At 42.9% G+C, this 119,234-nt stretch overlaps 1 protein-coding gene across 1 annotated transcript; it reads right to left on the bottom strand.

Moving 5' to 3' along the window:
- Window positions 1–1,406: 1,406 nt before the first annotated feature.
- On the bottom strand, window positions 1,407–85,019 carry Ptgfrn (prostaglandin F2 receptor inhibitor). The gene is made up of 10 exons (XM_087213315.1): window positions 84,650–85,019; window positions 54,009–54,377; window positions 50,930–51,343; window positions 46,140–46,520; window positions 29,514–29,939; window positions 25,429–25,848; window positions 8,852–8,956; window positions 4,585–4,890; window positions 2,938–3,147; window positions 1,407–2,336 (listed from the first exon to the last, which is right to left on the bottom strand). The coding sequence occupies exons 1-9, from the start codon at window positions 84,696–84,698 to the stop codon at window positions 2,981–2,983; spliced, it is 2,637 nt and encodes an 878-aa protein (XP_087069441.1). The 5' UTR covers window positions 84,699–85,019; the 3' UTR covers window positions 1,407–2,336; window positions 2,938–2,980.
- Window positions 85,020–119,234: the final 34,215 nt, after the last annotated feature.

The raw sequence follows: 119,234 nt of genomic DNA, 5'->3' as shown, positions 1-119,234 counted from the left end.
GGAGGAGAACTTACCCAAATCCCAGTTCCCTTCTTCCTCTGTTGTCATCGGCGAAGCTAAAGAAAGTTTTCTGAAAGTAGCAAGTCGGGTAGTATTGCTTATCGTTCCTGCCGAAAAGGCTCGGTCTTTGGCTCACAGATGTCAGTGACAAAAATCACGGCTGCAGGCAGGCTGCAAAGCAAGAGGCAAGAGCCACCGGGGAAAGAGACAAAGATCTGGGCAGGAGGGAGCCACATGGCTAGGAGGGGGGGAAACACACATATAAATACACCTCTAAATTAAGATTTAATTCAGCTGGTGAGTCAGAGTTCCATTGTCTCGTGAAAATTTTGCAAAGTTTTTAAAAAGCCAGAGTTTGCATTTTTCTTTTTTTAAAAAGTGAAACGTGTATGTAAACATCATAAAGTAAACAATCTAAAGTAATTTTGAGGCTTCTATCTGAATACAGCTTAGGCTCTTTCTGGATACACCTTTGTGTTTAGGAAAAAACCCAACCTTCCATAGTTTCTTTTTTGTCAAGAAGTGCAATTTCATCCATATGAGGCCTGGCTCAGTCCCTCCTTCACTCACACCAAGTGCTGCTGCTGGCAGCAGCCTCTCCCAGAAGAGCACTTTGTGGGAAGCCCTATTTGGTACAAGAGCGTACCTCATACTTTAAAACAGACACACATCCCAAGCAAGTTTATGTTCCTTGGTGTAATGTCCTCGGATTTCTGCCCCCTCTCCCTGCCCCCAGGTGACCCGAGGATTGGCTGGCCCGATGGACATAGCAGAGATGTGTGGAGGTCAGTGCTTTAACAACTCAGCCTTGAACTGCACCATCCATTTGAAAGGAAAAGGTATAACGTGTGACCACACGATCCTTTTACCACCACCAAGTGTCTGGTGTGACCCACCTGCTCCTGTCCAAGCTAAGAAGCACCTGTGCTATAACAATCGTCAATCTTCTTTTAGTAACTAAGAGTTCAAGGGCACTGGCTGCTACTAATACAGCACCTGCTGCTTTAACTCCTGTTTATACAATCATCTGTGTCCCACCCCCTCCGAAACAGCATACTTAGGAAATGACACGCAGAAAATACCCAAATCTAGTGCCATCGAGGTCTCTTTTTCCTCCAGTCTCTCACTGGGGTTGTGTATAGCTGCTGCCTGTTTCCCCACCAGACTTGAGGCCCAGAACCCAGCTCTTCTGCAACCATCAGCACAGAACCTAGCACTTCAACTACAGGAGTGGTTTCCACGGTGGGCAAAATAAAAAGGGAAAACTGGGTAGAAATCTGCCTCTGGATCAAATAAGTGCTAAGTGCAGACCCAGTCATAGGCAGCAGAGAGAGGGAAGGAGAGGAGATGGAGAGCAGGGAGGAGCTGGTCTCATCTGCCCATGGTGACAAAGAGCCGCACATGAATGGCTATCAATTTGTATTACTTTATTGCTCAAAACAAACGAATTGTTTTCTCCTTTGGAAGACAGTGTGTTCGATCCTTTAGAGCCAGGATAAAAGCACAAAGGACTGCAGTTAGGGCGAGTCCTGGGGAGCCTCGGGAAACCCTACTGGGATGCTTCTTGGAAGGCCAGTGCAGCGTGGGGTGTGACACTTCGAGGGGCAGGGGCCTTGAGGGGGCACACTGCTAGAGCAGAAGAAGCCCGGGACCTGGACCATCTCTTCTGTCTGCTCCTCTGCTCCTAATGGGAGCAGTCAGGCAAAGTGACTGCTCTCAACCCTACTTTATAGGCCGTTCACGCAGCAGTAAATTGCTGGGTTTCCTAACAGGAAAGCAAACATACCACAAAGTATACCCTCTCTCACTAGCCCCCTGCAGAGGATTTTAAAAAGACTTGAAGGACTGAAAAGGTCATGGAAAATACACAACTCCTCTAGGCAATTTCTGAGTCCTTGAAGTCAGTCAATCTTGCAAGCAGCAATCTGCCTTCACATGAAGAACCCAACTGGCATGTGAAGGACATGGCACAGCTGAGGGTTCCCTGCGAGTCCCTTGGTGGCCAACACGTTTGCCTCTCATGAAGGGAGGGAGGGGGACAGAGGGGCTTCTTCAGCCTAGCTTCGCCCTATCTGCCCTGACCTCCTGACCCGGGTTGCATAACCCTCACATCCTGGATCCCTGTCCTGGTCTCACGGGCGCCCCTGAGGCTCGGCGGTTGTGATCCATCTGACAGAATGTCCGTCCTTCCTGGTCCCCAACCTCCTCTTCTTCACAGGACTTCTAACTGCGCTGAACAGAGGTGGCTGTGTACCTGTCTTCATGTTCATTCTTAAGGCGAAGGTGGCAAGATAAGGTGCTTGGTGGGAAGCCAAATTCCAGACTCCGGGGCTGGCCTGTCAGCACGCTCACAGAAAACAGATGCAAGAGAAGTGGAGAAGAGGGAGAGAAGAAAAAAAAATGCATCTGGGCTCGATAAGAAGTTACATAATCCAAGTTGAGATTTCAAATGTAGTCTAGACCCCTGGAAACAGGGGATGGGGTAGGGGAGTATAAACGACAAGCTGGCCTTCGACACAGGTCTGTGTCACCTCTCGGCCGGCCGGGGTAGTCACAGCAGCCCTCCCCACATCAGCCCCTGCTGCGGGCGGGCACAATCTCACCCGAGATAAAGAACTCTGAATGCCATTACCCCTTCCTCACCACACGCCCTCGCAACAAAAGCCATCAACACACACAAGTCAGAGGATCTATAAGCCAGTAGGAGAAAAAAATTAGACGAAGGTTAACCGTTAAAAAGCTGCAGTCGGGAAAACACACACTCGATTGTTATATATCAGAAAGTGCCGTGGGATGAAGAGCTGTGTGCTGGTAAACATGTCCGCGCTCAGAACCTGACATGCAGAAAAGAGTGAGCGCCGAGTCCCACCTGAGATTAGAGAGGACTGGTTTTAGTGTAACACACTTCGTTTTAAAATATCACTGTCCTCTTCTCACCCACGCTGCCCCAGAGCGTCCTCGGTCCCTCCCTGCTGGCCGCCTAGTCCATCTCCATCGACATGAGCCGCCGGCGCTCCCGCCGCGTCTCCTGCACCTCCTTCTTACAGCACCAGTGTGAGCTGCAGTAGCCAATGAGGCAGGACAGGAGCCCGATGACCGTGGACAGACCCACGCCGATCAGCAGCGGATACTTGAAGGCGTTCAGCACTGGGAGGGAGAGAACAGGGCAGGCGTCAGTGCTGCAAGGAGGCAGCTGAGGACTGCTGCTTCCCTCACCCCTGAACAGGGTCTCCCCGGGGGATCAGGTCTCATAAATCCTACACCCAGCACTGCCCAGCACCTACCACAGTGCTGCACACAGGAGCACCTCAGCTATTGACAAAATGAGCAAATGTCTCCCCGTAGAGTTCTGCGGGGTGGGAGGAGAAAAAAGATTTCATGTGATGCCTTTGAATGTCAACTTGCTTTTTGGGGTTTTGGCAGGAGATTGATTTTTAAAAGTCAGTATAAGGGCACCACACATTCAGCAGCAGATGCGTCCTTAAAAAATTCTGCATAAATCAATTCTATGCATCAAATAACTGAAGTGTACTAAGGGAGCTTATTTTAAGCAACACTATAGTAAATTATCTAGCAACGTGAATAATCACTCCCCTACTTATTTGGTAAATCTGGGTTTTCATATATAATCACTTCAAGCAAGGGATTTCCAAGATGCAAACATACTATAGATGACAGAAGTTTCAAAAATGTACAAACACTGTTGAGATGCTACTCCTGAAGCCTTGTCTTCCCATCCCCCTGAATACTTCGCTCCTGGGCTGGGTGCCACTGAGCCAGGTCCCTTACGCTTAGTATGGTTAGATTTTCACAACTGAGACATTATTGTCCCATTAGAAAGAAAGGAGATGACTGGAAAGGCTAACCCATCTGTGGAAAAGCTGGGGTTCTCAGGGCCATCACCTCAAACTGGCATATCACTTGGGAAACATTCCTACGGCTTCTACTGATCCTCGGAGGCACCCAGACTTTAATTCTCTCTGTGCGGTTATCCCAATTGGCATCTATGTTCTACAGCTTTTCTATAGGGGAGATGTGTTTCTTATGAATCAAGGAACAAGTGTTCCAACCTTTGATGCTCAGGGAACAGAGATCTTACCACTTAGTTGGGTTGACCTTGGACCAGAAAAACTGGGAGTCATCCTCCCATTTGGGGGCTCTGTGGAGTCCCCACTCTGTGCTGGTGAACAGGGGGGCAAAAGTGGCACAGCAATATGGCTTCTCCCGGAGACCTGAATTATCTTTCAATGCTGTTCTCTGCCGCTCCCCTGGCAGAATATTTGCCAAACTCAGGACACAGTAGAGTGGATTTCTACAGAATTTATAGAAGAGGCAAAGCCTTGAAAAATCTTTCCAGTTAAGTCTTGAAAATCACTTTCCACTGGTGCTCCCACACAGGACAACAGAGTTGGGAATAAGCAAGGGCTGCTTGCTGTCCCTGAGTCCAGCCCAGGCCAGGCTGACAGAGAAAGCAAGTTGGACGTGGAGTGGCACAGAACTCAAACCGGGGATGCCTGGCTACAGCTGCTACACAGCACAGAGAAGACATTCCCGAAACACCGAGGATCTGCACGGCTGGCTTACCATCCATCTTCACAGTTATAAAGATGGGCTTGGAGAGGATCTCCGCCTCCTTCTGCCAGGAACCTGTTGAGGACTTCACCCACGGAGTCACGGCACAATAATAGTTGCCAAAGTCCTGGTCCTCAGAGCCATGTACTTGTAGCAGAAATTCCAGCCCACTCACACGCTCCAGGCTGAGGTTGCTCTTCCAGTCCCTCCGCCCTGTGGTCACGATCCCCTTCCGATCCAAGGAGGACAGGAGAGCAGGAGCCTTGTCCAAACCAAAGGAGTGCACCGCAAACCAAGTCACATCAAAGGCCATGTTATCTGTGAATTACCAAGCCAGGTCCTGGGGTCAATGCAATAAGCAAGAGATACACACAGCCACCATGTATGTAACATGTGTATCGCAGGCTTGCTCCGCTCTATGTGCATTTGCACAGCAGCCCTGTGATGAAGGAACTATCATATCCACCTCTGTGGTGATGCCACTTTGTTCAGGGTTGCACAACTTAACCCAGAAAATCTGGCTTCAGGGTTCAGCCTCTTAAATCCTCTACTGCCACCACCCAACCTGAGGAGTCATAGGAAGAAGGGCCAGGGCTAAAGTGCCTCCATAGACAACACCGAACATAAGGCTGGTAGGTGGCGACATCGCACACTCTGTCTCCCAAACAAATCAGGGTCCTTCAACATTTCAGGGAGAAGAACCCAAGACCGAGAGAGGCTGAAGTCACAAGAAACAAAATGTACATAAAATGAATTGTACAAAATTTGGAGTTGTAAACAATTTAGATTTTATTGTACACTGTTTTTTTTTTTCTTGCAGAAATGCTTAAGTTCAAAACAAGAAGAAAAAAAATGTCAAGCTGAGAAAACTGAACATAGTTTAACAGTACCGGCGAGGACTGCTGGGTCATAAAGTACTCTGCAAAATTAAGGTTCTAATAGCCTCAAATAAATTAATATGGCCAAAGAGAAAGAAGACTGCGGCACAGTGGTAATTCTTCAAGAAGGTGGGAAGATGAGCACACATCCTAAGCCCCTGACCTTGTCTCTTCATTGGTACCAGCTGATATCAGCTGGGTCTGCTTTCAGATTTATCCAGTGGGCAAGAAAGGACCATGAGCCACAAACATGTTTCACCTGAAATTGACAATATATGTATGTATGTGTGTATGTATGTGTATATATAATGCAGTTTATACAAAAAGTTACGTTTCTTCATTTAGTAAAAGTATACTAGTAACTTCAAAAAGCATATTATAAGGCAAATAAATCTTTAGGTGGTTCCGTATTAAAAAAGAATGTAAGCTCAACTAAAAGCAGAAATTTCTACAAAATTATCCCATGATAATTCCTTTTCTGCTCACTCTGAAAATGTAATACAGTATCTCCCTTTTCTCTCTACAAACCCACTGTGGAACCTGAGCATAAAATTTGGCCCCTCATGCTCTGGACAATGCCAGCTCTGAGGGGATGACACGAGTACCCTCGACTTCCTCATGCTTGTGGGTGCCAGGGTAGAGGGACCATGCTCATGTCCTCAGTGGAAACTCTAGGTCAGTGCTGCTGTCACCTGCAGTGCTGGGTACTCAGCCAAGGCAAGAAGGCAAAGCTGTATTTCTATTGTTTGCATCCATACTCTACCCTCTGATTCCCCACTGTGCCTGCTGGGGTGGGCTACATGGGCTAGATCCCAGCACCAGAAATCACTAGCCATGTGTCACGGGTAAATCACTTAAGTTCACTGCAACTTAATTCCTTTGTCTATAAAATGAAACTAACACCATCCATGGCTAAATTAACTATAAAAATGCTTAGAACAGCACCAATGCTTGATAAAAGTTGGTCACAATGAAGTCATCACCTGCCGTTCCAATACCTGGTCCTACACATAGACACTGCTCATGGGAAGGGCTCCACTGCCTGTAGTAGATGCTGCTGGTGCCCTCTGAGTCCCCACTCCCCGCTGCAGGTGCTGCCTGCTGAAGCTCTCTCTCTGTAACCTTCCCCAAGGTCTGGCCTTAGCTGACAGAAGCCTCATCCTGGGCATGCCTTGTGCAGGTTATGAAACACACGCACTCCTTGGCCCCTCACGCTCTGGACAACAACTGCCTTGTGTAGGGAAAGAAGAGCTGGTCCTCTGGTGCAAGGTGAGCAGTACTCTGGAAGCACTCCGTTCTGAGAGCCCCCTGTGGAGGGAGACTTGTTCGGCATTCTTACCTCCGGCAGCGCCTGACTTCCTCCTCTGCTCTATCTCCAATCCCTCATGGGACTCCCCAGAGAGCATCCCATGCACAGGTCACTGTGGGCTCTGCTTCTGGAGAGGCTGACTCACAGCATGACCCATGCTCTGTCACCTATCTTGGCACCGGGGCACCTTAGCCCTCGGCCTACTCATGCAACTCTCCAAAAGAGAATTTCCTCACAGTCTGCATGATGTGTGAGAAAAATAATAAATTATAATGTTTATTTAATTATTCAGAATCTTCCACCCACACAGTCCAAGAGTGCAAAGTTCTGGAAAATTATGATCTGCAAGATTATCAGCTCCCATAGCTTTAGCAATAACACTGGAGAAAAACATTTTTACACTAAGGGCACAACTGGTGACCCATTAATTTACTGAGAAACCATATTCAATGGATTTATTTTTGTATATGTCATAAATGAGATATAAGGGTAAAAATGGCATTCCATTATTTTGACTTTTAAGAAAGATCTCTTCCCTTTCCCTAGCAATCTTTTCTTCTTTTACTTTCATTTCCACTTCTGAATGCTGCCTTTGTATCTTCAATCTTCCACATCTCAGTACAACAGTGGCCACTCACCTATGACCTATTTTCCTCATTCCCTACCCCCATGAACAGAGCTAACCAACTCCACCAGTTTGATGGGTTTCTTTCTTTTTCTTTTCTTACATCTCCTACAATCTTCTTTTTCCTACCTCTAAAGCTCACTCACATTCAGCTTCCCTAAGACAGCTAATGCTGGTTATCAATCAGTAAACTACCGGCTGCAGGTCAAATCCAGCCTACACCCGTTTGGGTAAACAGAGCTCCACTGAACACAGCCATGCCCATTTGTTTACATTGTTGTCTACAGCTGCTTTCCTGTTATGGTGGCAGAATTGAGGAGTTGCTGCAGAGACCATCTGGCCTACAGGGCCAAAAATATTTCCTACTTGGTACTTTACAGAAAACCCCAAACTAGTCACCATCTGAACCATCCAATGGAAGTCCTGCAGAAGCCAGACGTATACTTGGTCAGTGGCTGCCTGGTGCATCGGCTCCAGGTATCTGCTCGAAGATGCCGGCAAGCCCCAGTGCCTTGCTACCCTGGGTACTCACTCTGGCTGCTCTATGTCACCTCCCTTTGCACTGGTACCTGCCCCTTCTTACCAAAGGAAACCTGTTTCTTGCCCCCCCACCCCCACATACACCAGCCACACTTCCAGCAGTCTCCACACAGAAACATGGAGACCCTGCACAATTTGTCCTTTTCAAGGCACAAGTCTGCATGAAGCCATGGTTCTGCTTGTGATGGGGTGGGGCAGGACAGTGTCCAGGGTCAAAGTGAGTGGAGGAGAAAAGGGCAGCCTTTAGTGAGTCAGGTTCTTCGTGGGGTCTTTGGGAAAAAGCAGAGGTGGGTTCAGAGCTGCTAAACAACAGAGCATCCTAAGTGCAGTAAATGTTCTTTCAGGCCTTAAGGATCAAGAGCAATAAAGGGACATCACCTCATCACTGAATGGGGCCAAGCAGAAAAGATGTGAGATGGATGGTCCCACAACTCTGAGGTATGCTGTTGGTCATACTAATATTTTCTGTAAAGAAAAGATTTCCTAAGAATTCTATAATTGCACCCCCTGGTCACTTGCTAAAACTCCCTTACTCTGAACTGCATTTCCTCATAATGTTAATTGCTATCTTCTTGCCTGCGTCCTTAACTAGGATGCAAAATCCATGAGGACAGGGTTAGAATTTTGTTTACTCCTCTATTCCCAGCAGAACTTAAACATCGAAGGAGCTCAGTAATATCTGAATGAATAAATGAACTAAAGACATAGAAAGGGAGTAAGTCTTACCAGAAGGTTTCAAATCAGCACTGGAGGGGAACCACTGAATGCCCTGGCAACTGAAATTTAAATATCTGGACATGTTTCTAAATCATGCAACAGATACATGTACCCATTCAACCAAGGCAGTATCAAGCCAAAGACTACGAGGTGGTGATATGAGAAACATTTTCAAAAATATGGGGTAAGAGAAAGAATAGAGAGAGCTACCTGGATCCAGTGCTCCTTCGACAGTGATGTTACAGACTAATTTGATCAGATCTCCCCGGATGACCGATGGTGTGTCCGAGTGCACAGAGGCATTAAATATGGGACCTGGAAGAAAGTGACACCAGCCTTATTATTTACTTGTTCATTTTCCACTCTTTGACATTGTAATGGAATCTGAATTTGGTTTTCTTTTCTGGGAACTGTTCTAGAAACCCATAGAATCGGTATTCTAAGATTGCCTTTCTTCTATTCAGAGAGACACATGCTTCAGGCTTATCTAAAAAAACCCTCCAGATTAAGATTAAACCAAAGCAGATCTCTTCCTAAAGAGTTACTTCTGCTTCCAGCTTTCGCTTTACCTTCTCTCTGATGACCATCATGTCTCATTTGAAGACTACTCCCACCTCCTGCCCCAGCTTTGGCCTGGATTGTTTCTGGTTCTGTGTGCTTTCCTCTAGGCCAGAGTAGATTGGAAGCCAAAAAGACAGGGTCTGAACTACAGATGGTTTTGGTCCCAATGGAGTAAGTGGCTTCATTGTGTTGTGCTAGGTGTTTAGGGCCAGGGGGCCCACTGTTTAAAGGCTGAAATCTAGTATTCAATGAGAAATGCTGACAATGACGATGTTTCTACAAAGTATGGTACCAGCACTTGAAGTCACTCTCTAGTCTGCCAAGGGAAATGGAGGCAGCGTGGATAGTATTCCTTTTAAAAGTCTGCACAAGTTGAGGAGCCAGGGAATATATGGGAATTCTGTTCTTCTTACTCAACTTTGCTATTAAACTGAAAACTGCTCTTAAAAAGTCTAGTAAAACAAACATAAAACCTCTATCCAGACAGGATTTGTTCTGCCTACCTCCCTGAAAACACTAGGTATATTTACTACTGTTAACTAGTCTATAAATCCATTAGGTAAGAGCATTTCACAGCCTTATGCCAAGCGAACAGTTCAATGTTTAACTTATCCCAACTCCTAAAACCTAGGAAATGTGAAAGAAGGTTCCAGAACATCAGTGCTATGAGATTCCCCTTGGGTGCCTGGGAAGGAAATATAGCCTTGGGTGCTGAATAAAAAAACGCATTAGAAGTTAAGAATATAGGTGTTATCATTTTCTTGTTCAGATTACCAGAAAGGAAAAAGTACATCAAAGTACTTTTTTTTAAGAATCAGAAGGAATGACCATGAAAATGTAAAAGGGCATATCATCCAATGAAGCAATTAATTGAAATGGCTAAATTTTTATTTCAACTTGATGATTAATAAAACAAATTCATTAGGCTGTTTCATAATACTAAGCACAGAACTAATTTGTGCTTTCTGGGGAGAAAGGTAAAGGATGGCTATGGAATACAGAGCCCTCAGGGTTTTGAGTGACTACAGAGCAGCCTAGGATTTAACTCCAGAGGGACAGAGATGGTGACAAAATGGCCATCCCAGGAACCTGGATCTACTCCTGGACATCATCTCCTCACTCAGGTAGGCTCTCAGGTCCCTCTCACCCTGGACTAGCCCTGTCTATATCAGTGAGGAGGCACAGGATTAGGCTAATGCTTGGAGCTGGCTCTGTGGTGACAACTGGGGTACTTTATGCCATAGTGGCTATTGGTAAATTCAAGGTAGTGGCCACCAGCGTGAATGAACAATGAGAATTTTATATTGTTTTCTCAGAATAGAAATTTCCTGGTAATAGATATACTAAAGGGCTTTCTTAAAAGTGCTTAGAGCTCTTAGAAGAAAACACAAAATGACAAAACATTAAGAAGTCCTCATAATGGATTATGTTTCTATTTTTTGAATTTGAGAATACAAAGAAAGACTTACCTAATTTGAACAAATGTCATATTTTCTTTTTATTTCCAAAGAAAACCCCAAATGCCTTTGAGGTCACGAGTTACAGCGCTTATTTCCCCTACTGGTCGTGGCTGTGGGAATCAAGAGGGAATTTGTGCTATGGCTCACAAAGCAGACGAGGCCTGAGGAAGAAGGCCTTCACTGCAGTGAGCTATTCACAGTAGTAGCTTTGCTTCTAATGAAATCAACAGCTCACTGTTAATATGGGTCATTATCCCAAGCTTAGAAATATTTTCATTATGGTCAATTTCTGTGGTAATGCTGTTTTTGTGAGGGGATTTGTCTAGTGAACTTCACAGATGACAGACTAAGGCACACAGGTTTTAAGTGAACAACCAGAGTCACTAGGGGTCCCCTGATTCCTAGTCTGCAAAGAGTATAGGAACCACTTAGCTTTTAAATACCAACATTGACACAAACCATGTTTTAACCTTGGTCCTAGAAAAAGGCTGTTAATAGCGGTATTTTTTTGAAAGCAAAAATTACAGACCATCTGCATGTCTATCTATAGAGTAATGGTTAAGGAAATTCCACTACATACTGTCCTTAAAGCTAGTATTTACCTAGAATTTATTGTAGCAGTAAATATATTTATTTATAACACTTGAAGCAAAAGTAGGTCAGAAAGTTATATATGCAGCCTGATCTCAGAGTCATGAAGAAAACATAAGGGGAAAACTCCATGAAGAGGACCAACTCAAATGAGTCTCCAATTGGTAGGATTATGGGTGATTCTATTTTCCTTCTTTCTACTATTTCAAATTTTCCATTTTAAGGAAAAAAACTTTATTATCCTTTTAAAAGGCTAAAGCCTACACCATCAATTTTTTTTTTTTTTGGTACTGGGGATAGAACTTGGGACCTTGCGCTTGTGAGGCAGGCGCTGGAACCACTGAGATAAATCCCTGGCCCTACACCATCAAATTTAAATACTATTTTCCCCCTTGACACTTGAATTAGTACAAGCCATGATTTACTAAGTTCCCTTGGGAACAGCAGTCTTCAGTAACAAGAGTCGAGGGCCGGAGATCAGAGAACAGGGAGGTGGGTGATGGAAAGACCTCTTTGTTGTGTGGCTTAAGGGGTACCACTGATTTTCAGAAGAGAAGACTCTTCCATTTCAAATCGATGTTTGCTGGGGGCTAGTCAGGGCTATAGCATTGCGCTGGGTGCTGAATTTGATGACAGCTCTTTCTAATTGAAATGTGAACTGGTCAAGACAACTCCATAGATTAAATAAAATAAAAACCTCAAGCAGTCTCTTCAATCTGGAAGCTACGATGATTTTTATCTGTTATGTTGAGATTTAAAGAATTGAGAAATAGATTCAATATCTGTGCCTCACCCTGAAATACACACAAAAGATTTTATATCACCCCTCTTCCACATAACAGTTTAAAAGAAAGATCAAATAACAAATGTAAAACAAAATGGAATTGACACCTACAGAGAGCAAAACAGATACACAAATAAAGAATAAAAACAATATAATCATCTCATCTCACCAGACACAGAAAAAGCATTTGACAACACCCAACTTCTTTCCAAGATAAAACGCTCAGCAAACTAGGAATGTAAGAAAACTTTCTCAATCTGATAATAAGCATCTATAAAAAATCCAGTTAACATGATACTTAATGATGAAAAACTGAATACTTTCCCCCTAAGATCAGAAATATGCCAAAGATGTCCATTTGTGCTACTTCTACTCAACACTGTGCTCGAGGTTCTAGTCAGGGAAATTAGGCAAGAAAATAAAATACAAGGTATTCAGCTTTGAGAGGAAAAAGTTTTAAACTATCTCTATTCATAGATAACATGATTCTGTATTTTAAAACCTATAAAGAAAAAATTAGTTGTTAGGAATTCATAAAAAACTATTAGAACTAATAAATGAGTTCAGCAAGGTTTTACAAGATCAATATATACAAAAATCAGTGTGCTTCTATGCCACTGCAGCAAACAAGCTGAAAAGTAAATTAAGAAAGCGAGGCAAAACATCATGGCTCACACCTGTAATCCCAGTTACTCAGCATCCTGAGGCAGGAGGACAGCAGGTTCAAGGCTGCCAAGGCAACTTAGTGAGACTCTGTCTCATTCATAGATAGACAGATAGATAGATAGGAGCTGGGGATGTAGCCTAGTGGTGGAGCACTTTGTTCACATGTGCAATGCCTTGGGTTCAATTCCCAGTATAGCAAAACAGAAAGTACATTAACAACAATATCAAAACAATTAAAAATTAGGATAAATTTAACAAAAGAAGTTCAAGATTTGTACACTGAAAACAAATACCACTGAAAGAAATTAAAGAAGACCTAAAGAAATGGAAAGACATTTTGTGTTTATGGACTGGAAGACAATTGTTAAATGGCAATACTACCAAATTGTTCTACAGACTCAATACATCCTCTACCAAAAGTGCCAGCTATTTTCTTTTTATTATAAAAGGTAACAGGCTGATCCTAAAAGTCATATGAAAATGCAAGGGATCCAGAATAGGCAAAACAATCTTGAGAGTAACAAAGTTAGAAGACTCACAATCACTGATTTAAAAATTAACTACAAACTTACAATATTCAAACAATGTGAAACTGGTATGAAATAGAAATACAGATTAATGGAATAGAATTGAGAGTCTAGAAATAAGCCTGTACATTTAGGATTAAATGATTTTTTTAATAGGTGATAAGATAAGCCAACAGGGACAGCACTTTTCAACAAATGGTACTAGGACAACTGGATATGAAAAATCCAGGGGTTTTTTTCCTGAAAAAAAAGAGTGGGCCCTCTTCTTCATATTACATACAAAAATTAACTCAAAGTCGATTCACTGATGTAAACATAAGAGCTAAAACTATAAAACTCCTACAAGAAAACATAGGAATGCCTTCATTGTCTTGAATCATGCAATGATTTCTTAAATATGACACCAAAGATATAACCAACAAAAAGAATAAAACAGATAAATTAGATTTCATCAAAATTTAAAACTTTAGTATTTCAAGGAACACCATTAAGAAAGTATAAAGACAACCTACAGAGTGGGAGATATTATTTTCAAATAAAAATGTTTATGAGAGAAGCTGAGCCAGTTCCAACACCCGGAAGGAAGCTTCCCTGCCACCAACCCAAGCTCCTAGGGCAGAGAAGGTGAGCCACGTGGGGGCCAGACACCCCCACCCCCCGCTGTGGAAATGAGAAGACACGTAAACAAGCCTCAAAAACAGACTTCTGGATCACCTACAGCAATCTCAAAGGGAAACGAGATGGAACAATCTGATACTCAACCACCTGGACTCTCTGAACTGTCAACAAAAGAGGATCTGGGAAAAATGAAATCAGAAATAATTACTCAGATAACAGCAAAGATTGTGCTCATGGTGAAAGACATGATTAATAAATCTAGAGAGGATACAGATAAAAAATAGAGGATCTGAGGAACATGATGGAATCCCAACATAGGAAACAAATGGAATCCATAGAACAGATGTAAACAGATTTCCAGGAGATTAAAAACTCCATTGAAAGTCTATGCAGCAGAATGAACCAATGTGAAGATAGAATTTCAGATATAGAAGAAAAGATTGCAATTAGTGACCAGGAAAAGAAAAATTGCTTTAAAATTGTAAAGGAACACGAGAAATCAATGCAGTAGCTGCTAGATGATCCAAAGAAGAATAACGTAAGACTGATGGGAGTCAATGAAGAAAGAGGAGACAGTGCAGATGACATAAAAAAACTCTTCACAGAAGTGATGGCAGAAAACTCCCCAAGCAGGGGAAAAGAACTTGACATACAGATAAGTGAGGCATCTAGGACTCCAGCTAGCCTTAATCAAAAAAAATCTACACATAGGCATATAATAGTTAGGATTCCAGAAATCCAACAGAAGAACAAAATTCTCCAAGGAGTCAGAGAAAAGAAACAAATCACATACAAAGAAAAGCCCATCAGAATCACAGCAGACTTCTCAACACAAACCATCAAGGCAAGAAGAGCTTGGAGTGATGTATTTCAAGCCGTAAAGGAAAACAGCCTCCAATCCAGATTTATGTACCCTGCAAAACTATCTTTCAAAATTGATGGAGAAATAAGATACTTTCATGATAAAGAACACCTCAGGAACTTCATGAATATCAAACCGGCACTCCTTAAATTTTAGACAATACCCTAGGAAAAGACAATGAGGATCACAACCCCAGGAAACCCAGCAGAATGAATCCATTGGGCATGACAAATTAAACGCAAAGGGGGAGAATCCAACAAAAAGAAAAAGTCATGACAAGGCTTTTAAAACTTTTAACTTCATCTCCCTGATGACTGTATAATTCAATCTTGTTATTGTACCGATTAGTATTTTTCTGATTCTAGAGTTGCACACATTTCCTTGTGCTATACTGGCTATTTATCATCTTCTTATGTCTACTTTTTAATTGGGTTGTCTATTAATGAGCTGTAAGAATTCTTTATATATTCTGATCACAGGTTATATGCATTGTAAATATGGTCTGTTTAAGGACTACTTTTTATTTTAATGATGTCATTTAAAGTTCTAAATTTTGATGGAATCCCATTTATCAACTTTTTTCTTTTATACATCATGTCTTTTTTATCCTAGGTAGTTCTTGCCTACCCTGAATTCATAAACATTTTCCCTTATACTTTCTTCCTAAAGTTTTATACTTTTAGGCTTTCATATTTAGGTTCATAGATCCCTTCAAGTTATTTTCATGTATGGAAATAAAGGGTTGAGGTTAATTTTTTATATATGGATACCAGGTGTTCTAGTGCCATTTGCTGAAAACACTATCTCTTCCTCAGCTCTTGAATTGAGTTTATATTCTATAAAATGCTAATGTTAAATAATCTATCAAAACTAAGTGGACCATATATGTGTGGTTCTATTTCTAGACTCTGTTTTATTCAAATGATCTATATGTCTTTCCATACACCAACACTGCCTTGATTACTGCAGCTTTAGAAGAAGTCTTAAAATGAGGTACTATACATCTTCCAACACTGTTTTTTGCTTTTTTTTTTTAACTTTTCTAGGTACTTTGTACTCCTACATAACTATTATTTTATTTATTTATTTATTTTTATATTAAATTCTTTTATTGGTACATTGTAGGTATACAACACAATTACATTTCTCATTGGGAATTGTACCTTTACATAATGCATCTTGGTTCTTATTTTTTCCCCATTCCTAGCCCTCCCTTCACGCCCTCCACCTTTCCCTATTTACAAAGACTTTATTTCCATTTTTTCCATTTCTCATCATTTTTCCTTTCCCTTCTTTCCTTTCCCCTGCCCCTCCCACTACCCCTACCCCTTTGGACCTTTTCTGCCTATTTTACATTATCGATTGTTCCTTCTAATCATTGGTACATTTTAGGTATACAATATAATGACATTCATCATTGGAAATTTGCACCTTTACATAGTCTCTCTTGGTTCTTATTTTTCACCCTTGCCCAGCCCTCCCTTCAACCCCTCCAGTCCTCCCTATTTACAAAGATTTTGTTCCTATTTTTCCATTTTCTCATATTAATCCCATTCCCTTCTATCCTTTTCCCCTACCCCTCCCACTTCCTTCCCCTTTGCCCCTTTTCTTCCTATTTCATATTACCTATTATATATTTAGTCCTTATTTACACTTTCAGTTTCTCACACCAGAGAAACTATTCGGAATTTATTCATGTGTGTCCTATTTATTTCACTTAAGAGTATTGCCTCAATGTGCAACCACTTAGCTATAAATGTCTTTAATTTCTCATTTTTTATGGCTGAGTAGTACTCCATTTTATAAAAAAAAACACATTTTCTTTATTCAGTCTCCAGTTGATGGGCATTTGGGCTGTTTCCAAGTTTTAGCTATTACAAACTGTGCTGCTATGAACAAAGGAGGACATATATCACTGTGGTATGATTCTTTTAATACTTTGGGGAAGATCCCCAGCAGTGAAATAGCAAGTCAAATGGGACTTCCAGTCCTAGTTCTTTGAGGTATCTCCATACTGATTTCCACAGTGGTTGCATCAGTCTACACTCCCACCAGCAGTGGAGCAGGGTTCTTCTTTCCCCACAGCCCCAGCAGCATTTGTTATTGGTGGATTTCACGATAGCAGCCATTCTTTCTGGAGTGAAGTGGAATCTCAGCGTTGTTTTCATTTGCATCTCTCAAATGACCAGTGATGTTGAACATTTTTTCATGTATTTATTTGCTATTTCTACTTCTTTTTCTGAAAAATGTCTGTTCATTTCAGATGCCCATTTTCAGATTGGGTCTTTAAATTTGGGAGGTCTGATCTTTTTAAGTTCTTTATAGATTCGAGATAGTAGACCTTTGTCTGAGGAAGAGCAGGTGAAGATTTTTTCCCACATTGTGGGTTGTCTCTTCACACTGCTGGTGGTTTCTCTTGCTGTGCAGAAGCCTTTTAATAAGAAGAGATCCCACTTGTTGATTGTTTGTGCTAGTTCACGGGCAACTGAGGTTTTGTTCATAAAATCTTTTCCTACACCGATGTCTTCAAGGGTTCTACCTAACCTCTGTTCCAACTGGTTCACAGTTTCTATTTTAATATTTAGATCTCTAATCCATTTTGAGTTTACTTTAGTGCATGGTGAGAGATATAGGTCTAGTTTTAATCTTTGGCAAGTTGAAGCCCAATTTCTCCAGCGCCATTTATTAAAGAGGCTATCTTTCCTCCAGTGAGGGTGTTTGGCTCCTTTGTCGAAGATGAGATGGCTGAGTGTGTCTGGCGTTGTTTCTGCATCTTGTAATCTGTTCCACTGGTCCTCAAATCTGTTTCTTTGCCAGTACCATGCTGTTTTTATCCCAGTAGCTTTGTAGTAGAGTTGCAGGTTGGGGATTGTGATACCCCCTGCCATGTCTCTGTTACCTAGAATTGCTTTTGCTATTCTGGGTCTCTTCTTCTTCCAAATGAATTTTTGGATTGTTTTCTTGAGTTCTATGAAGTATGCTGCTGGGATCTGAATTGGAATTGCATTAAATCTATATAGCACTTTTGGGAGTATGGCCATTTTCACTATATTAATCCTTCCTACCCAGGAGCAGGGGATGTCTGTCCATTTTCTGATACCATCTTCAATCTCTCTTTTCAGAGTGCCATAGTTTTCAGAGAAGAGGTCTTTGATTTCTTTCGTTAGGATGATTCCTAGGTATTTCCGTTTTTTGGATGCTATTGTGAAAGGAATTATTTGCCCTATTTCTCTCTCAGTGAGTCTGTCATTGGTGTAGAGGAAAGCTATTGATTTTTGTGTGTTGACCTTGTAACCAGCTACTTGACTCAATTTGGTTATTAAGTCTAGAAGGATTTTGGTGGAGTTCTTGGTGTCTTCTACGTAGAGTATCATGTCATCTGCAAATAATGACAATTTGACTTCTTCATTACCTATCTTTATTCCTTTTATTTCTTTCTCTTGTCTAATTGCTGTGGCTAATGTTTCCAGAAGTATATTGAACAAGAGTGGTGATAGTGGACATCCTTGTCTTGTTCCTGATTTTAGTGTGAAGGATTTCAGTTTGTGACCATTTAGTATGATATTGGCTGTTGGTTTTTCATAGATGGCTTCTATCAGTTTGAGGTAGAGACCATCTATTCCAATTTTTAGTAGGGTTTTTATCATAAATGCATGTTGGATTTTGTCAAATGCTTTTTCTGCATCTATGGAGATAATCATATGGTTTTTGTCCTTGGCTCTATTGATATAGTATATTACATTGATTGATTTTCATATGTTGAACCATCCCTGCATCCCTGGGATGAATCCCACTTGATCAGGGTGTATGATCTTCTTGATGTTCTTCTGCATTCTGTTTGCCATTATCTTATTAAGGATTTTTGCATCTATGTTCATTAGTGAGATTGGCCTATAGTTCTGTTTTTCAGTTGGGTCTTTCTCTGCATTGGGGATCAAGGTGATGCTTGCTTCCAGGAATGAATTTGGGAGTACTGCAGCAGTTCCTCTCTAAATGTCTTGTAGAATTCAGCAGTGAAGCCATCAGGGCCTGGGCTTTTCTTAGTTGATAAGTTTTTAATTACATTTTCAATTTCATTGGCTGATATTGGGTTGTTCAGAATTTTAAGGTCTTCTTCGTTCAACTTTGGTAATTCATATGTATCTAGGACTCTGTCCATTTCTTCTGTGTTGTCCATCTTATTGGAGTATAGGTTCCGGAAGTAGGTATTGATGATCCTCTGGATTTCTGCTGGGTCTGTTGTAATTTCACCCTTTTCATTCCTAATTGCATGGATTTGGGCCTTTTCTTTCCTTTTTCTGACAAGCTTGGCTAAAGGTTTGTCAATTTTGTTGATTTCTTTCGAAGAACCAACTCTTGGCTTCATTGATTTTTTGTATCGTTCTCTTAGTCTCCATTGCATTGATTTCTCCTCTGATCTTTATAATTTCCTCCCTTGTATGAGCTTTGGGGTTGTCCTGCTCTTCTTTTTCTAGAAGCTTGAGGTTCAGCATCAGGTTGTTTAATTGGGCTCATTCTGTTTTCCTAATATGCGTATTCACTGCTATGAATTTCCCTCGTAAGACTGCTTTCATTGTGTCCCATAGATTCCGATATGTTGTATTGTCATTGTCATTTAATTGAAGGAACTGTCTGATTTCTTCTTTAATTTCCTATGACCCATTGGTTATTCAGAAGGGTGTTGTTCAATTTCCATGTGTTTACGAAATTTTTTGAGTTTCTTCTGCTATGGATCTCCAATTTCATTGCACTATGCTCTGATAATATACAGAGGATAACTTCAATTCCTTTGCACTTACTTAAACATGTTCTATGTGTGAGTATGTGGTCCATTTTTGAGAATGACCCTTGTGCAGCTGAGAAGAATGTGTATTCTGATTTTGTGGGGTGGAAGACTCTGTAAACATCTGTTAAGTTCATTTGTTCAAGAGTTCGATTGAGTTCTAGTATTTCATTACTCATTTTTTGCCTAGTTGATCTATTTGTGACAGTGGGGTGTTGAGGTCCCCCACTACAATTGTATTAGTGCAGTATGACTTTTCATGTCCATTAGTATTTGTTTTATATAGTTGGGTGCACTAGTGTTTGGTGCATAGATATTTATGACTGTCATCTCTTCCTCTTGGATTCTTCCCTTTACAAGGATGTAGTGTCTTTCTTCATCTCTCTTAATCAGTATTGGTTTGAAATCTACTTGATCTGCAAAGAGGATAGCTACTCCTGCTTTTTTTTGGGTTCCTGTCACATGGAGTATTGTTTTCTACCCTTTAACTTTCAGTCTATGAGTTTCCTTTTGAATTAAGTGTGTTTCTTATATGCAGCATAATGTTGGATTTTGCTTCTTGACCCATTCTGCCAGTCTATTTCTTTTGATTGGTGAATTGAGACCATTAACGTTGATGGTTATAACTGAAACGTACTGACTTGTTACTGCCATGACTTTTTCTTTTTGTTGGGTTCTCCCCCTTTACATTTAATTTCTTGTCATGTCAGATGAGTTCATTCTGCTTTGCTTCCTGGGGTTGTGATCCTCAATGTCTGCTCCTAGGATATTGTGTAAAATTCTTTGGAGTGCTTGTTTGGTATTCATGAAGTTCCTAAGGTGCTCTTTGTCATGAAAGTGTCTTATTTCTCCATCCATTTTGAAAGATAGTTTTGCAGGGTACATCAGTCTGGGTTGGAGGCTGTTTTCTTTTAGGGCTTGGAATACGTCACTCCAAGCTCTTCTTGCCTTGATGGTTTGTGTTGAGAAGTCTGCTGTGATTCTGATGGGCTTTCCTTTGTATGTGATTTGTTTCTTTTCTCTGACTGCTTGGAGAACTTTGTTCTTCTGCTGTGTTTCTGGAATCTTAACAATTATATGCCTATGTGTAGATTTTTTTTGATCAAGGCTATTTGGAGTCCTATATGCCTCACTTATCTGTATGTCAAGCTCTTTTCCCCTGCTTGGGAAGTTTTCTGCCATTATTTCTGTGAAGAGATTTTTTATGTCATCAGCACTCTCTCCTGTTTCTTCATTGAGCCCAATCAGTCTTATGTTATTCTTCTTTGCATCATCTAGCAGCTGCTGGATTGATTTCTCATGTTCCCTTATAATTTTGAAGCAATTTTTCTTTTCCTGGTCACTAATTGCAATCTTCTCTTCCATATCTGAAATTCTGTCCTCACATTGGCTCATTCTGCTGTGTAGACTTTCAATGGAGTTTTTCATGTCCTGGAAATCTACTTGCATCTGTGTTATGGATTCCATGTGTTTCTTATGTTGGGATTGCATCATGTTCCTCAGCTCCTCTCTAGATTTATTAATCATGTCTTGCACTAGGGGCACAATTTCTCCTGTTAGCTGAGAAATTATTTCTGCTTTCATTTTTTCCAGATCCCCCTTTGTTGCCAGTTCCGTGGGTCCAGGTGGTTGAGTATCAGAGGGTTCCATCTCATTTCCCTTTGAGGTTGCTGTAGGTGATCTGGAAGTCTGGTTTTGAGACTTATTTATGTGTTTTCTCATTTCGACTGGGGCAGGAGGCTGTTAGCATCTGCATGGATTACCTCCTCTGAGCTGGGAGAGGTGGGACAGGGGCCGGGAGCAGCGGTAGGGATGGTGACCCAAAAGCCCTTTCTTGTGGGCTGGGAGCAGTGGGAGGGATGGTGGCCAGGAAGCCCCTTCCTCTGGACCAGGAGCAGTGGGATGGCGGCTCAGAAGCCCCCACCTCTGGGCCGTGAGCGGTGGGAGGTATGGTGGCCTGGAAGTCCCTTCCTCTGGGCCAGGAGCAGCAGGACAGAAGGTGGCCCAAAGGCCCTTTCCTCTGGGCTGGGAGCAGTGGGAGTGATGGTGACCAGGAAGCCCCTTCCTGTGGACCAGGAGCAGTGGGACGGCGACTCAGAAGCCCCTACCTCTGGGCCAGGAGCAGCGGGACTCAGTACCTTGGTCTGGTGGTCTGGTGTCCTCTGCGTCTTTGTAGTGTGGAACTAGGTGGCTGCCTGTCTGCAGCGGGGTGATTTGGCGTGTTCTGTGCGAATCAGGACCTCGGTAGGGTGTGGGCAGACCTGCCTGTCTGCATCGGGGTGATTCGGTGTCTTCCGCGTGACTCAGGACCTCGGTAGGGCATGCACAGACCTGCCTGTCTGCAGCGGGGTGATTCGGCATGTTCCACATAACTTTTAAATTTAAATATCCAATTCTTCATTTATAGCAAGTATACACAGACCTGAATTTTTATATATACCTTGTGCTTTCTAATCCTGCTAAATTCAAATACAAGTTCTAGGGGCTTCCAGAGATTTCTTAGTATTTTCTCTGTAGATGATCATTTCATCTACATATAAAGATTTTGCTTCTACCTTGCCAATCCTATCCTAATTGTGTCATTTTATTGCCAGACTATTTTGGTGGGGCCTAGTTTTCAAAGTTTAATAGACAGGTAAAGAGTAAGCATATCTGCCCTTGTTCCCCACCTTAAGGAGAAAGCATTGTATCTTCTCCATTCATATAAGGTGTTCTTGCTGGAAGTATGGAGTACATGTCTTTTATCTGTTGAGAAGGTTCTGTTCTACTTCTAGTCTCCTGATAACTTTTACCATGAACAGCTGTAGAATTTAGTCCAATACTTTTTCTCCAACAAGTGACAGGATCATATGGCTTTTTCCTTTCCTCTGTTAAAATGATGACTTTTGGGGGTGGATCTTCCAATGCTGAACCAACACTGCCATCCCTATAACAAAACCACTTTCTACATACTGCCAGATCTGACTTCTAATAGTTTGTTTTGTTAAACAAATTTCTATCTATGTTCATATTTTTTCTTCTATTATCTTTATCCAGTTTTAGGATTAGCACAATGTTGATTTCCTAAAATGAGGGGAGAAGTGTTCCTTCTTTTTTCTGCTTTAATTGTTTGATATAATTTATCAGTTAAAATGTTTATAAGCCTGCTGTTGTCATATAGGTAGGTTTTCAAGCTAGGAATATACTTTCTTTAATAGGTGCTATTCAAATTTTATATTTTCTCCAGAGTTAGTTTCATTAATTTGTCTTCCAAGGTACTTCTTAGAAGTTGTCAAATTTATTTCAAAAAAGATTTTTGTAATATGCTTTCTATATCCTTTTAAATTCTGTAAAATCTGTGGTAATGTCTCCTAGATCTTGATATTGTAATTTTAAAAATGTATAATGGATATTGTATAACAGGAAGAAAAGGTCTAAAGGAGCAGGGGAAGTGGGAGGAGTAGGGGAAAGGAAAGAAGGGAAAAGAAAAAATATGAGAAAAGGAAAAAAATGGAAACAGTCTTTGCAAATAGGGAAGGGTGGAGGGGGTGAAGGGAGGGCAGGGGAAGGGGAAAAAAATAAGAACCAGGAGACTCATGTAATGGTACAAGATCCCAATGATGAATGTAACTGTATTTTATACCTAAAATGTACCAATAAACTTAATGGGGGGAAAAAAAAGTAAAAAAAGAAAATGTTTATGGCAGCATTATTCATAATAACCAAAAAGTGGAGTAATCTAAATGTCCATCAACAGAGGATTACCAAAATAGAGTATATCCACACAATGGAAAATTAGCCATAAAAAGCAACAAAGTATTGATACATGCTACAACACTGATCAACTCTGAAACCATCATGCCTCAGTGAAAGAAGCCATGTGCAAAGTCCACAAACTGTATGATTCAACTCAATGAAATGGTCAGAAGAGGAAAATCTGCAGCGATACAAAGTAGATCAGTGATTGCCAAGGGCAGGGAGTGAGGGGATGTAGTGAACAGTAATGGGAATGAGGTTTCCTTTTGGGGTCATTCAACTCTGTAAATACATTCAAAACTACTAAATTGTACACTTTAAATAGGTGAATTTTAATGGTATGTAAATCACACCTCCATACAGCTGCTATTAAAAACAAGCAAATACATACATCATAAAAGAGGCCTATGGTTTATCTACTCTCTAAATCTAAGGTTTCAATCAATATTTATGCTTTATTAATTTAGAGATTAAGAGATGCTAAAGGATTATTTTGCCACAAAAGGTTAAAAATATTATAGAAAACACACTTTATTACAGCCTAGTTAAATGTAAAGCAAATGCAAATAATTCAATTCAAGAAACATCTTGCATTTGTTATAATGATTTGATTAATGTCTACATTTTTATAGATGAGCATGGATTTACATATTAAGAAATTTGTAACTGGAACCCAGTATAGAGTTAGTGAAAACTTTTGGTATTAAAGTCACAAATGATAATCCTTCAAAATAATACTACTCTAAATAAGATCGGGGACTTAAAATGCTTATTTAATCTTCCTGCTGAAATATAACCAAATACATGCACATTCACAGCTTTGTAAGAGGATCTTAATGAATTGCATACATGAGGTACTGAAGATTGAACCCAGACCCTTCACACTGAGCTACAACTCCAACTCTTTTTATTTTTTCTTTTGAGACAAGGTCTTGCTAATTTCCCAGGCTGTGCTCAAACTTGTAGTCTCCCTGTGTCAGTCTCCCAGAGTGCTGGGAAAACTGGTGTGCACGACCACACCCAGCCAGTAAGAAATATTTCTATTTGATAGTACTGTATACACCTTGTACCTCTGCCATCAACAAAGGTGGAGCTTTCTGCCTCACAGGGTAACACACTCTAGCTGCCAAAGATAAAATCATTTCAGAACAGATATCAAAATGTCCTTGTGTTAATTAGTTTTCCCACAGACAATACCATTAATAATTATTCTAAACAGAGCTACCACAGTAGCACTGGTGACTAATTGTTGCAAGTCTTTTTTTCAATCTAAAAGCAAGACAAGGAATACAGTTGGGAATGAGACACTCCTCTGTCTCATCTTTGGGCCAAAAACAGAAGTCACCGCCTTCAGCCCTAAATGCAGAAAGCCACATAGCTGGTTAACACTGGAGTCTCAGCTCTCAACTTCCCACTTTTGGCAAGTCATTTAGCCTCTCTAGAAGTTCAGTTCCCCTCTTTCTTTCTTTATAGTCTACCATGATCCCTAAAGAATGTGAAGCAGCTGGGTTTCAGTCTATTTTTTTAAAAAATGAGGACAGAAATAAAAACATATTCACAAAAAAACTTGCACATGACTGTTCATAGCATATAAGAGCCTGACTCTGGAGACACCCAAATGCCCATCAACTCAGGAAGTATTAAACCAAATGTAGGATTATCCATACAGTGGAACATTATTCAGCCATAAAAGTTAAGTACTATATATCCTGCAACATGGATGACTCTTGAAAACATTATGCTATGGGCTGTGGATTTAGTTCAGTGGTTCTGCCACCTGCCTCAAAAGTGCAAGGACTGAGTTCGATCCCCAGTACCAAAAAAAAGAAAACATTATGCTAAATGAAAGTAGCAGATAAGAAGGCCACAAATTATATTCTAGTTGTGTGAATGTCTAGAAGAGGCAAATCTAAAAGAAAGAATACTTGCTGGAGGATGGGAGGTGGGACTGGAGGGTATCACTTAAGGGGTTCAGGCTTTCTTTTGGTGCTGTGAAAATGTTCTACAATTGATTGTAGTGATGGTTGCACAACACTGTGAATATATGAAAAGCCACCGAATCATATACTTTATATTCTTTAAATGGGCATGTGAACTCTATTTCAATAAAGCTGTCTTTGAAAATAAAAATAAAGATAACTGATCAACACCCTGGAGTCACCTCTAGCTCAATCCATGATTTAACAGATTTCCTGCTTACCTGAGGTCTGGAAGTCTATCTCAATAGGATTGGAGAGGCCGGTTGCCGCTTCCCGCCACAGGTTACCCCTGACAGGCGACCAGGCTGTTACCATGCAGCGGTACAGTCCTGCATCTGAGACCTGAGTCTGGTACATTCGATAGCGAAACTCATCGTCCTGCACTTTCTCTAACACAACACCATCTACCCGTGAAGCATCTGTCCAGTTCTCCAGCTTTACTACAGCATCCTGGTCCAGGGAGATGATAGGCTTTGTTTCATTGGGACTGGAGAAGTCCCCGACAGGCTTCTCAGCTGTGATGAGGACAGAGTAGCGTGGTGACTTAATATTCTTGGAAGATACTTTGCAAGTCATCTCAAATGTATTTCCTGAAGCAAAGACAGGCTTTGGCTGCCTTGCCTTCACCACAAGCACGGAATCTGGAATGAAGGACCAGAAGGAGGTGATTTTCAACAGGATCAGTCAAAATGGTTTGTATCTAAAAGCAAAATGTCAATGAAAGAGGAATTTATTTGCACATTACCATGTAATAGCACTAATGAAAATGGGCAAACTTCCTAAGTGAGCTGAACAGCACCACACAGGAAGAATCAGTCTGAGAAGATGTAGGGGTTGCAAGGAGAGAAGGAACTGATGGTGAGATTTTGTGATGCTGAGATTGTGGTTTGGAGGATTTTCAAGTCCTTGAGACATTTCACTAGGAGAGAGAATTCGAGGAGCTAACGGCATCCCCAAAGATTCATTAGTGAGTTGGGGAGGGCACAGTTGAACTCAAAACCTAGGCCAGGGTTTCAGCCACACCACTTGCCTCTCTTGCCCTGAGCATCTGCTGAGTTCAGGGAAAGCACTCTGGCTAAGCTAGCTGTGTGGAGGAGCAGAGCCAGAGGGAATCCTAGGATGGTAACATTACAGAACAGATTTAGTATGAAGATGATGGAAGCACATGCACCTGTAGGTCTAATCACTTCCACTTGGTTTACACTTTAATTTCAGAGATGCTGTTTTAACATTTTGAGCCAAGGTCACTGGCTACACTAACGTTAGGTTTAAATGTTTTCTTTCTGTTTGCCTGTAAAAACCATAATCTCTAAGCATATATATATGTGTGTATATATATATGTATATATATATATATACACACATACATATATATGTTAGAATTCATCTATTATAATGGCACAATGTCAGGCATGTGGAAAGTACTTAAATATTTTTTGAATAGATAAATAAATCCATTTGATCCAATCTTTTTATCCTTTATTACAATGATTAATTCTATAATCTGTTCAGTCAGAAGATGAGAGCTTTATGTTGGGTTTTTTGGAACACTAATTCCACCAAGCCCATTAGCAGAGCATGTACACTACACTGTCTCTCTAGGATCACTCTTTGAGTTTGGTCATCCATTTACTCGTTGAACAAGTGCTTACTGAGAGCCTGCCATACTCTAGGTACTGGGACTACAACAGTAAACCAAGCACACAGAAAGCCCTTCTCTTTATATCTTAGTGGAGGAAGACAACCAAAATAAATAAGTAGAATATGTGGTAAGGTTAGATGGGGATCATTTAAGGAAAAAATATAGACAAGCAACAGAAAGGTATAGGGTTGTGTATGGGGGGTACAATTTTAGGTAGAGTGACCAAGGACATTCCCTCAGAGAAGACACCATCTGACAAAGGTCCTGAAGGAGGAGAGGGAGTATGCCTTGCTTCCTCCTGGGGAAAAGCATTCCAGATAGAGGGAACAAAAGTTTAGAGTAGGAAGGGAAGCACATGCCTGGAGGTCTGTGGATCTGGGGAAGGAGAGTGGTCCAAGGGGAATAGGCATTGGGGAGAGTTGTCGGTGAGGCCAGAATGTAAGGGGGTCAAGAGCTATAGGCACACAAGGCCACCGAGAGGACTCTGGGCAGAACCTCTGAAGGAACCTCTGAAGTTTGAAGATGATAAGTTTCATGACCTGATTTGCATTTAAGGGTTGTGCTTGCCTAGCATGAGTAAGGTGCTGGGTTCTATCCCCAGTACCACACACCTCACACAAAAAGGAAACAAGAATGGGGTGTCAAAGATGAATGTTTTGATGAGAACTACTAAAACAATGGTACTAGACAAGGTGAGAGAAGACAGAAGACAGAAGAGAGTTGGCAGAGACCAGAAGTGCCATTTTGAACGGAAGTCTGAAATGCCCACTAGACAAGTCTAAGTGTCAAGACAGCAACATAATACTGAGTGTGGAGTTCTGAAAAGGCCCTAGGGAAGAACTGTAAAATTGGGAGTCACTGGTATACAAAAGGTATTTGATTACTATGTTGAATTGGCATTGTAAATAAATTAACAGCCATATTGGTCTAGAAAAGTTAAACTCAATTTTGTTTTCCATTTGTACGGGGGTAATGCACTATATTAAGTATGTAAGGTCTTACGTGGGTTTGATTACAGAAACTAGTAAAGTATTCTCTAATTAAAAAAAAAGGTATTTGAATTCATGAAATCAGAAGAGATTATCAAGGGAGCTGTTAAGCAGACTAGAAGTCCAAAGACCATGTCCTGAATTTGTATAATCCTTGAGATTAGAGAAATCAATAGGAATCAGCAAAGTAGACTGCGAAGAAGTAGCCAGTGAAGTTTGGAGAAAGCCTAAAGAAGGTGGTGCCCCACAAGGCAGAGGAAAAACCAAAGTCTTTTCAGAAGGAAGGAGCAATCACCTGTGCTAAATCCTGCCAAGTCAAGTAAGATGACTGATGAGTGGATTTCGTAATATGTTAATCCCTGGTAATCTTAACCTGTGCAGCAAGGGGAAAAGCCCAGAGAGAATGGGAGGAGAGAAAGTGAATACATCAAATATAGATAAATCAAATATTATGCCTCCAAAAGTAGAGTAGGAGTTATGAGGAATAGAAAGATGGAGGCAAAAGATCAAGATTAGTTTTGCATTTAAAAAAAGGTAGAGAGAGTGAACCACAGGTTAATAGGTCAATGGGAAAGGTCTAGAGGTGAGAGAAATATTGAAGCCATAAAAGCAAGGACCGTGTGCAAGAGTAGTGAGAGGGCCTGGCCTTTTCTAGGACATAATGCTGAATAACATAGGTTCAGCCACTTGGGGTAGAGTATGAGGAAATCCTGATTGTTCTTTTAGGGAAGAGGAAAGAGCCAACAGCTGATGGAAGAGATCTGCAGAAAATAGTATACAAATGTCACTTAGAAGTATGGGGGAGTAAATAAATGCAGAATGACTGCCAGGCAATGTTGAGAACCCACTTGACACAAGGATCACAGATTTGTAGTGAGATTAACGTTGTTGAAATGGTTTCCTCCAACCACATTTAGCTATGCAGAAGCAGGTAGGGAGGAAGCAGAAAGTTGGCTTTGAATGGGGCTGGGGTTTAGGCAGAGTATAGGGAAGTTATGGATCTATGCAGGGGAGTGATATGATTGGGAATTTAGGGTTGATAAGTGATTGACCATAACTCATGCCACCTCCCACCCTAGATACATCTGAGACCACTTTCAGGTGTCATAATAATTACAGAAAGATGATTAGAGGTAGTTAGGTCACTGAAGAGTACCTCTTGTCCCTAGCTCTTCCCCTCCCTCTCTGCTTCCTGTCTGCCATGAGGTGAGGAGCTTTCCTTTGCCAACCTTTCTGCTGCCTGTTTCTGCTGTGCCACAGGTCTAAAGGTGATGAAGCCAACAGACCATGGATTGAAATCTCTGAAACCAAGAGCCAAAATAAACATTTCCTCCTTTAAGTTGCTTTCCCTAGTATTTTGTCAAAGTGATGGAAAGCTGCCAAACACTACTATTTAATGGAAGAAAGAGGAAGAAACACTCAGACATAGGGTTCAGGAGACAGGAGTTTTTGCCTAATGACAATGAGGTGTAGAGCGGCCTTTTTGGCACTGGGAGTATAGGACAGGCAGTAGTTGCTAAGTTGAAAGAGGGCATGGATAGTAATGTGGTGACTATGGATTCTTAGTGTATGGGCATTGATTCCTAGTGAATGTGCACCTGAAAAATACAACAGAATGACTTAGGCAAAATCAAAACAAAACAAAAATGGATAATGAACAGAATAAAGCTCCCACCTTCTGATGCCCAAAATACACTGACAGGTTTGGAGACCACATCCTTGCTCTTCACCCAGCTGTTGTTCCGCTGTTTGGTCCACGCGGATACCACACAGTAGTAATTGCCTCGGTCCTCCTCTGTAGTCCTTTGGATCCGGAAATTGAATGTGTCTTTGTGTGCCTTAGAAAAAATAAACTCTCCATCTTGGGCCCGTTGCTTGCCCCTCTCTCCGTATCTCAGTGTCCAGTCCCCGTCCATGACTGCTAGGAGCTCACGGGGCACCACACTGTCGCTGCGCCGGTTCACTGTGTAGTACCATGACACGGTAAAATGGACACTTGCCTCCGAGTTCTTCATGTCCACGACCCGGCATTCCAGTTCAGTGGGATCATCTGAAAAGCCGGGGACCTTAGAAGCATTCAGGTGCACCTGATAGTCAGGTTCTGAAGAGGAGAGGGAGAGGCCAGGATAAAAAAATAATCAGAGCAGCACACAGAGAACTAGCTGAAGGAATGAGACAAGAACTGCTCCTGCTCTGACAATTAAATTCCCGATCCTTCCGACACCGGGATAGAAATCAGAGACTCTGCACTGGATGGGAAGCATTCTAGGAGAGTTGCTATAAAACATGTAAGACACTTCTATCTCCCCACTGCCCAAGAAAACTCCCACGGCCAGAAGTTAAATGTCTTCAATCAGAACCCTGATCCTTCCATGGGACTGGAGTCAGCTGCTGGTTTCTGCAGGAAGTTGAGTCTTTGAGAAGATCTTATAAGAAGTGCAGTGTCCATGCACTACCAAGCAAGACCTTAGGCCTTCAGAGCTCCCACTGGAACAGTACCAGAAAAGTTTGTCACAGAGAACATTCCAGAACTTGAGGCTCACCAATTGACCATGGCTCAGGTTCCTGCTACCCTTTGCTACACCCCAAATGGCCCTCAGGTCATTTCCCTACACATTCTTATCCTCACTTGGCTGTTCCTCTGACTCATTTGTTGAATCTGCATTCAGCCAAAAGACACCCCCACTAAGGTGGGCGTGGTGGTGTATACCTATAATTCCACACTCAGGAAGCTGAGGCAGGAGGGCTGCTGCAAGTTCAAGGCCAGCCTCAAGTAAGTAGCAAGACGCTGTCTCAAAACACAAACAAAAAAGATACCCCCACCCTCAAACTCCCCAAAGGGTGTTATTTTTACCGCCACAAGTAACTCAGCCTATAGCTCTGCTGAATTGGAAATCATCTTCTCAGAAATTTGTGACCACTCACTTCTTTGCCTGGCCCAAATTCCCACAGGAGGTGGAAGAAAAGCAAGTGTTCCTAGCATGTCCCCTGCCTGTGTCATGGTCCTGCTGTTCTCTTGTACAAAAAGAATTCCTCTTTCCTTTGACATTTATTGTATGAACTTAATCCATTTCTCAACACTTCCGTCTTCAATGGCCCTGAGGTCTCCTTCACAGTTGCCCAGGACCTGGTACTAGAACTCTTTTGTAGCCTTCTTTCCTCTCCCTCCCCTCTCTGCCTGTGAGCACTAATTACCTGGGGTTTTCCCACTGCTGCACAGTCTCATGTCACTCATGAGCTCTGCTTGGGATGTTCTGCCAACTTCCACTCACTCTTGAATGTTACCTGGGTCCTGGTTGCCAGGGTGACACCTTCTTTGTGTTCCCATATATATACTCCTATAACAGCTGCCCATTCCATTACTCTTTGCTTAAGAGCCTCATCACCAAGTTGCAAATATACTGCATTGTATATAGTAGGGACTCAATTTACGTTTGGTGCCTTAATGCTAAGGTTTTTTTAGAAAAGGCTACCTTACTCTTCTGTAACACTTTGTCGGAGTGCCAAGGAGCAGAGCCCACCCTAGCACAGAGGAGGTGAGCCTCTCAGGCCGCTGTACCACTGCCCCAGAGCTCCGAGAAGAGCCCTGCCCAGTGCAGAGGAGGTGAGCCTTGAGGGTGCCAGCACGCCCCCTGCGCGGGCCCCCCTCCCCCCGCTCTGCTGAGCCATTACCTGGATACACAGCACGGAGTTGCAGGGGTCATAAAGGACACTGTTGTGAGCTCAAGAAGATAGAGCAAAAGTGAACAATAGAAAGAGAGCCTCTCTGAGGCTCCTTGATGAAAATTAAAGCCCACCAGCAAAGTGAAGAAAGTCTCTGCAATAAAGGCACACCAGACCACCTTAGTTGGGGGAGCAGTGGTGTGCACCAGAGTACAATGGCTAGAAGCATATCCCAGCCAGGGCTCTGCCCCAAACCCAGAGGCTGGGGCACACCAGACCAAGACAAGGGCCCACCTGGAAAAGAGCTGCACAGGCACACAAGCAACAGCCAGAGGTTTGCCCCAATACAATCACTAAGTGTGTGAGACCCTAGCCAGAAGCTTGCTCACACAAACAGGAACTGGGCTGCACAGCCCCCAGCCAGAGACACTCCCAGACAACAGCTACATAGGGGCACTAGGCAGAGATGCACCTAGACACCATCCCAAGTGTGCACAAGCCCCACCCAGATGCCCACCCAGATAACAGGTCAGCTCAGGGATCCAGAAGGCAACAATTCTGAACCCAGGAATTAGTGTACTGGTGAGCAGCGGAGAAAAGGCAGCTCTGTGGCTTGCTGAGAATTGAAGAGCACTGGGTGAGCAAAAAATTGCCTCAACAAAGGCACAGCAGGCTGCATCTGTTGAAATGAGAAGACATGTAAACAAGGCTCAAAACCAGACTCACAGATCACCTAAGCCAACCCCAAAGGGAAAAGAGATGGAGCAATCTGATACTCAACCACCTGGACTCCCTAAACTGGCAACAAAAGAGGATCTGGAAATAATGAAATCAGAAATAATTTCTCAGATAACAGCAGAGATTGTGCCAATAATGCAAGACATGATTAATAAATCTAGAGAGGGCACAGATAAAAAAATAGAGGAGCTGAGGAACATGATGGAATCCAAACATAGGAAACAAATGGAATCTGTAAAACACATGAAAACAAATTTCCAGGAGATTAAAAACTCCACTGAAAGTCTACACAACAGAATGAGCCAATGTGAGGACAGAATTTCAGATATAGAAGATAAGATTGCAATTAGTGACCAGGGAAAGAAAAATTGCTTCAAAATTGTAAGGGAGCATGAGAAATGAATCCAGCAGCTGCTAGACGATACAAACAAGAATAAAATAAGACTGATCAGAGTCATGAAGAAACAGGAGAAAGTGCAGATGACATAAAAAAACTGTTCACAGAAGTGATGGCAGAAAACTTCCCAAGCAGGGAAAAGGAACTTGACATACAGATAAGTGAGGCATATAGGACTCCAGCTCACCTTGATCAAAAAAAAATCTACACATAGGCATATAATAGTTAAAATTGCAGAAACCAAACAGAAGAACAAAATTCTATAAGCGGTTAGAGAAAACAAACAAATCACATACAAAGGAAAGCCCATCAGAATCATAGCAAACTTCTCAACTCAAACCCTCAAGGCAAGAAGAGCTTGGAGTGAAGTATTTCAAGGTCTAAAGGAAAATAGCCTCCAACCCAGACTGATGTACCCTGCAAAACTATCTTTCAAAATTGATGGAGAAATAAGATACTTTCATGACAAAGAGCACCTTAGGAACTTCACAAGTACCAAACCAGCACTCCAAAAAATTTTACACAATATCCTAGGAAAAGACAACGAGGATCACAACCCCAGGAAGCCCAGCAGAATGAATCCATCGGGCATGACAAGAAATTAAATGCAAAGGGGTAGAATCCAACAAAAAGAAAAAGTCATGACAATGATAAGTCAATATGTATTAGTTATAACCACCAATGTTAATGTTCTCAATTCACCAATTAAAAGAAACAGACTGGCAGAATGGGTCAAGAAGCAAAATCCAACAATATGCTGCATACAAGCAACACACTTAATTCAAAAAGAAACTCATAGACTGAAAGTCACAGGGTGGAACACAATACTCCATGGAACAGGAACCCAAAAAAAAGCAGGAGTAGCTATCCTCTTTGCAGATCAAGTGGATTTCAAAATCTGAAACACTTCTGGTCCCAAGAATTTCAGATAAGGGACAGTCACCCTGTATGTACAAATCTATTTTGAACATGTGTTTTCATTTCTCTTAAGTAAAACTTAAGAACAGAACTGTTGGTTCTTAACAGTAATACAAGAAATTTCTATATTGTTTTCCAAAATAGTTTTATCATTTTACATTCACATTGGCAATGTTAGAAAGTTCTAACTGGTGCACACCTAAGCTGACATTTGTTCTTTTAAAACTTTTAACTTAATCTGCCTAATGAGTGTATAATACGAACTTGTTATTGCACTGATTAGTATTTTTCTGGCTGTAGTGTTGCACACCTTTTCTTGTGCTATACTGGCTATTTATCATCTTCTTGTGTCTACTTTTTAATTGGGTTGTCTATTAATGAGCTGTAAGAGTTCTTTATATATTCTGGTCATAGGTTATATGTATTATAAATATGTTCTGGTTAAGGATTACTTTTCATTTTCTTAATGATGTCTTTTAAAGTTCTAAATTTTGATGGAATCTCATATATCAATTTTTTTCTTTTATACATCATGTTTTTTGTATCCTAGGAAATTCTTGCCTACCCTATATTCACGAACATTTTCCTTTATAATTTCTTCTTAAAGTTTTATAGTTTTAGTCTTTCATATTTAGGTTCATAGATCCTTTCAAGTTATTTTTATACATGGAAATAAAGGGTTGAGGTTGATTTTTTACATACGGATACCAGGTGTTCTAGTACCATTTGTTGAAAACATTATCTTTTCCTCTGCTCTTGCATTGAGTTTATATTCTATAAAATGTTAATGTTAAATAATCTTTCAAAACTCAGTGGACCATTTATGTGTGGTTCTATTTCTAGATTCTCTGTTTTATTCCATTGGTCTATACGTCTTTCCTTACACCAACACTACCTTGATTACTGTAGCTTTAGAGGCAGTCTTAAAATTAGGTAATAAACGTCTTCCCACACTGCTATTTTTTTTCTTTTTACTTTTCTTTTTTTCCTCTGTATAATCCTATATAACTTTTAAATTTCAATATCCAATTTTTCATTTATAGCAAGTATACATAGACCTGAAGTTTTACATATACTTTGTGTTTTCTAATCCTGCTAAATTCAAATACAAATTCTAGGGGCTCCTAGAGATTTCTTAGTATTTTCTCTGTAGATGATCATTTCATCTACATATAAAGGTTGTACTTCCCCCTTGCCAATCCTATGCTACTTCTTTTTATTGCCAGACTATTTTGGTTTGGGCCTATGTTTCAAAGTTTAATGGACAGATGAAGAGTAGGCATATCTGCCCTTGTTCCCCACCTTAGGGAGAAAGCATTGTATTTTTTCCATTCACATAAGGTGTTTTTGCTGGAAGTATGGAGTACATGTCTTTAATCTGTTGAGAAGGTTCTGTTCTGCTACTAGTCTCCTGATAGCTTTTACCATGAACAGCTGTAGAATTTAGTCCAATACTTTTTCTGCAACTACTGATAGGATCGTGTGGCTTTTTCCTTTCCTCTGTTAAAATGATGGCTTATGGGAATGGACCTTACAATGCTGAACCAATACTGCCATCCCTATAATAAAACCACTTTGAACATACTGCCAGATCTGACTTCTAATAGTTTGTTTTGTTAAACAAATTTCTATCTATGTTCATACTTTTTTCTTCTATTATCTTTATTCAATTTTAGGATTAGCACAATGTTGATTTCCTAAAATGAGGGCAGAAGTGTTCCTTCTTTTTTCTGCTTTAAATGTTTAATATAATTCATCAATTAAAATGTATATGAACTTGTTGTTGTCATATAGGTAGGTTTTCAAGCTAGGAATATACTTTCTTTAATAGGTGCTATTCAAATTTTATATTTCTTCCAGAGTCAGTTTCATTAATTTGTCTTCCATGGTACTTCTTAGAAGTTATCAAATTTATTTCAAAAAAGATTTTTGTAATATGCTTTCTATATCCTTTTAATTTCTGTAAAATCTGTGGTTATGTCCTTTAAATCATGATACTATAATTAAAAATGTATAATTGATATTCTGTAACAGGAAGAAAAGGTCTAAAGGAGTAGGGGAAGTGGGAGGGGTAGGGGAAAGGAAAGAAAGGAAAAGAAAAAATATGAGAAAAGGAGAAAAAATGGCAACAAAGTCTTTGGAAATAGGGAAGGGTGGAGCAGATGAAGGGAGGGCAGGCGAATGGAGAAAAAAATAGCCAAGATACATCATGTAAAGGTACAAGATCCCAATGATGAATGTAACTGGATTTTATACCTAAAATATACAAATAAACTTACTGGAAAAAAAAAAACACTTTGCCTTCTAGGAGAAAAATAATTCTACCTCAACAGAACTTCTCATTTGCTAGCACTATTAATATCTTTATCTGCATCACCTTCCTCAGTTTAGTTTTATTTAATCTTGCTTTTATTTATGACTCATACAAATTATAAACTGCTGAGGTCAAGGAACTGTTCTTTTGTGATTTATACTTCCAAAGAAATTTATAACATTATGACCTCTCCAGGAATGATTCACTGGGCCAGGAAATGGAAAGATCTCAAAATCCTAGTTCCCTCAAATGTCATATTTACAAGTGCTTAACTGTGAGTGAAGCAGGACTCCGGTGTGGCTTGTTAAACTACTGTGACTCCTGCTGGCCTTGGGGCACACAACATGGACACTGGAGAAACACCACAGGCTGCTGGCGTGGCAGGGCCTGAGCAGCTTCCGGACTCCTCATTTCACAGGTGAGTGTGCTGAGGTCACCTGGCTGAGGTGTGCCCCCCTGAGCAGGGGCTAGCAGACCAAGCACCAGCACACATTCATACCACTGTGTGTGTAGGGTGAGGAAGGCTCCAGTCACCCGAGAGCCTTCTTTCTGGGGAACTGTGGATGACACAGCCCCAAAGTAGATCAGCACAGTTAGGTTCATCTAGTGTGAAAGGGACAGATTTGAACTGGCTGTGCATGCAGCAAGATCACCCCCTAGTGCCGTCAGACTGACCCGGAATGCAGCAATGTCAACACCCACAGGGAGCAGCAGTAGCAGCTGCCACTCCTGAAGCCTCAAGCCCATTTCAAGGGCAATGTGCAGGACCCTTCACCTAAGGCTTTCCCATGTGTCACCGCATTAATCTGAACACACGGAGGCCACACAGAGCAGTGGCAAGGCCGGAGGTCTGCAGGCAGGCTGTGTTCAAGTCCTGGCTCTAACACTGTGTAACCTTGGGCAGATTAGACACTCTCTGTGGTTATCACCTGGAAAATTGGGATAACAACTGTAACTACACCTCATAATACTATTGTAAGGATTAAGTTAAAATCTACATAAAATGCTTACACTGGTACGTGTGTGGGGTACACTTACGTACACAGATATATCTGCCCTGCATCTGCCACCCCCCCACACACACATGCACACACACACACACATATATATATGTATATATATATACACACACATACATATTTGTAAATTACTGTTCATGATTGCCATGGAACTTAACAAAAGGTTAGCAACACGTCCACATGGCTCAAAGGTGGCAGACTTATCCCCGGGGCTGTATTCTTTCTATCACCTTTTCTGAAGAAAAATCTTCATGTTTCAGATGAAATAAACTTACTGTCTTCTAAACTGCATTTTGTAAGTTCCTCTGAGAGAGTGATAATTTTTAGGAACACGAGATGCTGTGCTGGCAATAACACTGCAAACCACCAGGAATCTGTCCCAGAAGGCAGCTTTGGACAGACCCTCAGCCCAGCCCAACTGGCCAGAGCAACTAAAAATGCCACGGGCTACCTGTAGGGACTTCTTGTCTGTCTCCTAACAGCTTATATACTCTTTAATAATACTTCCAACCCCTGTGCATATTCTTCCAAAGTGGCACCTTTTAAGGCTGTTAAAATTATGATGAAAGATGGCAGGTGTTTCTTGAAGTATTATTCACAATACCCAAGGTGTGGATCCATCAATGGATAAAGAAAATGTGGTATTGGCCGGGGATTTAGCTCAGTGGTTTTGCTGCCTGCTGTGCAAGCGCAAGGACCGAGTTCGATCTCTGGTACCAGAAAAAAAAAAAAAAAAAGAAAATGTGGTATATTTACACACACGAGAATATCACTCAGCTAGCTAGGCATAGTGGCAAACACCTGTAATCCTAGCTATGAGGAGGCTGGGGCAGGAGGACTACAAGTTTGAGATCAGCCTGAGGAACTTAGTGAGTCTGTCTCAAAATATAGTAGAAAGGGGTGGCGGTGTAGTTCATTGGTGGAACAGTGGTTTATCATGTGGGGGGCCCTGGGTTCAATACACAGTACCAAAAAGGAGCAGGAGAGGGAGGAGACTGTTCAGCTTTGAAAAATAAGGAAAATCTTTGTCATTTGCAATAATATGAATGAACCTAGAAGACATAGTAAATGAAATAAGCTAGGCACAGAGAGACAAATGTCGTACAACTTCATTTGTGTGTGGAACCAAATAAAGTCACACTGATAGAAGCAGAGTAAAATAGTGGCTACTAGAGGCTGGGGGAAGGGGAGAGGTAGACATCGGTCAAAGGACACATGATTTCTGCCAGACAAGAGGACACGTCCAGGAGTTTATCACACAGTAGGGTGACTATAATTAATGGTGTGTTGTACTCAGGAACTTGAAAATTGCCAAGAGAATAGGCCTTAAATGGTCTTACTACCAAAAAGGATGAGCCTATCAGGTAATAAATTTAATTAACTGAATTTAGCCATTTTACAATGTATACATGTATCAGAACGTACCATAAATACATTCAATTTTAATTTGTCAATTAAAAAAAAAGATGGTAGCGAAGTGGTTACATGATTGGTCAATCAGTGCTCAGACCATGGAACTCAGGGAAGTTCTGCCTGAGCAGCTCTCTCCCCCTCCTCTGAGCCCTCTCTGGACACACCCCGAGTTCACTTGCTAGGGTATGAGAACTCAGGGATCCCCTCCACCGCCCCATTCTTCCTTGGGCTCCAGACCCAAGCACTCGACTAGGGGTGTCTCTGCAGTATCTAAACGAGGCCCCTTCATAGTCCAGTCCACCTCACAGCGTACCCTCCTCTGCCAACGGGTCACACACAAAGCTAACACCCTGCTCCCAATGCCACCAGCTTCTTTTCCTGGTTCTCCCATGACTGTGACACTCCTCTCCTAGTCGCCTCAGCTTGAAATGTGTGCCACCCCCAACCTCCCCTCTTCCCTCTGACCCTGTCCTGTCCTGCACGCTACCTTCTTGGTTCCCTACTCAGCAGATGTTCGTGAATAACAGAGAAAGCCTGGTGTGCCACATCTTCACCAAGCCCTCCCTGCCTCCAGCCAAGATTCCAGGGGCCTCAGGGCCCCACCTCCAGGCCTCTATCAGCTGGTGGTAACCCTCTCGCAGCTCTTCCTCTTGCATTCACAACTATCTCCCCCAGCCTCTACCTCCTTCAGACAGCTCCTCTCACCACTCTAGCACCCCTCATCTCCCCCTGCCTTCCTGCCACTCCCTGTGCCCCAGCACCCCAGACACCTGCTCTATCAGTTGTTGAAGAAATAACTAAATTCTCCCATCCTACTCCATCCTCTGCCCTGAAATGGATCTATTTACAAGCTACAAGTCTAAGTAGAGAGAAACAAGAGCTGAGGAAAGTGTGCATTTGCTTACAGGAATCTCAGCTTAGCAGCATTAAAAAAATCTCTCCATTGTCTTTAGTGGTTATTCTCCCCTTTGCCATTAAAACTAACCCTAGCTTTAATGCAAAGACAGAAAGAAAAGGGTGAATTCCTGACTCGTGAACATACAAAGTGCAGGCTTGTCTGAACTGTCCATCAGCCTTGAAGGTCACTTTGAGACTACCACTCCCAGAGAAACAGGGTTCTACCCAGTCAATGGTAGGGTATGGGTGAATTCTTATCTCTTTTTTTATTCTGGTGCATGTTGTTTTGCAATTTTAGAAATGGTTTGCCAAGATCATGCCTTTCTCAAGGCCCCTCAGGTACACGGTTACTCAGTGCAGCCTCTCTCCATAACAGGACACCTGCTTTGAACCCACTCAGCACATTGCACCTCGGCTTCTCATTCAGCAAGTGTTCACAGAGATGCTACCACCTGCCAGGCTCCCTGCTCTCTAAGGCTTCTACTTGAACACTGCCTTGAACTTGAGTTATTTGTATGTATGTCTCAGGACCCTCTGTAGGACTTGTCCCAGGCCCAGGCCCAGGGTCTACCCACCTACCTTATGCATCTGCATGTGCTATGTGTGCAGCATCTTGTACATCAAAAATATTAACATATTTGCTGAATTGAACTAAATGTAATATTTTGCATAAAAATGCTCATTATTGTCACAAGCATTTCACCAGTGATTATAGCTACATTCTGCTTGATCTCATCAAGAAATCAGCGAAGAATGCAATTGGTGGTTCTGTTTAAAAATGCTTATCAGTTAAGATGCATGCTGAAGTATTTAACAGTAAAATGATATGATGCCTGGGATATCTTTTATGTTTTTGCAGATTAAAAAAGCGTGTGTGTGTGTGTGTGTGTGTGTGCGCGCGCGTGCATGTGTGCATATATTTGTGTGCCCAGGGAAGGGTAGAGAGATGAAATAAGATCAGCAAAATACTGATGGTTGATGAAGCTGGTGGTTATTTCTGCTACTGTGAACATTTACAAATTTGTTTCTAAAGGTTGAAAATAAACAACATCCTGCACTATAAGCCCTTTCTCAGAATACTGAGGTCAATTAGAATGTGATGTCACTAACATTCAGAGGAGCAGGATGAGACCCCAGGATGGCATTTGCTCGTGTATGTACACACCCTCTCTGAAGCTATGGACTCCAAGAAGGCAATCTGCTCCAAAAGAAAGACTTTTATTTTTAAAAAAAAAGTGTCACCAAAGTCCTTTGTTACAACTTTTAAAAGAGTGAAAAGCTTTCAGAACCACTACTTGTAAAATCCAGTATTTTGTGCCTACTGTGTGCAGGAACCTGGCCTAGAGGTTTTCAATAGATTTCTGACCCTTACTCTCACAATTCTCTAATGACAACAAGTATGGTTATCCTAGTTTTACAGTAATAATGGTAATAATAATGGCCGTTATCAAGGGCTGTCTACATGCCAGGTACCGTACTATATGCTTCTTGCATTTCTGTTTAATCTTTGTAACACACTTATGAGACTGGTACTATTTTCATATACGTTTCCAAATGAAAAATGACAACAAAAAAAGCAAGAATAAAGCCTGAAGGAGCCAAGTCGGGAAACTAAGGACCTTCACAGTGTGTGTGTGAACGGAGTTTTAACTCAAGATCTGGCTCCCACTACAATCACACAGTACAGGCTCATTTCATATCCCAGTATCAATACTTTCTCAAAGCCTGTGGCTTCTCAGAAGACCATAGTGATGATATCCATGGAGGCTGTAACGCTAACTGCATACTGTGAGGCTGTTGTAACAACCCTTCCAAACTCAGGTATCTTGGTACAGCTAAATAGATGAACTAGATGCACAATGCGTTAGAGGAAGTGGGAGAAGGAAGACCCTGTCTCTGGGTTTTATTACTTTGAACTGAACAAGATACTTTAGATGCAGCTGAGTATATGGACCAATTGTCCTTCAGTTGCCATAATCATCATTTTATAACAATTAAATATTCTCCAACAGAGATGACTATAAATAAGGAACTACTGTTCTCGGCACTTATGCCCATCACAGCAGAGCCACAATCATGAAGATGCACTCAGCACTGACGAGCAGCCAAAATACCATCATTTGGATGGAACACCTATGTCCTACACCCAAAGTAAGTGGTTATTCTCTCTTCATCCTCACTTACTTTCCCACAGGAGGAACAATAAATTTCCAGATATGCTAGTTGGGCAGGAAAGGATTGAGTGTGGTCAATTCAGCCCTTTCCCTAGCTCCCTTGGGAGTAGCTGCTTCCAGGACACACACATTCCTAGTTCCTCCATGTTCTAAGACACATTCCTATGTCTCCTGCTTAAGAACTTGGTAGAGAAGACCTTCAAACACTAATAAATCATGATCATCACCAAAAGAATGTACTGAGCACTGACATGTTAGGTACTGTGCTAAGCACTTTATATGCACTATCCTACTATTCCAAGAAAACCAAAGATTAGAAATGTTAAACAACACACCCAAAACCACACACCTAGAAGGTGGTAGAGTGGGATTCAACACAGGTCTCCCCAGATCCAATGCTTGGCCACATGCTATTCTGCTTTCAGGAATAACCCTAGACAGACAGCACCCTAAAAAACTCTATAGATCTGAATATTATCTCTTATGGATGGCATAAAACTCTGAGGTTTCTGCTACGTACTTAGCAGATTAACAACTACTTTTAAAGAAAAATAATTACCTTCTTTGCTGGCACTGCTAGGAGAGGGGACAGTGCTTCAGTGGGGAAGCATGCTAATGAGGTTCTTAAGACTGAACAGTACAGTTCAGCTCTGCCTCCCCCACCCATCTGAAGCCTGCGGAACCCTCTCCAATTAACACCTCAGAAATCTGGTACTTTAGGCAGAGAGAGCAATCATGAGCTGCTTAGTATCCAACTCTTGCCAAAGGCTCATTTAAGACATCTGATAGCAGAGAGAGATGACTTAATGTGCAGATTAACCAGGCTGAGCTTTAGCCATACACTAAATTGGATCAACACAAAGCAGCATTTGTCCCCCATAGTAATTCAGCTTCTTGAAGAAATGCCTTCACACACTCAAGATTTATGCCCTCAGCTTTTATAGCGAGTGGATGTAAGAAACATCCATTTAAACAATCATTTAGGGCCTTTTGTAAAAGAACAGTCAAAAACACTGTGCATTATGTTATCCAATGTCCCTGGAATGAAAAAGCACATACATGATAAATTCAGTGCCAAGAAAAAGTTTGTCTTTCTCAAAGAATTTCTGTTTTCTTTCTTCAGAGAACTGCATAATCATGACTCTTTTTGTCTCGACTCTTCAAAACTTCAGAGGCAAATTCAGCCACTCATTTATCCCAACCACCTTGCAATATCTACTCTTAGAATTTCTTTTTACCCCTTTGATCTTGATTTTATTTTTATGTCTCCCGCATTGTGCTTCATTTTGCAAGCAAATGTAAATCTTTTTCTCTTTCAAAGTAGGAGGTACATCCTAAGCAAGAGGCTTTTTTTTTTCACCTTTTAAAAAAATCATCACAATCCTCCCCATGCTACAATCAGTCTTTGATTTGTCAGGCCTGCTCACAATCCTGCCCTTATGTCTTCCCAGTTAACTCAAGCAGACCCCAAGCAGCTTTAGCCACGTATCCACCTCAGAACACTGAGGTTGAGCCAAGGACAAGGACTGCCAGCTCCTCAGACTCTGCTCTGGCATCTCAGGAGCCAAGCTGATTTTCAAGGCCAAAGATGTTTCCATAAAGATGAAAACACTGAGAACAGACTTGACCATGGGCCGTAATTTGCTCCAAACCACTCTAAAGATCTCTTTTGAAATAAAGTATCGTCCACTGTGGGTGACTGTTTTCTAACAGTGGCTGTAGCATTTCCCATTCTGCATGGCCTTCTTCCCTGTGACCTTTCAGCCATTTAAGGAGCCTCTGGGTAGCTACACCACAGGGAAGGGGTCTCTTCCAACCCTTTGGCTGGGGTGGCCTCTGGATGGCTCTGACTAGTAGAACACAGTAGCAGCGATAAAGTACTGGTCTCAGGCACTGCTTTCAATTGTCCAACAACTTCTATTTCCTGCCTCTTAGAAGGCAGCAGCCACCAAATAAGAATGTGAAAACCCTGAGACTTTTCTGAGAGAAGTTCAAGCCTAAGATCAAGGTGAACGTCTACAAGAAGCCATCTAGAAGGCAATCCCTAGCCCTAGATGTCCCAGCTGTCACTATGTGCACTAGAGAAGAACCCAACTGAGTTCTTCCCTAATTCCTGATCCTTAAGATTATAAGCAAAATACAAAAGAGTGGTTTTCAGATAGGGTAAAGAGACAGCACCTGATTGGATTAAATATTTAATACACATAAAGTTCCTAGCCTAGTGCCTGCCACACAGTAAATTCTCAATAAATTGTAATTATTATTGTTGATCTGACATGTGACAAAACTGAATTTTGAGTTACACTTGTATGGGGATCCAGCTTTCTTAAGAATGCTTCTGTGACATTATGTAGTCATAGAACCTGAGATGAACTTGTGTTTGGCAAGCCACCTATATTCCTGTTTTGTTTTCTTTCTGGTTACTTCTCTGTTACTTCATGGAGACCCCAGCTGTATCTGGCAAAGAATGCATATGCACATAATGCTCGTTCCATTTCCAGAGACAACTGTTTAGGGTTGGGACAGGCATTTCAGCTTCTGGGCAGAGAATGTAGTGTGGAGGTCCTGACTAAGTGTCTGCAACCGAACTCATGCTCAACTGGTCTCCTGACAAGTGTCCAAGCAGCTGCAGGCTGTGAGTCATAGGCACAGGGAAGAGAGAGCAGATTTAAGAGGAAGAAAAGGGAAAAGTACAGTTGTTTTTATAACACCCTCCTAGTAGTTTGCTCATGTGCAAGTATCTCTGAATATTCTACAATTTGAACGTGACTATTTGCAATTCTGGTTTTCCTATGCACATATTTTAACATTACCATGGTCCCAGTATATTTACCCATTCAGCCAATATTTATTGAGTACCTAGTCTGTGCAAAGCTTTGAGGAAGGTTTGGGGTGCTGTGTACATTGCTTTTTCCAGTCAGGGAAAAGCACACTGATGACTGATGACAATGGTGCTGGCACTCCACAGGAAAACACTGACAGGATCCTTAGGATAATAACGGAGCCTTTTCCACAATTTAGCTTCTTTATTTCTTCTCACTCTCTGGAGAACACAGCCACCAACAAATCCCTTCCAGTTAAAAGAACCCACTCCCCCCCAGAGCTCCCCTCCTGGTGTCTGACAGTCCCTGAACCTTCCCCGAGGCATGCCGGGATCAATACAGGAGTACTTCAAAGAAGCCCTCAAATTGGAGTGCAGGCAGCACTTTCAAAAAAAAAAAAAAAATCCTCGAGCTGGGATTCAGAAGTTGGAGGAGGAGGGAAGGGAAAAGGAGAGCCAGCACAGGGATTTGACGGTGCCACACAATGCACTGAGGATCAGAGCTGTGAGACAAATTCAGCTCCAGAGATGAAAAATCTTTCAGTGCTGACAACATCTGTTTTATTTTGAAGGTTGCTAAGGAGAGTTCTAGCTGGGCCAACATTGTTCCAGTTCAGTACTTCAGAGTGAGTCTTGCACAAGGTTCAGACGGCAGGAATAAAAGCTCACCAGATAAACCTTGCTCCTTTTACTTTGCAGATATCAAAAGATCACTTTGCTAACAGGGATGACTAACACCCCGCCTAGTCTCAACTGCAATTGGACCGTCCCTTTTGCTTTTGCTGCTTACTCTTACTACTCTTCTCCCTGCCCGCTCTGTCCCCACTTGCCAAATCCCCATCTTTGCCAAATAAAGGTTTATTAGGGACAAACAGACAGCAAATGCACCACTAACCCAAAAAATATTTTCATGCAGAGACAAGGAAGAGCTAAGTAGGAGCTGCATGTCATGGCAGGAGAAAGTGCAGCATCAAAGCAGGAAATCACTTCCTGGTCTTTAAAGATCTGTTTTGGCTCCTAATAATTGAAGCAACATCAAATGCTGTATTAGGCCCTAAGCACTTATGGAATAGAAGAGAGATGGTACTCAAAACAGGAAAGAGCCCAAATGTGGGCCCATTACATCACAGTAATAATGTCAGTGGGAAATGAGGCTCTCTATACCCCACTTGATTCCACCCCTTCTAAATTTACTTATGATTTCGGCCATTCACAAAAATCTGGAAAAGCTAGCATACATTTTTTCCAGTAGGCTAATACGTAGAAAAAAAAAAATGGAGAAAACAAGAGCTCCTGCGAATGACCTTTACACACAACAGGAGCGCACACCAATGACCTTCACATAGATGACAAGTTGCTCTGAAATGAGTGAGTCTGCTGCTCCCTCTTGGTGTTGTGCCTGGGCTGGGAGATTGCCCAAGAAGAGCTCAGGGAAGCAGGAAGGCCTCTACATGTAACTGGCATCTGCAAATAAAATCATTTTGGGATTTTACGGCATTAGGTTAAAAAAACAAAACAACCACCTTCTGCTAGCTGAAGGAATTCTCTTTCTGCATTGGGCTTTGCAAAGCACTTGCTCCTGCCAGGAAGCACCTAGGAGTCTAGGGAGAAGAGAGGGAAAAGGGCAGTGCCCTCCCTCTAACAAAGATCCATTTCAAAGAGCCATTCAGCAGAGCTCGCACCTGCAAATGTCTGCAAGAAAAGGAAACTACATCCTCTCACATGTGGGTGTAGAGACAACCAAGGCCACATTATCGAAACATTTCCCCTTTCTGCAAGATTCTATTTTAGAATCTCATCTCCAGCTTGGGATCTATCTGAGCTCAAGTACCCTTGTCCCATACAAAGAACATCTAAATAATGCAAACGCCCAGCACCCAGACTCCTCCAGATAGCTTGAGTAGGGATTAAGTGGGAAGGCTAAGAGCCATTCTGCAAATCACTCACCTAGCCACATCACACCCACGCTGGCTGGGGCAGACATGGCCTCTGCCACCTTGTGCCAGCTCCGGTTGTGTCCTGGTGTCCAGAGTGCCACATGGCAGAAATAGTAGCCGGAGTTTTCCTTGCTAACATCTCGAACCAGTAAGTGGTAGGAGCGTGCATCCACATGACTCACAGCGATGTGAGGGGAGCTGTGCACCAGGGAGTCACGGTCCAGTCGCGCCAACACATGGCGGGCAGGCAAGGTGCTGTCGGGCGTCCTGCTGAAGAACCACGTCAGCTCGGGCCGGACGTCATCCATGCGGTCCGTGGTGATGTTGCAGGGCAGGTCGAGTTCCTTTCCTTCAGCCACTGACACATTCCTGGCCACCGCTACTCGCAGAACTTGAAAATAAAAAGCAAATACATCTAAGTACAGTGGATTATGTTTGTTCCTTCCATCTTCAATTCCCACCCTGTCTCCCTTTTGCTCAGCTCCTTTTGCGTTCTCATTTCTGCCATTAAAATGAGAAAACTTTGTATATCCTTGTAGGTGTCTGAGAAATACTTACTGAATAAATTCACATTTCTTTTTAATCTCAAAAAAATAGAGTAGCAAATATTTATATACACTTACTCTATATGCTAGGCAGTGTTCTGAGTTCTTTATAAATGTTAATCCTCAAAATAATCCTATTAGGTAGGTGCTGCTATTATTTTACTGATAAGGAAACTGAAGCAAAGAGAAGTTAAGTAACCTGCCCCAGGTCACACAGCTAATGTGTGACACAGCTGGGATGCAAATCCAGACTGCCTGCCTCTAGGAATTCTGTTAACTATTACACTACAGTTTGATAAGAAGTTTACTGAACATCACAAGACTAACCTTATAGTTTTTCTATGTGCAAGGTAAAACTACAGTGATTTTATAAAAATAATGTCAGTTTGGGGCTGGGGAATGAAAGGCAGGAAGCGACAGTAAAATTACTTTTGGGACAAAAGTAAATGCTTCTTGGCTAGGGATGTAACCCAGTGGCAGATTACTTGCCTAGAATGTGAAAGATCCTGGGTTTAAACCCCAGCACAATAACAAGGAAGGAAGGAAGGAAGGAAGGAAGGAAGGAAGGAAAAAAGAAAATTTGAAAAAAAAAAAAAAACCCATAGAAAATCCTAAAAAGACAGGAAAACCAGGAAAGTGAAACCAGACAATTTTCCTGATGAGTCAATTCTTCAAAATATAATGTACTGAGGGCATCATTTATTTCATTAGAAATGCCCACCTAAACTCAATCATGAAATAATATTCTAAAACCCAAACACAATGACTTTTGAATTATCCATGTACTGCCCTCTCTCATTAGTGTGGGTAATTAAAAAGAAGATTATATTTAGATAAAGCACTTAAGTATTTGGTGTCATGGACTCAAGGCAGATCTAGTTTTAGCATCCCCTGTCAAAGCTTTTTATGTGGAATCATTTTGCTCTACTCAGTGGGTTTTTAAAAATGAAGCTGAACATCTGTAATCTGAGTAGAAAACATACAACTTGTGATAATGCTCTGGGAACAATTACTTAGATAATAAATAGCCAACATCTTGCAGGGGATTTAAGAGGAGGCACAGCCCTGGTCTAGCAAGAATCATTCAGGATCAACTCCTGTCCCCAGGAAGCTCTAGAGGACAAAGCTGACATCCAACCCCAAGCCCACGCCCTTTGCGGGGTGTACATCACTTCCATATGGATATTTCCAAAAACTGTCAATATTTCAATCAGGTGTGTCAAGCCAACTTCAAAATCCACTCTGACAGATGAGGGAAAGTGAGGTGGGCACAGCATTAGAAAAAGGGATTTAAAAATCCAATCTCACCCTCCATCCACCTTCCAAATGCTTTCTCCTCCTACCTCTTTAAAGGGTTCAAAAGTAATCTGAGAGGATTCATGGATGCTGCCACCCTGAGCCCACACCTAATGACTGAATCACCTCTCCTCTAATGCTTCTGGTCACAGACCCTGAAATCTGCTGGACCTGTGTCTGTCAGGCCATCAGCTACTGGAGATAAAAGATGATTCAGGAGGATGTCAGGTCTGTGAAGAAACATCCAATATGTGGCTGTGGACTGCACATATGGTAAAAATGGATTCTTAGTTTCTGGAAATATTGGCAGAAATGTCTATTCAAATGCGTAGCTCACTATGTCATTTTCTTTGTACAAGTAGATTAATATCTTGCCACTTTACTAAACACAGGCCTTAAACGTTCTGGATTTGGGGGCTTACCACTGAGAGACAGGATAGAGCAGGGTGAAGGGAAAAACAGAACCAGTGTTAGGACTGTTAATGCAAGAGGGGACTCAGACAAAGCCTGTGGTGATGCAGACGCATAATATAACTGAACTCATAAATTAGACACCAAGATTTGTATCAGCCACTCCTATGAAGAAGAGGGGTGGAACACTACCACACAGGTAACCCAGCTTTGCTGTCTCAGTGGTTCTGTATCATTTATGACAACAGGGCAATCAAAGTATAGGAGCAGCAATGGAGAGTGCAGGTGCTGATAAGAAAAAAATGACCATAACCACCACAGTGCAGTGATTCTTAACCTGGAGTCTCCAAAGAGAATGTAGGGACTCTGTGAGCACAGGTGGGAAAAAACAGTCCATCTTTATTTTTATTAACCTTCCCTAAAATACAGCATCTCCTCTCATGGTGAAATCATGTTCTTGGGATTTCGCCCCCAATAGAAATCATAGATATTTTCCCATCACATTATAGTTGTTGCATATACCCTGAAACGTCATTTATATTCATTACTACACAAAAATTACAGTAGTTCTTAGGTCTCCTGTTATGTCTTATTATTAACATGTTAATAAAGAAGCATAGCATTACTATGAAACAAATTTGTCTTAAAATATGTTGATAATTACTTCAACATAATTGTTTCTCTTTGTCATTTCATGTATTGTACTTTATGAATTGAAACATACTAATTTTGAGAAAGGATCTATGGGCTTCAAAAGAGCATCAAAGAGGCCAACAGCACAAAAAAGATTGTGCATCCCCAGTCTCAGGTAAGAGCTAGACATTATTACCTGCCTAATAGGCCCAGAGCGTTCCAGTCTTATAACTAGATATTACTATGGGTTTTGTGGTGTGTTTGAAATAGTAATAATAATAAAACCACCTTTACAATTGAAATTTCTGCATAAAATGGTTAATTTGCTGTGAAACTGGAACTCTTGGCCCTCCTGACTCATTAAAATAGCTGTTTGATCAGCAAGCTGAATAGCTGCAGGTTCCATCGGGTACGTATTCTAGACAGATCTCTTCTGCTAAGGAAGGTGACCTGCATGCATCTGAAAAGTGACTTTTGCAGCCAGTGGAGGAGCCCACACTGAGCATGATGAACAGCTCCTCTCCTCCACAAAGCACTCATAAAGCTCAGTCCTGCTTTTCACATTCACTTCTACCAAATCTAGCTCTAGTGCAGTGGTGTAAATGCAGAGGCGAGTCAGCACAATGAAGACGGTGGGGACAAAACCCTTCCTGTGCTTATTGTTTTCTGCTTTCCTTCCCATATGAGGAACAAAGTGGCCACACACTCACATTCTTGCTCAGGAAATGAGTCCAGCCAAGGTCTTCCCCATTTAAAAAACAGGAGGCAGCAGTCATGACAGCAAACTACTCTGGGAAGATGCTGGACTCTCAGAAAACCAAGTGCATCTGTCCGTCCCCAAGAAGGACATCACCCTCTGACAGTCTCTTCTCTCTGCCTCTGCCAAAGCTGTAAGCCTCACAGGGTCTGAGGAGCTCCAGAGCCCAGCCCAGTGGGTTCTCCACTGAAGCTTACTAAACAGTGAGTCAACGATGGCTTTTCATATTTGTTTTTCACCTGTTTTTGTGTGTTTTCTATTTTCTTAATTCTGAAGTTGGAGGGAAGGTTTAAGCAAAAAGGCAGACTAACAGATGATAGGACAAAAGACTTCCTGTACAGACCCCAGGTCTGTATGCTCCTCGGGGATATACACTCTAGGAAGCTACAGAAGGCTCAGCCCTCAAAAGCCCCTCCTGACGGGATGGTGCCCCTGGGGGACCCCCCCCCCCCAAAGCAGGCCTAGAAGATGCAAGTTAGACCAGAGGTTTGGGGTAAGCCAGACACACATTCCAGAAGTTGTGGGGAAAGGCAGATTCAGGGACTTAGGAAACACCAGACAGAGCTAACAGCCAGGCATGGTGGTGCATGCCTATAATATAATCTCAGCATCCTGAGAGGCTCAGGCAGGGGCATCCTAAGTTTGAGCCCATCTTATTGAGACCCTGTCTCGAAAAATAAAAAGGACTGGGGATGTAGCTCAATGTGAAGGCATTGGGTTCAATCCCAAGTACCACAAAATAAATAAGAATAAATAAATACATTAATTAAAAAAAATAAGGCAACAAGTGTGGGTAGATCCCCCCCCCCCAACCCCAAACGCCCCTGGAGCACCAGGCAGGATACCATTCTGACAGGAACTATGTTCTCCATCTTTAAGAGACAGAACTGCCTTTCTATAATGAGGTGCTCAGGAACTTGGGACCAATTTCAGATAAATGCAAATGCCGCACAAACTACAGGCATTCAGCCCAAACAGATGCACCCGTCCCTAAACTATCACCACTATCCTACTCCCTCCACCCCGAGGGAGACTCACAGGTGAGACAAATGGATCTGTCAGAAAAGATGGGGCTCCCTCGCCTAGATGGTTACACCGTCACTGGTCACAGCGTGAGACCCGCGTGTAAGACACCGTTTCCCGTTTCCGGAAGCTCACCTGTGGGCTGGATCACCACGGTGGCAACCTCCACGGCCTTTTCCTGGATCTCTTGCCAGTATCCCTGCTCGGCGATCCACTCGCTGACCACACACCTGTAGGAGCCCTGGTCGGCGGACAGCGCGTGGGCCACGGAGAGGCGGTAGGCGTCGGCGCCCGCCGTGTCCAGCCGCACATCCCCGCTGTGGTAGCGCTGCTCGTAGCCAGGGCCCGGGCGGAACCTGCCCTCGTGGGTGAGCGCAACGACGGCCCTGTGCGCCGGGCCACGGTGCAGCTCCCACAGCAGGGCCAGGTGCGTGTGCAGCTGCGAGTTGGAGGCGGCGGCGCAGCGCACCTCGAAGGGCTCTCCCTCACGCAGGCTCAGGCTGGGCGGCGGCCTTGCGCTCGGGCCCACGAGCAGGGCGTCGGCCAGCACTGCGGGGACACAGAGAGCACAGTCAGTCCGCAGCCTCACGCCGGCCAATCCCACCTGGCACTGGCGGGCCACCTGCCAGGACTCCGGCCTTGAGCCAAGCCCACAGCTGTGCCCCAAGACTACTCCCCACTGTGCCCTGTTCTGATGCCCACATGGGCTCATCTTTCCATTTGGACCCATGTATCATCTCAAATGGCTTTTCCAACTTGAAAAAGCCAAAACAAATGAATGAAAAGGAGAAAAGACAGAAGAGAGGAGAAGGGGGAGGAGGAGGAGGGCGGGGGGGGGAGAGGGGGAAAGGCACTAATAAAACCCCCTGCTAGAACGGGGTGTAGTGAATGAAAACTCCCAGTGTGGGAGCTGAGCTTTGAGGATGTGCTTTGTCACCCTGGGCCAAGTTACTTTACCCCTCTGTGCCTCCGTTTCCCAAAAAGGGGACGACAACTGGACCTTCTTCATGGAGGCAATATGTGAGTTCAAAAGTTAAAAAGCATCAGGAGAAAATGCCTGTCAGCCACAGGGGTGGAGCAGAGAGCCCAGAGCCTGCGGATGAGGCAACTTTCTAAGGGTTAAAGCAACCGGACTGGCAGGGGGCAAAGGACGACAGGAGTTGCCTGTGGCTCCTGACCTGAGGCCTGCCAGAGAGCAAGCAGGGCGAGTGGAGGGCATCCATGAGGTGGGACCTGGCCACCGGAAGTGAAGGCTCAGCCGTGCGCTGTTAGGGCCTACTGGAAGAAGGACTTCCAGAGTCTAGAAAAGGGCACCAGAGATCAAGGAAGTGTCAGCGAGAGCTATTCTGGAAGAGACATGATAAGCAACAGATTCTGGTAACCGGAGAGGGGCCTCTAGCAACGGCCAGGGATTATCCATGAGCTGGAGAAGAGAATTCTCAAGCAGCAGGATTCATCCTCTCTTTGGGTTTTTCTCAATTCCTCATTCAGAAACAAATTCAGTGTTCTTGAGAAGGGATTACTTTAAAACTGCTGCACCTCAAAGATCCAGCCCTCGTGTGGAATGAATATGGTGACCTTCGAGTATGTACAGTGGTCTGGGGGCCTGGCTAACCTGACTCAGTTCTCAAGGCCAGTTCATGTCTTGGGCCGTGGACGAACAGTTTCAAGACCCATGAAGCTAAGGCCAGACAGACACTGGGCCAAGGCAGCATCTGCCAGAGGCTCCCCAGGGCAGCCAGCCAGTCTCTCCTGGTCATGCATCTGCATTCCTGAGCCAAGAAAACCCTCCCTGCTTCTCCTGCCACCCTCTCGTCCCTCGTGAGAATCACAGGGGAGACAAGGGTGCATCCAACCCGATGGAGGGTGATACGTTGCATTAATTCTACAGGAAGGATATCTTTTTGGATTACTTTTTCTAAAAAACACCTTCAAGACTTTCTATAGGAGTATGGACGAGGTAGATGTGATGTGTTAGTGCTTTATTACCTACTTGATGGAACGCTGTTTTACCCCTTATGACTCTCTAGTGAGTAACAGGATTTGAAATATGGTAGGTCCTACCAAACATTTCAGTAGCAATGAATGTCTAGATCAACCTTCTCTTTTTATAGCATCTTGTATATTTTCTACTTTCCTGAGAATTACATACATTCCTACCCAGATATCAATCATTTGGGGAACAAGGCAGAGCACACATAAATGCATAAAAGTAATAATAATAATAATGTTTCTATTTTGTCAGCCTCAAATTGGTTCATTCTTGCTCAATTATTAATTAGCTGTGTGATTTGGGGCAAGTAATTAACCTGTGCTCTTCTATTTCCACATGTGTAAATTAGGGAAATATTTTGCCCTATCTTCTTCACTTGGTTCAGAGAATTGAATGTTTAGTTAGTCTAAAAGGACAATAGGAAAAATAATACTCTGGGAGGCTGAGGCAGGAGGATCTTAAGTTCAAGCCCAGCCTGGGGAACTTAGGGAGATCCTGTCTTTAAAAAAGAAACTCAAAAGGGTGGTGCAAAGGCCCTGGGCTCAGTCCCCAGTAACAGACACACAAAACAACAACAAAAACAAAATCCAAGACATTCCACATACAACAGATGTTATTATTTGCATAGCCAGGCCAATAAACTTAGCAGTGACCGTGCTGTTCTCTCTCTATATGTAGCACAAACTTATTCCGGCATGAACAGGTTCTTGAATCATGAAAGCCACAAAGAAAGATGAACTTTATAGCACCTGCTTCTCCCATAAACCGCAGCACCACTATCATGACCATCACCTTCCTCCCATGAACCTGAGAAAGCTTGCTAGGCACTGCTCTCAGGCCTGGCTCACGGGGACTCTCCTGGCCGCATAGCCTTTAAGGTAAGTACTCTGGCACTGAGGAGGAAGATGGGCCTGAAACACGCTCATGGCCACATGGCCGACAAGTGGCAGGGCTGGCAACCAGACTGAGTCCAGGCAGCTCGGCTCCAGAGTGGAGCTCTGGGTCACCACTCTGTGCTGCCTCCAACTTCCTGGCCGTGGGATGTTTCAGAAGCATAACGGAGAGAAGAGGAAAGGCACGCAGAGGGCACCGGCCCACCCTCTTAATCGGGTGAGACGCTATTACTCCACTGGACAGGGGTTAGGGTTCCCGACAAAGTGACCCACGGCGATGGCAGAGGAAGGACTGGCCCAGCACAGCGACCCCATGTGAGCACAGTACCTTTGACCTGCACCGTGTCCTCATAATTGCCCTGGACAGTGGCGTCTGTGCTGGGGGTTGAGCACTTGTAGTGGCCTTGGTCCAAGGGCTGCACGTTCTTTATGTGCAGCTCCACAGCATCATTGGCGGTTCTCCTTAACAGGATCTCGCCCCTTTGCAGCCGCTCCTGGTACAGCTGGGCAGGGAAGCTGGCCTCCCAGGTGCTCGCGAGCTCCACGAAGCTGCTCCCCGAAGATGAGAAGCTCCAGTCGAAGTTCTGTTCGCTGGGGCCATCGTAGTCGCTGACATTGCAGGGGATGACCAGCTCAGTCCCTACCACTCGGACTAGGGTCCCCGCGGGGACTCTCACCACTCGCCCTCGGCAGAGAGCTGCAATGACAGGAGATGAAAGGTAGGTCTTTAATCACAGAAGCAAGCCGCTCCCAGGACAACTGTGGCAAACCCAAGGGTGCTCCTGCTCACAGGCCAGGGCAGAAGTACAGCTTCCAAACCTCTGGGGAAAGTGGGTCTCTGCAGAAGGGGGTGAAGCCGGCCCTAGAATCGTGAACAAGCAACACCACCCTGAAACAAGCAGCTCTCACACACCAGTTTCCTGGGATTGACGGGGAGGAAGATCAAACTTTAAAAGTAGGCTAATCATAACCCTGAATAGCTTCGTCCGCTCATTACTATTTAACATACCATTATCCCTCAGTGTGATGAAGAAGTATTTTAGGTTCTGTGTGAAAGAAGAGGACACAGCTAATCAAGTATTTACATTTCTGCCCATCCTATATCAACCCTCATCCCTAGAGACTATTCCCTGGGGCTCTGAAGACCTGATTTACAGTGATGGATGCCAATTTTTAAATCCTAGAGTGGCCTGCTGATAAAATGATTTAACTCCTGTTATCTGACGTTGCCTATAAATTAATTTTAAAATATGATGATTCTACCAAGTATTAATTTTCTATTTTCTGGCTCATTTCCTTCTCTCTACTTTTCACCCTGATCTAAATTCAGAATGAGAATGGGAAGCTCAAAGGGAGGGAGTCTGGCTGGTTGCTGGCATTGCTGAGAATCGCTTGCTGCTGGGGACAGATCTGTGGGCAAAGCCAAGGGTTAACTGGTGTTCCCTTCCTGGAGAGTGAGTAGGTAACCCATGCAGACCTGGCACCTGTGAGTCCTTGCAGAAGGCTGCCTTCCCATGCACTTCGGCCCAATTTTGTAGGTATTTACTAGCTGTGTTTAGCATTTCCATCCAGACTGAATAACCACAAGTGGCTCCTTGACATTTCTGTGAACAGGAATCGCAATAAGGAACCTGGGGGGAAAAGCACAGCTTGGAAATCAAGGAGACCAGGTCTCCATCTCTTTTAGCTCTGTCTTCCTCAACTAATAGGACAAGATGGTAACATTTCGGTCATGTAACGAAATGCTCAGCTGAAAGTCTGCCGCATAATTAGGGCTCAATAAAATGAGACCTTCCATTATTTATCGTCAATTTTGTATCCTGGACCCCAAATTTGTATGTTGAAGTCCCAGCTTCCAGTTCCACAGGGTATGACCTTATCTGGGAGTAGGGTCCTTGTAGACATAATCAGTGATGCTGTGACAAGGTCATACTAGAGTGGGCCCCACCCAGGTCACTGGTAAGCCTTTGAAGGAGTAAGTCTGGACACAAACACACACTGCAAGAACCCCATGTGATGGCGAAGGCAGGTATCAGGGTGATACAGCCACAAGCCACAGAACAGCAACAACTGCCAGCAAGACACTGGAGAGGCCAGGGAGAGGTGAGCGCCGGATTCTTACAGGCCTCAGAAGGAACCTGCTCTACTAATTTCTTGATCTTGGACTTCAGGTTTCATAACTGTGACAGAGGGAGCTCTGATTTAAGCCACACGGTTCATGTACTTTGTTGTGGCAGTTTCAGTAAACTAATACACCACTGCTGCTGCTTTTCACAAGTTTAAACTCTGGGTTACCAGCCATTAGTGGGTTGTGAAATGCACTTACAGTGGTTGCGCCTTTTTAAAATGGAATTTTAAATGAACAGAAATGATTAGAGTATATTGCATTTAGTAAGGGGTAAATATTGTTTTATTATATAGTGTTTTGTTAAGAGAGCAAAGGTACACGAGTACGGGACTATGATGAAAACACAATATTTAAATTTGGGTTAAGGTTAAAAAGAAAAGTTGATGAACGCTTTTTTTAAAGCTATCTCTTGTTTTCCTCATCCATTATCATTTCCTTTGACAAGGGAAAAAGAAATTATGTAAGAAAAACAGTGATGTGGGACGGCATGGATTCTGAGCAGGGTTTGGCCACTTTCCCCTCCCAGCCCCCGAGGCAGGTCCAGACTGAACTTGTATTCTAAGAAAAGCTGGTAAACCCTAAAGGATGTAGCTAGTAGAGTGCTTGTCTGGCATATACAAGGTCCTGGGTTCTAACCTCATCACTGCAAAAAGTTAATCAAATAAAGTATTACTGAGCATGGTGTTGCATGCCTGTAGTACCAGCTACTCAGAAGGCTAAGTCAGGAGGAGCACTTGAGCTCAGGAGTTTCAAGTCAGCCTGGAAAACATAGTGAGATCGTATCTCTTAAAAAAAAAAGTTTTAGGGGCCGGGGATTTAGCTCAGTGGTTCCGCCGCCTGCCTCACAGGCGTAAGGTCCCGAGTTTGATCCCTGGTACCAAAAAAAAAAAAAAATTTTTAAAGTTGGTAACTCAGAAGAGTAACGGGTCACCACCTATCTTCTGGCAAAGTATGGTAGAACCAACTCCAAATACTATTCAGGAGTACTCTGGAACATGCTACTTTCTTTCTATGCATCCAGGGGAAAGCTCTGCTATCAAGGAGATACCAGTCATGCTGGTATGAGCTCATCACAGTGTGCAACTCAGTGACTTTAGGATGACATCATGACCTCCACACCTACTATGTCCCACAGGGAACCCGTAGCAAGGGCCCCAGGTTCCTTAACTGTCTTCAGAGAGGCTCACCCTGCACCTCTGGTCCTGGGCTTGGGCCTTGGGGCTAAGACCAGATGAGTCGGAATTCTGTTTGCTCGGAAGCAGCACACAGCCAACACTTCCGACCTTATGAAGAAGCCATCTGAAGAGACCCAGATCAACAGTGGGACCACAGAGGTGAAGAGAACACACCCCTGAGACCTAGACCCTGCCACGCCTTTTCGGCCATGTCCCCTGCACCCAAGCCTACCCATCTTCCTTTCCCCGGATGTCTCAGCTCCCTGCAATTCCACTCACCTCCATTTATGTTTTATAAACAAATTTCTGTCACTGGCAAGTCAAAGAGCATTGAAACAATGCATATTTCCGTCCAGCAGTGGCCACCTGTCTGAAGCCATCATCACCACAGCTCACAAAGAGAATGAGTGGTTGTATTTTTACATTCCATTTTAAAGACCATGAGAAAATTCGGATCCCTTCTTGAGTCCTTTCAGCAGAAAGCAGGGGAAGTTGTCCTCAGACGCAACTCAGCTTTGTGCCATCTACGAAGTGGAGCCCATGTTACTATACCCACTGTGGGCTGTGGGAAGGATTACATAAGCCAGTGCATTTGCAGTATGGTGACGGTGCCTGGCACATGGCAAGGATCTGTGGTCATCTGCTAGGTGGCCACCTCTGGAATAAACTTTGCACTCATCTTTCACCTTGCTTGCTTGGCAAAGCTTACAAGGGAATTTCCAAGTGTGTAAATCTTCTCTATTCCTATCAGTTGTCAAGAAGTTGGCTCACAGGGCCTTCAGGCACGAGCCTGTTTCTCTTGTGAGATTTCTATCCTGCTCCTGGTGATTGGTGCTTTGGAAACAAATCCAGCTCCTTGTCTCAACTCTCGGTCCTTCCTCCGAGTGGTAGCCAAAATCATCTTTTTGACGTAACCATCCTATGTCATTCCACTGATCAAATATCTTTAATGGCTGTTCATTACCTATAGGGCAAACCTGGCCCATGCCACCATCCCTCTCACCTGCCTTATCGCAGCAGCCCCTATCTCCTGGCTCTCTCCTCAATGCAATGTGATCTTAAAACTTCCTTATATCTTACTCTGTCCAAAATGCTCCAGGCATTCCCCCATTTTACACAGACAAATGCCAAAATCCTCACGAGGCCTCATAAGGCCTGGCTCTGTTTCTCTGACCTCACATCTGTTCCTCTCCCTTTACTATATGCAGCTATGCTCTCCTTCCAAGGTTTTCTTGAATAAGCCATACCCACCTGAACCTCAGGGCCTTTGCACATTTCTTCCGCCCACAGCATTCTCAGATATTCATTCTGCTGGTTCCTTTACCAGCTTCAGATCTTTATTCTAATGTTGCCTTCTTAGGATTTTCTGACTAACCTAAAATGGTATCTGCCTACTCCATTACTGTTCCTACTAAAATTTCCCCTTATTACCACTAATACACTATGTGAACTTACTATTGTGTATTATCAGTCTCTTCCCACTAGAATGTAGGTTCCATAAGAACAGTGATCTTTGTATCTTTGTGTGTTTTGTTCACTGTTAAATGCTAGTGTCTTTTTTTTTGAGACAAAGTCTCGCTATGTAGCCCAGGCTGGCTTCGAATACACAGCGATCCTTCTGCCCAGATAAATGCTAGTGTCTTGAACAGGATCTGGTGCATAGTAATTTTTCAATAACTATTTGCTAAATGAGTGGATGAATAACAAATCACCTTCACTTTCTGGAAATGCCATGCTCTCTGGTGCTCCATGCCCCATGCTTCCGAGCCTGGAATGCTTTCCCAACAATCCTCAACGTTTGATTTCCCAGCACCACCTCCTCGAGGAAACCTTCCCCAGGCCCCTGGGATTGCTAAGGTACTCACTCCTTCCTCCATGTTCCAACTCAACCTGCCAAAGTGCCTTTGACAATGGCTGTGTTACAGTGCCGCTGGGAAAAATAAAGCAGATATGAACAGTTGCTTGAAAGATCAAATTCTAATCTGAAAAGACATAAACCTGAGCAATGTCTTGCATGCAGAACTGGGATACTCCCTCATCTGAGCAAATTGAGATTTTTACATTTTGTAACAGAATTTCAACTTGCCACCAGCAATCTGGTATTTAGTACAGATTTCCTTTAATATTGTTAAATAACAGCAAATGATACTTAAAAATAAATATAACTTGTAAAAAATAAGACATATGGTTCTTCTCAAATCAAAAAGAATATCTACATAGTTACACATTGCCAGTTTTGTCAAAATCTTTTGTAACAGCTGATAACTAAGGAAAGAGAAAAGGAAAAACTTCCTCTAGTTTTCCAAGTTCTACCAGTGTTTCAAATTAAAAGCCCCAAACACTTGTGAACCTGAACTATGTTAGTGTGGTTCCTAACAAAAATGTCTTTAATCTGGGTATGTTGGTGTATGCCTTTAATTGCAGCACTCTGTTGGCACATATATATGCTCAGTTGCTGATACTGCAAAAAAAAAAAGTCTTTAAAATGTTACAATTTAAAATGATGGCTTCCTTTGTTTTGTTTCTGTTTGTTTGGGGTTTTTTGAGTAAAGGGATCGAACTCAGGACCTTGTGCTTGCGAGGCAGGTGGCGGAACCACTGAGCTAAATCCTTGGCCCATGGCTTCATTTGTTTTTAAGGTCAACAGAAGTAGCTTAATATGAAAACCTTTTCTTTATCCACTTTAAAAGTACTATTGAACATATCTCATAAAATTTCATTAAAATGTACTGCCTGAAAAAAATTCCTGTTGATGGACAACTGGGAATTCTTTCCCCCAAATAGGTACCTCTCACCATTCAGGTGCCAAATCAGTAGTAATCTCAATTACTAAGGGGCTCGGTCTCATGTTCTTGTGCCTCGATTAGACTGGACTCTTACACAAGACTCAGAACCTTCCAACATCCACTCTTACTACCTTCTAATTGCCATTTAATTTTTTTCTCTGCTTAAACCTACAAAAACCAAATCAAAACAAACATCTAACATACTTTTCACTGCTAACTCCATCTCCCTTATCCCAACTTCCATGCTCTCCTACTGCCAATAAATATAATATCCATATTTCTTTTTACCTTGGGCTTCAAGAAAGATCAGTACTAAATACGATGTTTGATTATGAAAACCATTCATAGTTTATAAATTTCCATAATTATTTTCCTTTATATTTTCTTCTATCTTCTCTACTGCCCTTGTACTTTTGACTTTTTACCTTAAGGTTCTCATTGCATGTGTATTTCATTGTAACTTGCCTCCGGAGAGGAATAAATAGGTATAAATTTCAAAAGACCAATAATTCAGGCTTCTTCTTCCCAGAGTTTTGCTTTTTGCCATGATAAAAGTAGATTGCGTCAGATCAACTCCCCCTCAGATAACAACTACAGAAGACAGATAAAATACAAGAAAAAGCTAAGTGGATGTATTGGTGAAAAATCAAGATACAGTCAGTAAGTAAAACCTTGGATTACAAGTAACTTGTTTTTCAGACAAGCAAGTATCTCTCCTAATTTTAACTTGATAAATGAGCAATGTCTTGGAATACAAGTAGTATGTGACGTCAAACATCACATGATCACAACTCAGCCAATGGTCCCCCCTTCCTCTCTCTGCAGGATTATGAGTAAGTGTCTCCCAACAGCAAGAGGTTATGGAGGAGCTCTTGTCTGCAGAGGAGGAAGAAAACAAAGCAGAAAGGTCCCTCACTTCAAATGAAATTAGGGAAATGTGTAAAATGTGGGAAACAGTACAAATTTCATAGAAAAGCACCACCCAAATAAGGCTGTAGCAGCATGAGTGGTGAAACTGTTTAACAACAATGCAATGCTACATTTTATTAAAATCCTCAAAAAGAGGCAAAGCAATTGTCATTGGATAGGTTCCTTGTTAAAGTTTCATGAAAAGAAAAAGAGTACATGGAGCCAATAGATAGCAGTGATTCCGTTAGGGATAAAGTCATCCTAAATAATAACCCTCCTCTCTCTTGTCTCCCTCACACCAGTCACGAAGGTTTTCAAAGGTAAGTTCAGGTTAATTTATTTTTCTTTATATTTTGTATTTTCTTTATAATTTTGTATTATATTACACGATTGTGATCATTTTTATATGAATATTTTTGGGTTGTAGAACAAATCATCTGAGTTTCCATTATTTCTTATAGTGAAATGTGCTTTGATGTACAAGTGCTTTGGATTACAAGCATGTTTCTGGAACAAATTATTCTCACAAACCAAGATTTTACTGTCATCAAGCTGAAAGAGCCAAGATCACTGAAACACAGTGAGGAAGACCCAACAAAATCTATTGCTTTTTCCCTTAAGAAATATTTTAGTGGTATAGGCCAGAGAACAAGTAGAAATTAGTAACTCAGAGCTTCCAGCAACTCATAGGTCAAGCAAAAAGACAACTGTGAAGTTTAGGGATATTAAGAAGGTCAGAGTTGGAGGACCCAAGATCCTACAAGAAAAAAACCAACAGAGGAAAAATCAGCCAGAAACTGGTATCATGAAAGGTGCATTGAGGGGTGTGTGTGTGTGTGTGTGTGTGTGTGTGTGTGTGTATGTGTAAGTAAGTGTGGGAGGTGGCTAAAAGACTATGCAGAAAATAAATACTAACAGAATGAAAGATTAAAGAATCTTTTCATCCCAGTACCAGAAAAAAAAATGTTTTCAATCATCTCACAGAACGGGAAAACAAAAACTGGAATTCTGAGTTTATAAACAAATGTGGACTGTAGTAAACATCAAGTCTTTTAGTTATAACCCTATAAAGGTTATGCCCTTGGAGTAAAAACAAAGCTGAAAAGAAAACCTAGTTCTTATTAAGACAAATCCACTCTAAAAGCATCTGAATTCCTCGCCAGACTAAGGTGAGGTTCTCTACATTACTGGCCTTCTAGGAAGAACATAACATCATAAAGAACCTCTACATGTTTTTCAGTGTTCAACCACAACTTACCAGACATTCAAAATGACAAAACCAGGAAAGAACAGAAAAATAGAAATAGATCTATAGGAATCCAAATGAACATTAAAATAACTATGATTTATTAAAGAAAGAGAAAATCAGGATTTCACTTTCTAAACTGGAATCTATTAAAATAATCAAATTGAAATTATAGAACTAAAAAAACACATGATGTGAAATTCAGATTTCACTAAGTGCCTCACAAGTGCAAGGTTCCAAGTTCAATCCCCAGTACCAAAAAAAAAAAAAAAAAGTTCACTAAATGAGCCTGATAGCAGATTAGATGAAGCATAAAGAAGATAGTGTAAGTAATCCAAAATAACGTCTAAGGTATGAAAAAAAGGATAAAAAGTACAGAAAAGTCTATGAAATAAGTGAGACATGGTAAAAAGGTTGAAAATATGTGTAATGGTGTCCTAACAGGGAACAGAGAGGAAGAATAGAGTAGAATGAGGCAGAGTTAATTCTTGAAAAGATAATGGCTAAGATTTTAATTAAACAAAAGACAGCATGCCATAGAAGAAAGATGTGCTATGTGCCACAAGCAGGATAAATACAAGGAAAACCTTACCTAGGTACATCATAGTAAAACTCCCAAGAGGCAGAGATGGGAACAACAATACAACTGGATAGCTGACTCTCAACAAAGACAATGTTCATAAAACCATGGAATGCTATTTTTTAAATAAAAGAAAATAACTATCAGCCAGACTTCTATATACAGAAAACTATTCTTTAAAAGGATGGCAGAATAAATACACATTCAAACAATTCTCAACAAGGGAAAGAATAACATCACAAAGAAATACTAAACAGAGTTCTTCAAACGGAGAGAAAATGGTCCAATTTTGGAATCATGAAAATGTAAGAAGGCTAAAGGAGTAACAGAAAGGGTAACCATGTAGTTAGATCTAATGAATACTGATTATATAACATTAGTAATGTCTTTGGGAATTTAAAATATGATATCAACAGCATAGGAAGTGAAGGGATGGGTGAATAAATTGGAGCTTAAATGTGGACAATCTTTCTTTACCCAAAGTGACAAAAAGTCCATTAATAGACACAAATAAGTCAGTGATATGTATTCTAGTCTCTATGATAACCACAAGAATGAAAGACATGGTAACAAGTTAATGGGATAGGAAGAATAGTGTAGGTACTTGATTAATAAAAGAACCAAAAATTTCAGCTAAAATCCTATAGGCATTTCTCAAGTATTTATTTAGTAGTGTATTCAGTTTGACTTATTATCAAATCGCCAAATCTCTTTCAACAAGAACGCTGGGATTAAATAAAAGGAGGAATAATAATAATGTGTCTCTGATATGCCATGCACCAAATCAGGTGCTATTCACAAAGTTATCTTAATTCAAAGAACACAACTCTTAAGGTAGGTACTTCCCCTTTACCATAGACGTGAGGAAAAAGAGACTGAAGGAAGCGGAATACAGAGGCCCCTAACAGCTATTAAGTGAGGAACTCAAACCCAGGTTTTTCTGGCCTATATACTGCACTAGCAAGCAACATGGGCTGGGTTGGTTTGCCTTCAACTGTTTCTGTTGATTCTGAAGAGGAAGAAGAAATAGCTTGAAATTCCCTATAAAATATTTCATATTCTCCAATAGCAATGTGAACCAGGTAGGCAGCAAATAAATGAGTCACTAAGAGAAGCAATTCTATATAGTCTCAGTCTGAAGTAGAAAGATGAGAGAAAGAGAGAAAGAGATTAAAATAATTTCCAGTTTTTTCAATTTTTTTCTGATGTACTACCATCTTTATTAGAGGTGATAGCAACTCTAATTTCACAAACATTCATACTAAAAAATAAAAGGTGATGAGAAATGTATTCCAAAGGCCTAAAGGGATGATTTTTAGAAGCCCTACTGCTCTGACTTCTCAGCAGTAGATGATTAACAACCGTGAGTTCATTGATTCCAGTTTACCATTTCCCTACCTTTAGAATATTCAAGGAAGCAATTAAAGGCCTTCACTTTTCTTTTATCATGTAGAATAGATGAGGTTAGGCAAGGAAAAGTCAGGCAAGTTTTTCAAGGTAAACAACCACTCACACAATGTTTATTTCAGTAAGTGCTATTGGCAACCTCATGAGGAATCATTAAGAGAGACAAGCCAATAAAGACTTAACTTTATTTATCTACCTCCTTCTACCTCCTCCTGAGATCCATGGGAAATAACTTTACATCTCAGGTTATCATCAACATTATTTTACATCCAGACCTGCAGAGTATGATATATCTGCAAAGGAGCCTTGCAATTGTTTCTATTATTGCTCAAATTTTAACATCTCATGGGGCTGCCTAGAAGCAAACAATCTGACTTTCCAATCTGAGCCATTTGTGAGATAAATATCAGTGGTTATTGAATACAATGTACAGGCAGGGCTGAGACACTGAAACCAAAGAGCTTATGGTATTTTGGTTTGCTTTGTGAAAGGCCATTTAAATCCCTCTTGCTGAGTCCTTATGAGGCCTTTAAGAGAGACTAGGGGCTATGGATTTCCACATGGAGTTTCTAGTATCCATGTGAGGCGGAAATGAACACAGAGACAGTCAAACTTATAATCCCTCATGGGGCCTTTACTGGAGCATGTGACTCAACAGATGAAAACCCTGTCTCTTCAAAATCTGCCCTGAGAGGTCTAGCAGAGAGGGATCACACCAACTTTCACCCAGGCAGTCCCTACCTAAGAGATGAAAACGAGCAATGTACACATTAAATAAGTCACAGCTGGCAGAGATTGTGTACTGAAGTCACATATGGGCATGCTTCGAAATCCCGTCCAAAAGCAAGTAAGGTTCTACTACAGCAGCCCTTGCAATTATTTTTAAAAGTTTAGCTAAGACCTTGCTGATATACACTAGACAGATACAAGATAATAATATTCATTCAGTAAACGACGACTGAGCGAGAAGCCCCCGTGCTAGGTGACGGGTGAGAAGGAGGGTAAGTCGGCCTCACAATGTTCTCGGAAGGCACATGCGGTACGCCAGGAGTGACAAGATGTACGTGGAAACCGCAATACAAGGAAGGGCACAGGTAACTGAAGAAAGATGCAAACAAGTGCCACAGGGTTTAGAGGACAGAGAGGGGATTCCCATCCAAAGGGATTAGTGAAGGGCTCCCTGCAGTGTTACTGTCGGAACTGGACCTCTGAAAACTGGATGGGTGGTGAGGAAGGTGAGTAGAGACAAATGGAGTAAGATAAGCAAAGACTTAGATACATGTGAAGCATGATTAAGACCAGGGAGATTAAAACAGAGGATCAAGAGCAGGCATCGAGGCCCAGAGATCCTCTGCCAGACGACAGAGGAGAGGTAATAAGGATCAAAACTAGTGCAACATCAGGGGCGGGGGTTTAGCTCAGTGGCACAGCACCTGCCTCCCAAGCTCGAGGTCCTGAGTTCAATCCCTGGTACCCCCTCCTCCCCCAAAAAAACAGTGCAACATCAGAAGGGAAAGGCAACAACTCAGAGTCACACTCAAGGAAGGATTGGCAGGCAGACCTGTGAGGTCAGAGAGAAGTAAAGGGGACCTAAGAGCTTGTGAAAACTGTTCTCTAGGGGAAAGACAGGGGAGAAAAATAGTCAATGAGATTTGGATAAGTTGAAATGTCCAGCGGACAGCTGGCATGGAAGCCCCCATGCACGAGAGGCAGAGAATGCAAAAAGATGTGCCCAAAGGGGAAGATGTGGGAGTCGATGATGAGTCACCAAGACACAGGGTGCAGAGAAGGAAAGGGACAAAACCAGAGCAAACTCTGATATTGAAAGTACAAGCAGAAGAAAAAGAGTTAGCAAAGAGAAAAGGGAAGGGATAGCAGGCAGTTAAGAAGAGAGCCAGAAAAGACTTGTGTCCTAGTAACCAAGGGAGGCCAGCGCTTCAAGGAGAAGGGGCGGGAGCAACACCTACTGTTTCACCTGTGGACACAGCCATCTACCTGCTCCTGCAGACTGCAGGCTCCACTGAGGCCAATGCTGTCTTTACTCTCATCTGGATCCTGCACAATAACAAGACTAGAGCAAACTCCTTTTATTTGCTTCTGTGTGAGAAAAATGAACAGTTATACTAGACATGCAGAAAAGTTAAGGTGGATGGGTGCCAAAAGATAAGTGATTGTACCCAGGAAAGACAGTACAAAGATGTAGGGAGGAGAGGGCCTGGCCATGAAAAAAACATGGAAGTGGGCAAGAAGAGAGGGCAGGCCCAAGTGGGAGGTTCACCCTTGAACCTGGTCAGTCCCTCGGAGAAGCTTTCCAGGCCCAAGGGACACACAACCAAGAGTCCTTGCTTACCGGAAGCTTGCATTCTAGTATGGAGAGAGTGAGAAGCCAGTGATAAACTCTATCAGGTCAAAGCACAAAAGTATGGTAGCGATTGGAGGATGAAGGAAAGGCCTCTTCAAGGGTAAAGTGTGAGTTCTAACCAGACAGTGGTTGAAGCTCAAGGGCAAGACTGATCCAGAGAGAGATCAGCAAATACACAAGAGGAGATCAAACTATACGGTGAACGTTTAAGGAAAAAAATATTATAGTAAAAGACACATTGCTATGAATCCCCCTCAAAATACTCCTCTCACTTTGAACACATTTATCCCATGGTCCTTGCCCTTTCTGAAGCAGTTCAGGAAGTCCTCAGGAGTGTCTTTACTAGGTATGATCGAAACTAAGATGAGTGCAGCTGCCAAGTGCCATCCAACAGAAAGACAGGCCTGTAAAACATTACAGTATGTCTCCATCCACCTTACTTACCACATCTGGTAGGGTGTGCCTTCCGGATCTTCCCCACAGTCAAAATGTCCATGAGAGGTAAACAATTTGAATTGCTTCTGGACATTGAAGCACCCATAAGAGCATAACTAAAGACACTCGTGAAAGAGGACTTCCAGAACTGCTTCAGAATGTGGCAAGAATGATGGGATACATAGCTTAAAAGTAAGGATGGGGGGCCAGGGATTTAGCTCGGTGGTTTCGCCGCCTGCTTGGCAAGCCCAAGGTCCTGAGTTCGATCCCCGTTACCAAAAAAAAAAAAAAAAAGTGAGGATGGGTATTCTGAGGGGGCTTAATGGCAATGTGTCTTTAACTATAGTAAATTTCTAAATATTTAAACATTCACCACAGTTTTCATCACACTTCATAAAAACTCTGATGAGCAAGCTTGATGAGCACAAGGGAAGGAAGGAGAAAGGATCAGGGTGACTGGACTAAAATGAATGAGAGAGTAGAGACTTTGGATTCTGTTTGAAATGGGAGTGTATAAACTAGGAAACGAAGCCCAGAGTGCTGGCACAAGCCTGCAATCCCAGCACTCGGGAGGCTGAGGCAGGAGGATCGCTGTGAATTCGAGGCCAGCCTGGACTACACAGAGTTCAAGGATAGCCTGCAGGACAAAGCAAGATGAAGTCTCAAAATACAACAAACAAAAAACAATAACAACAAAAAACAACCCTAGGAAATAAGACAGCCTGCTTTATTTGTAGAAAGCTCAGCCTGGTTGCTGTGCAGAAGATGGATTATAGTGGGGCTAGTTTAGAAGCAAAAGCCTCGGTACAGTGGAAAGTACAGTTAACTAACTAAATGAGGACAGGACACCCAGCCCCAGTCAGGGGAGGTGAGCACGCTCCGGAATGGTCAGCTTCCAGATATACCTTGTATATCTTGCATATAAGTGAAAGACCCAGAGAATGAGGAAGAAAGGAATCAGAGCTGAGCCATGCTTCTGGCTTGAGTATCTGGGTACATGCTGATGCATTTACAGAGACAACAAAGTAACTGGAGGAATCAAATGTGTAAGAGGCAAAGCCAGAGTTCTTTTCTGCCATTTTAAACCTGAGATCTCTATTAGATCCCAAGTTGGCAGTTGAATGATAAGTCTGGAGCTTGAGGAAGGTCCATGCAGGATAAATTCCTTGCAGAGTCATCAGCACAAAGACAGTATTTTAGGTTGCGTGGAGTCAAAGGGCTAGAGTATTGGAAGATAAAAGACAAAAGAAAAGAATGTGTAAAAATACAGAAATATTTTGAGGCAGTAAGATTGAGGAATCCTTAACTGGTCTCTCAGTAAAGTAGCAGAAAAGAGCTCAGATGCTGAAGATCATGGAAAATGTGAAGCATAAGGGTCAGGGGGGAGATGATAGGAAACCATCATAAAATGAACACAAAGGAAGCCTGGCCTACAGTAAAGATGACATGAGTGTCAGAAATTTGGGAGGGCAGCCTTTGAGATTTTCCCCAGCAACACTATAAGGCCCAAGGCTTACAGGCCATGGTTGGTGTGATTACTGAGATACAATATGAGAACTGGCGAGGAAACATGGCAGAGAGTCCTAGGATGCTCAGAAGCTCACTAGTGAATGATAATCACCAGGGTCTACCTGGGAGTAAGAGCCAGGCAAAGTAAGGATGGCCTAGAGAAAAGGGAGTGTTCAAGATCAGAGGGCTCACAATAAAGAAGAAGAGCAGATGTGACAGACACAAGGAAATCTGAAGGGGTTGTGGCATGGAGGGAAATACTAGAAGTGACAATCAAATGGGCGAAAGGATTGTGAATGGCGGCACGGTCCTGGGGCAGCCATGGCATCTCATAGTCTGCTCTTTTCCCCTGGGGTTCAGATTACCACAGAAGGCATCTGGGCCTGAACAGCAAGATGGGCAGTGTGAAGGAGACAGGCTACAGGGCTGAAGAGAGGTGGCCCAGAGAATTAAGCCTTGTTCTTCCTTAACATTTACACGACAGATTCTGGCTGTACTGTTATCTGTAGTCATTTATATCAAGAAATCTTCTGCTAGCCTTCATACATGTTTCCTGGCTAAACAAGAGAGGAAGGAGGTGACAGCAAGGATACCTTATACTCCGTCAAAACTGCTGGACTCTTTGCAGTCAATGCAACTTTGTTTAGCTTCTGCTGCCAAGATAACCACCCTGCGTCACAGACAAGGATGACAAGGCAGACAGAGAGGCAGTGCCATCAGCAACTGAGGAACAAAACTGCAGGTCACTTCTTAAAGATCAAATCAAAGGCTTGGCGTAAGTACACACCTATAATACCAACTACTTGGGAGGCTGAGGCAGGAAGACCCGAGGTTCAAAGCAACTTAGCAAGATGCTGTCTCAAAATAAAAAGGGCTCAGCCAGAGAGTACCTGTCTAGCCAACTACATTCAACCCTGGTTCAATTCCCAGTCACACACACACACACACACACACACACACACACACACTGACTGGATCATTAACTAAATGACCTTCTTACTGGTGAAGCACTACATCATAGAACCATATTACTTCCAGTTCTGTGATCTTTGAAAAATCCTGAGAAGCCAGAGCCACACAAAATCTATAATTCTGTATTATGAAGTTGCAGGGTTTTGTACTACGTCAATTTGGCTAACCCAAAACTACATTTCTAAAAGTCATTTTCTCTTTGCGATTCCAGGTTAGGGCTGGACAAAACAGAACTTCACATGAGATTTGGGAGGTGGAAGTAAAGCAGCAGCCATTTCTGCTTTGGTGTCCTCTTATTAAGGGTGGCGACAGACAGAAGCAGAGCGGCCAGCAGCACCCATTTATCCTTGCTCTTTCTGCTTCTGTCTCTTCCTAAACGCTATTCTTGTGAACCAACATGATCCTAGGACCATCAGATGCCCAGCTGCAAAACACAGAGGTATGCAGCAAGGCCTTTACCCTTCTCCACACCCCTACACCAGCCCTACCTCTGATGTCCCCCTCTACCAGGTTTCCAGATTCTCCTGTCAGCCTCAATTTGTTCACTCACCCTCTCTTCAGGAGGGCCTACCAGTGACTTTTCCCTGCTCTACCAACTCCCCTTTTTAGACCTTCACTCTTTCCAGCTCCTCCCATAATTGTGTCAAGTCTAATTCCTCTAACAGATGACCATTCCATAATATTTATAAAGGCTCTGTTTCCCTGATGGAACCCAAACTAATACAGTAAAACAAGTATTAAGTACAGAGCTATGCCCTTAAGGACTCAGTAAGTGATAAAAACCTCCTTACACTTATAGCACTGCTTTACAGTGTGCAAATCCTGATCACACAACTTAATACTCAACATTGAAAGGATTAAATAAGGAAACTGAGGTTCCGAGAAGTTATATGACCAAATGATAATTTTAAAAAAAGATGCAAAAACCACTTCCTTCGAGGCAATCTGTACTGATGAGTAACCAAAATAACCCAATAAACATGAAGTGATTTAAACAACTCACTGCCCAAGGACCACAGACACAAAAAGATGAGACACAGTCTATCCACAAGGGTTATTTTAGAGCATTCTATAAAATCAGCAGCTGCCAGCAGCCCAAGCACTGCCCAACACCCCTCACTATGCAGCCACTTCTAATCCTCGCAATGTACAAACCGGCCAGTGGCTCCTGCCAAGATCTCTGTGAACACCTGGTCCTCCTCTGAACCTCCGGTTTCATGAGAATGGGGGATTCATACTGAATTTAAGAGTGCACATGGACACAAACGGCACCTGAGACAAATGCTGCTGAAATTCTCTCCCTTTCCCTACCTTGGGCTGCTTCATGCTCTCCACCTTTTTGTTGCTGGTTCCTATGCCCGTTTTCTACTCTTCCTTTGGCTTGTCCATCCCTCTACCCCAACAAAACCTGAAGCCTATCTTTGACAATGACAGACCTTGGCAGATTTTGGGGGGCAGTGTCTATACCCAGCTTCCTCAATGAGGTTCAGTAAACAGGAGAATGAGATAGTTTGGCGTGTGAGGAATTGAACAGGAAAAGACTCTCGGTTCACACATCCTTCAAGGAAAAGACTAACTGGATCCATCTGGAGGAATAAAAACAGCTCCATTCCACAGTTCTTTACTGCGGGCCTACTGTGTGTGGAAACTCATCATCACCCAAGGTTGATGAGCCAACTTTCAGCCAAGTGTTAGAGTCGAGGCCCACAGGGCAGTGGCAGCCTCCCAGCAGAGCTAAAAGGAGAGGAGTCATCCAAGAAGATGAAAATCATCTAAAACATCAAGTCTATAAGACAATGAGGCATCTGGAGCATTTGAGGGAAGGCATGGCCAGGAAAAAACGGGTCATTTCAACGACAATGTCAGGTTCAGCTCCTTCAGGCAATACATGAGGGTCCTCACAACCACACTGCTTATTCTCCAGCCTCAACTTTTTCCCCATAAAGGTGCTACAGCTCAAACTTCCATTCCAGCTGCAAAAAAAGTTTTCTGCATTCATTCAAAACTAACAGGATCAGGGCCGGGGATGGAGCTCAGTGGTTCCAGCGCCTGCCTTGCAAGTGCAAGGACCCAAGTTCGATCCCCGGTACCAAAAAAAAAAAACTAACATGATCTCATAATTTGGTATCTCTCTCCCTACACTCTTCCCTCTGCTTCAAACAAATCCCCTGCCCCTTTTCTGCCAGACCAAAAGCCTACTGATTTCAAGACATAACGAGCTCAAATGCATTCACATTGCTAAAGCCGTTCGTTCCAAGCCATTCTGAGCCACTCTGGTCTCTGTCCAGCCTCAGCCCCCACCCCAGGTCGAGCTCAGAAGGGGCCCACAGAGGTCTGCTCACCATGACTGGCTGTCTCCTCCCTAGCTGGACGGTGAGACACAGATGTCTCCCTGCTTGTCAGTGCATCCCCGGCCCAGCTACAGACCTGGTGAGGTCAGGGTTGCTACGCTCCTACCTCAATCAGCTTCTCAAATTTTAGAATCAGAATTGACCTTTGGATCATCATCCAGGTGGGTTAACTGGAGTTACTTATCTCATTAATTTCAGAAACAGCGTGTTATTAATACATTTTCAGAAAAGCTCTTTGCCAAGCTCATCACAGGAAGTGAAGTGCGTATGTTTGGAGCATTTACGACACACACCACAATCAGGAGACCAGTTCTTAGCACCTAAGGAAATGACACAATCTCAATATTCCAAATTCCAAATTTAACTGCATTAATTTTATTAACAGTTCTTTCAGGGGCTTATACAAGGCAACTATGTGGGTGCCCTGGACCGTACAAAAGCTTTTCAATCTAGGTATGGAACTAAAACCTTTGAAAATGCATGCACACGTAGAGAGGAGAGAAGGGTTGAGACACAAACAGATGCAAAGGAAACTCTCAGTTGTATTACCTTTCTGCAAAAGCACCTCTGCCTCAGAATGCTTCCCTTCAACTAACAGCTTTTTTTTTGTCTTTGACAACCAACTCTTGGATATCTATTGCCACTTCTCTTTGTGCCACCACTTCTGAACTGGCAGCTTCAGGACTGCAGGGCTGCATCTGGTCTTTAAGTGCCTGCCTGGCACAGGCCAGAGGATAAACGCTGGTTGGGAACTAGACAGGCAGTGAGAAGAGGCCCATGGTACAGGGAGCAGCACCACGGCCCTGGCCTGGGAAGTCGCTCAGAGCTGGCTGCTTGCAGAACAGTGATGACAAGCAGGAGGTCTGTGGTCTGGACCAACCCGGCCACAAGGCCCTCGAAGCAAGCCCTGGGACTAGACAAGTCTGATTCCCTACATGGGGAATGTCAGGGTGAAGCCCAGGAAGGGAGCAGATGCCACAAAGGGAGGAGTAAAGAGACAATAATGAGAATCCATGAGTCGCCTGACTTACACACAAGCTGCCAGGGGAAAAACTGAGAAAAGCACTAGAATGAAAACCTTCTTGCTCCCCTCTCTCTCTCTTTTTTTGTGGTGCTGGGAATCTCATCCCTTTTATTTTATATGTGGATTCCATTTTCTCCAACTCTACAGTACAAACTTTTGTCTTGGAAATGAAGTCTTAAGTAAGTCTTCATAAAATATTTTGGTAACAAAAAAATAAGCATAAATTCAAAAGATAGTAAGGACCCACTCATAACTTCTTTCCTGTTTATGAGTTAAGGTCCACCCACAATTTCACATATGTATTTCATATATGTATTTAGATATATTATATGTGATCTACATGTGTAGTGTATAACATATATCTTTCTTACAGACGTTTTCTAAACACAAATTAATCCAGCCTTTAAAAGATTCAAGTTCCTTCATACCGGGATAAACAAAACCAGACACAGTCATGTGGGGTGAGAAAGACACTCATCCTATGAATCAGGTCATCATAAACCAATGGCTGGCCTCTGAAGACGTGTGGCTCACTGAGAACCCTGGACAAAGATCTGACATGCGTGGCCTGGGCTGCATGCAGCAGAGCTCCTGGGTCCAAATATGTCCTCATCTCTCCGGAGAACAGAGCCTTCAGCAGAAATTCAAAGAATCAAACAACCAGAAATAACTGCAGGACAAATACATAAACTAATGAAAGGCAATGTGTGCGTATATTTAATAGGCATTTTTAAAGGCAGAGTGCTTGAGAAAACTTCCAGAGAAGTCACTAAAACGTGCCTATGTGTTCAGTTTTCACACGTGTTTTAAGGTCCAATATCTTAAAGGAACACACTGCATAGAACGCAGAGCTAGGCTTATCACTGTTGCGTCTTAAGACTCAACTTGTGTCCAGCCTGCATGCTAACTACCTTTATGCATGAGGTGGAAATTAACTCAAGGCTGGAGTGTGGGATCCCTGGGGGTCCATTGGGCAGTATGTACCCCTCGCTGCCTTTGTGACACTCCAGAAAGTGCTAATGGTGGTACCTTCCCCAGTTACTATGTGCCAGGTAGCATACAAGCTTTCTGGGACTCATACTGATACTGAGGATGAAATGTGTTTGTGGGATAAACGGTTATTAGAGTGGGGCTCCAATGAATAAAGCACACAATTGTATAAACCTTGTTTCCGTAGAAAACTAACTAAAATTCCCCATCCTTCCTCTAAAATATATCTGTGTCTCTTCTCAGATGATAGTTCTTTGAAGAAATGCTCTGATAAACCACCTAAGGGGAACATCAGTAATTGTTTTGTGAGCTGTATTCCTTGTAAGAAACAACCAAAAATAGGATATGGCTTGACTTATCACCTTAATTTAGCCAGTTTGCTTCCTGTAAGCCCCAGCAGACCTCACCAGCTGCATGTGTGCGCGGCTCTGAGCTGCTCCGCGGGCGCTGACCATGCTGCCAACACCTTTGAGGGTGACTTTGCTCACATTCTTCCTTTCTACCAGCTCCTCTCCCTGAATTTAATACCCACATTCCCTGGGGTGTCTCTTACTTTTCCAGCTTAAGTCAAGCTAATCCCCAAATGGAGCATGGACCAGGACAAATTCATTTACTTCCGCCTTTCAGAAACTGCACTGGTCATTTTCATACCTCAAATGCCTTTCTGCTCCTGACTCTCTACTCTCCAGCCCACCTGCTCTGTGGAGCTTTTCCATAATAACAGCCCCTGGCCTCAGTTTTATCCCTGTAATTCTGACAGCCCCATCTGCAGGACAATCTAATAACTCATTCACTTTTAAAAAATACCTATGCACAATCCATCCCCCCATGAGTTATGATTGGTTCCATTCCTACTTTGGACTCCATTTCCTAATTCCTTAGTAATCTCTCACAGTATCAGAAACATGGTAAATACTCCCCCAAATGCTGCTGAAGTACTGAAAAATAAGAACACAAGGGAAAGTAGGAATGTTTTGTATTACAGCGTGATAGGGACAAATTATTTGCTCCATCAAGGGTCACAACTGTGTCCACTTTGACTAATATAACTAAGTCTCCGCCAGGCACCAGCCTCTGGGTTAAGCATTAAGGTCTTAATTTGGAATATACCGAATGGATTTCTCAACCAAAGATGATGGACTGTAATGTCTTCTAATAAATAAGAAAACATTTGGATGTGCCAACTGTTAGAAAATGGAAAAATGAATAGCTGTGCCAAAGTGTTTTCTTTCTCTTTTTTTCTCTTTAACTCCTCTCTGCAATATAACCAAACTGGCAGCTCCCTGGAGAGACGCCAAGTCAGCTAATATGCTGTTCTTAGTACATCCTACAGGGGCTACACATTGATAAAGCACTAACTCACCCCATCACCACTGCAATAACACAAGATAATAAGTGCTTGGTAAGCCTCAAAGACATCTGCATGCAAGACCAGCAGGACAGAATCACTGAGCTTAGCAGCACCAATAGTAGCACCTTAAAGTAGCCAGGGAGAGCTGGATAGCACCCAAGATGCAGCAGGGACTGAGGTCAGAGACACAAGTTCCGGCCAACAATATGCAGGTTTTTCTAGAATGTATCCTTCCAGTTGGGGTTGTATCCAGCTTTCAGGCCAAGAGAAAAGGAAGAGTCCCCCAAGAATTAGGTCACATATTGACTGGAAATTTCAGAATTTCAACTCTCCTGAAGGGCAGTTCAAGATGGTGTAAACTCCAAAGTAGTATCAATATTCAGGCACAGAAAAAGGTATCTGTCTCTTCTTACTATGGTCTGGGGTATGCTAGGAAAAGGAAAATGTGCAGGAGAACTATCAACCAGGCTTTTCCCTAGACTTAAAGGCTAAAGTAGAAGAAAACACAAGTCACAGTTCTGAGGACTGAAATGTGACTATTGAACCCTACCTTACTCATGGCTGATATCCTCAATCAGAACTTGAAAAAAAAAATCAGTAGTAGTAAAAATAGTCTATCATCTAGAAATGCTTTACTGCTTTCTGTTTCTTTGGCTTTCCCCCAAAAATCTGTCTGAAAGGCCAGTTAGCCTGGTGGTGGGGACACCTCATACTCTAGGCAACTTTGGAGGAAGATCCCCAGCTCCACAGCACAGGACATGGGCTGGGATGAGGAAGTTGTTGCTGATACAAGGATTGAATCACAAACAGAGCCCTCTGAGGCCAACCAGCCTGTGGTGGGGAGGTGCCACACAGGTGAGAGACACACACAGGCTGCAGACTGGAGGGCAGCAGAAGATGGACAAGGAGCCAGGGAAACCAGCAACAACCAAGAGGCCCTATGGCCAGCAGCGGGGGTCAGCATGGCTCAAAGAATCCTGGAGATGGGAGGGGAGACCTTTGGGATCCACTAGGCTAATCCTTATTTTACAGGGGCTAAGAGCTACTCAGCCATTTGTTCAAGGGCACAAAACCAGTGAGTGCAAGAACTAGGGCCAGAATCCAAGCTTTGTGTCTTTTAAAACACAGAAACAAGCCAGGTATGGTAGTCAGCATCTGTAATCCCAGCTACTGGGGAGACTAAGGCAGGAAGATCATGAGTTTGAGGTCAGCCTGGGCAACTTAGTGAGACTGTGTCAATCAATCAATCAATCAGTCAGGGCTGAGGATGATGTAGATCAGCGGTACGGAGGCCCTGGATTCAATTTCCAGTCACACACAAACATACACCCAGGAATGCAAATGTTACCACAGTTTAACTAACTGTATCAACTTTTCAATTCCACATTTTCAAAGATACATTTTGACTAAGAAAGAAGGAAGGACTGGAGCTAGGCTACCTGGGTTTGAGTGCTAGTGATTCTACCACTTGAAGTTTGATCTTGAGCAAGTTATTTCACTGCCTCAGTCTATCAAGCAGGGGTAATAAGTGCACCTACCTCGTAGAGTTATAAAGCCTACTAATATATGGGAAGTGCACTGTGTGGCACAAGAATAAATGGTATAGAAAACGTAAGAAGGAGTTTCTTGGGGAAGCAATTATTTTGGTATTGGTTCCTTTCAACATACCCGTTCCCAGCCTCCAATTCATCTTGATCATAGGTTATTGCCTTTTCCCTACAATACCTGGGACTGATGCTTCTAAAAGGTACACTGCTGTCTCCTCATCCATCTGGGCCCAATCCAGTGTGAAATTCAACTCAAACTGGCCAGGAAAGCAGCACAGGCTCCAGGAAAGTGCTTATTTAACTATGGCTGCCCCACCTATCATGACTTAGAGGTCTACTTCCAGGAGCCTAAAGTCAGAAGTTCTCTCTCACCTCCTATTTTCCCAGACCACCCACTCCCTTTCACCTCTGAAGCTGCTTTTGGATCCTCATCATGCCCTCCAGCCCCCCAAACCCGCAGATTCATGAAGCCTAAAAGCCTCACTCACGTGCCTGTCCTAAGTGGGCTCCTTGACCAACGTCTTCCGCCATGTTCTTATCAGCCCTCTTGATTCCTTCACCCCCCATCCTTCTACCATCATCCCATGGCAAGACACTATGTTATCCCTGGCTATTAAGGCACAAAACCAGGCCCATGGCCTCCACCACAGACCCACACTGCCCCTGTCCTTCACTGCTAACTGAAAGCCTGTGGCACTCCCATGGAGCCCAGCCCAGGATACTGCCATTTAGCTCTGCCTGACTGGGACCTTTGTCTTGTGCTCACCAGGTATTCTGTGTGCCAAGCACCCTCAAGGACTAGGGCTTCTCAACTTTAGCTCGAATTTGAACCCCTTGGGGGCCTTGCAGACTCTGCTGCAGCAGGCTGGACTGGTCCTGAGCATCCTTCACAGGCTGCTGATGCTTCTGGCCCTCAGCTCACACTAGCAATTTACATACGTTAAGTTTCATGTTTGCATTTTTCTACATATATTATTTTTAATCTTCATAAAGATCCTTCAAGAGGGGTGCTCTTCCCATTTCACTGATGCAGCACGAGGTTCGAAGAGGTGAAGAAGCTTGTCTAAGCTTCACACTGCTGGGAGACAATATTCAATGGGAGGGCCCATTCCAGGATCAGAACCCTATTTTTTTTTTCAAGTGATTTTCATTTGGGAACTAGAGTGAGAGTGGGAAGAACAAAAACAGTCACACGTGGAGTATGATTTTTTTTTTTTTCTTTTCTTGTGGTAGTGGAGATTGAATGCAGGGCCTTCATACTGAGGTGCTTCCCTGGCCCTTTTTCATCACTTTTTTATACTGAGACAGGTTCTCACTGGGTTCAGGCATATAGATAACCTCCACACTGCAGGTCTGTGGACACTGGGGCCATGCTGGGCTACAGAGGCTGAGGCTCTGCAGAGACTGCACCACATCACACTGCCCCCTGTGCTCTCCGCTACCGCTCCCTTCCCTCCTTGACTCTCCAAGGCCAGGGCCACTATTTGAGCCCCGGACCCACTGCCCTTCCTTTGCAGGAAAACCCACGTCCAGCAGTCATGCTTACACCTCATCTCCAGCCTGTCCCTCCATCAGGGTCTCCTGTCTGGCTCTGTAGCATGCTGGACTCTTCTAGACCCTGTTTTAGGGGTCTGGGCCTGCCATGCCCCAAGCTACCACCTTCACAGCAGTCTTCTGCTTGCACCACTCAAGGGGGTGGGCATCATGTCTGACTCAAAGTTCCTCACCCACCCCAGTAACTCCTCAACTTGTACAATTTCACTTCCTCCTTTACTGTTTGATCGGACTCCACAGTGTCCAAGTCCAAGGGCTTCTCTTTACCTTTATCCTTCTGGTTTTTCAGCAGCATCTGACTGATTGCTCTTTAAAAAGTCCACTCCCACCCATCTCTGCTTGGCTTCCAACAAAGTGCTCTCCTGGCTCTTTTCCTACCCCTCTGACTACTCCTCATAGAACTTTCTCTCTAATTCCTGTCCCCTACTGCAGGCATTCCCAAGAACCTGCCCTCCACTCTCACTCCAGTCATCTCCTTTACGGTGATGGCCCCACCCACACATCCAGTGCCTCTTTTACCCATTTCCAGGGCTCATCTGAGTCTCCTCTGCTCATTGCAGAATCCTGAGCACTGAGAACAATGCCCATCCGATAGTAGTTGGCACTGGTTCAGTATCTGCTGAATAGGTAAAGCAGCCGCTGGCCACACCCCCAAGCTTCCAGCTTTCATCTTCAAATAGCTCATCCCAAAGCGAGGGTGAAAGAACTGTGGTTGACCAAGTGGAAGATGGAACTGCCAACCATCACCAATCCACCACATATGGGAAATGACAGTATCTGTATAGTCTTCTGGGTAACACACCTTCAGGTTTAGAAGTGGCCTCTGATCTCTGGGCTTTAGGGGCTGAAGATACCATATCATGACACACCTACAACCCACCTGAAACCCATAGGGGTCCATTACCATCACCCATAAGCTAGGAAGCGCTGGTCTACTCTGGGTCTAAATAAAAGCAGGAAGAGCCACTTCCAGGATATTCTTGGCTTGATGTCACTTTGAAGGTCTGAGAAGTCGCTGATCTGCCTGCAAACTGCCTCTACCTCATTAGGATTCAGAGGTAATACACATTTTGAAATGTGCCCTGAACCCTTAAGCACAATTCAGCTCTTCACCATTCTAAACCGAATCCATCCTAGACAGAGCAGTACTAACCGCTTGGTCCTTCTCCATTCCCCTAAAATATCCCAACTGATGTAAATGCTTTCATGTTTCAACTGCTTAGAAAGGTGTGAAACAGGATGCAGTCAAACCCCCAGAATATCATACTTAAACTTGAATCATGCCGCTTAGCAACTCTATAATCCAGCACAAACACTTGAGGACCACTGGAGAGAAATCAGCCTTCGAAGAACTCAAACATGTACACAGAGCCATTATCTCTAGCCTACTGGAATCACACTGCTGTAGGCAATGCCATTAACCACTGGGTCTATTTCTGTTGTTTCCCAAAGACTACAGTTGGTGTGGGGAGAAACAGTCCAAGATCTGAAAAACTACGGACTGTGCCAACTGCAGCACTTTGCCTTTTCCAGAAGATAAATTATGAAGAGTTTTTGCCAGTGCAAGTTATTTTCCCAAAGCAGAGTCAGATGGCCTTGCTACCCTGCCTTTAAGAAACCAATGCAATTAAACTGAATAGCTCTGAACTGCCCCGACAGCTTTCCCCCAACTTCACTTGATAAAGTGAGATGCAGACACACACTGACAGACAGCCCACACCTTATTTAACTGCCAGACGCAGCACCAATATGAAAATGTATATTCAATCTATGGGGGAAAAATCAGCTCAGCAGCTCATCACTAAAACAAAATAGCCATATAAATGCCGACTAGTCCGACTGCCTTGTAAGGAATGATCACTGACAACTAGGCTTCCTATTCAGCAGGCTAATAAGAATAATTATAGCCAGGGCAGACATTAATCAGCTTGGCATATACAGGAATTCTGTTAACAAGGCTAAAATGAGTGCCAAGGAATCTCTGAAGGCCACAGCACTTCAAAGGCTGTTAGAGCTGGACGGATTCACTGGGGTTCCTCCTGCTGAACCTTCCTCCTTCTTTGGTGCTCTCTGGAGCAGGCTGTCCTTCAGTCCCTTTCCTCGGGGCAGTTGTGGGAACCAGCTAGAAATTGTGGTTGTCACATCTAAGAGGTGCGTGCTGGCACAGCCAGTGCCTTCAGGAATTGTGGTGGGGCCAACCTCACTCCAGATCCTCCTATTTTTAACTGCACTTTTGCTTTCAAACCACTATCATCCTTTTTTGCCTAAATTAATTTCAAGCAATACACAGCCCAAGGTTATAGTGAACATTCATCAGCTTCTCCTTGGCAGAGGCAAAATGGAGTCCTGGGATCAAGTCCTGGCTAAGCCACAGAGTATCTGTATGATTGGGCAAGTTATTTAACCTTTCTGGGCATCACTTTGCTCATCTCATATCAGGAGAAAATAATGGTTCCTTTCTCAAAATGTTGCTGTGAGGAATAAACGACAGAACATAAGAGCCTGATGCTTGATATGCACTCTATAAATTGTAGCTGTTATTACTCTGTGCCTGTAGGTGCAGAGCCCTGTACAGAAGCTATGAGAAAAGAGCAGGACTAAGGATGTGACTCAGTTTAACAGCTTGCCTGGCATGCTCAAGGACTTGGGTTCAATATCCAGCACTGCCAAAAAAAAATTCATTGCACACACACATTATATAGGAGGAGCGCTGCCTGAGCAGGAGAGTGGACACATCTTTCTTTTTATCTTACATCCTCTTACATCTATAATGGATACAAACTGCAGGCTGTCACTCCAGATCCCTTCTTTCCTTCCTCCACAGTGGCTGGCACATAGATGCAGGCTTCTCTGCATCTCCCAGCTTCTCTTGCAGCTAGTATGACATGAAACTCACCAATGACATATGCACAGATCTGGTGGTGCCGCGTCCAAGTTTGGCCCAAGAGGTATCCATTCAGTCTATGCTATGCTGCCTCTTCTTTTGTGGTGCTGAAGTGGTGACGATGACAACCAAAGTGATCTTAGAAATAAATCGTGAGCTGAAGATAGCAGAACTGCCCCAGCCTGGGAACCAGAATGACTGCCACCAGAATGAACGAACCAGAACAGGGTCCCACCTAAGCTTTCCCTATGGCGCATCCCCTGGGCTGCTGTAAAGCATGCTTGTATTGTTTGAACCACTATGCTCTCGGGCTACTTGCCACAGCCATTTAGCCTACCTAATTAATGCTATTTTACAGTATTTGAATATTAAAATATAGATGGAATTCCTCTGTCACTTAAAACCATTTTAATGGATTTGCAAAAATTAAAAAACAGGCATAAAGAGAATATGTTAATCCCTCTCCATAGTCTCCAGGCCTTCCACTCTCCAATTCATGCTGCATACTAGTTGAGGATTTATCATCCTCAAACACATCACCCTGTTGGGTTAATCACACCCTGCAAACTTTCAATGGCTGCACATTTCCCAGATAAGAAGATATATCCATCTGGATGGATCCAGTTAGTCAATATTTGTCAAACATCCACTATTACATACCTTATCAGTAACAGCCTAGAATAGTGAGCAAGATCAATGTAGCCCCCAGGGCATATAAATAGGGTGGAGATTTAGACAAGGGAACAATTACATCCAGCAAGACAAATGGGTGCTATGATGAGAAAGCACAGGTGACCTGGCAGCACAGAGGCCAACAGATCCAGCCTTCACCCTTCCAACTGCTCAGCACAGTGCGCACACAAAGCTCCAGGTTCTACCTCCTCTCACCTCATTACATGGGACTCGTGTGCCGTTTCTGAGTGAGCCACACTCTCTCATTCATCTACACTTTATGCTTTTCCCCAGAGCCCAGATGGTCTTCTATACTTTCTTTGAAAATTCTAATTATCCTCAAGGCTCAGCTCAAATGTCACCTCTTCAGCAAATGCAACTCCAACCCCTAAGTCAAAATTAATCATCCTCTTCCTTGCTTCCTACCAGCTGTCGGTTTCTATTCAGGTATTTCATTCTGTTTTATCACCTGTCCATTCAACCCCACCAACCAATTGCACTCAGACACTATGACTCGGTCACTTGTCTGGGATCCATGCTACTGGCCACTGTTATGGACAGAGTGCATACTCAAGAAATATCATAATAAAAAAAAAGAAATATCGTAATGAACAGATGGACACGGCAGGTCCGACACAGGCAAGAACAGCGAAAATTTGTCTTAGAAAGCTGAGGGTTCTGGTGTGGTCCTGGTAGGTAGGGGTAGTTAGGAAAGCTTCACAGGGGAAGTGGGTTCTGGGGGGAAAAGGAGATGCAGAGGCAAGAGGAGAGAGGTAGGAGGGGCCAGAAGGTTCAACATACTATGTAAAGAACCAACAAGTTCCTCAGAATGAAATGTCTAAGTTAGAATGAAGACTGGAGAAGAGAGAATACAAAAGGTAGCATCTCCTTGGAGGAAAATCGTAAGGAACTGATGGAAGCCCCAAAAATGATTCTTTAGGAAAAAAATGAATTTAGAAGGGAGGCTGGAGGAAAAGGTCAACAGGGAAGATGCTAGAAGTTATCTGCGTAAGGAACTTCAGGACCTGGCCTAAGTAGCGGCCGGAGAAACTGAGCATACTGGAAGAAGCTCCAACCTGTGCTATTTGAAACCCACAGAACAGAGGGACAGTGTGAGCATGGAGGTCACAGAGAGCAGGGATACCAAGATTCTATGCTGGCTGTAATACCAGAGGAAATGTGATCTTGCTTACCAATGTATTAAGTTTCAGGAATCAGTACAGTGCTAGAGTGGTGCAGATGGGGAGGGAGGACTTCCAAGGGGTCAGGCGGAAGCCACATCAGGTGAGATTCTGAGGGCAGAATTGACAGACCACGAACTGAACGGTTTCCAGAACTGTAAGGTGTAAGGCATTGGCTGGTGACACCACAGATTCCTTGTGTAGTTAACATGAGATGTCAGGCCAGGGCAGGACACTCTGGTAACAGCCAAGACTTCCCCAAGCTGCAACATTCCCACTTCTATTTCACTTTTGCTGGATTCTCTTTGCTCCCTCTCCCCTTTTCTCCCATATCAGAGTTACTCAAGGGCATTCTTCCCAAACTTCTACCTTACCTGGCTCTGTTAACTGTTGCAAGGGTTGTGAGCTGAAAATTCTAGGGGGAGTCATTCATATAAACTGCAAAGTGAACAGCAGATTCACAGAGTTGACCAGCATACAATCTGTGCAGCCACAGACCATGGCCCTGCTTGGCTCAGACACGTAAGCCAATTAAACAACGTGGACCGTCACCAGCAATGTACAACAAACAGAGCTCACAAGAGTCCGTCCCAAAGTGAAAGGGAAAGACTAAAAGCATGAGATTCACAAAGCACAGAGACTACAAAACAGAGGAAGATCCAGAGGCTTTCTGCACTGTAGCTGAAGCAGAGTGCCTGGATGAACTCTCTGATGTAATGAGTTTGAGAAAATCCCTCAGTGGAGGAACACAGTAGCAGAGAGAAAGGCTGGTTCACTGGCAGTAGGAGTCCTGGGGGCTGGGACACTGTGGTCCTGGTGCCAGCAGGAGGGGAGTGGCGGTGGAAGGGCTCTCCTGGGACCTGCAGGCCAAAAGAGCACAACAGTAATTTACCCTGTGTGCAGCTGGGGACTGGCTGGGACACACAACATGAGCCACATGCTCTGCGAAAGATCCAGATCTGTCTTCTCTAGGGGCTTGGGAGAGAACCTGTGGCCAGGTCTCAGGATTCTGCTTGTCCAGGTTGACACTGTCCACAGGCATCAAAGAATATCAAAACATTTAGGGGTCAGCCCTCCTGTACCATGGTGGCCACCTAATATATTTCCGTGGCTGGTTAAGATCACCACGTGTATCTATGTGAAGATGGTGTCTATGTATGGAGTGAATGGAAAATGGAGAGGGGGAAAAAAACCCAGGAAAGAATCCTCGAGTGGGGGTAGGGCGCTAGGCCAAACAATCTGGAGGCGCCGAGGGTTTCTAGAGGGTACAAGGCAGGGGGACAGGGCAAGGGAGGGAAAGTAACAGGTAGAAAAGTTGGAGAACTGGGCTCCTGGGTCTTTGTATAAATATGAGGCTTGGCAGCCTGAAGAAAAGCGAAAAGACAAGGCTGAGGCAGATCTAGCCACCACTACAATGACGGAAGGGATCGCACGCTGATTGTCATTGTAACGCTCTGGGCCACCCGTGACCTTCCTAGAAGGAAGTTGGTGGATTCTCTCGCTTCCCTGCAAAGGCATCTCGGCGTGGGCTCGCGGGTGTGCAGAGAGATCCGGAGGGTCGAGGGGACGGCGAGCCGGATCGAAGCCTCCGATTTCGGCTCTCGAGCTGGGGACGCCGGCCAGGAACCGCAGGCACCTTCCGGGCCAGGAGTTCAAGGTGAGCTGGGGCCAACAGGTAGGGAGGGCGGGTGGGGGGGCAGCGGGCCATGGGCCACTCCCCCCGGACCCCGAGAGGAGAGGCTCGGCCCCGCGCGCCCCGCAGCCGCTCCTCAGGGGCCGCCCGCGCCCCAGGGCCGGGTCTCTCGGGAGCCGCCCGGCACCCTCAGCGCCCCAGGCCGCGCGCTGCGGCCGCGCCCCGCCGAAACCCCCGGTGCCCCAGCGCCCCGCCGAGCCCGCTCGCACTTACCCAGCGACAGGAGGGCCAGGAGCAGCGGCCTCGGCGCCGGGCGCCCCATGCTCGGCCGGCGGGAGCGACGCTCCCCCTCCTCCTTCCCCGCCGCCTCTCCTCCTCCTCCTCCTCCAGCTCCGGCTGCTCCAGAGTCCGCGCTCCTCCGCTGGGCCGCGCGCCTGCTCTGCTCTCCTCGCGAGCCGAGAAATCCCCGCGTTGGGGCGTACGTGCGCCCCGGGCTCCGCTCGTGCCCGCCCGCTCCTCCCCACCCTGTTCCGCCCGCCGGCCGGCCCGGGAGCCGGCCCCGCCGATCCCAGCGCACAGCCCAGACCGCTTCCCGAAAGCACAAGGGAAGAGAGCGGCGCCCGCCCGCCCGCGCCTCCCGCTCGGCGCTCTGCCAGCAACAAACACAAACTTTCCCAAGCCCCTCCCCGCTGCAGGTAACGGAGGAGGTGCCGGCCACCGGCGGGGAGGGGAGGGGAGGCGACGGCCGAGCCCACCCTGCCTCCCCCCCGGCCCGCCCCGCCCCGCGAGGAACTTCGCCCGGACCCCTCCGAGTCGGCCTGCAGAAGCCTGGAAATCCCAGCGCTCCGGCGCCGGCCCGGGACACCCGCGTCCTCCACTTTGGAGTCACCCACCCGTGCCTGAGTCCCCCAGGCAGCGACCTGGCCTCTGCTGCCCAACTAAGCCCCCGCCAGACAGCCGTTTGACCCTCGATAAAAATTATTCAGACAGGACAGAAAGAGCTGGGGAAGGCTTGCAGGGCCGTGGACTGAACCCTGAACACGTCCGTCTATGGTACAGAGGCCTGAAGTGTCTGCCCCTGGCCTCAGGGCCAAGGGGAGTCGCCCTGGCCGTCCTTCCTACCCTGCGCCGGCCCTCTTCCTGTGGCCCACCTCCCTCCTCTCCGGGGTGCCTATGGCACTGATGAGAACAGCTTCCCACAAACACCCGTTTTAAACAATTCACCAAGCTATTAATAGCTATAGCACTTCATATGGAATGTGCTCTTAAAACTATATTTCTGGCTTTAAATGGACACAACCGGTTGCCAATAAAGACTCTCTGCCCCCCACACACAATAGAGTTTTGTGCTTTTGATTTGAATACAAAAGGCTCCTCAGTATTGGGAAAAAAATGTCGAGCTCTTCATTTTGAAACTACACAGGGATGATTCAGACACACAGGAGCGGCACTGGTACCCCCCCCCCCCCCGCCGCCTTTCCTTAATACTGTATGTGCAAAACAGATCACAAATGTTCTCAGAGAAACTGCCCAAGGTGGGGGAGAATCCTGCTTTTTATTCCGGTGCATTTTTATTTCCACCAACAAGTGTTTCTTATTTCCATAGACCAATGTGTTTTTAGCCAGGTATCTTTCAGAAACAGACTCTTAAAAATCTGTTCCTCTTGCAGCACAATCCATAATAGCTAAATTCTGGATACAGCCTGTATACCCATCAACAGGCGTTTGGATAAAGAAAATGTGATATCGCCGGGGATTTAGCTCAGTGGTTTCGCCGCCAGCTGCGCAAGCGCAAGGACCTGAGTTTGATTCCCCCATACCAAAAAGAAAAAGAAAAAACTGTCAGCAAATGTGATATCTATATATAATGGAATACTACTTGGCTATAAAGAATGATAAATTTGAGACATTGGTAGGAAAATGGATGTACCTGGAAAATACAGGGTTGAGTGAAATGAACCAGACACATGGGCTTCGTACCTCTCATTTAAGTAAGGCAAAAGTACAAACAAAGAAAATGATAAAGGATGGCTAGAAAGGGACAAAGGGGTGGATCTCTTGCAATAGGGAAGTGATACAAGGGAACAAGGGTGAGGGGTGAGGAGGAGGCGAAGGGGAAATGAGAGGAATAAAGATGTGCAGGAACCTAATAACCCCAATCAGTGTAAACACTACATCCCATAACATGAGCGAAGACAAATAATGTCAACAAACACAAAAAGGGGGATAGAGGAACCCAGGGAGGAGGAGGGAGGGGAGGGGTGGGAAGGGGGCTTTTAAAAAAGTGAAAGGAAGAAACATTCTGCAATATGTACATTTGACCATTCCCCAAGACCATGATAAACTGCATAAACTGCAAACATATACAAATAAAATAAAATTTAAAAAAAATTTTTCCTGGTGATGAATGTACTTAATGCCACTGAATGGCACACTTAAACATGGTTAAAATGGTAACTTTGGTGTTACATCTATATTGTAATCAAAAAAATTGATTCCATTCCTGCCACCAAGCGTTTTCCAGAGCTGTTCACATACCCAATTATTTATTTGCCATCCCTATCCCAGTCCTTCCCCGAATTTCTGGGGCAAGCTTTTTTTTTATTTCAGTTAACCTTGGGTGTAAGCTTGCTGCCAAAGGTTGGAAGATGCTGGTGTTGTAGAGAAATGCAAGGCCTATCTCCCCAGAAGCTCAGATTTCTCCTCATCAATCTTTCTCTTTCTTAACCACCCAGAACTCTTAACGTCTGGACTGCACATTGGGGCACTGGATCACGTCTGGTTTAGCACAACATATGCATTGCTTCCATCTAATAGTGGAAGGATCTAAGAGTCTGGCACATTCTCATCTTGTATCTTCCATGTTACTGCAGAGTTGATTTTTGCTTAAAAATAAAAAAAACCAGCTTGCTGTTTATCAAACAAATGCAAGCTTAAGAGTGTGCCCAGTACCCAGTAGGTCCACAATGTCTATTATAGAGTGAATTAATATCGAGCCCTGGACTAGATCCAGGAACAGCAGGGATGAGTCAGACGGTTCCTGTCCTTGAGGTACTTACAGTCCACACATGGTAGCTTAATAGGTGTGGCAGCAGGTGTGTCAATATGTGCAAGGTTCAGGCATGACACGATCAGGGAGTGGTTAGGCCTGTTTGCAGAACTGGCTTCACATAAGGCCTGACTGTGCGGGAGTCTTGAGAGATCACTAAGTATTAGCTGTGAGGACAGGTGGGGCTGAGCTTACAATAAGTGTGTATTTACAGCAATGGAGATTCTTCTATCCTCCCATCCCACCCCAGGTATTATTAAATTAATGGTGCATCTTACAGTCCTGGAAATAATGGTGGAAGCATTGAAACAGGAAGTAGCATAGGGATTAAGTAGATAGCCAGCTGATGGTGGGCATTCAACTGTGTCATGAGAATCAAGCTAAGGGCCATCTTTGAGGTAGGAAATAAGTGCACATGAACAACTCCATACAGTTTGTCCTAGGCACCACACCCTTTGCATGGCCCTGACTACCAACAGATAAAATACGTTTCCAACTAAAGAAACACAGCACTGTGGGACAGTAGCACAATACGTTAATTTGTGACTCTGGAACCTGAGGATGCTTTTCTTGTGACTGGTGCTTATTTGCCAGAGTGAGTAACCTCCTCTACAGGTAACCTTTTACCTAACCAATTGTTCTCACTTTGACCAGTGTATAGACTTGCCTGGGGCAGGAAGTGTTACTCTCCAGTAATTCTGACTAACCCACTCCCATCCCAGAGGAGGAGGAGAATGAATCCTAACTCGGATTTCCTTTGCCAGACCACAGGGACCTTCAGGTTGCCGCCTACACCAGCCTTATTATCTGGGTTACATGGATCTCTTTGCAGGCATTACCTCTGAAAACCCCATAGGGGACCTTGTACTCTCTCCCCTCAAACAGGCTTTCCTGTTGAGATCAGGTGAAAATACCCCATCATTTAACTCTGAGGTTGAAAATGTTGAGATTCCCAATGAATGAATTTGCTGTTTCTTCTAAGAGTCACCCAGATTGCTATGTCAACCCTACCATGGCCTGTGCACATAGTCTCCAAGCGCACAATCTCCAAATGACCTGAGCAGGATTTCAGAGGGAGAAGCGTATTCCACTGCAATGTTTCATTCCAATAATCATTTTCATTCAAAAGATTCCTTGCTCTGTGTCCAGGTGTACATTTCCCCAGTGAGTTAAACAAGGGATTAGTAATCAAAACTAAATTTGATAGTCAATCATAGAATCTTTAGAGAATGGACTTAGAGTTAAAGGGGTGGGGGAGAGGAAACCTGCATTGTCTGACAAGTGAGTCATTCAGTTCTGGTGGAGCTATGGGGGAAGCTGTGGAACTCCCATCAGAGGAGCTTCGTAACAGCAAGGGAATGTGCTCGCAAGGGAATGTGCTCCGTATGGTCTACCTGCAGGATGGTCCTGCACTGTGACCTCCCAACTTTAGTCCTTCTCATCCTTTCTTCAGCCCTAAAAGACCAAGGTGGGAGGTGCTGAAGAAAATGCTCTTTGGTGACATAGAACCACCCACCTCCTCCAAGCCAAAAATGTCTCCCAAGCACCACCCCCATGGCGAACACCCACCCACATAGCCTTACTCCTCCAGGGACTTCAGGGTGGAAGAGCATGAGGAAAAATGAAGAAATAGGATAAGAGGAGGCTTTCGCAATAGAAGCCCACTATGAGAGTAAGGCTGTATTATTAATCCATGGCCCTAGCCCTGGAGGGGCTTCTCGTCTTATTTAATGTGTCAAAAGACCTGGGATTCTGCAGAGGATGGGAGAAGATTGATACCAGAAGAGCAAAGGAAATGGAACAGAAGGTAAGCAGATAAGAGAGGCATAAGCCATTAGGCGGAGTAGGGCACAAATATGCTATCCTCAGGGGTGGAAAGTATCTCCTACAATGCGTAGAGGCAGCAGAATCAAGGGTAAAAAGAAAGTGCTGCCACTTACAGAGGTTAGAAATAACTGGTGGCCCCTGCTGGATGTTGGAACAGATTCTCTACTGAAGGCCTGGCTGCCAAATGTGGTGCTCACAGGTGCCTGCCTGTGAGGAAGGGGGCTTTGTCCCCTCAGGAAGGTCTTTATCAGCTTTTACAGGAAAACTTGGGGTGGGCAGAGTAGAGGGGTGGGAAGAGTGGGCGTGTGCTCCTTCCTTTCCTTAACCATTTCCCCACCAGCCTTCCCACTCCACATGAGCTATATTTCTGGGCTGTACTGGAAAGTAAGTTTTAGACACTACATTTAAAAAAAATATTTACCGACGACAACACATCCAGAGTAGAGTTGCTAGCTAAAAAACAGGATGCCCAGTAAGATTTAAATTTCAGATAAACAAGGAATATTTTTTTAGTATTAAGTATGTCTCAAATATTACATGGAGCACATTTATACTAAAAGAGTATTCCTCAATTACCTGAAACTCAAATTCAACCTATCATTCTGTATTTTATTTTCCAAATCTGGCAACCCCCATCCATACCTTATATGAAAATAGATTCTTTTAGAAGACTCTGGAGAAGACAATATGGAACTCTGAGTAAGCTATTTTCAGATTGGTTTGAAGTTTTGTGTTTTAAAAGAGGCATAACTTTGCTTTGGAGCATTCCATTGAGTCACTGGGTAAAAATTGCTGAAAAAGAATTGGCCTAGTTTATAATAACCAGAGTTGGCTGAATGCTGACGACAGCTAGATTATATAGGGATATCCTCTCCTCCTTAACAAACTCCAGCCAGAGCTTAAATGCCTACCTACAGAAGGAGGCATCCAGGGGTCACTAAGTTAGTTGGGACCACAATCAAGCAGATGAAGAATAAAGGTTATCTTTCCAACCTCAAGATCATGATTCATCCAAGTACAGCCAACTCCCTTTTCTACTCTTTCTTCCAATGATCAGTCTTTGTCTCTACTGTCTTCCTTTTCCCTTAATTTAAGGCTCGGCTGGATGTTTGTCCTGTAGTGTTAGAGGACAGTGAAGTTTATATGTAGATGCCACTGTTACACTGTTTAAAATTAGGATTACTACCCTCACTCCTGACATGCTTTCTCCTGGAAGGGACTTGCAGATCAATCGCTATTCTAAATCAAGCCATCATTGTCAGTAGACTTCTTCCCATTTTTATCCCCTTTGTAGCTCATAATCCCCTTCAGCAAGTCACTTAGCCACAGAGTACATTTTGCAACTCTGTCTGTCTTGGAGGCTGTACAAAGAGTGGCATTTTGCATGGTCAGCCACTTCATTGGTACTTTACTGAATGGTTTCTCATCCCCACAGCAGAAATGGGTTTGTTGCACCAGCCGCAGTATTTTTGTTGGCCTAAAATTACTGTGCCACCCAATGGCCTCCAAGTTAGGGTACATGGTTACTTTGTGGGGAGAATCCCAGGTGCCCTGCCCCAGAAAAGAGAGGAGGTCCACTGGAGCAAGGGGTGGCTTTCCTGGAGTGCCCCAGCGTTTTCTCAAGGGCATGTCAAGTCTGCCCCAGCTCTGCTGACTGATGGACAAAGCAGGTGGTTTTGTGCCTAACCACCCACAAGAACAGCCATCACCTAGATAATGATTTCAAACTTACTGTCTATCCATATTTTTAAAAGCTTAGCTGAGCAAAACAGTATTTATGGAAGATTACTAGAAAAATTGCAGCCTGTACATCCTTCCAGAAACCCTAAGGTCTGACTGGAGTTATGAATTAAGTAGACCATCAGTGAGCTTAATACCTGTATATATCTCATCAGTACCCCCATAAAGTTGCTTTTACTGAATTGTACTTTGTCTTGATGCCATCAGCCTGTATTGAGGGATGTCCTAAGAAACAGCCCTGTGTGCTTCGTCATTGTGTTTCCCGCAAGGACAGGTTTATAGATGCTCTTCATTACGGCAGGCAGCCACCTCTCTGCTTCAGACCATGGAGAGATTTTATTCTAGTCTCAGTACCACAAATAGTCATACTTTTCCTTAGTGACTGGTTTCTTTTCACCTTATGGACTCTGTAAATATTGTAACTGCCAGTGTTTTCCTTTTCATGGTACACAGTGATTAAAAATCTTATAGCCATAGCTATGGCTTCCCTCTAGCACACGAATATGGCTTACAGCATGAATTTTATATAACCTCCCATCCATTTCCTCCTTATGTTGCCACCATTATTTTTCCTTTCCTTCATTTAATTTTTTCTCATTTTCATTTCCTTTACTTTGTCTGTGTGGTTTGACAATGTGAGGACTGGTTTCCTACTATCCTTATTGTAAAATTCTAGTCCATACCTCCTGCCCTTCAAGAGACATTTTCAATTGTAACTCCTCATTTGCAGATTAAATACAATGAGGTAATAATCACAACGAGCTCTGCTCCCAGCACAAGATTGCAATGTAAAATGAGGGAGGGTGTTGCAACCCATGGAGGCCCAGGAGCTCCTGACAAAGGGCCTTGTTTCTAGGAGCAGCAGACAGCAGATGCTCCTTTCCTAACCCTAGGAACATGCGAGGTTCATCCATCTGTACTGGGTGAACAAATATGAGAGTGGTTTGCTCTCTCTAAGTATACAGCAGTTGAGGGGCTGGAATGCTCTGAGTCCAGGGCAGATGAACAGCAGTCTATCCCCGATACCATGCTGTTGGCTGCAGGGAACAGAAATGGCCCTGCCAGCCTTGAGCTGCTCATCCCTCCCATGTACTCTCTGCTGTCTCCTCCCTTGGAAATGCCTTGTGTATGTTTCACGGCTACTCTGTTAGGAGAAGTTTCCCAGAAAGTCAAGTTGGAGATACTGTTTTAAGAATTGATTTCAGAGAACAGCAATGAGGTAACAGGGAGAGCAAGTTGGGAGCAAGAGGAGGTCAATTAAGTGTGTTATTGAGGTGACCACTGCTGTGTACAAACTGTGTAGAATGAGCTTAGAGTTGTCCCACAGGGGACAGGAGCTCAGGCATTCACTCCGTGGTTCTCCTCCTAAACATCTGAGGTTGGCCCCATGAGCACTAATTCCTCTACTTTCTGCTCTGCACCTGCCTGAGCCCAGACCCCTGAAACAGATAAGATCATCTCCTCCACCAGCATGAGAGAAGAGCATGTGCTTCACTCAGCTTTGTAAATCAGGCACCTAGCACATGGCTGAACACATGGTAGGTCTGCTTAATTGTCTCAGCTCCAATCAAGAGTAATTCTGCTTTTGTCACTTCTATGTCAAAATTTTATGTCAAATATTATTTGGGGAAAAAGGAATCCAAAACCACCGATCTAGCCCAACCCCTCATTTTACAGATGAGGCATGTGAAGCTCAGAGAACCTGAGTAAGTAGTCCAAGATTAGACAGTATATTACAGTGATTATGGAATAGTGAAATGATTCCACAAAGTACTCCAAATGCAGACAAGGGAACCGACTGGAGTAACAGTGTGAAATATTAGCACTTCAAATGGAGGGTTTGACCACCTTTGTGCTAGATTTCCAACAGGAAATTGCTTAAAATAAATTAACTTGGAAAATTTCTGGTCTCCGATTAAAGAGGTGAATGTTTCGAGTGAGGCTATCTCTTCCAGGGGAAAAAATTCACCCACTATGAACACATTTCAGTTAATGTATCAAGGAATTTATATCAGAATGAACTCATTGATTATTCTCTTCCTCCAACCTGTTCAGGTAACAATGACAGCTATAGGAACAGTGGTGTTTTGTCTTAATAAAAAATGAGGTCTGGGGCTGAGAGTATTGCTCAGTGGTAGAACACTTGCCTGGCATACCTGAGGATCTGGGTTCGACCCCTAGCACTAGGAAAAAAAGAGAGAGCTAGACTGCACCACTATCTCAATGAGTTGTTACCGCTCTTTGCCAGATCTCCCCTTTGCCGGGCTCCTTCCTACATTTACATAGTCCTTCTGCTACACTCTAACACATATATGAAATATAAAATGCCAGGAACAAAGATTATGATGAAAAACAAAAATTTACCACATCTCATTGCATGCTAATAAAACAGACAGGAAAACTCTTGCTATTTAGGGGCTGGGGGATCCTGTTGTGGGAGTCATGGGAACTAGTCATTCCTGCCAAATGAGAGCATAGGGTTTATTTGAACAGACATACTCATGCTAAACTTTTCTTATTTGCCCAGACATGGGTCAACATTACTCTAGCAAAGAGGGGCTGGTGGGGCGTTTCCACAGTGCATGACACTGGGACAAAAAGCACTGGGCGAGCATGAAGCAGACACCTGCTCCTCATCTGTGTGGCCCGTTCTCAAAAGCTTTCTTTCTGATGCTCAGTTGAGCCTAATGATGAAGTCAAATGATGAAGAGAGATGGTGAGGTTTTCCATCATGCAATAACAGAGGTTAAGAGAGTTAGATGTGGAGTCATGCAGCCTGGGGAAACGTCCCAGCTCTGCTACTTAACAAAAGCTATCTGACCCTGGCTGGCTAAGTTTCCTAGCTTTGCTTGGTCTCAGGTCCCACATCTGTAAAATAGAAACAAGAATAACAAATGTGGCAAAGAATTGTTAGGGAGATAATTGAGAAAAGATAAATAAATTCTAGTAGGAGCTGTTGGTTTGTCAATCAACATTTAATGCTCCCAGCTTGACCCCGGATGTGGCAGACAACCAGTTACTTTAAACAAGTATCTTAGTTACTTTCTAATGAAATATCTGGCACAGGTAGTTTAAAGGAGGAGATGTTTATTTTAGCTCACAGTTTGCAGAGGTTTCCATCCATACTTGGCTGGCTCCAAGGCAGGATGGCATGGCAGTTGGACATGGTTGAGAAGTGCCACATGGCATGGCAGCCGAGGTGGAGGGAGCAGAGACCGATGGGGATAGAGGGAGGAAAATATACCTTCCCAGGCCACAATGATCCAGTCACCTCCCGAAAGCCCCACCTACAAGAGCAGGAGGCTTGGGGGGGGGGGGATGGTGCCTAGATATAAACCATAACAACCAGCAGTCACCAAGTGTGTGCCACTTTCCTCAGTGCGCAGTCTTCACTAGGAATCATTCTCCTGTCAGGGGCTGGCTGATTGAGCAGAAATTGCACGTATAACTTCCAAGAGGGCCAGGCTAAGAGGTAGCTGTGTGACTACTTGCTCCTCTATTTTCTGTGTGTAACTAGGTGGAAGCAGAGGCCTAAGATGACAGAGCCACAAGGAAGGGGAGAGAGTCCCTGAATCTCTGCATGGAGGAAAGCTGCCTTCAACCAGCAATACCTGCATTGCTCTGTCATGTTAGAGATGTGTAAGTTTCGATGGTATTAAATGCAACTGAAATTTGGGGTCTTACTTGTTATGACTGCTTCTGTTGCCCTTTTTCTAACAGAGCTTCAGTATTTTTTTTTCTGGTACTGGGAATCGAACCCAGGACCTTGTGCTTGCCAGGCAGGCATGGCACCACTGAGCTAAATCCCCGGCCCCAGGGCCTCAGTATTGTTGAGGGTCTTCTCCCTTCTACTGAGCCACAAACTTCAACAGAGTCTGGCTCCATCCCTAGTCCTTGCAGGTGACTCTTGACAGCTCTATCTCTATGCCAATTCTAAACTAATTCTCATAAATTCCATTCCTTGTTAGGGATTACCTTAAGGGGGAATAAATGAGAAACTTCTGGCCAATGAGTTTTGAGAAGTCTTCGAGGAAAGATTCTTAGGAAGGTCTTCTTTGTCTTATGTGATAGGTCTGCTTCAGATTTCTTATGATTACTGCTTCTTTTTTTGAACAGGGTTGTTTCATTTACTTTCACTTTTTATTTTTAAGCTTTATTGAGTATAATTTACATATAATGAAATTCACCAATTTAAGCGTAAAGTTTGATGTTTTGAAAAATCTAGACCCTACCGCATTGTGAGAAAGAATATTTCCATCTTCCTTAAAAGTTCCCTGTGCCTGTTTACACTCAACCCCTTCCCTCCACACCCAGTCCCTGGCACCCACTGATCTGATCTCTCTCCCTATAGTTTTACTTTTTCAAGCATCTCCCATAAATTGGCTCATACAGATGTATGACTTCCTTTGCATACTATAATGCTTTTGAGATGCATGTATATTGCTGTATATGGCAACAGCTTATTTATCCATTCATTAGTTGATACATATTTGGATTATTTCCAGTTTTTTTGTTTTTGTTTTGTTTTGTTTTGGTACCGGGGATCAAACTCGGGTCCTCGCCCTTGCGGGGCAGGTGGCAGAACCACTGAGCTAAATCCCCAGTCCCTGATTACTTCCAGTTTTAACCTACATTATAGGTAAGTGTATTAGAAATACTCAAAAACAAGTTTTTGTGTGGACATGTTTTCTTTCCCTTAGCAAAATACCCTGAGAGTGAGATTGTTGGATCATATAGTAGATTTACATCTAAATTTATACATTGTGCGACTATTTTCCAAACTAACAATTGCACATTTTTTTTTGGCATTACCACCTGAAACATATGAAAGCTTTTGTTTATCCACACCTTTATTAGACATTTTTAATTTAAGCTTTTCTAGTGGGAATATAATAGTATCTCATTGTGGTTTTGATCTGCATTTTCCTAGTCATGAACTATATGGAGTATTTTTTGGAGGATTTTTCAGGTGCTTATTTGTGATCTCTTTGGTGAAATGTCTATTACAATATTTTTCTCATTTTAATTGGGTTGTCTGATGAATAATAAAAGTTCACTATATATTTTGAATACAAACCATTTATCAGGGAACAAGAGAGGTAGCTCAGGGGTAGAGCACTTGTTTAGCATGGGTGAGGTCCTGTATTTGATTCCCAATACCACAAACAAAAAACTATTTTGCAGATATTTTTCTTAGACTTATATTTATATGGATATCTTTTCTCATCTTTTTACCTTTACCCATGACTTTATATTTATAAACTTTATTTTTAGTAGCTAATGCAGAGTTGGGTTTTGTTTTCTTTTTTCATTCTGACAATCTCTGCTTTATTATTGAGGTGTTTGAAACATTTATATTTAATGTAATTTCAGTATGGTTGTGTATTTAAGTCTATAATTCTCTTTGTACTTTTGTTTCTTATTTGTCTCATCTACCATATTCTTTTTCTGCCTTTACTTGGATTGAGTTTTGTTTTTGTTTATAGTAATCCATTTTATCTCTTCTTCTGACCATTAGCTATACCTCTTTGCTACTCTTTTAAAAAGTAGCTTCCACATTTACAATCTTTTCATGGTCTACTTCCACATCACATCATACTGGGTCATGTATAGCAGTCCTCAACATTTTTGGCTCTAGGGACTTGTTTTGTGCAAGCCAATTTTTTCCCCAAAAGGATGGAATGGGGATGGTTTGGGGATAAGTCAAAGGAGTATGTGATCTAGATCCTTTGTATATGACGTTCAAAGTAGGATTCACATTCCTATGAAAATTCAATGTCACTGCTGATCTGAGCTCAGCCAATAATGTCCGTGATGGGAAGAGGATGTAAATAGAAGAAGCTTTTCTGGCTCACTTCCTGATGTGCAGCCTGGCTCCTAATAGGCCACAAACTGGTATCAGGGGTTGGAGATCCCTGAATAATATGAGAGTCTTACACACATTTCTCCTTCTGGTCCTTTGTACTATTGTTTCTATTAAATTTTTTCTACATATAAATCTCATTCTATATTATTATTTTTGTTTCAAATAGTTAATAATCTTGTAAAAAAAAAGGTTGAAATAAGAAAAAGTATTTTAAATTAATTCACTTGTTTACATTTCCAGAGCTCTATATTTCTTTGCATAGTTCCCAAATTTCATCTGGCATTAGTTTCCTCCTCGAAGAAATTCCTCATCATTTCTTGTAGTTATGTTGGCTGGCAATAAATTCTATCTATGTTTGCCTAAAAATGTCTTTATTTTGGCTTCATTTTGAAGGACAATATTTCCCCTGAATAGAGAGTTCTACTTTGTAGGGCTTCTTTCTCTTTTCTTCTTTTCTTTTTTCCTTTCATTTCCTTTGTTTTTCCTTCCTCCTCCCTCCCTTCCTCCCTTCCTTCTTTCCTTTGGTAAAGTTTCCTCTTTTTTTTCCCACTTTAAAGACATTCTTTGTTTCTGGCTTGCATTGTTCTTGATAAGATGTCAACTGTCATTCTATCTTCAGTATACATATGTATATTTCTGGCTACTTTTAAGATTTCTTCTTTAGCATTGTTTTTTAGTAATTTTATTCTGATAAATTTTCCAATGATTTTGTTTTTATCTTCTCTGGGGTTTACTAATATTTTAGGATCTGTGATTTATAGCTTTCATCAACTTTTGAAAAGTCTTGGCAATTATTTCTCCGATTTTTATTGTTCCTACTGCCTTTTATTCTTCCTGGGACTCCAATTATATGCATGTTAGTCACTTGATATTATCCTCTAGGTCACTATGGCTTGCGTGGCTCATTGTTTTTCATACTATCTCCGGTTTGTGCTTCAATTTGGATAGCTTGTATTGCTGTATCTTTAAGTTCACTCTTCTGCAATGTTGATTATGTTGTTAAGCCCATCAAGTGAATTTTTAAAAAGATACTGTATTTATTTTTAGAAGTAGAGATTCAATTATATTATTCTTATAGTTTCCATTTATGTATTTATTACCTTCATGTTTTACTTTGATTTCTTGAACATATTGATAATATATATCTAAGTTCCTTTTTGGAAAATTCCAGCATGACTGTTACTTTTAAGTCTGTTTCTACTGGCTGATTTTTCTCCTGTGATGGGTCACGTTTTTGTTGTTGTTGTTTCTTTGCATATTGGTAACTATCAGATGCTAGTAACTGTTATATAATTGAATAAATGAATTTTGCTGTCTTCCTTTAAAGACAAATGGGCTTTGTATGGATAGACAGCTAAGTCACCCATAGGTGAGCTTGGTTCTTTTTAGAGTTGTGTTTTAAGTTTGGTTGAGGCAGGCAGCCTTCATGTAAGCTTACTTTAATCTTTTTTTTGTGTGTGTGTGTGCTGGGGATCAAACTCAGGACCTTGCCCTTGGGAGGCAGTCGTGGTGCCACTAAGCTAAATCCCCGGCCCTAGCTTAACATAATCTTAAAGGATGACCCTCCTGGGCCTCCACTGAAAGTCCAGGTATTTGATGGAAATTCTCATCTCTGGCTGCATGAAATACAAACAATTCCCATTTCAGTGTGAACACTGGGAACTGCTCAACTCACAGAACTTCAAGGGTTATTTCATTGTTTGATCTTAGTTTTAATCTAAGTCTGTGAAGTTTAGTATTCAGTCACTTTTATGCCCATCTCTGGGGTTCTTTCTTGGTGTAGCTTTCTTCTCCCCGTTACCTTGCCCCACAGATTCCAATGCCCACCTGCCCAATCTCTGAGCTCTGTCTCAAACTCAGAGAGCCTGCTGTGACCTGCTTGGGTTTCCCCATTGCTCTGTCATCCAGAAAGTGCTTATAGGCACAAAGTCAGGCAATTGCAGGGTTTATCTACTGTGTACGTTTTCTGTCAGGGGTCACCCTGTTTGGCCTGCATATAATGTTGGAAAACAATCATTTCGTATATTTTGTCTAGTTTTCTAGTTGCTTTTGGCAGGAAGGCAAATTTGATATCAGCTTGTCTTTCATGGTCAGAAATGCATAAATCACTTTTCTCTTAAACAAATGTGTACAGTTGTGGTCTGTTGCTTTGATGTTGTTGTGCCTGGTTATGATCCTGGTTATAGGAAAGCCACATTATAGACATGAAAGGAGAGGACCTGTGGACACTGTCATGACAAATATGGCAGGAAGAAAGATGGAAATTACCTGGATCCTTACGAATTTTGAGGACCAATTTTGGAGCCATCCTACCTCGGGAAATTTTTGCTGTGTGAGAAAAATAATTCTTCATTTTTAAGCCACTTGGGTGGGGTATTTTTGTAATCTGCAGTCAAAATAACCCTGATGAATGTAAATCAGTGTATTAATACAATAACAATAGTAAGTACTCAGTAATTATTAGAAAATAATTTTAGGGCTGAGGATTTAGCTCAGTGGTTCCACAGCCTGCTTTGCAAGCGCAAGGTCCCGAGTTTGATCCCTGGTACCAAAAAAAGAAAAAGAAAATAATTTTAAGTTCAGTTATAGAACAGTGAGTGATGCATAGGTAGTATACTAAGAATTTCATATAGATTATCTTACCTAATGTCATAGGAAATCTGGGATGTAGTATTAGCTCCCTTTTACAGATGTTAAATTTGAGGCTGAGAGAACAGCACATTTTTCAAGCTTACAAAACTTGATCTATGGCATAGTCAAGATCCAGTCCCAGGCCACTCTACCTTCAAAGTTATACTGTTATTTCATCTTCCTGATATTGGTTTTCAAGTCCCAGAGCTTAATCAAGGCCATAGTTCTTTTCACATAGAAGGAGAACCAATCAATAAAAAAAAAAACCTTACAAAAGGGGATCAAGGACAATAGAATGTTTTCCCAGAGTTAGCAGAAGACGGAAGACTCTAAACTTGCATCTTGACCTGCCTGTTTCTGAGGGAAACGGCTTATGCATGTTGTGCTAAATCAGGGCAGCTAGCCTAATCACAAAAAACATGTGAACAGAAAACCTAATCCAGCAAGCACTGGGAATTAGAGTTAGGTCCTCAGAAGTAGGAGATCTGGGCACAAAGCTCGGTTGAAATAAGTAGACAGGGAGAATCACCAGGACTGCCTGAAGTGGAAGAAGTTTTCAGGTCAAGGTCAGTGACATGGGAGACAAGAAACAAAAGTTGCTGGGGAAAAGTCCCAAAGCCCATGTTATGGTCCCACTATGGACAAGAACCTGAATGATATAAGTTTAGAGGTACCTGAAAGCACCCATAGTCTCTAAATCTTCATCTGCCTTTGCTAAGAATGCCAAAGTTATAGTTTTAAGACTTTGAGATGTAAAAAATGAAATACCTTATGGTAGTGTACAAACACTATAAATCTTCCCTTATTCACTCAGTCTATTCTGAAATTCTGAAAGCTGTCATGGTAGAGAAGAAGGGAAAGATAGCACTCAGGGGCAGGAAAAGAAGGGCAAAATGCCCAGTGCTGGACTTCCTCCAGGTAAACAGCACCTCTGCCTCCTTTTGTGATGATCAACTCTGTCAGACTCAGTACCAGAATAGATTTAAGGCCAAAAAAGCACACGTGGACTGGTGCCTTTCCCATAGCAGTTGGACAATAAACTGGAGTGAGTGAAAATACATTACCAACCAAGTTGAGAGGGTGTGTGTGTGTGTGTGTGTGTGTGTGTGTGTGTGTAAGGGGATGATACACCAAAAGACATAGAAAAGGAAAGAGACTAGCTCTTCTCCCCTCCAATTCCAGGAACCTAAAAATGACAATAATTTGGGTAGAACTTCCTTCAGAGGTGAGGAAGAGACACAATCTAGGTATGACTGGAGGAATAAAAAGAGGAATAGGGGCCATGGATGTAGCTTAGTGGCAGAGCGCTTGCCTAGCATGCTCAGAACCTAGATTCCCTCCCCAGTTCTTCCAAAACAAGAAAAAGAAAACAGAAATAAAAATAGCAATAGCTATGGACAAGAACACGGGAAAATAAAAACAGCAAATTTGCTAGGGGGAGGAGATTGTGTATGATTTTTTTAAAAGTCTGTTATTTCAATAAATAGCTTTTTACAAAAGACATCCTGTGCTTTAAAGTCTGAATTCTGTCTGGATAGTCTGAATCTCTGGGTCCTGGAATCTCACTCCCTGCCCTACAGCCTGGTAGCACTTTAAATTGATCCTGAGAACAAAGTAGGGCCCTTTGTCACATGTTAATGGCCTCCAGCTGTGGACCAGCCCTTCCCTTAGCCTGGCCCTCAGTGTGCTCTGTTTTGGGGCAGCCCATGCTCCCCGAGGTCGGCTGCCTCTGAGTTGAGTGGTCTACTGGAAAATGTTACTACCAGTATCATCATTTCCAACAACTGCTTCGGCTTTGGCAGGAGGAGCCTTGCTAGTTTTACTGGTGTTCTGTGGGAAGAAGCACAGCACTGACCAGGTTGCAGGGGCAGGGTGTGGGGAGTCCTTCACAGCTACAGGGGCAGCAGAGAGACTGCTGAGAGGCCTGGTCCACCTAGAAATTTGAAGGCCTGCAGTCCTATCCAATGATCCATTCAGCTTGGATGAAACTATGCAATGCAATAGGCAGCACCCCCTCTCCCCCAGCCTCCAGCTTCACTCTAGTAGTGATATAGGAGAAATGTAACTCCCAACCTGTTAGATGTCAAATGTGCTGAGTTCATGGTCCCACAAAATCAAGGAATGAAGTTGTGACCCAAAGGAAGAAGTTAGGAGAGTTTATTGGAAACAAGGACAGAAGAACAGCTTCTGGATTTCCAGGAGGGCCAGTGAGGCCCTTTGTCAAGAGTAATTTATACAGCAAAGTCACAATGTGAGTATAATGTGGGTCAGACTGCCATCAACCCATAGGACTACAAGTATAGCTGCTTAGCTAACACTGACCCAAGAGGGAATGAGTCAGTAGCAAGTGTACATGGAAATCACAAAGACATTCTTGGGAAGGGACGGGTCCAGATGCTCTGGTCAACTCCTGTGTGACTGATGTCTATCTGGACTTATCGGACCAGGTGCTAATTACAATTATTGTTTATCCCTTAGTGAAGAATGTAGGCCTGGCCACTGCATCTTTATCTGAGGCCTGGCTTTCTTCAGATGCACCTCCAGCCACAATTTTAATGTCTTTAGTTTTCCACTGACTTCCTTGAGAGGCCAGACCCTGTCTAAGTTATTTCTATCTAACTTAGCTGCCTAGAATAATAGAAAAGGCACAACAAGGACAGCCCATATTATAAATCACTAGATCAGAAGGTCATCCCCCTGAGCAAGGAGAATCTAAATGCTGAGATTCTTATCTTCTGTACTACTTAAATTAACTTTGTAAAATTAAGAAAATGGTAAGGCAGGTCCTTTAAAAATTCAAAGTAGGATTACCATGTGATTCAGTAATTCTATTTCCAGGATTGTAATCAAAAGATTTGAAAACAGGGACTCCTATGAATATTTGTACACCCGAGTTCATAGGAGCATTATTCACAATTGTCAAAAGGAGGGAGCAATCTAACTATACATCAGTCTATAAGTGGATTAACAAAATGTGGTACAGACATACAATGAAATATTATTCAGTTTTACAAAGGGAACAAAATTCCGATATCTGTTACATCATGAATGAAGCTTGACATACCAGGTGAAATGTGCCAAATATAAAAGGAAAAATATTATATGATTCAATTTATATGGTATACCAAAGATAATCAGATTCATAAGACAGAAAATAAAGTAATGATTACCAGAGGCTGGGGGAAGTAGGGGACAGGGAACTATTGTTTAATGGGTACAGGGGTGATGAAAAAGTTCTGGGCATGGATATGGTGTTGGCTACACAATGATGAGAATGTACTTAATGTCACTGAATTGCCTACTTAAAAATGTTTCAAATGATAAATTTACGTATATTTTATCACAATAAAAAATTAAATGAAATGTAATAAGAAGTTGGTTAATTTATCTACTCAACAAGTATTTATGGAGAATTTGTATGCCAGAATTATATTAGGCAGACAATATAAAAGAGAGTAAACAATAGTACTGCTCTGGGGGAGTTGCCATCTGCTGTAGTTTGGACCTTGAATGTCCTCTGAAGACACACGTGTGGGTCTCAAAGGATTGGTTGTCAGGGTGGTAGTATGGGAGATGTGGACACCTTTAAGAGTTGGGGCCCAGTGGAAAGTTTGTAGGTCACTGGGGTCTGTTCTTGAAGGGAGAGTGGGACCCCAGCCCTTCTTCCCTCTTTTGCTTACTGCCAGGAAGTGAGCAGTTTTGGTCTGCCATGTACTCCCAGCATAATACCCCTCTGGACATGTCCACAATCAGTGATGCCAGTTGATCATGGGCTGTCACATTCTAGATTGTAAGCTAAAGTAGAACTTCTATTTCTATAAGCTGATGATCTCAGGTATTTTGTTATAGTTACAGCAAGCTGACTAACTTTGGTGATAAATACAGTCTTGCCCAAGCATTCTCATTTCCTTTCTACATGTTGTGGACCCCTGTAATCCCAGCACTCTGGGAGCCTGAGGCAGAAGGATTGTAAGTTCAAGGGCCAGGGATTTAGCTCAGTAGCACTGTGCCTGTCTTGCAAGCATAAGATCCTGAGTTTGATCCCCAGTACTGCAAAAAAAGAAAAGGGAGGAGAAGTTAGGGATGTAGCTCACTGTGGAGGCTCTGGGTTTAATCCCCACTAGCTCAAAAAAAAAAAAAAAAAAAAAAAAAAAAGACTCTTCCATTGGAGATCACTGATTTCTGCCAAACTTCTTTTTTTAAGCCATGCTCTCCTCTACTCAATCCCTTTCCCCCAGACTTATAAACATTCATATTATGTTTATGAACACTTAGAACACTGTAATATAATCACTGGCCTGTGTGTTTATGTCCTCTTCTTGACTCTGACTTTCCTGATCCACCCAGTCCCTAAATCTTGATGCCATGGATTCTGTGTTCCTGTGTCAGTTGGAGGATGTGGGTTAAAGCCTTGCTGCTCAAAATGTGGTTTCAGAGAGGCAGAAACAACATCACCTCATTTGGAGTGCAGATTCTTAGGCCCCACCCCAGCCCTATCTATTTTAACTGGTCTGGATGCACATTGTAATTTTAGAAGCCCTGGATTCAAGGCTAATCCATGTGAATGGTGAGCATGTGTTTTCTTACCTCTTCTCACACACACTTCTTAGAGTGTTTGACCACATCCAAGGGAAGGCCTTGAATGGTGTCTCTGGGATCACCATCTCCGATCGATCGCTTAGTGTTGTTCTTCTCTCACCCACAACTTTCCTCCAAAAACAGTGGCTAAACTGGGCTTCTGTAAGAAGTGAGGAAAAAATGAGCTGGAATGAAAAGAGATTCCAGCCTAGGTAGGGGAATGAAACACTTGCTGCTTCCTCAGATCAAATCTTATTACCACAGAAGCATTGTCATGGCAAAATCCCTAGCATAAAAGATTTCTAAATTCCAGCTGACTGTCTACTTCTTTCAAGAAGAATTTCACCAATTCATATGACTTTAAAGGTACTCAGTTAACTAATATTTGTTAAGTGTTCACTTTAACTCCTTTATTTCATAGAAGAGCAAGCAAAGGCTGAGTGAATTCAAGGATCCTGCTCTGATTTGTTCTCTAGGGCCAGGAATGGCCTGAAATTGTGAGCATCCTGCAGGCTGATAGGTTGACACTCCTTCAAACTGATATATTTTAGAAATGTTTGTTCAACATTTAGTGACTCCAGGCATAAACTAATTTTCTATTAATAAAAATTCTATTTAGAAAGAAATTCTCTTATTCCTTTACTTCTACTGGCCCAAACAGAGTCTGGGTACTGATAAAACTTGGCAAAACTCTTTCCTCTTTTCTGATGTTGTTCTCAATTCAGTTTTCTTTCAAAATTCCATCATGATTTGAATATGAAAAGGATTAAATACAAAGAAAAAGAATTAGATTGCTTGATCTCAGTAAGTATATAGCACTATGTTGTCCCTATTTAGGTTTAAAATGTTTCTAATTGTGATATCCACCTTCAGGTATGGTTGTGTCAAGTAACTTGCACACATATGTGGCACATCTGCATGTGAACTACAGAGACAGATCAAGCCTGGTGAAGAGTACTTTCAAATTACCACCCAAGGAGACTGTGAGAAAGAAACTGATAGTTGCATGAAAGGAAATTGGAATTAAATTGCAATTATTCCAGTTTTGTTATGGTTTAAATGTGAAGAGTCCCCCAAAAATTCATACTGAGAGCTTGATCACCAATGCAATAATGTTGAGACAGGGCTTAGAGAAGTGACTGTATCATGAGTGCACCAAATTTAACAATGGATTAATCCATTGGTGACTTCATACCTAAATGGACTTTTACAAGCTGGGACCCAGTTGGAGGTGGCAGGTAACGGAGGGAGTGCCTTGGAAGGGATATCTTGTCCCCAGCACCTTCCTCTCTCTCTAGCTCTTTCTCCCTCCCTCTGCTTCCCATCTGCCATGAGATGAACAGCTTCCCTTTGCTGTGCCCTCTGCTATGATGTTTCCTCCTCAACACAGGTTTAAAAGAAATGGAGTTAGCTAACTATGAACTGAACTCTCTGACACCATAAGCCAGAAGAAATCTTCCTTTTCAAAAGTTGATTTATGTCAAGCATTTTGTCACAGCAAGGGGAAACTGACTAATGTAAATTTACATCAGTGGCTGTTTATTATTTGGATCTAAAATGTCCCCCCAGAGCTCATGTGTTGAAGGTTTGATCCCCAATGCAGCAGCATTCTGGGATAGAACTTTTGGGAGGTGATTGGATCATGAAGGCTCTGACTTTGTGAACAGATGGATCTGTTTATGGATTCATAATTTAATAGGCTATTGGGAGGTGACAGAAACTTAGGAGGTGGGGCCTATGGGTAATAAGTAGGTCGCTAGAGGTGTGGCCTTAAAGGGTATATTTTGTCCCTGCCTCCCTCCTATCACTTTCTCTCTATGCTTTTTGGCTTCCAGGAGGAAAGCAACCTCTACTTCCAAATAGTCCTTCTGCCACGATATCCTGTCTTACCATAGACCCTAAAGTGACAGGCCAACCAAGGGCTGAACCGTCTGAAATCATGAGCCTAACCTAAACTTTCTTTCCTTTAAATTGATCTATTTCAGGTATTTTGTCATAGAAACAAAGATGACTAGCACACCAGTATTCTGAGCTGTTACATATCTAGGTCTCTTAATCCAGCTCTGTCTGAAATTCAGATTCATCTAGACGTATTTGGAGGATTAGAGGTGCAGGCCACCAGATACTATTTACATGAAGGGCCAGTGACAGCTGTGGAAGAAGAAACTATTGAAAAAGGAATAGCATAAAGAAAGAGTCAGACACATACACTTGTCTCAGTACTTCCAACTCTCCAGTAATACTCCTTCCTACCCTAAAACAATGGAGCAGGGAGGGTGGGGCACATTTCCTGGCTTCTTTCCTGTCCTCTTCTCCCTATATGTTAGTGGACTTGACTCAGAGATGGCTCTGGCACTGAGGGAAGGTTATCTTCCTGGATGTAGACAACAGAAGCAGGACATCAGGAAACTTGTGGGGACCAGAAAAGAAGGGGAGGACAATGAAGGATGTCACATGGAAGCTAGAAGTTCTCACTCATGAGAGTGCACGGGTCTTCTTTCAGTCTTGAAGATGAATAGGAGAGTCTGAGGCTGGATGGAGAGCCAGTAATGACACATTTATGGTCATTCTGTTTATATGCCAGAGTTCATTTGTTTTCATGGAATAAACAACACACTAGGAGTCAGGTCCTCTGTTACTATCCAGTTGGCTGATTCAGTAAATCCATGACCTCTCTCAGCCTCAGTTTCCTCATTTTTGTAAACAAGGCAATAGTAATTGACTACCTCTCACAGGATTATTGAGTTTCATGTGATATAAAATGCTTGAAAGTGTTTTGTCAACTATTAGTGAAGGTAAGGAATTTTTATTTTAGCCAGAAGAAATGTCAGTTCCCAAGAACAGAGCCTAGAAAAAGAGCTATAGACTAGAATGAAAAAGACATTTAGGAACCTAAAATTTGAGATTTTACATTTTACCAAGAGAATTAAGCAACAATATGAGACAACCAACTCTAGGTCACTTGTACAATAGCTGAGAGAGAAAGGTGCCCTGGAGTTGTGAAACGAAGCAGCCTAGGTCCCTTGGGACCGCGTCTCTCTCCGTATTGGAGTAAGCTTTGATTGTGTGCTCGAGTCACCTGCACTAGATTGCATTGGGTGAGACTGTCATTCAGTGTACTGTATCTATTGCTGGGGAAGAAATTAAGAAGGCTTAGAAAAGTTGGGCATAGTGTGAGTGGACACCCCTGCCTCTGTGTTACCCGGGTGTGGCAGAGAACATGTGACCTAAACTGTCTCCCAGACCAACATGTCCCATCTTGTCTGAAAGAGGGCTTTCCCAGACAGGGAGGAAACTCACTTTTCACCATGAAGGTTATTACCATTATGTCACATTCTTGGGATTTTCAGTAATAGAACAAGCAACACGTAGAGAAGCACAGGTTATAGCGTGAGGCGCTCTAACAGGTTCTAGCCATACAAATCAAAATGGAGGCGTCAGTGTCAGAAACCATTCTGTGGGAAATTAAAGTGCCCTGGTTATGTTAGGAATTTCTGTTAACCTCACCCTGGTGGATCCTATCACGGTGGAAATTTTGGATTTTTTTCCAGCAAATGCGTGATATGCTTTCCTTGGGAAGGTATATTGGAGAATGCTGTGCTAAACACATTTGGACAAAAAGTATTGCAGGTATTTCCTTGTTCCATACAGAAAGCCTTAGCAGCTAAACCAGAAAATGCAGTCTTGGCAGGAATTGCTGGGTTCCTGGAAAGCCTTCAGTGTAGACACCTGGGACCAGATCCTTGGAATAGCAAAAGGTATTCCCTCCTTTTACTGGCCAGTGACAGTTGCTTTGTGGTCCATTTCCCAGGGTCTGAATGGTTCAGTTTTCAATCAATCTTCGGTCAGTCATCAAGGTTCCTTTGAGCTCTAAATTTATGAGTCTGTCATCAAATGTTCATCAAGCAGCTAAGTATTCAAGGCACAATCCTTGGCACTGTGAAAGAGTCATGGTTTCTTCTTCCCATCCCTTGTCCTCCCAAAAGTGTATCTGAAAGATCAATGAAAAATTTAGAGAACAACATTCTCATTCATTTAACATCTCCTGCTAAAACATCACAAGCAAATGATTTTTCCAGACAGCTGAAGCTTACTCCATTAAGGGCCAAGATTAAATTTGAATCGGTTTTGATGGAAATCATAAAATGTATTACATCTCTCTCTTTTTTAAAAATGATGGTAGATCATTGCTACCTTTCTTTAATGTTTTAAAATAAAGGTTTGTTTGGAACCATTTGTTCTGTAAGTGTTTATTGAGCGATTATTGTTTGTTGGCTGTTTCTACCTATTAGGAAAATGGTGGTAAAGATTACATAAATCCTGCTCTCTAGAAGCTCCCAGATGGTGGAGGAGACAGAAATATTAGCAGGCCATTGTTGTATTGGCTGCTAAGAGTTACTGCCATGATAGGGTAAACAAAGCGAGAGAGAGAGATAGAGAGAGAGAGAGAGAGAGAGAGAGAGATTCTGATTGTGAGGTGTGGAAACACTTCTCAATTGATCCCTCTGGACTGAAATAGCAGTGAAAATTAGTTGAAAAGGGAATGAAGAATTGAAAGGAACCCCTGAGAAGAGGGAGCTGCAAAGGCAAATGTTAAGAGGCAATATGGAGTTTGAAGGGAAATCCAGCATAGCCTAGGGCAGATGCAGGGTGAAAGATGTCCTCTGGTGGCCTGCGCAGGGCAGCTGGGACACACAGGGCTTGAGGCTGGAGACAGTAGTTGAACCTTGACATAAAAAGCCTCCAATGTCATTGGACACAGACTGGATTTCCATCTTGTTTTCAATCTGTGCATAGTGCAATTTGATTAATCAATGGACAAATATTAATTGGCTAACTACCAAATTCCAGGTAGTAATAATAATAGCAAGCATTGAGTCCTTATTATATGTTAGGTATTATAAAACACACTTGCACAAGTTACATTATTTAAGCCTTGTGAAGTAGGATTAACACTACCTCCAGCATGTGGATGAGGAAATCGAGGGTCCGCAAACTTAGACAGCTTGTCCACCATCCCACACCTCATGGGATTCCTATGACATGGCCTCAGAAGTCAAAAATCATCATTTCTGCCAAGTTCTATCTAGGGAAGATGTTACAAAGATCCACTGAGGTTGAAAGAGAGGAGACATTGATCTCATCGCTTCATGGGAGGAATGTCAATGTCACATTGTCAGAAAAGCTTTAGGGATGGGAAATATTCTTGGTATTATCTTTGGAAAATGCAACTTGCCTCAAATGCCACATGAAAAGGTCAATAGCTTGATGCTGTGTCTGCCTGGGCAGCACTGTGCAGTGCACAAACTGAAGGAACATGCAACACCCATGCTCCCAGGAGTTCTGCTTTGGGAGATCCCTGACTGTGTACATTACAAAGTGTTTTCTAGGTGCCCATACTGTATTTTCGAGAATCACTTGTTGTGCAAAGATCTTAGTACCAATGCTGGTGTGGCTTGATGCACAGTTAGTATTCATTCAATGAGGTTGACAGTCTTTAGTCTACCAAGCAATGAGGTAGCTGACAGTGGGGGAAGCAGAAGTTGTGAAGTTTGTCCTTGCAGTTGATTATATTTAAGTCACCATCTCTCTCTAGCAGAGAGCAGTAGGCTTTTTTTTACTGAGAATGATGGACACAATAGTCACTTCTGGAGAACTTATTTAGGAATGCTTGTCCTGGACAGGACTGGAATTTCTGCAAGTGGTTGGAATCTCAATGTATTCCAGTAAATTTGAGTTCATTTGCTTCCCTCATTTGCTAGTGTTCCATTAGTCAAGATAAGGAGTTAGAATTTGTGGAAGAGGAGGAGGAGGAGGAGGAGGAAGAGGATTGCTGAATGAGCAAATCTATTTTATTGTAGTAGGTGGTCTAAGAAGTGAAACAGTCAGAAAGGAGGAAAGTTGAACAGGTAAATTGTGGAGGACTTTGAACATAAAGCTAAGGGGTTTTATCTTCTTCCTTAGACCTGAGGCTTCCTGACACTGTTGATCATGCAACCCATCCATACTGAGTTTTTTGAGCATTTCCTATCAAAATGAATATTCTTTACTGCTGTACTAAATTTATTCAAGAATAGAAATTCAGGCAGATAAGGATGAATGATTATTAAAGACAATCTTAATTTTATCCTGTACCCCAGAAGATTCATGTATACACGTCCCACATTGGAGGTCACCAGCTCAGACAACATGGTAGCTCTGAAGGGTCTTGCTCTTAGGTTGGCTAAACTCACAGCGGCATATAAGGAAATCTAAGCTGGTGGAGACTACACCCGGGCAGGACTTAGCCTTCTTTGTGGTTTTGTTTCTGAGAGAATCTATTATTCAAACATGAACTTACCTGGCTCCCTCCTCATTTTTCACATCTCCTTCCTTTCCCAGCTGTTGAGGGTTGGAGCACTCATCACACTGTTCCATCCACAGCACAAATTGCAGATCTGTAGACCTGAAGCACTTCAAATAAAGGAAAATCATGTCTCATTCTGTCAAAGCTTTTTCTTGATCCAGCCTGAAAAGATATCCGGTCTGTCTTCCTCGTTTACCATGTGCTATAATTTCTCTCTTCACCCAAATCTTGATAGCTCCCTTTCTCTGACGGCTTGTGTTGGAACCTCATGAATCACCCGATGGGCCAATACTCCTGCTCTGCGTAGGAGAATGTCTGATAATATTGTGTAATACGCATTTAGCAGTGTGAATACGCACAGCTGTTGAATGTTAATTCTCCCAGCAGGCTTAGGAACACAAGTGCCAGGCCATACTGAAGTCATGCTTGGGTTGGCTGATCCTTTTATCAATAAGCCTGGGTTGGCACATAGGCATCCATTTTCAATTGGCCATGGGAAGAAGGTCAGCTTACCCACCTTGCTCTACTCCTACCTTTTAGTGTATGCGCCCATTTTATTAACCTGCCAATGTCAGGAACCCAGGTTTAACTAGTTATTCAGAGTTCTGGGGCAGGGACTTGATAGTGCTGGCAGTAATCATCAGGGCAGAGGCTTGTTGTGTCTTTAGGCAGGGCCAGGAATAGTGGGAGGCAAGTGAAGGGTCTGGGACAAAATTTAAGGAGGTCCTCACTCTGATGGTCACCTGAACAGGGGTAGTGCCAGCACCTGGGGATAAGGCCTCCTTCAATTTTGGCTGCAAGACACCTTACTTGTCTCATCTGGTCCTGGCTTTGCCTGAATCCCTTTGTCTCTCTAGACTGACTTGGTGGCCAGGATTCAGCTTCCAAGATATGAGGAGATGGGTTATTTTGACCAGGGTTCAAACTAAATCACATCTAATCTTAGCATATACCAAAGTCTGAAGTTTTCCCATTAGGCTAGAAGGGCTGAGCTCAGATGGGCCTAGGATGAAGTCAGTGGTAATTCAAAGCTTCAAACTCTGTCAGACGCTAGGGAAACTGTTGAGCAGAGGTTAGGAGGTGAGGAATAATTCATGTCCCTTGTATATTCACACATCACCACAGCCCTTGGCAAGAGGATAGCAGCGGCAGTCCCTCTGGCTATGGTGAGTGTTGGAAACATATGCCTGTGTTCTGTTGGTTTAAGGAGCCCTGGCCCTTTGAGCTCTGGCCCATGGGCCATCTATTACGTAGTTAAATGTTGCCTCTTCAAACCTGTGGCTTAGCTTCCTCAGGGAGTCTGGTACATACACCATTTCTAACTTACTGGCAGCAGTACTCTGAGTGTTATTCCATTCACCCTTTCACTCTTTCCAAGTCCTTCAGCAATGAGCAACATCTAATGAAATCCTTCCAGCCTACATACTTCTAACTTTTGAGTAAACTTGGATGATAGGCCAAAGGTTATCAAAATAGCTCAAAAGCACGGGTTAAATGGCTCTCCTTTGTCTGCAAGAGTTCATAAAAAATGGAAGCAATGGGTTTGTTTTTCTGACTTTGTAAATGGTAGCAAGCTGGAAACAATCTAAAGGTTCAAAATAGGGGGCTGGCTAAGTCAATTACGGTTCATCAACTTAAAGGAATGCTCTGCAGCAATTGAAATAAGTAAGAAAAATACCTTATGAAAATATGCTTATAATATAATGTTATAAAACCAGAATACAGAATTATATTTCACAGTGTGAAGCATGTGAGTGCATGGATGGAAAAAGTATGCATATATAAAGTCAGTTGCTTTGGGGTGGTGAGTTTAGCAGTGATTTCTCGTTTAAACACACTTTTAATGATGTTATTTACATAATGATTATATAATTAATTTTTTTGGTGTTTAAAAATTTCCTAAGCTCTTGTTAAAAGTGAAGGTGGCCTGAGGAAGACTGGAGATTTTTTGTCCAGTGAGTGGGCAGATCTCACTCTGCTGGCACATGGGCTCTAGGTTCAAACTGAAATGACACTTTTTTTTTTTTGGTACTGGGGATCGAACTCGGGACCTTGCGCTTGTGAGGCAGGCACCAGAACCACTGAGCTAAATCCCCGGCCCTCTAGGTTCAAACTGAGTCAAGAGCTTGGCCTTGCCACTTTCTAGCTGTGTCACCTTGAGAATATGGTTACCTCATCTATCAGTGGAGCTAAGAGTGGTACCAAGGGGTGGGGATGTACCTCAGTGGTATAGCACTTGCCTAGCATGCATGAAGCCATGGGTTTGATTCCCTACATTGAAAAAATAAAAAGAATGCTATCTTTTTCCTAGGCTCTTGTAAGTAAGTCTGACTTAGTACTTAGAAAACCTCCTGGCCCAGAGTGAACACTTGGTAAATATTAGTTCTTGTGATTATATTGTGGATCAGCCATCTGCCCTAAGCTACACCAGCCTGAGCAAAAACATTGAAGTCATAGGAATCTCTGGCTTGGCAGTGACCTCATTTTCAAGGGTCTTTGTGATTTTATCCAAGAGGCTTTCACAGCCTCAGCTGGCTGGCAAAAAGGGAGGCTCTGCTGGCCCACTCAAGGCCCACTGGCTACAGTGGGGCGGCGAGTTATCCCTTCCAAGGGCACAGAGGCGCCTGCTGCTGCAGCTGCAGGGCTGGCAGCTGAGGTGGTCACTACTGCAGATGCCACAGCTGGCTCAGTCTCCTGTGAATGCCCAAAGTCACATGCCCGCTGCCAGTGCCAATCCACTCCTGGTCCTACCTCTGTACCTTGGGTGAGAAAGCATCTTGGGCTTTTTGTATGTGTGCAGCTCACTGCACATTCCACTGGGACACTGAATTGCTCTTCATACTGTCCCTCCTCTCTGCCACTGAAACATGCCTGATTGGAGACTGTGCATAACTAACTCTCCCCTCTTCCCCGGGAGACTCCACGCGCTGCCTGCTACTGCTTCAGCTTGTCAGAAGGACAAGCCCAGACCTCACGGAATGCTCAGAGGAGGGCAATTCTGCTCCTCTGGGACCCTGTGCAGCACACAGCCAGCATGACAGCCAACCTGGAGCAAACATTTGGACATAGGAATGGGGAGCAGATGCCCAGGCAGCCATGGGCAGGGATGGCCAGAGTGGAGGGATGGCGAGTGCCTGAGGCTATTGCTGACTGGACACTGAAGGTGGGGAGGGAGGGAGGAGGGGAGCAGCTGCTGGAAAGGCAGAAGGTCCTCACCAAATGCTACAAAGATCCCCTGAAACTTGTTTGCCCAAAGCAGCTTCTACCTTCCCAGAGTATCTTCCTTACCATTGCACTTCATGCCCCCATTCTTTTCTGGCTTTTCATTTATATATAAAAGGGTGTTTGAGATTGGGGGCTGGGGCAGTTCACAAATGTGATGGACTTACTCACCTCACCCTAGAGACAGACATTATCTCAGATGATGTCCCCTCCCCACCATGTAGGATGAGAAATGGGGATGGTGTTCATTAATAAAGGAGGAGGGGGTCTAAGGAAAACTGGATGTTGTACAAAGGAAAGAAGATGCAAAGTAAAAAGCCCTGGTGGAAATAAAGTGCTCAACCAGTCCTGTATCCATTAAAGTAATAACATCATCGCGTGGCAGGTTTATCACTCCCTAGCAGCTCCTCAGTGTAGGAGCCATGGCTCTTTTTAAAAATGAGAACGGAGTTGCATGCTGCTGCTCCAGTGTGCTAGGGCAGGTCCCCCTGTCCCTCCCCCAGGGCTCCTCTTACACATCCCCCCAACCACCTTGGACTTCTCCCAGCCTCTAGAACCATCACTAAAATTCATTTCACTCCTTAATTAGATTTCATGGAGTAAGGGACTGGGAGGGGTGCTGGGAAAGGCGTTCATATGCCCTCTTTCCGCAGAGAGGGGTAATGCTGTTGATAGAGGAGGTGGGACAATGGTTGCTATGGAGACATATTCTCAGACATACAGACACACACTCATTTTAATGCCTCTCTCTCTCTCTCTTTTTTTTTTCCCAGCAGGGGAAGGATCCAGTGCCCTATTTTTAGTGTCAGATTTCAGCAAAACAATTCACTTTCATTTCATCACACTCGCGGGCACGCACACACACACACACACACACACTGCTGGGTTTTAAAGTAGGTCACATCTTCTAACTGTATCAAGAGCTCAGATCTGTCTTGCTTGAGTAATGGAAGGTTCCACTGAAGATTTTACTGATTGAGACGAAGATCTCAGACTTGCTTTGGTGCAGCTTGCTTTCATCCTGCTTTGACAGGCATTAGAATAGGCAGAATGAATAGCTGTAGGTAAATCTACATTTTAAAGACTAATGCAAAATGTCGAAGTCCTGATAATAGTAGGAGGAGATAGAGAAATTAAAAATGACAAACTCGTCTGTTATTTCTGTTATCAGATTATCACTGATTATTATAAAAAATATTCCTTGAGCACCAATACTATACAGCTCATTGGGAAAGAAATAAGTCCTGGCTGGTAGCCGTCCAATTTAAATTTTTTTGTTGTTTTGTTTTGGTACCGGGGATTGAACTCGGGTCCTTGCACTTGCGCAGCAGGCAGAAAAACCACTGAGCTAAATCCCCAGCCCCTAATTTTTTATCTTTGCTTTAAATCGACTGTGTCTGACAGAATATGTGAATTCAAATTGGGGTTTTCTTCCTGTCCCATCTCAAGTTGCAGTTTTTGAGGGCTTCTGTCTGCACTTGCTTTGCGATCTTTGCCAAATCTCACAGTCCTCTGTGACTAGAATACCCCATTGACTGGAAAGAGCTCTAGATGTTCCCCTGACAGAACTAGCCCAAGGCAAGTCTGTAAATTGGCCAAGTGTCTAGCTTTGAAAGCCCCAGACTTACGCCCCCGCCCCCATCTTCCCAATGCTTCTTATTCCATAGGGGCCAGTTCTTCTCTCAAGACAGTAGCAAACATAGGCCAAGTGAAGAAGGGCTAATCTAATTTATTTATTTATCTACTTATTTCAGTACTAGAGGTTAAACCTAGGACCTCATGCATGCTAGGCAAGCACTCTACCACTGAGCTGCATCTTGAGCCCTTAAAAAAAACTTTTTTTGAGACAGGGTCTTGCTAAGCTGCCCAGGCTATCCTTGATCTTATGCTTCCTGCCTCAGCCTTTCAAGTAACTGGGATTACAGATGTGTGCCACACTACACTAGATGAGGAACGGCTAGTCTCTTCTCACTTGAAGCTCAGTGCCTATTAACTGGAGCCTTTTGTTTGTTATTTCCACACCGGCAAAGACCTCTGGGGTCTCTTTCATAACACAGAGTAAGGAATCCCAGTGAGTACAACCCAAGGGTATCCTGTGGTCCTCAGCTTTAAAAATTGAGAAAGAAGCATGGAATGAAATAATCAAGGTATTAATACTGATAGTGTCATCCAAGTAGCAAATGTTCAGTGGGTTTTTATTTCCTCCATAACTGTATGCTGTCCAAACTTAACTGAGCATACATTGCCTTCTTAATCAGAAAAGAAAGTAATAAAAATAAAAACAAGAATTAAGACCTCATAGTGAATAGTGGTCTTGTGCAGGTTGCTATGCAATGAAGTCTTTTATGGGTGATTTTCACAACTGAGATAGAAGTTATGATCCCCATATAACAGATGAGGAAGCTGATGAGTACAGAGTGTGCCCATGGCCATACAACTAGTAAATGGCAGAATAAGATCCAAACATAGACCTGTAAAAGCACAAACCCATGTGCTAAGACACTAACCAAGTGCTTCCCAAATGAGTGTAGCCACCATTTATTAAATACTTAGTAAGTGCTAAAACCCATAGATCTATTTGATATATATTATATCAAATGTGGACAATAAGTTTATTTTAAAATCTGCATTACACAGTTAAAAACTAAGGTTCATAAATGTGAATTTACCCAAAGTCATAAGTAGAAAGTAATGGAGTGAGGGAAACTTGAATCCAGGTCTCTGCAAAGCTAATAGTAGTGCCATAGGCTGTAGGTTCAGATTGGGGGATTGAGAAAAACCTTACATGGGCATTCTCTAACATAGATGCCCTATACAGATAGTATATACACAAAGTTCTATTCATTTTAAACTCTGGGTTTTGATTACCTATTTATTTACCTGCTCTGTAGATCATAGATCTATACCTATAAGAGATAAAAGTCTAGGCATGGAAGGTTTGGTCAGGCAACCCACTAGTATGGATGTTTTGCCTATAAAACCATTGATTCGGACCATCTGAGTCCCTGGATCTCTGGTACAATTATTGTGGACAGTTACATGGAGAGTTACATGCTTTTCTGTTATATTAGAGTGATTAAGCTACCATTGGTAGCGATGTCACCTATGCTAACCAAAATACAAATTGGTACCAGAAGTGGGGTACACAGATATTACACAAAATATAATTTGTATAATATCTGTGTCCTAAAATTATATATAATTTTAATATAATATAATATTTTATTATAATATTACTATATATACTATAATGTCTGTCCTAAAATTCATGAGCAACCTGAAAATAGGAAACAAAAGCTAAACCAAACCAATCCTTATGATATTAAAGAAGTAACACATGATACACTCTCTGCCTTTGGCCTGCTATCTAAATTGACTAGCAGTTCAGTGATCTGGGAACTGAAGGTGAAAAAGACAAATGTTCTGAGTCTGAAAAAACACCTTCATAGGCAGTGGAACCAAAGCTAAATTACATTCAAGTGCTAGTAAAAGTTCTCTGTTAGACAATGAGTGGTTGCTTAGTGGTTACTATCTAAGGAAAGGTATTACTTTCCTTCCAAAACCTGTTGTTTCAGATAGTCTCCACCAGCTGTCATTAAATCGGGGGAAGAGGAGGGCAGAAGACAAAAGGTAAAAGGTAAAAGACTTGAGTCTTGATGTTTAAAAACTATTTTTAGACAATTTCATTGACTACTTTACTCATGGGTGGAACCCATAGAAGGCAAGTGGAAGAGACACCTCCTGCGCTTTGAAGGGATTGCACTGTCCAAAATCCATAAACTTACCCTTCCAAAGCCTATAATGATTCAAATCTAAAGCAGCTCTTGTGCCTGTAAATTTGCATCAGCAAGAAGGGGGCTCTGAAAGCCAAAGCCATGTGGCCCACATAGGACATACTTGCCACTTCCTGCCTTAGGCACGCACAGAGGATGCTGCACACAGGAGAACCTCATCAGAACAGTCACTTGACTTCTTTTTTCCTTGGACAAGAGTTCCCTATATGCTTGTTCATCAAGATTTGATCATTACTATAAGGTATGACTTGGGGGCTACACTTTCTGAGGGGAGTTTTCTGTTTTTCTTGTTCTTACTCCATCACAACTCACTTGCACTTGAATTTTTAATGCAATAGTGTTAATGGAGGGCCTTAAGGAGGTGATTAGGTTATAAACTCCACTCTGACAAATGGGATGAGTATCCTTATAAAAGGGCTTGAGGGACTCTGATTGGTCCTTTTCTTGCCCTTCTGCCTTGCGAGGATGCAGCAGAAGGTACCATCTTTGAAGCAGAGACTTCATCAGACACCAAATGTGCTGGCATTTTGATCTTGAATTTCCCAACTTCCAGAACTGTAATACATTTTTATGATTGATCAGTTACCCAGTTTAAAGTATTTTGTGATAGCAGCTTGAACTAAGTCAGTTTGCAGGGCTGTGTAACATCACCTCTGGACTCAAAGAGGGAGACTATGTGCCACTTAGAAATCTTGACTTAGAGCTGCAGGCAGTCCTTGGAGAGGCTTTGTGGTCTTCCTCCTCGGGGAAAGGATGCGTCCTACATGAGGAAGAGGAATATAAAGATATTTTGGGGAGATCAAAAGGGTAAACTATGGCAAAGGCTGTTTAATTGTTGCAAAACATTTGTTTTTTACCATTGTGTAGTATTAGAATTCTTAATGGTCATCCAGGCACATGTTGGTAAAAAGACTTCACTTTCCAGTCTTCCTGACTCTTCCTCAGTCAGGTAAGCTCATGTAAGTTTTCGTCAGTTTGCTATAAGTAGAAGTAGTGTAAGTAACTTCTAGCAAGTGTTCTTGAAGGGAGGAGCTATTCTCTTATCTTTACTTTTTTCTTCTTTATTCTGAATAGAATGGGGATGTAAGGGCTGACTGGAGCTAAAGCACTCAGTTATCTCATGAGATAATTTAGGACATGAAAACTATGTGGATAAGGCATAAAGATGAGAAAACAAACTGAGTCTCTGTCATTGTGGATTATTTTACAATCTGTGAACTGTTTATTGGGTTTATATGAAACAAAAATAAATTTGTATGTATAATCCACTTTGGGGGGACTTGGGAGAGTTCAACCTCACTCTGCTGAACCTAATCTTAATGACTACTTGAGAAGTTGTGCTTTTGAGTTAACCCAATTTTTCTAAAATGAGCATATATCTTGGGGGCTGAAAAGCCACAAAGTGAAGTAAACACAAGGTTACTATATCCATATGATACATTAGTTAGAAGAGAATTGAAGCTCAGGGAACTTGTATTCTGCTGTGCTATAATTTATATCATCATCAATATCTATAGGTGAATAAATACCCATCCTTTTTTTGTTTTGAGGCACTGAAACATCAGAAACCTAAGTTCACTTACTCCTCTGGGCTTTGGCCAAGGTGCTTGCCTGCTAACTCATTAGATGACCATTTTCCAGGCAGGTTTAGGAAGAAGTGCCCAATAGGCACAGAAGAGCTGAGGCTCTGGAAAGTTTTTTTTTTTTTTGGTACCAGGGATTGAACTTGGAACCTTATGCTTACGAGGCAGGCGGCGGAACCACTGAGCTGAATCCCCGGCCCTCTGGAAAGTGACTGAACGATT

This window comes from Heterocephalus glaber, unplaced genomic scaffold (assembly GCF_053883595.1).
Source record: "Heterocephalus glaber isolate CG9 unplaced genomic scaffold, H.glaber_assembly_v1.0 deba00001442, whole genome shotgun sequence".
NCBI classification, from domain to species: Eukaryota; Metazoa; Chordata; class Mammalia; order Rodentia; family Bathyergidae; genus Heterocephalus; species Heterocephalus glaber.
Note: the sequence above shows the minus strand (reverse complement) of the source record. Positions and strands in the feature narration are given on the sequence as shown.

Bases quoted from the DNA above. Each gene is read 5' to 3' on its own strand.
- Ptgfrn (XM_087213315.1), bottom strand. From the start codon at position 84,698: ATGGGGCGCCCGGCGCCGAGGCCGCTGCTCCTGGCCCTCCTGTCGCTG. The intron at 8,957-25,428 runs GTAAGCAGGAAA...ACTTTCTTCCAG, and splicing joins GATAGACTTCCAGACCTCAG to GTCCCATATTTAATGCCTCT. The intron at 4,891-8,851 runs GTAGCTCTCTCT...GGTAATTCACAG, and splicing joins CGAAGGAGCACTGGATCCAG to ATAACATGGCCTTTGATGTG.